At 39.0% G+C, this 144179-nt stretch overlaps 1 pseudogene; it reads left to right on the top strand.

Annotated features, from left to right (window-relative positions):
• The first annotated feature begins 63510 nt into the window (after nt 1-63510).
• On the top strand, nt 63511-130706 carry LOC102997950 (estrogen-related receptor gamma-like; annotated as a pseudogene).
• Nucleotides 130707-144179: the final 13473 nt, after the last annotated feature.

Here is a 144179-nt window from a genome sequence, read left to right as displayed (position 1 = left end):
ATCAGATATTTATGCCAGGCTCTTACGTGGCAGCTAATTTGCATACTGAAATTACTTGAGACTTGTTTTAGTGAGAAGCCCATTGGGTGCAGAAATAATTGCTGGGGAAGAATCAAAAGCAAGAGAACATGATGGTCTTTGCCCTGAAGCAGCTTACCATGTAAGCAGGAGAAACAGATATTAAGAAAGCGGGGGCTGGGGGGGTGGGGGGTGGGGGGTGGGGGGAGGGAAGAAGTAAAGCAATATTTGAGTTCAGATTCATTTACAGCCTTTTGGCACAGCCTGCTAGTTGGCCATTGAAATCTGAGCTTTCCTTCTTCAGAAATGGTTGTCCCTGGGACTACATTTCCCAGCTCCCTTTGCATCTATGTGAGACTATGTGACTAGTTGGCCATGTGACCTCATTCTGGCCAATGGAATGTGGGCAGAAAAGATGTGGACCACTTTTAGGCCTGGACCTTATGCCTTACCCTCCTTCTTCTATGGGCTGATATAACTTTTTTTTTTTTTTTTAATTGTACTGTCCTGTCCCAGTTTTGAAGCCCTGAATAAGAGGCTGGTCAGTCAGTTTCCCTTCTTAAACAGCCGATTAAGTCCTCATCCCAAACCACTTCATTGTTGGGCCCTAACACTCTGGGGCCACGAAACATATACCCTAATTGCCCCAGAGCCAGGTACCGGACAACTAGGGATAACCCCTATGCCCAGAGCCCTGCCCCCAAATTATTCAACTTAGCCAATCCACAGGAAGACCATGAAACCTAGCTAACCCCACCCGGCTTGCCATAAATCAGCTGCCCCCTAGAGCCCCAGCCTGCTGTTACTCTGTTCCTGGGTACAATCCCCTGTGTGGCCCTGCCTAGCAACCTTCTCTTTTTTTTTTTTTTTTTTTTTTTTTTATTTCAGTTCACTGATCTTGATTTATTTGCAAAACCTGGAGGATTCATATTGCTGAGGTATGCCATCTGTGTAATGAGAAAATGGTCTTGTGGACAAATCATAACAACCATTAATGATGAAGATTCTATTCTATTTCTTTTTCTGGCTTGTGATGGCACCTTCTCTCTTTATGTCACTATATTCTTCTTTAAGTAACAATATTAACCATGCTGTCTTCACTTACTTCAAAGAAATTTTAGAAAGCTTCCTGTGCTCTAACTCTTTTTTTTTTTTTTTTTTTCCACACACACACACTGTATTTTATTTTTACAAGAGATAGATAGACTGACACCAAGCATTGTACATGGATGACCACAACAAAAGCAACAATGATTGCAATTACCAAACATGAAACACACTTATACTATGTCATAATATTGACATTCAGTCCAGTAATCCTCCACTGTAACAGCTCCTTTACTTTGCAGTGAAAATTGATTTGTATATTCTTTTCCTCTGAGTCCTTGTGGGATTTTTTTTTTAATTCAGACAGAAAGTCACAAAAATTATACTCATCCTCATCAGTTCACTCAGTCCCATGTAATTAATTTCTTTTTTTTCATCTTGATCTTTTGTTAGCACTTTTATGAGTTCATCAGTTTTTCATTAGAGTTCTGAAAGTGCTTATTCATTCAGTTCACCAGTACAGTCAGTTACCAGAAACCTGTACTTGTCAGAGTCTTTTCCATGAATTTCTTGAAGATGAAACCCTTTTATAGGAACATATTTGCAAAATCATCAGAGTACACCCAGAACTGTCCGTAAATGACAAAAGACTTAAAAATGACCACGGTTCAAGATTTGATGAAAGTTCATAATAAAGCAGTTGACAAGAAAATTAGTTATTTCTGAGATATACATTTTAAAGTAATAACTAGGATTATGACTTTTAACATTATACCAGAACATATAAGATTTTTAGAAATTTCATGTAATGTCTGAAACATTTATATTAACATATTTCCATACATATTTCCATACAAATACAAGATTTTTAGAAATTTCATGTAATGTCTGAAACATTTATATTAACATATTTCCATACAAATAACCCAATGAAAGTTTAGTATTAGTTGTTTTGTTTGTTTTTTTATACTGCAGGTTCTTATTAGGCATCAATTTTATACACATCAGTGTATACATGTCAATCCCAATCGCCCAATTCAGCACACCACCATCCCCACCTCACCGCAGTTTTCCCCCCTTGGTGTCCATATGTCCATTCTCTACATCTGTGTCTCAACTTCTGCCCTGCAAACTGGCTCATCTGTACCATTTTTCTAGGTTCCACATACATGCATTAATATACGATATTTGTTTTTCTCTTTCTGACTTACTTCACTCTGTATGACAGTCTCTAGATCCATCCACGTCTCAACAAATGACTCAATTTTGTTCCTTTTTATGGCTGAGTAATATTCCATTGTATATATGTACCACATCTTCTTTATCCATTTGTCTGTTGATGGGCATTTAGGTTGCTTCCATGACCTGGCTATTGTAAATAGTGCTGCAATGCACATTCGGGTGCATGTGTCTTTTTGAATTACGGTTTTCTCTGGGTATATGCCCAGTAGTGGGATTGCTGGGTCATATGGTAATTCTATTTTTAGTTTTTTAAGGAACCTCCATATTGTTCTCCATAGTGGCTGTATCAATTTACATTCCCACCAACAGTGCAAGAGGTTTCCCTTTTCTCCACACCCTCTCCAGCATTTGTTGTTTGTAGATTTTCTGATGATGCCCATTCTAACAGGAGTGAGGTGATACCTCATTGTAGTTTTGATTTGCATTTCTCTAATAATTAGTGATGTTGAGCATCTTTTCATGTGCTTCGTGGCCGTCTGTATGTCTTCTTTGGAGAAATGTCTATTTAGGTCTTCTGCCCAGTTTTGGATTGGGGTGTTTGTTTCTTTGATTTTGAGGTGAATGAGCTGTTTATATATTTTGGAGATTAATCCTTTGTCCGTTGATTCATTTGCAAATATTTTCTCCCATTCTGAGGGTTGTCTTTTCGTCTTGTTTATGGTTTCCTTTGCTGTGCAAAAGCTTTGAAGTTTCACTAGGTCCCACTTGTTTATTTTTGTTTTTATTTCCATTACTCTAGGAGGTGGATCAAAAAAGATCTTGCTGTGATTTATGTCAAAGAGTGTTCTTCCTATGTTTTCCTCTAAGAGTTTTATAGTGTCCAGTCTTATATTTAGGTCTCTAATCCATTTTGAGTTTATGTTTGTGTATGGTGTTAGGGAGTATTCTAATTTCATTCTTTTACATGTAGCTGTCCAGTTTTCCCAGCACCACTTATTGAAGAGACTGTCTTTTCTCCATTGTATATCTTTGCCTCCTTTGTCATAGATTAGTTGACCATAGGTGCGTGGGTTAATCTCTGGGCTTTCTATCCTGTTCCATTGATCTATGTTTCTGTTTTTGTGCCAGTACCATATTGTCTTGATTACTGTAGCTTTGTAGTATAGTCTGAAGTCAGGGAGTCTGATTCCTCCAGCTCCATTTTTTTGCCTCAAGACTGCTTTGGCTATTCGGGGTCTTTTGTGTCTCCATACAAATTTTAAGATGATTTGTTCTAGCTCCGTAAAAAATGCCATTGGTAATTTGATAGGGATTGCATTGAATCTGTAGATTGCTTTGGGTAGTATACTCATTTTCACAATGTTGATTCTTCCAATCCAAGAACATGGCATATCTCTCCATCTGTTGGTATCATCTTTAATTTCTTTCATCAGTGTCTTATAGTTTTCTGCATACAGGTCTTTTGTCTCCCTAGGTAGGTTTATTCCTAGGTATTTTATTCTTTTTGTTGCAATGGTAAATGGGAGTGTTTCCATAATTTCTCTTTCAGATTTTTCATCATTAGTGTATAGGAATGCAAGAGATTTCTGTGCATTCATTTTGTATCCTGCAACTTTACCATATTCATTAATTAGCTCTAGCAGTTTTCTGGTGGCAGTTTTAGGATTCTCTATGTATAGTATCATGTCATCCGCAAACAGTGACAGTTTTACTTCTTCTTTTCCAATTTGGATTCCTTTGATTTCTTTTTCTTCTCTGATTGCCGTGGCTAGGACTTCCAGAACTATGTTGAATAATAGTGGTGAGAGTGGACATCCTTGTCTCGTTCCTGATCTTAGAGGAAATGCTTTCAGTTTTTCACCATTGAGAATGATGTTTGCTGTGGGTTTGTCATATATGGCCTTTATTATGTTGAGGTAGGTTCCCTCTATGCCCACTTTCTGGAGAGTTTTTATCAGAAATGGGTGTTGAATTTTGTCAAAAGCTTTTTCTGCATCTATTGAGATGATCATATGGTTTTTATTCTTCAATTTGTTAATATGGTGTATCACATTGATTGATTTGCGTATATTGAAGAATCCTTGCATCCCTGGGATAAATCCCACTTGATCGTGGTGTATGATCCTTTTAATGTGTTGTTGGATTCTGTTTGCTAGTATTTTGTTGAGGATTTTTGCATCTATATTCATCAGTGATATTGGTCTGTAATTTTCTTTTTTTGTAGTGTCTTTGTCTGGTTTTGGTATCAGGGTGATGGTGGCCTCATAGAATGAGTTTGGGAGTGTTCCTTCCTCTGCAATTTTTTGGAAGAGTTTGAGAAGGCGGGGTGTTACCTCTTCTCTAAATGTTTGATAGAATTCACCTGTGCAGCCATCTGGTCCTGGACTTTGGTTTGCTGGAAGATTTTTAATCACAGTTTCAATTTTGTTACTTGTGATTAGTCTGTTCATATTTTCTATTTCTTCCTGGTTCAGTCTTGGAAGGTTATACCCTTCTAAGAATTTGTCCATTTATTCCAGGTTGTCCATTTTATTGGCATAGAGTTGCTTGTAGTAGTCTTTTAGGATGCTTTGTATTTCTGCAGTGTCTGTTGTAACTTCTCCTTTTTCTTTTCTAATTTTATTGATTTGAGTCCTCTCCCTCTTTTTCTTGATGAGTCTGGCTAAAGGTTTATCAATTTTGTTTATCTTCTCAAAGAACCAGCTTTTAGTTTTATTGATCTTTGCTATTGTTTTCTTTGTTTCTATTTCATTTATTTCTTCTCTGATCTTTATGATTTCTTTCCTTCTACTAACTTGGGGTTTTGTTTGTTCTTCTTTCTCTAGTTCCCTTAAACGTAAGGTTAGATTGTTTGAGATTTCTCTTGTTTGTTGAGGTAGGATTGTATTGCTATAAACTTCCCTCTTAGAACTGCTTTTGCCTCATCCCATAGGTTTTGGATCATCGTGTTTTCATTGTCATTTGTCTCTAAGTATTTTTTGATTTCTTCAGTGATCTCTTGGTTATTTAGTAATGTATTGTTTAGCCTCCATGTGTTTGTGTTTTTTACGTTTTTTTCCCTGTAATTCATTTTAATCTCATAGCGTTGTGGTCCAAAAAGATGCTTAATATGATTTCAATTTTCTTAAATTTACTGAGGCTTGATTTGTGACCCAGGAGGTGATCTATCCTGGAGAATATTCTGTGTGCACTTGGAAAGAAAGTGTAATCTGCTGTTTTTGGGTGGAGTGTCCTATAAATGTCAATTAAATCTATCTGGTCTATTGTGTTATTTAAAGCTTGTGTTTCCTTATTAATTTTCTGTCTGGATGATCTGTCCACTGGTGTAAGGGAGGTGTTAAAGTCCCCCACTCTTACTATGTTATTTTCAATTTCCTCTTTTATTTCTGTTATCAGTTGCCTTATGTATTGAGGTGCTCCTATGTTAGTTGCATATATATTTATAATTGTTATATCTTCTCCTTGGATTGATCCTTTGATCATTATATAGTGTCCTTCCTTGTCTCTTGTAACATTCTTTATTTTAAAGTCTATTTTATCTGATATGAGTGTTGCTACTCCAGCTTTCTTTTGATTTCCATTTGCATGGAATATCTTTTTCCATTCCCTCACTTTCAGTCTGTATGTGTCCCTAGGTCTGAAGTGGTTCTCTTGTAAACAGCATATAGATGGGTCTTGTTTTTGTATCCATTCAGCGAGCCTGTGTCTTTTGGTTGGAGCATCTAATCCATTCATGTTTAAGGTTACTATTGATATGTATGTTCATATTATCATTTTCTTAATTGTTTTGGGTTTGTTTTTGTAGGTCCTTTTCTTCTCTTGTGTTTCCCACTTAGAGTAGTTCCTGGAGCATTTGTTGTAGAGCTGGTTTGGTGGTGCTGAATTCTCTTAGGTTTTGCTTGTCTGTAAAGCTTTTTATTTCTCTTTCGCATCTGAAAGAGATCCTTGCCGGGTAGAGTAATCTTGGTTGTAGGTTCTTCCCTTCCATCACTTTAAATATATCATGCCACTCCCTTCTGGCTTGCAGAGTTTCTGCTGAGAAATCAGCTCTTAACCTTATGGGGGTTCCCTTGTATGTTATTTGTTGTTTTTCCCTCGTTGTTTTTAGTAATTTTTGTTTGTCTTTAATTTTTGTCAATTTGATTACTATGTGTCTCAGCGTGTTTCTCCTTGGGTTTATCCTGCTTGGGACTCTCTGCACTTCCTGGACTTGGGTGGCTATTTCCTTTCCCATGTTAGGGAAGTTTTCGACTATACTCTCTTCAAATATTTTCTCAGGTCCTTTCTCTCTCTCCTCCTTCCGGGACCCCTATAATGTGAATGTTGTTGCATTTAACGTTGTCCAGAGGTCTCTTAGGCTGTCTTCACTTCTTTTCATTCTTTATTCTTTATTTTGTTCTGTGGCAGTGAATTCTACCATTCTGTCTTTCAGGCCATTTATCTGTTCTTCTGCCTCAGTTATTCTGCTATTGATTCCTTCTAGTTTATTCTTCATTTCAGTTATTGTATTGTTCATCTCTGATTGTTTGTTCTTTAATTCTTCTAAGTCTGTGTTAAACATTTCTTGCATCTTTTCGATCCTTGACTCCATCCTTTTTCTGAGGTCCTGGATCGTCTTCCCTATCATTATTCTGAATTCTTTTTCTGGAAGGTTGCCTATCTCCACTTCATTTAGTTGTTTTTCTGGTGTTTATCTTGTTCCTTCATCTGGTACATAGTCCTCTGCCTTTTCATTTTGTCCATCTTTCTGTGAATGTGGTTTTCATTTGACAGGCTACAGAACTGTTTCTTCATTTTCATTTTGTCCATCTTTCTGTGAATGTGGTTTTCATTTGACAGGCTACAGAACTGTTTCTTCATGCTTCTCTCTTTTTTTTTTTTTTTTACATTCTCTTTGAACTCCAGTGTGTTTATCAGGATTGAGTAATGAGCCTCTGTTGTCGATATTTCCTCCTTTTAGAACAATGAAGTTAGCTTTTTCTTCCTTATGGGTTTAATCCCATGTAGATGTCCCTTAAAGCAGAGGAAGATTTATTCTTTTTAATCCAAGTATTAAATTTTTCAGTGGGTATGCCATATGTTTTGGCCAAAGGCAAGCTCCTCCTGTGTGTCTGCAGCCTGTGGCCTGGTAAGCACTCCTTGGTCAGGAAATCACTCTCCCAGGGCTCCATGATTTGTGTGTGCAGAGGTCCAAAGGCCTGGCTCCCTCACCTGCAATAGAGACACTCTGAAGGGCTTTTTGAGCTCCGAGATTCTGGTGGGATCCACATCATCTCACTTCCCCTCCTCCCTCTGCCCACTCTGCTTCCTGCACCCCCATGGCTCCTAAGAGCACCTCCTACGAGCCCTCTGGAATACAGATCCCAGAATCTATTTCTCAAGGAGCCAAGCTCTGACCACCTCCTACAAGTTGCTCTGTTATGTCAGTTTTATAATTTCCACAGATCTTAGACCAGATTCCCTGAGTGGTGCCTAGATTCTTACTCATGTATATGAGTCCCAGTGTGTTGCTCGTTTGAGAATTAGTTTGCAGTGACAGGCACCAGGTGGGTGAAGGCAGTTATGGTTCAAATTTAAGGCAGCAGGCAACTCTGGACTTGACTGTTGAAAGCCTCCCTGGTTTGGTTCCTACGTCAGCACAGGAGGGATCATGGAATAGAGAGTCCATGTATCGGGGGAAGCAGGGAGGGATAAATTAGGAGTTTGGGATTCACATATACCGACTACTATGTATAAAATAGATAACCAACAAGGACCTACTGTATAGCACAGGGTACTATATTCAATATTTTGTAGTAACCTATATGGGAAAAGAATCTGAAAAAAATAGATACACATGTGTGAATATATATATATATGTGAATCACTTTGCTGTACACCTGAAACTAACACAACCTTGTAAATCAACTCTACTCCAATAATAATAATAATCCTCATAAAGAAAGTCCATGTATCATTCCACAGTTAGAGATCTCAGGGAAACATTTCTGTCTGGGCATTCACAAGAGCAAAGGGGTGTGTGTGTGTTTGTGTGTGTGTGTGTATGTGTGTGTGTGTATGTGAAAAAGAGAGAGAGAGAGAAAGAGACGAGAGAGAGGATGTAAACTATTTTCAATAGGTCCACTTCATCGTGTTAGATATTGAGACTTTAGAAATGAATATGACAGATCCCCATTTTAAATATTAAGAAACTGTTTCCATGATTATCCAATAGGAACATAATTTAGTCAGCTGTGGGGTCAGAATTCAGACGTTAACTTGACTCCAGTACTGTTGTCCTTTACGCAAGACCTTGCAGGCTCTTCTCAATTGTGTTCAGTCCTCTGTAACCTATTAAAAAGAAAAGCCTCTATGACAAAATGTGTTGAATGATAACTAAAATTGCACTCTGGGTGCTTGATTTGAGGTCATAAATATCTGTAGAAAGTCCTCGTTGCCTCTTGTGGAGAAGGTCTTCACATAGCTGGACTGCTTGGATGCCACTGGGTGATGGGGTGAGCTGCCAGGCAGAATGTTAACTTTCCCTTGGAATGCTGTCTCTCACAGACTTAAGTCCCGGATCCTCTCTGCTAGGGGAGTATATCTGTGGTGCTTTATATTCTATTACCCCATAATATACAATGTGTTTTATTTATGTTAGTCATCTTTTATACAGAACTGTCACAAAATACTTCACTGCTGATTACAACCCGTGTGGGCAAGCCGCGCTGGTGAATTATGCCCCTTCCCATAGATCGTGCCAGTGGTACCTGGCTGGGAAGAGAGGGGGATAAATCCACAACAGTGATGGATGCGCTTCAAGAGGTTAAGAGATGACTGGGTATGGAGACAAACCTACATTAAAAATGCCTAGAGGTGCCCTCTTTTATCTTCTAAGTTTTTACCTCCGCCTTCATCTCCTCAGAACAAGCTCTGTCCAACTGGTGTGAACGAAATGACCCTAATCATCTCTAGTAATTCTCCTTGTCTTTAAGTCTTCTTTGTCTGAGTTGATAGAGCCACCCTAGCTTTCTTAGGATTAGTGTTTGCATGGATATCTTTTTCTGTATTTTTACTTTCAACTTGTGTGTGTGTATTTATATTTAAAGTGAATCTCTTGGGACTTCCTTGGTGATCCAGTAGTCAGGACTTGGCGCTTTCACTTACCTGGGCCCAGGTTCCATCCCTGGTCAAGGAACTAAGATCCCGCAAGCCACACAGCACAGCCAAAAAAAAAAATTAAAAATTAAAAAAATAGTAAAGTGAATCTCTTATAAACAGCATATAATTGGGTCTTGCTTTTTTTTTAATTCAATATAATAATCTTTCCCTTTAATTGAAATGTTTGATTTGTTTATTTTGCATGTAATCACTGATATGGTTGGTTTTAAGCCTACATCTTGCTGTGTTTTTTTTTTTTTTTTTCTATCATTTCTGTATGGTTTTGTTCCTCCTTCCTATCTTCTTTTTGGTTAATTGAATACATTTTAGTATTCCATTCTATCACCTCTGTTGACGTTTTAGCTATGCCTCTTGATATTTTTTTAGTAGTAGTTCTAGGGATTACAATATACATTTTTAACTTTTCACAGTCTACTTTGAGTTTATATCGCTTAGTATAAGAACGTTACGTGGTTTCTCATTGCCCAGCTAGCCAGGCTCCTAGTACTGCCTCTCATTCCTCAGTAACATCCATGACTGTCACCCTTTCTCCTTTCACTTCAGCAGGATTTGGAGAATTTGCCCCCTTCTCTCGTAATATCTTTTTGGAAGTCGTGGAATGTTCCTTTACCTACTAAACTCTATAGACTCTCTCACTGCTAACATATTTAAGGGGGTCCTATATTATGTATATCTAAATATGTATAATATAAATGTATCTAAATATTGTCTATGGGAATCCATTGGATGTTTGAATAGATCTTGACCTTTAGCATTTATTTATGCTGTAATAAGCTGTATGGGGGACTGCACCAGGGATACACAATGAAAAATAAGACACAGTCCCAACCCTCAAAGAGTCTGAAGTACAGTGAGGAACTGTAGACCCAGAACAAGGCAATTATAACAGAGTGTGGTAAGTGCTAGGATGAGGACAGGCCCAGGGTCCTGAGTGGATCAGCTGAGGTGCATGTACGTCAGCCTTTGGAGGCTGGAAAAGTCCTAAAGGAGAGACACTGGGATTAGACGGGAAATTTGTGCTGCACTGGGGTGCAGAGAGGTTGCCCTGTTGCTCAAAGGAGAGAGTGTTATTGGAGAACCGTAACCCAGTGATTGTGGTTGTTAGGGTTTGTCGTAGTTATTAGTAAGGTTGGTAGGGAAAAGGAGAGGTGATAGCAGTGAGAAAGGGGTCGAAATGTAGGCTTAGGCCATGTCAGAAAGAACCTTATTTAACATATTAAGCAGTTTGACCTTAATCCTAAGAGCAACAAGGAGCTATTACAGGGATTTACATAGAAGAGTGGCAGGAGGGGCTCCCTGTTTTGAAATGATCATCACTCTGGCTTCCTTGGAGAGAATAAAGGTGAGATTGGGCCTTTTTGGCGTTGGTGGGAGGTGAGAGTAGCCTTATTTCTGACAGTGACAGTGGGAAAAGTGATGAGTGATAAGTTGAGGTGGATTTATTTTTTTAATGTATTTATTTATTTATTTATGGCTGTGCTGGGTCTTCGTCTCTGTGCGAGGGCTTTCTCTAGTTGCAGCAAGCGGGGGCCACTCTTCATCGCTGTGCGCGGGCCTCTCACTATCGCGGCCTCTCTTGTTGCGGAGCACAGCCTCCAGACGCGCAGGCTCAGCAATTGTGGCTCACGGGCTTAGTCGCTCCGTGGCATGTGGGATCTTCCCAGACCAGGGCTCGAACCCGTGTCCCCTGCATTGGCAGGCAGATTCTCAACCACTGCGCCACCAGGGAAGCCCGAGGTGGATATTTTTTTAAAGAGAGATGACATTTTATTTACATAGGAAAGGCTCCATAGTGTCAGGTTTGGGCAATCAGAGGAGCATGGTGGGGTTCACCAGCCTGAGGACCCCAGGAAAAGGGACAGGTGGGGGAGAGGGTGGTGATGTGTACAGGTGAGGTGCTTATGAGACATTCGAGTCATGTTAGCCACTAGGCCACTGATTACAGGGTTGCAGGGCTCAAGAGCGAGAAACAAAAGACCACTACCATTTTACAAAGTAATTAAAGGGATGGGGTGGACGGATTCACACAGGAAGGGTGGAAAAACGGAGAGGCGACTGATCTTGGGACCCTGAAAACATGCTTGTTACACAATAAGTAAATGAACAACAGGTGGGAGAGGGCAAACCGGAAATGAGGCAATATTTCTGCATTCACATCTTTACTGCGGTACAAATAACATTTTCAACAACAATTAAAAACCAGAATAGAGAAATCATTCACTGTCCCATGACCTTAATTGTTTCCACATTTCTTTGTAGATCTCATTCACACGTATTCACAGTTTTCACACACCTTCAGTCAGAGTGTGGATTTAGTGCCGCATTCTAGCCCTTTTCATGAATATATTACCAGCATTTTTCACGTTGCTTCGGAGGCTTCATTTACGAGCAATGGCTTTGAAACACGACAGTGCCTTTAGGAGAGTGCACGGTACTCCACATGAAGGAGGAAGAAAAAGAGACGGATTTGGAGGGTTTAGCAGCGAAGATTTTCATTCATAAAGTGAGAGGGTAATAGGATGATGACACAGCATGACCGACGCACAGAGGAGACCTGAGTGTAGGATTTCATGTTGCTTTTGCAATTCATAACCTCCGACCCCACTGTGTAATGGAACATCGTGTGCGTTCACACCCGTGACGTGAGCCGTGCTCTCGTGCAGCCTAAACTGTGGCCCCTGCCGCAGCCGTGTGACATGGGGTAAATCACCATCTCGAAAGGCACCGAAATGTTCCCTCGTGCTTCCCTACACCGTCGGCTTCCAAAGTCCAAAGGAATGGGAGACAGGGAGAGCGACAAAATGCCGATTCTGTTGCCTCTCAGCACAAAATCTGACCAAGGTATTTAAAGAAACGCAGGGTCCAGTCGCACAGGTCCTTATGCCAGAAAGCTTGTGTGTGGGTTCAGATTTGGCTTGACCACTCCTAAGCTATACAGTCTTGGTGGCTGTGAATGCATCCATCTTTAAATTGTGGCCAAATATCCTTTTACAGAATTGCTATAAAGACTAAATGAAATAATATATAAACGATATCATTCTTCAATATTAGTTACGTGTCATTATTTTTATTATTATCATCATCTAGTACTTTGTAGGTATCACGGTGGGGAAAGGGGAGGGTGGGATGAACTGGGAGATAAGGTTTGACATAAATACACTACCATGTGTAAAATAGATGGCTAGTGGGAACCTGCTGTATAGCACAGGGAGATCAGCTCAGTGCTCTGTGATGACCTAGATGGGAGGGATGGGGGTGGGATGGGAGGGAGGTCCAAGAGGGAGAGGATATATGTATACATATAACTGATTCACTTTGTTGTACAGCAGAAACTAACACAACACTGTAAAGCAATTATACTCCAATAAAAATAATAAAAAACTTGATGTGATAAAAACAAGAAAACAAAACAAACAAAAAACAAAACAAAACAAAAATCCCTTTAGTACTGTGGTGTATTATGACTGAAACAGTATCCATGGGGAGGAAGCTGTCAGGGTCTCCTGCTTCATGGTTTATGAGGCTTTTCATGAGCCTAATCATAGCCTTTACCCTGCATTGTTCATTTTATCCTTTTTAGCCTCGATCTGCAGCTGCTTACTCAAATAGATCCAAGTCTGACTCTTTTCCCTTAGGGGGATCTATCTTTTTTCTTCAGGAAAGAACTTAGAGGCTGCCTGTTGGAGATTTTTGAATTTTTTTTTTTAACCCTTTGAATATTTAGTAAAACCCTAATATCTCCTTTTTTCTTTTTGTACTCCTAAGTTTATCAAATACCACTTATACAAAAGTGTTTTCATAGTTAACCACAATTAACAATTTCATCAAGAATGGGGAGATCCTTAAGGTGTTTGGTACTCGTCAGTGAAATAAGGAAGGCAGAAGTAAATTCCCTAAGTAAGATACTACATCAAGAGCAGTCTATGGAGTAAATAAAATAATTTGTTGTTTAAATTACATCACTGTATTTCTGGTGGAAGTTTTAAACCAAAAGCAAGCTATAACTCTGTGGAAAATCCATGAATTCATTGGTAAATCTTATCTGCATGGTAAACCATCCAAATTTCTAATCCACTCTCTTGAAAACAAAAACAGTTTACACTGTTTTACTATGAATATTACAGAAAAGCTTAAAAGCTTATGTAGTTTAAGTCCAAATTTTCTGTACTTAAAATCACAGTGTCCTTGATTGTTTCCATACCATCATCTGCTTATTTGACTTCTCTATTCATCCAAATGCTCAGACCCAGGGCAGGTTAAGACCTTTAGAAAATCCTGCTGGGCATTAAAAAGGACGCTCACCTCTTCATCTCCTACCTAAAGGTAATTAGAAATAAAAGCAATACCAAACTGCAAGATAGTGTTAGAAATCAACGACGTTCTGATTTTATTCAGCAAAGAGTACTTAATTTTTTTGTTCTTTTTTGAAAATATCAAATATCAGCTTCTTTCCAGAAAAAAGATTTGCTGCTGCACAAGCACATTTCTGAACCTCTCTTTGGGTAATCTGACACTGGGTCAGATCCACTAAGCTATTTGGGAATCTAGTTCCAAAGCCAGAAGGTGTTGGTAACTGAAAAATAATTCAGTATGTCTTTCTATTTTATAAAACTAACTTTCTCTGAGGTTGTTGGCAAATAGCACATACCTTTCAAACTAAAGATTTTGCCTTTAGAAGAATGACAAAGAATATGTTATGATAGTTGAAAAAATTATGTTGGAGAAAGTTTAAGTACTTCAGAGTTTATATCTTAGTGTCAGAATTATTGTCTTTCTCACATTGTGTTCTAGCTATCGGATGAAGGTAGAACTGTATAACTCCACAAGTTTTTGAAATGCTGTGAAGTTGAAGAACTTCTGGAACTCATCATATGCAGCTTCCACCAGAGCTGCTAAATTCCTCTGGGATGTTAGAGAGAGCAGTGAGGGCTTGAAGAGGGCAGTGTTCTTTGGGGATCTCAACATCATAGGCCCCCGGTTTTGACCTGGAACTTACCCTTGCACTCATCCAATGCAGATCTTGCTGACCGGCTGCTGTATGTGGGCTGCACGTATGCATTGTTTCTTTCTTTGTGTCTTGGTCTGTGTTATTAGAACTTGAATGCATTTAGATGGGGCCTGTTTTCCCCAGTTCACTTATGGATCCTACTACTACATATTCTTTCACCTGCCTGGTACCAACCTGGCCCCTCCCTATCAGCATTAGAGTTTACGGAACTACCACCTTTATGAAACAGCCATCATTTTATGCTGATGCCATCTCCTTTAAAAAAAAATATTTATTGAAGTATAGTTGATTTACAGTGTTGTGTTAGTTTCAGGTGTACAGCAAAGTGATTCAGTTATACATCCATATATATACATATGTACATATACATGTATATGTATTCTTTTTCAGATTCTTTTCCATTATAGGTTATTCCAAGATATTGAATATAGTTCCCTGTGCTATACAATAGGTCTGTGCTCTTTACCTATTTTATATACAGTAGTATGTATCTGTTAATCCAAAACTCATCATCTCTTTTTTATAAAGGTGTGGTCTCAGAGGCTATGTTCACCTATGGTCATGTAGAGCTAAAACCAGAACTCAGGCCCCTGACTGCTAGAGCAGTGTCATTTTCACCGTAAAGGTTGGGGTCTGAAATTTAAATTTACTTCATTAGCTATGTCTTTTGAAAAAAAAGAAAACAGGGCTTCCCTGGTGGCGCAGTGGTTGAGAACCCGCCTGCCAATGCAGGGGACACGGGTTCGAGCCCTGGTCTGGGAAGATCCCACATGCCGCGGAGCAACTAGACCCGTGAGCCACAACTACTGAGCCTGCTGGCCTAGAGCCTGTGCTCCGCAACAAGAGAGGCCGCGATAGTGAGAGGCCCGCGCACCGCGATGAAGAGTGGCCCCCACTTGCCGCAACTGGAGAAAGCCCTCGCACAGAAACGAAGACCCAACACAGGCACAAATAAATAAATAAATAAATAAATAATTTAAAAAAAAATTAAAAAAAAAAGAAAACACACAGCTTTAAAAATAAATACTATAAATAAATTTACCACCTGCATAACTAATGATATCACAGGGGAAAAAACACAGTTCAGTAAATAAACTCAAGAGGGCTATCCCACATTATTTTCTCAAAATATTTCTAGGTATAGGCCTATTAATTATTTTTCTAGCAGTACATAAGGAAGCTTTTAAATACAGAATAAGACATTTTTCCTGTGGCAGGAATATTTTAGATGCATACTTAGACATAGTTATCAGCATGTCCCAGTTACAAAATTTTGACAAATTCTGACTTTAGATGTATATTTCACACACTATTAGAATACATTAGAATGTATTATAAATTCCCTTGGGGCAGGGCTCCTCTTCCTTGTTCTACATATTTTACTTATTAGATAACTGTCTGCACATGCTATGGCAAAGATAATAAGGCATTAAATTAGAAATGTGCCTAATTTAAATTTTCCAATTGAATTTTTTCATACTGCTATAAGCATATGTGTATTTATGTTAAAGAACTGTGGAGCATCTTTATTAGATGAGTAAAATTCATATAAAAGGCAAGTATCATTTTCTTCTCTTATTTGTCTGGACTTTTAGAAATTCCCATTAATTGAAATCTGGTGTTTGGTTTATTTGACAAAGAACTATATTTTTGAAGTTGTGTGTAACAAAATGCGATGAGAAAACAAGGCTGATGCTTTATCTTATCCAGTACCTGGCACAGAATAGGCATCTTTGATGAATGAATGAATGGACGGGTGAATGAGTGGATGGATGAACAGGCCTTTTTAGCAGGGCCCTGACAGTGGATCTATCATCAGGTTTTTCAGAAAGGGTAGGAATTATTGAATAGTTATGTACAAAAAAGACCTACAATGATGCGCATATTTTTTAGCCTGGCAGTAGAGAGTTTTGATGGCCATAAACGATCTTTCCAATGTCATGCAACACTATTTTCTTACATACACAACATATTTAAGCTAATTTCGCCCAATCACTACTTCCCTCTTAACCCTTGGTGACTTATGCCCGTCCATGTACCTGGAACATCTTTTCAAAATCCATTATTCAAGGACTACCTCAGAGGACATCCTTGGGAAGCAGACTTTGATCACTCCCTTTGAGAGTGGTCTTTCCTCTGAAATGGAACTACACTTGGTTTATTCCTCTCACGGGACCCTAATCAAACATTGTGACTTTTATCACTTTCTTCGGTTCTCCTGCCGAATTTTAAACTCTCTGAGGTCAAGAGGCAATGTTTTAATCATTGTTTTGTCTCCATTTCCCAAAACATCTATATCTTGTTACTCATGTCAATGCATATATTAGGCATTTTTGGAAGTATTTCATGTAAAAATGGAAGTAAAAATGTGGTTTAAAATAAGTCCCTTCTTATTTAGAAAATAAATACTATATGATCTTCTTATATGTAGAATCTAAATAAATAAACAAATAAATAATGAAGCTTATAGATGCAGAGAACAGATCGTTGGTTGCCAGAGGGCAGGGGTGGGGGTGGGTGGGAGAAATGGGTGACCTAGCTTTTTTTTTTTTTTTTTTTAATGAAAGCCTCTTTATTTATTTATTTATTTATTTTTGGCTGTGTTGGGTCTTTGTTTCTGTGCGAGGACTTTCTCTAGTTGCGGCAAGCAGGGGCCGCTCTTCATCGCGGTGTGCGGGCCTCTCACTATCGCAGCCTCTCTTGTTGCGGAGCACAGGCTCCAGACACTCAGGCTCAGTAGTTGTGGTTCACGGGCCCAGTTGCTCCGCGGCATGTGGGATCTTCCCAGACCAGGGCTCGAACCCGTGTCCCCTGCATTGGCAGGCAGACTCTCAACCACTGCGCCACCAGGGAAGCACCCCCTAGCTTTTTTTTTTAATTTAAATAAATTTGAATATTAAAAGTAAGGACAAGAAAATATATACAGCAGCTCTATTCACTATATCCAAAACCTGGAAGGATCCAAGATGTCCTTCGACAGGTGAACAGATAACCAAAGTATGACAGAGTAGTTGTGACTCTTGCAGACAGGGGAAATAAAAGATTTCATGAAGTATTTGGCCCCATCTGAGCTGGTGTACTTCATTACTTAAGGCACTTATTGTTAAGAGCATATTTCCTGAAAATCTTAGGATTTTCAGTTCTGCGTGAAGGCTGGCTGAGCAGACTCTGTTATCCCATAATATAGTATTTATGACAGATTACTAGTAGCTAATCATTCATTAAGCCCTGGCTATATGGCTATATACTGAGCGTGATCGGTATTTTAGTACATTGCCTTTAATGCTCTCAATAATGCTGCCAAGTAAGAGTCCTTATTTTGCATATAGGAAACTAAGGCTCAGAGAGTATGACCTGCAAAATAATAATAATAATAACAATAAAAAATAAACGTCAGAATTAATACGTGATAATAGATATTTGAGGGCTTACTGTATATTCGGTGTTATGTTGAGCACTTTACATTCATTTCATGTAATTGTCAGAATCTGAAGAATCTAAGACGCTAAGCACAGGGCTTTGTACATTGTAGACATCAAACTATATCAAATAGATGAGGCTCGGAGAAGATAACTAGACGGGTCATTTGGTAGAGCTGGGAGTGGAGCCCCCACCCCTACCAAAAGAAGTGGGTTTTATTTTGATGCTAGATTTTGAGGTTTAAAATTCAGTAGTTGCCACATAGGCTGTCAGGCAGACGTGGTGGGATTTAAATCCTGGTTTCTGTTCTTTGCAGAGTTCTGGCGACCCTAGAGGAGATAGTAACTTTTCTGAGACTGAGCTTCCTTGCGTATTGAACTTATTTACATAATATTTACCTCAGGATAATTTTAGGCAGTCAGTAAATAACAGTGGTTCCTCCTTTCTCCAAAATAAATGTTTTTAAGGGAGGATAATATTAGGATATTGTAGAATATTATTAGGATATTAAAGCATAGCTGGTTCACCTGAAGTCATTTCAATCCAGTCCTTCCTTAATGGTGCTTGGGTATTTTATAGACAATATGGGGGCAGCACATTTCAAGGATGTAGCTTGGACTTTGGAGTCAGACATTCCTGAATTTGAGTGTAGATTCTGGAATTGTTGGCTCTGGTCATAGGATAGTTCTGAGCTTTGGTTTCCTCAACTGGAAACTGGGCTTAAAATACCTTTCTTACAGGAATTTTGTGAGGATTACAGACAATATATGTTTGTTATTTTTTTTTGAATTTTTGAATTTTATTTTATTTATTTTTTTATACAGCAGGCTCTTATATAGTCATCCACTTTATACACATCAGCGTATACATGTCAATCCCAATCTCCCAATTCATCACACCACAGACAATATATGTTTAAAAATTTTTTTTATTTTATATTGGACCATAGTTGATTTACAATGTTGTGTTTCAGGTGTACAGCAAAGTTAATCAGTTATACATATACATATATCTATATATGTTAAATGCCGAGCATATCATGGGCCACCTTCAATAATAAAGCCGGCCAACAATTTGGGTAGGTGCAAAGGCTTTGCTGACTTTTGACCTTGACTTTCAAAATTTTATTTTAACCAGTAAGCTGAGGCGTAATTCCCTAACAGCTTACAAGCCTCTCATGGAAATACTGTTTTGCCAATAAAGTCAACCGACAATTTAATCAGTTCTTCTTTTTCTAATAGACCGAACTTTCTTTGCCTATCTTGTCCCCAGATCTTGTCGAAATGCATACCTAACAAAGCCCAGAATAAATATAAAATGTCATAATGAGAAAATCATCTGAAGAGGAAAACCACGCCAAAGGCTCTCCATGCCGTTTAGACATTCACACAGCCATACGCATGTGACTGCTCTCTAGTTACTCAGCTGTCTGCTTGGCGTGATAGAAGTTATGTATCTATCTGAGTAAACTGTACTAGCAGCAATCACAGGCTTAATGATTGCTTATATTTTTTCCATCATGAGATATATTGAAAATTACAGACATCATGGAGCTAGAGCTGACAAAACCCCAGTATCTTGTTATTCAGATAGCTTTAAACTCACTGTTACCATAACCCAAGATAAACATTGCAGGTGATTAGATTATGGTTAACCTATCTGGATGGCATTTTAGGCAGTAGACACAAAAAATTCCCCCCTTCTTTCCTTATGCCCTTATTTTTCAGAAATCATGTCTTTGAAATTTTGGCCAGTACCCACTCCTTTGTGTGTTTTATTCTTTTCTTTTTTTAGAAGCCAATGTGACTTTAAAAATATAAGGAACAAGGAAAGAAAGGAAAATCTTGTTAACGGGGACAGTTTGCTGAGTCAGCATGTTGAGCAGAATCAAACGCAACGATTTGAGTCAGGTTTACCACTTTTTATGACTTTGGACAAGTGTCTTTCCCTTTGCCGTGGCATCAGTTACCTGTTAGAACAAGGAGTTGGATTATATGATCGGAAGATCCCTTCTAGTTCTTAAGTTCAATGATTCTAAATGATTGAGCTTCGCCAGTTTTATTTGCAGTGGAAGAGAAATTGGTTTAGATCTGAAAAGAGATTATGTAATAACCACAATCAAATATATGACATCTACGTTACCTAAATAATGGAGAGAGAACCCTGAATCAACGGCCAGAGGCATATTGGTCTGAGTCATGTCTGACCCGAGAGGGCAGAATTATTGAGATCAGGATGGACAGAGTAGAGGCTTCTAAGGAGACTCTGACTCTCTTTTTCTTTTCTTTTTTAAAATTTTATTGAAGTATGATCTACAGTGTTGTATTAATTTCTGCTGTACAGCAAAATGATTCAATTATACATACATATATTCTTTTTCGTATTCTTTTCCATGATGGTTTATCACAGGATATTGAATACAGTTCCCTGTGCTATGCAGTAGGACCTTGTTGTTTATCCATTCCATATATAATAGTTTGCACCTGCTAATCCCAAGCTCCCAATCCATCCCTCCCCTGCACTCCCCACCTCTTGGCAATCACAAGTCTGTTCTCTATGTCTGTGAGTCTGTTTCTGTTTCATAGATAAATTCCTTTGTGTCATAGTTTAGATTCAACATATAAGTGACACATATGGTATTTGTCTTTCTCTTTCTGACTTAACTTCACTTAGTATGATAATCTCTAGGTCCATCCGTGTTGCTGCATGACTCTCCTTTTATATAAATATTGACAATAGGTCAGTGTCTATGGTGTGACTTCTGATATCAATGATAAACTTCTTCTGGAGATTTAATGACGTACTCATTGCCATCCCATCAAATATCACACTACTTTTCCTCCTACGTCAGATACGGATTTTCAAAGTGACAACATGTTTTAGCACTGAAACCACAGAATGGGCTGCTGTCCCAGGACAATTCATATATGGTGTTGGGAAAGTTCCAGGGAATGAATGAAAAGCTTTCTGATTTTTTTTTTTTTTTTTCATCTCAGTAATCCCCAAATTTGGACTGGAGTAGGAGTACCAATAAGAATTAAGTGGCCAAGAAGAGCAAGTCCGGATCGTTTTCTGTCTGCTCTTGTAACATTTTTCCCTCAGTTCTCCTCCGCAGGTCATCCCCTACATACACACACAGCTTCTTTGCCTAATTCTACCTCCTGGGTGCCCCAAACTGGAGCAGCTGTAAACTCATATGTCCTGGGGGAGGACTTATCTTCATCCTTGTGGTGGGCTGAGAATTGATGGAGCAAAAGAAAGAGAGAGAGACATAATACTAACAGAATAATAAGGATCGGGTTCTTTTGTCACAGTTTTACATCTGAGTGCACCTCTGTGAGGACAAGTGTGCTGAATGAAGACATCAAAACCCGACAGGTTCGCTTTATGAGATTTGTTTCGAAGATTGCTTGGCTTTACTATTACATTCTATTTTTACCTCTACTGCCTTGAGATATTTTGAGTTTGTGCTTCTATGGCTCCTGTTATAAAAAGTTATATCAGGAGCAAGCAATGAAAGGTGAAAAAGAACCAGGGATCCGTAATACTCCATTTGTGAGTAACAATAAAGCTGTCTTCCACCTCAGCACGCGGAGTTCAGCGAAAGCCCAGGGCTTAGCTCAGTGCCCGGCTTGTAGGAACAGCATGTTCAAAAGCTTTGTAGGCTCGTGGAGCTCCCCACTGCCAGGATGAAAAAAAGAAACGTCAAGGGACGATGTTCAAGGCTTTCTCCTCCCTCTCGAGATCCCATAGTGTATGGCCACGCCACCCTCTTTGTGGTTTCCTTACACGCCGGACCGGGCACTTTCATCTCTCTTATTCATTTGTTCTTCCCATAGCTTGGATCCCACTTTCCCTCGGAGACATCTTGTTTTTTCTAATTATTTTTTAAAAATTGATTAAAGTACAGTTGATTCACAATGTTGTGTTAATTTCTTCTGTACAGCAAAGTGACTCAGTTATAAATAAATAAATATATATATATATATATATTCTTTTCCATTATGATTTGTCATAGGACACTGAATATAGTTCCCTGTGCTATACAGCAGGACCTTGTTGTTTATCCATTCTATAGATAATAGTCTGCCTCAGAGACACCTTTTGAAATAGTAGAGCTGTAGCGCTCCCAGCTCAGTCCCAGGGGGCAGCTGGCCGACCTTAAACTCTGCTTCCTGTTAACTAGCTATAATCTTAGGCTGGCAAGTTAACCTTTCCGTGTCTCAGCATCCTGATCTGTGATGGAGATGTTAACAGGGCCTGACTTACAAGGCTGTAGTGTGGCTGAAACCACTGAATACATGTAAAGTCCTTCGAAAAGTAATGCACAGTGAAAACTCCATTGATATGGCTATTACAATCATCATTATTCCTGTTAACCTTTAGTCATCCTCAAACTCAAGCTCTGTTTCATTTGTCAAGTCTTCCCGTCCCTGCTGTCATCCATCTTCCACTCCAGGTCAGCCTCCGACTTTTCCACTGGTTTCTGCTCCAAGAGGTGACCTCTAGAGACCATATCAACAGGGCTCCTGGGCTCTCTGGCTTCCAGTAGGTTCTGGTCATTGCAGAGGCTCCACAGGAGATTGGAGGGAGGAAGAGAAGCGAGAACAAGTATTTATTCTCCGAAAGACCACTCCCCGCCAGCCTTGTTCTGGCTGCCTTCCTCAACTAAGGTCACTGCTTCTGTTAAAGGAATATTCCTCCGTACAACTCTCCCTCTTCCCGGGTCTGCATCCATCCTTGGGGTGGAAACAGCTCCACTGCTCCTCGCCCTGGGTTTCTGCGTGATCTCTTGTGGTTCCCCTACTTACTGTCATTAGTTCCCTTACATTTGGTCCCTCTGCCAGTAAAGCCTTCTGGAATCATCCAGGTTGAGTGTGTCATCTGAGTCCTTTTGGACCCTTACCAATATATTTCCTCTTTCTACCTAGTAGAAATTCTCAAACATGTGTGAACATAGGAATTAATGAGTGAGTGTGTTTTGAAAATGCAAATTTACACATTCCAGAATCTAAACCCTAGAGACTCCGCCCTGCAGGTCTGACATGGGACCCAGAAATTTACATGATTCGTAAGAGCCTCAGGGGATTCTGATACCTGTAGAAGTACCATGGCTTAGAAGACATTACTTTTAACCATCCTGGCATTTATTTCAATGTTTTGAATTTAATTTTTTTACAGATCTGTCCTTTCTACAAGACTGTAATGCATTGAATAGCTACTATGTGCTAGTTTTTACATTTATTATAGTTAATAATCACAAACCTATATAAGGCATTATTCTTCGTATTTTATAGATGACAAAACTAAGGATACCTTGAGCCCTATACTCAGAGATGGTAATTATTTGAGATGAATCCACCTCTACGTTTGTTGGGATCCAAAAACTTTGTTCATCTCATGGGTGTGCTACTATCCATGCATGGTGAAAACTTTGCCAACTTAATGTTGGAGCGAATTTAAGCAGAAGCACAAATCAAAACATAGAATTGAACTCAGCCTTACAATACCCATGGAAGAAATAATTGATTTTAAGCAGCCAAAAATGCTAGGCATACAATAATTTTGTAACCACTCTTCTCTTTGATGATTTTTTTTTCAGGTTCCTCTCTCATTTTCCTACCTCTTTTTTTTTTTCTTTTTCTTTTTTTTTGCCCTCACTCTCCCTTACTGTTTATCCACTATACCTTACTGATCAGTAATCTGGACTAACATGTGATTTGTAAAAAGAAAGTACTCAAAATAAGCATATGCATCGCAATTAAGAGCAAAGGATTTTTTTTTTCAAGTAATAAAGATCCTGTTTTTCTTAGTGATTTATTGAAAATTGTAGTACTTCCTGAAGAGGCCCCATGACCAGCGAGAACATGTTAGGGCCTGAAAGTATTCATACTCTAGCCAATTTTTTTATGACGTATTATATGAAAGTGTATTCAATGTATTTAGGAAAGAAACCAAAATGAAGATATGAGGAAAATGAGCTAACTGATTTTCTCACATGAATGCCATGTCCCCGTGAAAATGGTCCCCAATATAATTGTTCCCCCTTCTTGCCTCCACTAATGTATTTTTAATTGCTTTTTGTAGACTATAAATGAAAATGGATCAGAAAAAATTTACTGTAAAAGTTGATGCTCTTAGGTAACTTGTGAGTTTAATCAAAAAGCATTTATTAAATGCCTACCGCATATGCTGTCAAAAATTTACCGTCTTGGGAATTTCACTTGAATAATAATCCAAGGATCTATTTGTATAAGGTACTTCTATACTATATGTTGTCATTCAGTATTTACTTTTGGAAAAGTGTCTTGAGCTCAAGAATTATGTCAAGTTTGTAGGCCTAAGAATTGTTGTAGAAAAAGTCCTCCCTGACCTGATTAGTTCCTACAGGGCACTAGTTCTTGCTCACTCATGGCCTTGGGCAATTACATAGCCCTCCAAGCTTCATTTTCCTTATCTATAGGAAAAAGGGGAGTTGAATAACAACCCATCCTAGATCTAGTGTTACTGTGGGAATTAATAAAGCAATGGGTCTATGGCACTTGGCAGAATGCTGGTATTATTATTGTTTCCTTAACAGCCACTACAAAGGGTCATTATCTAGTACTTGAGAGTCAGACAGCTGGAGAAATGGATATACACCCTTGGGCTGTAAGCCACAAAACTGATTCCCTGAAAACTGGGCAATGCGTTGAAGAGCTGTACAGCTCCAAGTTGTAAACCTCAAGTCATGAACCAGCTTGCAGGCTAGTTCAAAGAAAGGATTTGTAAATGAGTGCAGTTGCTTTTCTTCCTTTACTTGACAAGTATTAAAGTATTTCAAATGGTGGTCATACTTAAGCCTACTACAGAAAGCCTGGGCTTTTCAGGGCTTGAAAATACAGGTAAAGGATTAATTTTGCTTCTTTGCAAAATATTTTATTGTTACTGTTCTTGTTTTTAAGTGTTGTTCCCTTTAGATAGTAGGCAGTGGCCGAGGCAGGGAGAATGCAATGAATCCAAGTCAGTGCATTTGGTTATTTGTAGCCATCCTGCTTTAAAGATTTGTAGACATTTGCAATGAATATGAAATCATAGATCATTCATTCACTCAATGAACATTTAAGTCAGGAATCAAGATTATTCGTAAGATTTTAATTTATTTCCTGGTTTTCATTAGTGAAGTTTGCCAATTTAAAATATTGTTTGATTCTGAAGACCAGTGTACTCTTTGCATGAACTGAATAAATTAATAATCAATTTACTCAGAGCTGATCCTGAAAGATACAGACTTGGCAAAAGGGGAATGTCAGGTATTGATAGACAAGAAAGTGTATGAAGTGGTGGAACTTACTTTACAAATCTTATTTTTTTCCCTCTTTTGGACCTTATGGTCTCTTCCTAGTAGGAGGATCAAGTGGGTTTTGGAAGGGGAAACAATGGGTTGGAGCTGCTAGGCTGTGAACAAAAGAGACTGAACAAGTAACATCCTTGTAGCCCTTCAAGGGAAATTCTATGTGTCTTTCCTGCCTGTGCCTTTTTCTCTCTCACTCTGCTCAAACATTTGTTTTTAAATTGAAATATAGTTAATTTACAATGTTGTGTTAGTTTCAAGTGTACAGCAAACTGATTCATATATATATATATGGAATCTTTTTCAGATTGTTTTCCATTAAAGGTTATTACAAGATATTGAGTATAGTTCTGTGCTCTACAGTAGGTCCTTGTTGTTTACCTATTTTATATATTGTAGTGTGTATCCGTTAATCCCAAATTCCCAATTTATCCCTCTCCTCCTTTCCCCTTTGGTAACCGTAAGCAGAAGTTTGTTTTCTATGTCTGGGAGTCTATTTCTGTTTTGTAAATAAGTTCATTTGTATCGCTTTTTTAGATTCCACATATTAGCAATATCATATGATATTTGTCTTTGTCTGGCTTACTTCATTTAGTATGATAATCTCTAGGTCCATTCATGTTGCTGCAAAGGGCATTATTTCATTCTTTTTTATGGCTGAGTAGTATTCCATTGTATATATGTACCACATCTTCTTTATTCATTTATCTTTTGATGGACATTTAGGTTGCTTCCACATCTTGGCTATTGTAAATAACGCTGCTGTGAGCGCTGGGGCACATGTATCTTTTCAAATTAGAGTTTTCTCCAGGTATATGCCCAGCGTTGGGATTGCAGGATCATATGGTAATTCTATTTTTAGACTTTTAAGGACTCTCCATACTGTTCTCCTTAGTGGCTGCACCAGTTTACATTCCCACCAACAGTGTAGGAGGTTTCCTTTTTCTTCATACCCTCTCCAGCATTTATTATTTGTAGAATTTTTAATGATGGCCATTCTGACTAGTGTGAGGTGATACCTCATTGTAGTTTTGATTTGCATTTCTCTAATGATCAGCAATATTGTCTGCTCATACATTTGTAGAATTAGAATGTTTTATCATCTTTGATCACCTCACAATGCCTACTGGTGTACTTGTCCTATCAGCTGAGACCAAATGATGATTTGTCAAATGAATTGACATATCTTTATAAAATATCAATTTCCTTGGTTGAAATTGCAAAACACAAGGAGTGTTCATGTCCTCTGTCTTCTGATCCCTGTATCCCTCTGCTGAAGTCTGTCCTTACCTTACCCTCTTGGGGAAGTTTGAAACTTCATTCAGAATGTCCTTTATTTGCTCTTAATTCTAATTTTAAAACAACAAAAGCCAATGGATTTCAATTAACTGCCATTCTTCAGAGGATATATATTTAATTTTGAAAAGATTTGAGATATTTTTGATTGGTTATGAGAATAAAATAATTTATTCTAAAATAGACACCCTTCCATCCATCCACCCATCCATCCACCCATCCACCCATCCACCCACCCATCCACCCATCCACCCATCCACCCATCCACCCACCCACCCATCCATCCACCCACCCACCCACCCACCCATCCATCCATCCATCCATCCATCCACCCACCCATCCATCCATCCATCCATCCATCCATCCATCCATCCATCCACCCACCCATCCACCCATCCATCCATCCATCCATCCATCTATCCATCCATCCATCCATCCACCCATCCATCCATCTATCCATCCACCCATCCATCCACCCAACCATCCATCTACCCACCCATCCATCCATCCATCTATCCATCCATCCATCCATCCATCCATCCATCCATCCATCCATCCACCCACCCACCCATCCATCCATCCATCCATCCATCCATCCATCCATCCATCCATCCATCCACCCACCCATCCATCCATCTATCCATCCATCCATCCAGGCAGGCAAAAATTTTTGAGCATCACCTCCATACCAGGCATGATCCTTCATGCTGGGGAGGCAGCAGTGAACAAGGCAGACCAGCCCCATCTCTCGCGGTGCTTACAGTCCTGTGGGGGATGTGCATAGGCTCTAAGTGCTATGATATGGGAAAACCCTGGATGCTATGGAAACCGTGGATACTTGGCCCATTCAGGGATGCACTGAATGGGGACGTAGCCCTGAAGAAGTGCCTTCTGACCTAAGATCTGATGATCGAGCAGGAATGAGCCAAGTGAGGAGAGGGGTGATAACATACTAGGCTGGGGGAACTGTAGGTGTGAACGTGTAGATGCAAAAGTGCTTGTCCTCTCTGAGGACCTGAAGGGAATTCCCAAAGGCCAGGGCAGAGCGATGTGAATGAGGATGACCTTCAAATTCTCTTTGACAAATTATTACCGCAAGGGAAAATGCTTATATTAGTATAGGAGGTGTATTAGGCAGCAAATATTGGGATACTGGCATGTATAGCCTGGTGCTCGGAGCATAAAAGGTACTCAGTAAACATTTTCTGGCTGATTGGCTGCGAGAATGACTGTTCGATACCATGTAAAGAGCTTCATACTTTGATTTCTGCCTTTCAGTATCTTTTCATCTTATTATGGGATTGGAGAAAAATTTTAAAACAACCAAAGGGTTTTAAAAATCGTACAAGCAGTCAACAGAAAGCAGGGAGGGTTTAAATGCCTGAGTGGGTGGATGGCCGAGTAGTGAGTGGAGGAGACACGAGGGGCGGGTGGGGTTGGTGTGGTGAACAGGGCTGTAACTGGGACCTGAAAGTTTCCACCTATGAAGATTAAGTCAACTTGGTCATGAGCCCCTCTGTTAAGTAAGCTCTGGTAAGGAAATTGGGTGGTAATTTGTTATAACTTGAAAGTGACCTTCACTCTCTGGGCCTGAAGCACCCACAGGTAGCTTTCTACTCCTGGAAACTCTAGCCTAGAACCATGGTAATATTTCCACTAAAAATCTCGGGCACATTGTTGGGCAGAGGTACAAAAGTTTGTAAGTTAGAACCCTCCCAGGAACTCCAGAATATATGATCATTATAGACATGAATTTTCAAATTGATGTGATGACCAGTTTTAGTGGGGCCTTATGGCTGGGAACATAGTCTTTAAAGCCAGTGTGCCTGTGTTTTAAATAATGGGTCTGCTGGTACCGACAGTGTGATTTTTGGCAAATATCTTCACCTCTCAAAGCCTTAGTTACTTTTTCTGAAAATGCGGATAATAATACCTTCTTAGGAGTTATTTGGCTGAGTCAATGGAAAAAATTAATATCCCATGAGTCTTGGGACCACGCCTGTAAGAAAATATACACTAAATAAAAATATTGTTATCTGAAAATGGGGATAATAATTCCTCCTTAAGGGTTATTTGGCTGAGTCAATGAAAAAAATGAACATCCAGTGAATCCTGGGACCACGCCTGTGACAAACTATATACTAAATAATAATATTGTTAAGATAATAATAATAAATTAGCCTAATGTTTGGAGATAATCAGACCCTTCCACGAGTATATAACCACTTGAAGTCTTTGACTTTCCAAGTACCCATCATTCCCAGGTCGGTAAATGTGTTTTTGTTCTCAGTTTAGCCTTTTATCAGTATTCCCAAAGTCACTGATTAGGCTGGCTCTTAGGCGCCAACCTGCAAAAGTATTTGACTTTGTCAGTATTGGGAAAATATTTGTAAAATAGTACAGTCAATAAATAAATATACTGTAGACTTTGAGTCGCTTTAAAAAAAATTGCCCAGAGGGTAAAAAAAAAAAAATTCTGGACTCCCAATGTTCACTGGGTTTGGTTTAGTATTTGGACAAAGAAATCCCTGAACTGAGCAGAGATAAGCGCCTTGACTTGAAGTAGATTAAGAGACCTGCATTGGTGAGAACAAACCCGTCCTGAGTGCTGCCACATTTAGATTTAAGATTAACTGCAGCCGAACGGTGGAGCGGCTGTTTGTTTAATGAAACAATCGCTAATGACATTAAACAGACGGGGCCCCTTCCAACATGATTGTTCATTTGCGATAAACTGAGAGAAGCTCGCGAGAGATTGAAAAAGAAAACTCATAAGTGCATCATTTTGAGGCTCTTACGATATTCTATGGGAGGTGACAGTGAATGGGAGTGAGTGGAGACCTAATTCAGAGCACACAGAGATGGAAAGAGGGGGGGAACGCAGCCAAGCATCAGTGTGAATTGGCTGGCTTTTATATTTATATTAAGGAATTAAGTAATCATTTCCTGACAAGTTTTCCAAGGAGGATTTTCTGTCTGTCTTTCTTTTTTTAAATGCTGTTTGTTTGTTCATTTCTCCTACCCCTCCAGCTCCTGGCAGCCTTAAGCTGGCACTAAACATTAGCTGTATTAAAGAGTGCTGTCTATTAGTTCAATTAGACATTAGACATTTACTTTTCGATCTGTTTGAAGCCCGATTTGATTTGGATCCAGCCAAATAAAATTAAGAGAGCAGAACTGTGTACAGATATCTGCCGCTCTGAAGTCTTAATTGCAAATTCGGATAAAGATTAGACAGGACTGTATCTCTCTCCACCAAAGGTATTTGCTAATACCTGAGATACAGAGGTTGTTAGATTCTGTATTTACCAATTCAGGCTTGCACCTTTGGATTTCTATTGAACTTTCAATGTTTTGGTTGAAAACAACACAATTTGCCCCAGCATTAAGAGGATGTATGTGGGTAACATCTCAAACAAGCCTCACTTGCATTTCCATTATTTTGAGCCAGCTAAAAATTGAAATAATGTTTATTTTTTTTTTAAAATTGTCAAAGGCCACGTTGCAGCATTAAGCTTTTGTTTTACCCACAAAGAAATATATTAATGAAAAGTGTTTTAAGTGCTTATTATAGAGATGGTTTGTTTTGAAACATGGGCTTTTTCACAGCAGTTTTACACTTCATTGTGTACCATGAAAGACATTCTAAGTAGCGGTTGTCAGTCTCCCATCAGAAGTAAAGTACTGCTGGGGAATGGAGGCATTTAGGATGTCACTCAAGCAGGACTAATCTAGAGTAGATATCTTAGAAATAACCAGTAACGAAAAAACAAATCATTCCTCTCCCCACCAGAGCAGAGAGAATTACTGCTTAGGAGGAGGAAATCTTTATAATAAAGATTTACAGTTTGAATTAGTGAATTGTTTGGAGCCAAGCATGGCACGAAGTTGCAATGACAACCTTTAGATGGGAGTTCAGGAAGCTGTAGAAATGCCTTTATGAGGAGGGGGAGGGCTCTTGGGTACCTGCTTCTCTCTGTTCTTGGGGATGTAGGGGTGGATACCCTAGAAACCCACCAGTTAGTAGATATAGGTTTGTGATAGCATCTTTCAATCTCTGCCCTAATACATCTCTTCCTCTTGCCCCCCAAGTTGGTTTTCAAAATTAAAAATTATAACCATTTTTTGATATAGAAAATTGTATACATTTAAAGTGATGGTAGACTACAATGAGTATTCTTTTTTAACTTTGTTATTTCAGTTGTGATTATTTCACTCTTGAATTTCTCGAAATAAATACTGGCTTCTGTAGATATTTGCAGGTTGTCTGCCTTTGGAAATCTTACCCATACTCCCCTTTGTTGCCTTGTCCTCTTTGAAATATCCAAAAGAAGCTATCTCTCAATTCCCAGGGGTGGGGGGGCAGGGGAAAGGATTTATCAAGACCCATTCTGAGAGCTCTATCTGTCAAAGAGGAACAATCTGATTTTCTTGATTCTGATAAGTACAAATTCCTCTTGTTGAGGCTCTTGTTGTGTCCAAGTTGTGGTGATATGCAGAGACATGAGGGGGGATGTTTTGTTGGTTAAAATAATCTCAAGTCCCTGACTCCAAATCATTCTCTTATTCCAGGACCAAGAAGGGACTTATCTCCAGAGATCTTTGAACCCATCTACTGTAACATACCATTCTGATATCCTAGAATACAGAGGAAAAGAGAGAAAAACCTTATTTATACCTCACTTTTTCTTAGTAGTTCAATTCTGATGGGGTTGGGGGAGAATGGATTGTATTGAATGCCATTTTATGACATCTATTCCCACACATGCCTGTAAGTTAGAGCAGATGCTCTCTACTTTGTTCAGGTGAGAAAATTAAAGCACACAGGCTTCCTTAAGACCTGGCAGCATGAAGCTAGAGTTACCTGGGGTATATGAGAGTTGGGAAGGCGTCTTACTCAGGGATCCGAACCCCTTCAGGTTTCTGGGGCAAGGTAGTCTGCTTAGTTCCCTGTAACCTGCAGTGGCCCAGGATCAGGAAGCCTCTCTAGATTGCTACTTATAGGACTCCATTATCCAGGGGGAAAGTACTCATTACTTAACTAGAATCCTTGAAGTTAACAGATGCAAATAGTCCTTGGCACAGAAGTCCAAAAGCTTTTTACCATGTAACATTTTTTTTAGCTGTACCCCACAAATTTTAGCATGGTATTTATTGCTCTTCAGGTCAAAGTTTTTTTTTTTTTTTTTAATTTTATTGGAGTATAGCTGATTTACAACGTTGTGTCAGTTTCTGCTGTACAGCAAAGTGAATCAGTTATACATATACCTATATCCCCTCTTCTTTTAGATTCTTTTCCCACATAGGTCATTACAGAGCATTGAGTAGAATTCCCTGTACTAATAAGTAGGTTCTTATTAGTAATCTATTTTATATGTAATAGTGTGTATATGTCAATCCCAGTCTCCAAATTTATCCCTCACCGCTGCCCCCTGCCCCACTTTCCCCCCTGGTAACCATAAGTTTGTTTTCTACATCTATGACTCTATTTCTGTTTTGTAAATACGTTCATTTGTACCATTTTTTTAGATTCCACATGTAAGCAATATCATAGGATATTTGTCTTTCACATGATGTTTTGCAAAGTAAATCCTTAGCATAAAATTGCATACTGCTTCTTGCTGTCTCAGGCCATTGATCATTTTACATTAAAGAGAAGAGTTGGTTCTAACAACATGTACCGAGGGTGTGCTCTGATAGAGCCACAGAGGACCCACTGACTTGGAGACTGGGTGTGGGAGGACTGACTGCAGAGGCTGAGTTCAAGGTCATTCTTCCCTGATATGTGGGGACCATGTGAGGCAAATATAAGTAAATATGGCTACAAATGAATTTGATTTTCACCAACAATAGTGTAATATGCAGTTCTATATAATAAAGGTATATATATATATATTATTCTGTAAGGTCTTACAGAAAAAAACCCAAATGAACTTTTTGGCCAACCCAATATATATAGAACCAATAATTCAAGATAAGAAATTCTGTATAAAACATGCATGATGTAGTCACTCTGGCAATTCACTTAGTCATTTATTTAACCAAATGCTCCCTTTTCCTAACATAAGATGTAGCACCTGAGCTCTGGGGGCTCTAAGATCTAGGGTTATGGTCTAGGTAGAATGAAGACAAACTTGAAATTCCCCAATTAATTTCTCTTTTGAAGACAAGTCATGGAATTTGCTACCACTGTGAGATTTTAATATAAAACCATCATTTAGGAAGTCACAAAACATCAAAAATTCACCAGTTTACTGCTTTCAAAAAAGTAAAGTTATTTTATTTTAAAATATCCTACCATGTTAAAAAAACAGTAGAAGAGATAAAAGACATGAATTGCTTTGGAACCCATAAAAGTATTCTTAATGCAGCCCCCTTTCTTTTTGGTTCTTTGTAAACATGTGCAAGGGAATACCAGAAATATATAAACAAAAAAAGATATACTGTCCATCTTCCATATTCCCTCATAATCTGCCTCTTTTAAGGAGGCCTTGTTACATGTTAGCAAATTTGATGTCCCTGTCATTGTCTTGAAATATTTGTTGAATGAATGGATGGATGCATTCCCCATCTGTGTAGTCAGTTCTCAATTACCCATTATAATGGAGTCGAAATAGGAAAGGAACGTTGGAGAATGAAATCCACAAATCATGGAGAAAGTTCATGTGAGCCATTACTTTCAAAGTTTCCCACCAAATCTTTTACCCAACTTGATGAAAATGTGGCAGAAAATGGCTACACGTGAGTTCTCTTTTTCCTAGGTCTGCTGCCTTAGATACTAAAGGATAAAATTCTCAGTTAAGGACTCAAGTATCCAGATACAGCCCAGAGGCTGGAAGATTATCTCTGAATAATCATACCGATAAATTAGGCCTAATTCATTGTCCCTATGTAGAGTTCAGGGGAGGATTTTTTTAAGAGTTGTTGGTAAACTTGAACTCAGGGAGCAGGAGGAAAGATGCCCTCAAAAGGATCTTGAACAAGAAAAGTTGACTGTCCCATCTGCAAGGGGATAGAGAAGGGAAAACACAATTTCAGTATTCCAGGGAGTACTTTCAGATACTAGACTCTGGGGTAAAGTGTGAGCTATTTCTGTGAATATTTCAAAAAAGGTAAATCCCAAGGTAGGACTGTGTGTGTGAATGTGGATGTGTGCCCTGGAGGGAAGGCTTGGGATTCCCTAGAGCCTAGACCCCTTGGGGAAGTGACTCTGTTGTGTCAAGGTCACATTCATTCTTTTCTTCTTTTTTGGGGGGCGGGGAGTGCAGGTGGTGTGTATATGAACGTGCCCCTCTAGGGTGGGACATCTCTGTTGAAGGTCACGTTCATTCTTGGTCTTGTGTTTCAGAAGATTTGGGAAGAAGGATTTTTTTTTTTTCTTCTCTTTTAAAATGTCTAGCTGCTTCCCATTAAGTTACTTTTGAAAGCTCTTACTGTTTGGGAAGAAAAAAGTGGCAGTAAAATCAGCACGGTTTCTGACTAAAGCCCCACGAGCGGCAATGGTAGGATACCCAAATGCCACGCAGAGTTGGTAACACCGAGGAGGGTCGTGGCTGAGCGGTGCAGGCCCAGGGAACCCAGCTTTATGTTGCGTACGGGATCCCTGGTGACTGATTTTATTCCTGCTCTAAAGAAAATGGAGACAGTGCGTGCACACCTAGCCTTCTTTCCTACCACTCCCCACCCTCACTCCCACCCTCACCTTCCTGTGAGATTTGCAGCCCTGTTTCTTACATACTGACATGAAGTCATAATGCATAATCTTGAACATCTCCAAACAGCCTCTGTTTTTTTTTTTTTTTTAATTTATTTATTTATTTATTTTTGGCTGTGTTGGATCTTTCTTTCTGTGCGAGGGCTTTCTCTCTAGTTGCAGCAAGCAGGGGCCACTCTTTATCGCGGTGCGCGGGCCTCTCACTATCGCGGCCTCTCTTGTTGCGGAGCACAGGCTCCAGACGCGCAGGCTCAGTAGTTGTGGCTCACGGGCCTAGTTGCTCCGCGGCATGTGGGATCTTCCCAGACCAGGGCTCGAACCCGTGTCCCCTGCATTAGCAGGCAGATTCTCAACCACTATGCCCCCAGGGAAGCCCAGCCTCTGTTTTTTAGCTAACAAATTATGTATGCTTTCAGGTTATTTAGACTATACCTACAGCCTTTGTTAAAGGACTCCAGTACATGAATATAAGAATATTATATATACTTTAATGTGTTTGCACAACTATCATAAAATATGTAGAAGACCCAATGTCCATCTGAGATTAATTTTTTTAAATAGAACTTCGACTTAAGATAAAAGGAAACCTGTAAGCAGTAGTATTAGTTTGTTGAATTCCTTTAGTGATATTTTCTTTTACTGTTTTTTTTTTTTTTGAAGGAAGGCAACGATAATAGTTAATATAGACTTTTAAAATATCCTTTGATGGCTTTCTTTTGCCATATCTCATAAATACCAGTCTCCTTTGATCATAAGAAAAGTCTGATATTACAGACCAGGCAAACATCTGCACATTAATTGAAAACATCTTTGCAAAGTAGTATATCTATAAGCATTAGTGTACAGTTTTAAACTCTTCATACAAGAAACATGCTTATGCATAGGAACTTCTAATGATACTGTGGTGTGTGTGTGTGTGTGTGTGTGTGTGTGTGTGTGTCCCTTTGCCTTCAGTTATTCGCCCATGCTAATTAGTAATGCCTGTAGGTATAGCTGATTCACTTTGCTGTACAGTAGAAACTAACACAACATTGTACAGCAACTATACCCCCATAAAGATTAAAAAAATAAAATAAATTTTTCCAGGTTACTTAAAAAAGAAAAAAAAGTAATGCCCATAGGTTTTGAGACCAAAAACAAATATTATACATAATTTCCAGTAATAAAAGTGAGACATCATCCTGGTATAAACTTACCTCTAGCTCCTGATCTTGCCTTTCTTTTCTTTTCAATCTTTAGATAAAAACACAATGGAGTGAAAAGAACACAAAATATTCTCATTGAAACAGTTTTGTTCTAAGCATCGTAGCAATTTCACTCGTAATTCTTCCAACAACCCAGTGAAGGTCATTACTGTTATAAACCCATTTTACAGGGGGGAGAAACTGAAGCACAGCAACCTTAAATAACTTGCCAAAGGCCAGACAGCTAATAAGAAGCATAGGTGGGACCCAGACACTGGTTCCAGAATTCGTGCTCTTGATCACGATGCTATACTGCTTCTAAAATACTATAATACAGGAAAGCTATAGGTAAAGGAAGAAAGGTGAAAGACTGAATTAGTCATTTCCATCATACTGAATCCATGCTGGGCTAAACGCTTTTTTGATTTGGCTGGTTTTAGTTTGAATGCCCAAACTAAATGAAGAACTGAATGCTTCAGTTCTTGCTGAAGAGAATAGGACCTCTGGCAGTGTATTCTGAACTGCTTGCCAGAGGTAAAGAGAGGTGTGTTTCTCCTGTTTGCTTCAGGAAAGAAACATACATAAAAGTAAAGAAGTAGTTCCTGGCTGGCATTTTATCAACTTCACTAAAAACTTCTATTTTTTTTCCCCTAGAGGCAGCTGGGATGAATTGTTGCAGAGTGCCTACCTGTTCAATAAGAAATCTGTTCTGTCCTGTCACATACACTGTAACTTCCATTGATAGAACCTTTCCGAAAATGGAAATGAAATAGATGTGAAATTTCTTATATGGAGAGAGAGCAGGAAAAAAAGAGGACTCTTTGCTCCCTTGCTGTTGAAACAAAGAGCAAATCCTGCCTTCTTTTTCTTTGTCCTTGATTTGTAAAGGCTACTTACAAATAAACACTTCACTCTTATTTCTCAATTTCCCCATCTGTTCAATGGGAATTATAGCCTTTCCAGGTGCCTGGATATTCTAGGGTTAAAAGGCCAAGTGAGTTTGGAATGAAGATAGATCTCTTGTCTTTTGCTGTGGCTGAGGGCTCCTTGAAGTAACCAAGCCACGGAGCAAAGATGATGGCCTTTCTCATGTAGAGAGTGGTCGACCAGATGGCAGAGCCCATTCTACATAATGACTCTCACTCTGGTGGTTTGTAATTTATGAAGTAGCCTTCTAATCAGAGGCTCCGTTGGCTGCCAAAGAGCTCCGCCACAGCATGGAAACAGCTTCTTCCAAAGAGAAAAAAAATATCATCAACCCAGTCGTCTTCTTCGTATGATAAATAGTCTAAAACACAAGATTAACAAAGACCATTCTGATTTTTATTTCAGAAACCTTGAGGAAAGAAGATACGGGCTAGGCTGTGGCTATCCAGGGATAACTTTCCCCCTGGCTTTCTAAAGGGAGAGGCAGCAACCCTTTTAGCCACACTCGTAACTTGTGTCTCCCAGGCCTTGATGCTTATGTAGGGAGGGAAAAATGGGGAAAGAATAAAGGATGGTTGAAAGGAATAGGAGAGAAACGATGAAAGGGGTTTGCACAGCTGGGCTGAGGCAAAATACCCCCAGCAAATGTCAGTTGCCGCCTTTTCCATTATAAATGATAAACATCAAAAAGACAGTGGAGAAATTCCTTTCATTTCCATAGCCAAAACTTAAAAAAAAAAATCAGATGTACAATGAATACGGTGATAATTCTGCAACTTCGGCTCTCAATCTGTATGACTTTGCCCCTTCCTCTCTCTTCCTGGAGCTAAAATTCCTATCGTTCGCGATCTCAGTTCTTTTTCTAATATGACAACGGCCTCGCTAATCTAGCTCTAGCTGAAGTCATAGTTTCCGAAGAACTTCGCTTGATTTAGAGACATACCCTGCCCCATTTTCTCTTAAGCGTGTCAGGAGACTAAGAATAACCCATCCACTTCTCAGCATTGGGTACATTTTCAATCTGGCATGCCAAAATTCCCAACTCCAGGGTGAGAAATAAATCTGTTTCTTTGAATAGCAATGAGAAAGATGGGTAAGCATTTTAAAAGGGTAGGTGATGAGAGCAAGCAGTGGTGCTAAATGGAGTTTTATGTTCTTATGAACCATTCAGCGTAAAATGATAGAGTGTTTTCTGATTAGGTGATTTGTGCTTTTATGGTGAGAAAATGGCTAAACACAGAGCACTCTCCAAAGGTATATCTTCTATGAATGCTTTGCCTCTTTACTGAAAGCACATCAGGGAAATAGATGATGCATCTCATTTGATCCAAGTGAAACAGTTTTAATTGTTATGGCTTTGAGTTTTTGTTTTTTTAAAAAAAGGAAATAGCTCTCTTTGGTAAAGAACTGTATCTCCAGTATGTTCTTCTGCAGGGGGGGGGGGGGGCTGGTGCCCATCAGTGTATCGATTTGTGACATTTGGTAACCACTCTGTCACCGGACAGTAGGCTGCTGAGACATATACTAAAGGATCATTGTCTTTGGAGCTTTCATTTTTTTTAATCCAAGAAACCAGCAATAGCATCAACTCTGAATGAACTGCATTTAAATAGGGTTAGGAAGAGCGCAGTAAGGTAAGAAGAAATGCTTTGAGAAGAAATGCTATTCATAATCAGAAAAGCCGAGAGATATTAAAAAAAGATCACAAGCTATTACCGAATAACAGCTTTTTGAAGCAGTGCTTTGAAAAGGGGAAGTAGAACATAGACTAATAGAGAAAGAATAAAGGCAGCTTTCTTGGGAGAGAGGGAACGTCTACAGCAAATGGAATGTGGTTGCAGAGGAGAGGTAGGTAAGCTGGAAGGCAAGCCACAAGCAGAGGTGCGATTTTGTTCTCGCTGAGGTGCTACATCTGCCAGATCAGAAGCATCAGCGCCCTCTATTGTCCGCAAGAGAATTGCAGAATTGTCTGAGAACCGGCCAGGCTTCTTTGCCTTGTAAACAGACTTTTCTGAAAACCTTGATTGATGAAAAGCAGTAGAGTTAGGAAGGTAAGAAAGGAGGAAGGAAGGAAGGGAGGAAGAGAGGAAGGAAGGAAAGGAAAACACTGATTGATCTGTGGTCACCTTTGTATTATGCGAGCACTCACGATTGTCTAATGTTTAAAACATGAACTGCGTTAGATGTTGTTTCTGTCCTAGCTATTTGAGTTTATTAACATAGAAAGTACTCCTTAGAAGAAAGGTGCAATTTTAATCAAGCAATGGACGAAGACAGGTTAATAATAGAAAAAAAGTTCTTCCATTAACTTCATTATACTTTTTGTCTGTTTGTTTTGGTAAACCTCTATTTACACATCAACTTTTTTTTGAGTTTTTATTTTATTTCGTTGATTAACAATGTTGTGTTTCAGGGGTACAGCAAAATGATTCAGTTATACATATACATGTGCCTATTCTTTTTCCAATTCCTTTCCCATTTAGGCTGTCACCTAATATTGAGCAGAGCTCCCTGTGCTATACAGTAGGTCCTTGTTGGTTATCCATTTTAAATATAGCAGTGTGTACATGTCAATCCCAAACTCCCTACACATCAGCATTTAACTAACTTTGAGAGAAAAATACTGATGTTATCCAGGGTTCTCCTTTGCACAATTTCTATTTCTCAGTAATGATTTTTACCTGGTGTCGACATGGAAAAATACAGGCATTGGAAACTTTTTTGGGAGCTCAAATAACATTCAAATTAACGTTGCTCAGCTATGTGTTTTACTAAATTAAAGATTAAGGCAAGAATGACAACTTCATTCAAGCGGATCATTTGGAATTACATGAAACAGCTGCTGTTAAACAGCTGACAGCAACAGAGAGCACCGTGATCCCCCAGCAAGGGCTCTAGCAGGGTGCTCCACGCCCCACGTTCTGAAAAACACATCCTGCTCCTTTAGACCCACACACAGTGTCCTCCCCGTCGTGCTTGTTGCCAAACACTGGGCTTTCTAATCACTTTGTATTCAGCCAGAGATCCAGGAAGTCCAAATCCAGCCAGACAAATGCAGAACAGCTTAGCAGAAGCAGCTTTAACAGGTGCCATCGGTATGGTCTTAGGGAACCTGAGAGACACGACAAACAATGGAGGCCATTGGGCAGCGGCATCTCTTTGCCCCCGTGCAGGGGGTGGCATCAGTCGCTGAACAGCAGTTCCCCACAGAGGCCAGTTCACTGATCCTTAAGTGATGGCATAACAGTGCACAAGAATGTTTAGACACCTTAGCTGCGCAAGTCCCCTGCAAACAGACTGTGGTCGGATGTCCGTCGCCGGCTCCCCCCTGCTCTGTAGAATGCTAGAAACAGAACAGATTGGAATAAGGACTGTGGACCCGTTCAGAATTAGAAGGGCTGGATGATAGATTTTATTTAAGCAGGTGCCTTCCTATTTTGAAAATAGGCAGCTGAAGATTGCCACCGCATAAGCGTAGGCATAATTGGATGTGTCACTGTCCGGTTCTGCCCTCGTCTGCAGGAATGCGGGGCTCGCCCCAGCGGACGATGCTTGCATGGTACATCTCATGATTATTTCTAGTTTGCGAGCCCCACTTTGTTTACTCGTGGGTTTGCTCTCCTTGCCAAGCTCGGGATCACCCCTCCCCATGTTAACAACACTTGATTAAAGTCAGTTTGAAAAAGTTGGTTGATCCTACAGCATCTGGCCAAATCCTATCACTTTATTAATCCAGGGACAACTTGTATTTCCCATCAGGAAGAGGAAATTGTGAATTGGCCAAAAGTTCATGAACTTAACATGCATACCCTAAGCAAGCACTGGAGCAAAACTTAGAGGATCCTGTGTGTTTAGATAGAGCACAGTGCAGAAGAAATTTGAAAAAATCTGCATTAAGCTGGAAAACAGCCTATATAAATAGTTCTATTAATGTTCAGACTCTTGGTTTGGTACTGATAGTAAAAAAAAAAAAAAAAAAAAATAGAGCAAGAGAAGCAAGGCCACATTTTAAATTCTTTGAAATTACTGGGAAAATGTTTACTTCTGCAGTTGGGAAAACGTTTGACTATTCTCTCTGTTTTCCATATTCTGCTAATTCTGGATAAAAAAAAAATAAGGTCCCAGTCAAATTAGAGTAGTTTGGCATTTTGGTATCACAGTATGGCCATTTCTTTCCTATCCGGGTAATGTGGATTAAAAAAAGTGATACTTGTAACCTGTTCTGAGCAGGCCTTGATCAAGGATGTACATTTACAGGGGAATTGAGGCTTCATTCTTTATGATAAATTTCAGCTTTACCCTCTGCCTCAAAAAAACTTCTTCGTTTCTAACCCATATTTATAAATCAATAATTGTACCCCAATATAGTCCTCTTCCAATGCACAGATTTAAGTTTTTCTTATTTGAAGAGTAACGACTCTGTATCTTAGTAGTATTTATTATTCAAAGCGCACGTTACCGACATCATAGAATTAATCTTTATACAATCCCCTTTCTAGTTCAGTTGCAGGAAACTGAAGCAAAATGGGGTTGATGGATTAAGCAACATTATACACAAAGTAAAGGTAAACATTTATTGGACTCTTCTCATTCATCATGTTTTTTGGCCTCCCAAGCACTGGTGTTTCTTGAATTATACCAAATATACTTTCAAAGACTAATAATATTTGGGGGTTTAGACTCTTAGTCTAAATTGATCCATTTTTCTCACTGTGAAGTCAGTAAACGGAGGCTTAAAGAGATTGAATAATTTGCCCAAACTCACCCAAATTGTTCATAGTAGAACCAGAATTAAAGAGAGGCCACTCATAGATATTTTGGTATTAATTAAGCATTTATAAATTGTTTGACAAAATTATAATATCTAGTTTAGAAAGAAGTGCAATGGTTGCACCCAAAGGTCCAGTTCTTCTACATTCCTGTATCAGACATATCTGGAGAAATCAGAGAGAAACTGTGCCGGTAGGTGTGAGGTTGGTGGGGGGAGGGGAAAGGGATTCAGCCTTGCATCACATCGTTGTGATGATATAAAGGCGCCCTGCAAAGGAACGGAGCTGTGTGGATGATCTTGTGGGGACTCAGCACTGGGACAAAGAGGTATACTTCATTGTCGTTATTTTTATTTTTATCACATGGTCTTGCCACAGAGTGGGGTGGAAGCGTGAAGGGGGTGCGGAGGCAGACAGGGGGACCCTGATGGGATCGGGGTCATTACCTTGGAGTTCATCTCTGCCACTTACAGGTTGGTATGTTCCAAGACAATTTAAATAACCTCTCAGAATATTTATTGCAGAATTTAGAAAACTAACATTGTGAATCTCACAAATAGGGAAAAAGACTAAATGAGATTATGTGTGAACAAGGATTTTGGAAAGTTTAAGGTGATGTGTTTGTGCTAGAAATGAATGAAATGAAACGTTAGGACTATTAAATGTATCAATTCCATTAAGCTCCTTTTATGGGTTCTCAGATGAGGTTTCCTTTGCGAAGTCATACTGATAAATATTGCTAATAATCTAAGGCCTTTTGAATATGGTGAAGAAAAAATTTTAAGTTAAATTAGGCTGTTTGAAGGAAAATGTTCAGAATTATATATAAACAGGCATGACACGAAACAAAGCAGAATGGGGTGTGTGTGTGTGTGTGTGTGTGTGTGTTGTTCATTTTTTGGATAAGTATACAGTTTTTGGAATTAGGGACCAATTTTTGTTTATTTATTAGCATTTGATAACTCTGAAAGATCTCCAAAGTAGAGGGTGAGGACTCTGGGAATTTTTATTCTTTCATCAGAAGTTTACCACAGGCGTCTTTACATAGGCCAGTTGTCAGCTACAGAATGTAAATAAATTATATAATGTTCCAAGTGATACCTTTACAATTAATCTATCTACATTTTCAAACGATACAATTCTTGTTCTATTATCAGGCAAGAAAGAATGTTATGAAAATTAAGAACTTTAAGCAAAGAATTATTTTAAAAGTTGGCTTTGATATTTTTGAATTTGCAGTTACGTGGATACAAAACTCTTTGGGGTATAAAACACCGTATAGGTGAAATTAATATTTTGCCAATTAGAACATTTTGCCTGTAAAGATTAACATTTTATCGGTTTGGTATTATTTTTCTGTTATTCAGCCTAGCCTGGGCCTACCTTACATTCTTTTCCCATCCAGGATAAGCATGCTTTGTAGCAGAAAGAATTATAGTCTCTGGAGACAGAGGTCCTGGGGTCATAGTCTGGTTCTGAAACTCACTGGCTGGGTTTTCTTGGCTAAGTTAATGTCTGCGCTTCATTTCCTTCTTTTCATTTCTTCGTAAAATGGAATCGTCATAATATCTGCTCATATATATATACTATTCATATTAAATTAGGTAATCACACAATAAAAGAAGGCTGTTGTTATTTTGACCTCACTGAACTTTTTTGCAGTTGACCAAAATAATATATGGAAGCACACAGCACAGTGCTTGAGACATAGTAGGTGCTGGACAAACGTTTTCCATTTTTCTTTAACATAAACTCCACATTAAACCTATATCAAACCCTGTATTAAATAGTAATACCACCTTATATTTGTATACTTCTTTATAATTTACAGAATGAGTTTAATACACAGGTAACTGTCTTACAGGGAAGACTGAAATAGAAATGTCCTTTATAAGTAAGGAAACTACACAGAGGTTAAGTAACTTTCCCAAGGACAAACCCCTAGTAAGGAACAGAGCTGACTTGGAAACTTAGGAACCTTCTAACCAATTGGCTACCCAGCCTGCACGACTATTTGCAGTGATATCCTTGAAGAGGGAAAGTTGAGCGGAACCCAGCCTTCAACTCAAGGGGAGTAGAGATCCCTGGGTCTCACACAGTGTCTGGAACAGAGCAGGTACTGGATAAATATGTCTTAAATAAATGAAAGAAGGGAAAGCAAAATTCAAAAAAAGATGGGACAATTCAGGGAGGTGTATCTTTAATAGACACACCTCTAAACGATATCTGGTTATAAAAGGAGACTTCAGGCCCTGTGCCAAGTCCTCTGATGGCTCAGCCAACGATTTCTTGAGGAACTTTAGAGTCTCTTTTTGACCCTAGCTAAGTAGGCTGCAAGCTCTGGTAAATAGAGCAGAAACTTTTGCTAATATGGAACCCCAATGAAAACCTGCTCAGAAAACGACAGACAACTATACTTGCCTGATCTCACCTGGAGAGTGAAACAAACGGGTACCGGAGAAAACCTAGTCAGATGACATCATGAAGGCTGATGTCGCTGCAGTGGCAGTAGGCCAGCAGCATTGCTAGAAGAACAGATGGAAGATGGGACACATTTGTAGCCAAAAAGAGACTACTCGTAGGTAACACAGCATGCATTGCCAGGAATAAAGATGGTGAGAGGTAGGAATAACCTCTGTACGTCCTATGTGTGTACATTTCTTAAACTCGGTTTTTTAAAAATTGTTGCATGTATTTTGAAAGTCTTCGACTAAAACTTATGGATTCCTGGCATTGTTGGGCATTGTTTGCTTCCAGGAGTATGTTGAGAGGGGTATGTGTGTGTGTGTGTGTGTGCATACCCAAGTGTTCAGGACCAGACTCAGATGAGATCAAAGATTTGATTCAAACATCCAAGGAGTTACTCTATGAATATAGTACTGTTGATGTTTACTTTCTAAGGAAGGGATGTGGGCTTGCATTTCTCTGGTGTGAAAATGTTTTGTTTAGTGCCTAGTGCAGTGCTAACAACAATGTGATAAATGCTTGCCGAGTACAGTATAAATAAGTAAATTGATTGGATGCCCTGAAGTTTGGTATTCTTTATTGTATTGCCATTTGTTCAGACACAAAGTAAAAGAGACTCTAGCAGACAGTGCATTTCTTACTCCCTCATGGTTCCTCGTCCACCCAAGATTGATCTCTTTAGCTTTGTTCCCTTCAAGCTCTTAACCCTTTCGAGCCTTCCTATCAGCACCTCGGATAAAAGGAGGGATGCAGCAAATAAATGAACAGAACCACACTCCACTTGGCACCATATTCAGAGCCATTGCAAGTAAAGGCAGGGCTGGTACCTAATGGTAGTAAATAGAACGGTTAATAGCACAGGTTAAGAGTCCCGTGAGCAGGGTTAGAATTGTTTTTGCCACTTAGCTTCCTAGCTCATACAGAAGTTGCAGGAAGTTATGCAGCCTCAGTTTCTGTAAAATTGGCATATTATGAAGATTATTGTGAGCTTCAGATGAGCTAAATGATGTCAGTTGTTGAGCGTGGTCCTAGCACGTCATAAACCTGTGATACTTGGCAACTTTGATGATGACGACGAGACGATGCCGGTACCCACAGTAATGATGATGGCGGTGACAGTGCAGGTGATAAGGATGGTTAAAGCTCTTTGTGGCGATCAGCTTCCTAGGCAAACAGTGAAAAGGAGTCATGCTAAGATCTGCTTCTAGTTTGTGTTTCTGGGTCTAAGACTTCTTTCAAATATCCTCTTAACTTTTGGGAAAACTTAAACCAGCTCTCCAACTTAAATTACCCTGAAGACCAATAACTTTATATTTTTAATATGAGGGATTTACTGAACTCTATGCCATAGCCAAAAAAATGGTTGTAATACTTCTGAGACATTTATTCCAGGGTTCTTTTCGTGATACCAAGAGTCACTCTGAGGATGGTGTTTTGTTTTATTTCAGCCACCTTGGCACTCTCTCCTAAAACTAATAGCAGATGAATAGATTGTGCCTGTGTTGGAACTTTTGTTCTCTGCCCAACAACTTTTCTCATACTTGGCAAAATTTGCCAATGGGATAAACTTTCATTGTATGCTACTGGTGGAAAGTCATGTCTTGGTGGGGTTTTATTTTTATTTTTATTTATTTATTTAATTTTTGTCTGAGCGCGGGCTTTCTCTAGTTGCGGAGAGCGGGGGCTACTCTTCGTTGTGGTGCGCGGGCTTCTCATTGCGGTGGCTTCTCTTGTTGCGGAGCACGGGCTATAGGCACACAGGCTTCAGTAGTTGTGGCATGCGGGCTCAGTAGTTGTGGCTCGCGGGCTCTAGAGCGCAGGCTCAGTAGTTGTGGCGCACGGGCTTAGTTGCTCCGCGGCATGTGGGATCTTCCCGGACCAGGGCTCGAACCTGTGTCCCCTGCATTGGCAGGCGGATTCTTAACCACTGTGCCACCAGGAAAGGGGTTGGTGGGGTTTTAAAGCACGCCTTTCCTGCAAAGCCCTGTAGTACAGCTAGCAGCCTTATTCCATTGGTCTCTAATGACTCTCATGGTAAGCTTGTGACTTTGGCAAAAGGAGGAATTCACTCCATTCAGTAAATATACTGGAGGCTCCATACCTTGCTGGAGTTATGAATTCATAACCAGAGCAAAGTTGAAAGATACTACCCTTCTCATTCAACGCTATGTGCTGCATTTACCACGAAAGGTAGAACCCTTTTTTTTGAGAGAAAAATCTTCCTAAACTATAATTTTGAGGTTTTGTTTTGTTTTGTTTTCTGGGAGAGTCGAACACCAGAGGGCGATGTGAATACAACATTTTAACTAGTTTTTAAATACGGTTTATTTTTGGTGTGTAAACAAAATACACATATTTTGTGTTCCTAACCATTAACATTTCTTAAGAATTTTTTCTAGCGACTGAAGTTTTATTCACTCTGTCCATTTCCCCACTTTTGCATTTTTCAAAGAACTGAAAGATTACAAAGTCATTCATTCATTTAACTGATATTTATTGAGTACCTACAATATGCAAGATATCATATTAAGGTTTGGAGGGAGTTAGTGCAGGAATGGATAAAGGCTCATTAAAGAAATATTTGTTGGTCAACTTCTGCATACAAGGCACTCTGATAGGTACTATTGGGGCTATTAAGATGAACCAGGCATCTCGTGTCCTCAAGGAGCTTCCAGTCTGTTGAAGAACTATGATTCTATCTATGCTTCTCTTCTGTCTTTAAAGAGACACGTACCCTGAATCCTTCCTCCTCCAACTATCTTTTAAGGCTTAGCTCAGAAAACCTGCTACCTTCTCTCCCCTCTCCCAAGGAGAATTGGCCATGTCCTTTCCTAAGGCTCTAACCTACTTTGGAAAGACGTAGTGCATCTATGAAGAACATTGCAGAGGGGTGGTGGGAAGAGCTGGGGCAAAACTCCTGGAAATAGGACTTCCCTGGTGGCGCAGTGGTTAAGAATCCGCCTGCCAATGCAGGGGACACGGGTTCGTGCCCTGGTCTGGGAAGATCCCACGTGCTGCGGAGCAACTAAGCCCATGCGCTACAACTACTGGGCCCACGTGCCACAACTACTGAGCCCGTGGGCCACAACTACTGAAGCACGTGTGCCTGGAGCCCGTGCTCCACAACAAGAGAAGCCACCGCAATGAGAAGCCCACGCACCGCAACGAAGAGTAGCCCTCGCTCGCTGCAACTGGAGAAAGCCCACGTGCAGCAATGAAGACCCAATGCAGCCATAAATAAATAAATAAATAAATAAGTTTTAAAAAAAGAAAAAAAAAAACAACTCCTGGAAATAGGAGTGCATCCCGTATGTCCGGGTTAATCCGGTATTATCATCCCTAGGTTTCTAGAAGCAGAATTGTGAGAAATATGCTAGGAAAGAGGATTTAGGTCAGATTGTGAACAGACTTGAATTTCAGGTTACAGAAATCTTGGTATTGTTCTGTAGCCATGGATAACATGGGGTGCAGTGCTTGGGAACAGCATGAGTTGGATTAGAAAGATGTAAAAAAATGGAGGGAGGGAGATCAGTTAAACCACTAGTTAGGAGATTCAGGCAGAAAGCTTTGAGAACACAGAGATGATTTAAGGTTAGAACCAATAGGTCTTAACAAACGTACAAATTTATTCCAAGCACTCATATGCAAAATCGTGGTATTTTTTTGATGACTAAAAGGGTTGTATAAATTACTGTCTCTCGTAACAGTAACAATTCAAAGCTCAAAGGGCAGGCGCCCTGTTATGCTTGTGTTTATTCATTTATTTCATAGACAGCTGTTGAACATCTATTCTCTGCCAGGCCCTGAGCTGTGTTCCAAGCATTTTGGAGATGATTAAGACAGGGTTCCTGCCTTCAAGGAGCTCACAGTTTAACGGGAGAGAGACAATTATGTACAAACAGATATGAAAACACAGAAGGATGGCACAATAAGAGATGCCTCCAGGGAGGAGGTGATCTTTCTGAGTTTCCAGATGAAAAAAGATGTGTAGGTGTGTTGGGCCAGGGCTGTGGGCATCCACGTGTGTCGTGACATAAGATGGTGACCAGATATAAAGAAATAATTATATATTACACTGACCCCAAAGAGCATTCAGTTCTCTAGGAACAGCTTGTCTGTGTGGATGATGTTCTGTTTTCATGTTCCATGTGATTCTGTTATGTGGGAAAGCCGTCCCATAGGGGGACAGGATTGTGAGAGAAGGCACAGGCTAGAAACTGTGATAACTCAGTGCCAGTTATATTGGAGAATCCATTTTTTATACGATTCAAATATTTTTCAACTGAAAATTAACACTTTAAATTCTGACCAATGAAATAGTTACATTCAGAAGGTGGAAAAACTAAAGAATGTCAATCTATATTAAATCCCATATTGATAAGTGTGACATGGTAAGTTCAAAACCACTCCAATAAATGTCAAGTTTAATACGGAACACCTCTGCCTGCAAATAAGCTCTAGGAATGAAGAAGATAGTTACAAATAAAAATTTGAACCCTTTAAGTTCTCAATCATTTTTTAGTTACTCAGCTGAGTATATAGAAAGGTGTGTGGAAAGCATTATTTTTCTACAAAAATCTAAGGCAGGGTTACTATTTCTTTCTTCTTCTTCTTTTTTTTTTTTTTTTAAATGTTAAGCACGTTCCTTTGCAGGGCTTAGAAATCTCTCTAGTCCAAAATTGAACAAAAAAGCTCTCCCCTTCTGTTTTTTTCTGTCAGGCTGATGAAGCTGTATAGAAATGTAAATGTAATATAAGGATGTATGTAGCAAGCTAGCGTTGCTCTCTTTCTTAACCCAAGCTCCCTTGTTAAGAAAATTCTCTGATTTTGCTGTGTGTGTACATCTCATGTGAGGGCATTTAATTAGCTACAAGTTACAACAAAGACTTTTGAAAGGAAAATATATCTGTGGTGCAGATGCTTTTATTTTCATTTGGCGAACAGCTACGTTTTTAACTCCCTTATCAAGAGCTGCATGAACGGCCCGGGCTAAATTGGGAACATTGCCACACTGTTTGACAAATAGATTTTTTGTAAACTGATTTAGTCTTTTCATTGTTTGCATTTCATTATATAGCAGACTTCATGTCACAAAATCAGTATTCATTCAAAATAGAGAATTTAGAGATAGGACTATAGCCAGATAAAAAATATTGCACAGGTCAGGCCTATTAAACATAGAATAATAATATAGCAAGTCAGTGATCCAAAGGGTGTTCTTCAGCCGGGAAGGGGCTAACATTCCCGAGGTCAGCAGTCAGTGAAGACTTAAGATGTGGCCACATTTACAAGACAATCTACAGGGAAAAATAGTGAAGGATGAGGGCAGCTGGCTGGATAGAGTGCCGAAAAGAGACAGGTTTGTTATTTGCATTCTCCTAAGGGGCCAGAAGTGGGAACTTTAAGTGTAGCTGTGTCTTCATCTGTTCTGAAACACTTGCTCATCTGAGTTTGGGACTCCATGGCCCAGATAGAAACTGACTTTGAAAAGAGGTTGCTTTTTCATTTCTCTTCTAAATCCTTTCGTTTGGACCAGGGGGTCTCAAACTTGAACATGCATTAAAATCGCCTGGAAGATTTGATAAGACAGATTCCTGGGCCCCGCCTTCAGGGTTTCTCCAGTTGGGGGTCTGAAATGGACATGATCAGTTTCCAAGTAACAGGGATGCTTCACTTTGAGAACCACCTGTATAGATCACATATGCCAGTCCCTGGAGAATCAAGAATTAGCATCTCAAAGCACCTACCATTTAAGTCCACTGGGCAAGGGCCCTGGGCAGCTCTGCTGCTCAACCTCAAGTAGAAAGTCCGAAAGATCACCGAAGGCAGTTTATATACAGGAAGCTTCTTTGCTAAATAAATTATTAAAAATTTAACTTAGGGACTTCCCTGGCGGTCCAGTGGTTAAGACTTCGCCTTCTAATGCAGGGGGTGCGGGTTCAATCCCTGGTCGGGGAGCTAAGATCCCACATGCCTCATGGCCAAAAATCCAAAAAAACATAAAACAGAAGCAATATTGTAACAAAATTCAATAAAGACTTTAGAAATGGTCCGCATCAAAAAAAATCTTTTAAAATTTTTAATTTAATAATTAAAAATTATTTTAAAAATTAAAGCTATAATTTTATGACATCTTATTCTTGCCTTTTTAGGAATTCCTTCATGTTTCACACAGACAGGCAGCTTTTTAGTTCAGTTTAATGAGTCTTTGGAGATCACCTTTTGTGCACTTGTCCTAAGAAGCTGGGATTATTTATAAAGATGAACGGGACACAAGTTTTATTCTCAAGAAGCTTATAGTCATGGGAAAATCAGGCAACTAGAAGGAAAAAGTCAATAGCATTTGGTTAGTGGAGGTGCTAGAAGGATGGTGGGGTCTCTGTCCCATAAGAAGCCTCCTCTGACCTCCCCAGGGAGAACTAAGTATTAAGGATAAGTAGGATTTTGCTAAACAGAAGAACTGGGGAAAAGCAGAGAGAAGTGAGATATGGGGCTGTATGTTCAGGAATCTGCCAGGAGTTTGAAAGTTCTAGAACTTTTTCCTTATAAGGGAGCTGTTTTTTTTCCTCTCAGCTCTGGCATCTGGTATCTCTGTTTACTGCTCTGCCCCCCACTCATTCTACTTTTTTTCTCCCACATTAAATTCCATTTGACCGTTATCATCTGTGAGAAAAATCATCCACATTTGCTGTGAAACCATTCAAATGATGCCTACGAATTTAAGGAAGAAAATGAAGAATAAATTTTATTGTTTATGATCCCACGTTAATATTTTAAGCGTTTCACATCTGTTTTTACTCTAAAGCACCGTGTTAAGGTAGACTTTTAAATTATACTGAGCACCTCAGTGACAGAACTCATGGTTCACTGTTTTTTCCTAGATGCTTGGCGGTATTGCACTCATTTTAGTTAAATTTCATAAACGGATGGATCTGTGAAAATTTAGCTCCTCAGCATTACGTCACACAAAATTCGAGGCCCGCAAATGCTTTTCAGCATACCCTAAGCCACTTTCCCGTTGCTAATGTCACCTCTTTTTTTCTCTCTTCCTCAATCTTGCTTGCAGTTTGGAATCACCAGTGGACCTCTTCCCCAAAATAGCACTGTGCAGGCCTCAGAGATTCTGACTCAGGGCATTTGGGTGAGACTCAAGCTTCTGTAGTTGTCAACCCCCCAGGTGATTTTAGTGTGGATCCAGATTCTCTCATTCTGTGATTACCCTTGGGCTTTGGGATATTAGCGTGGCCTCAACAACAAAAAAGGTGATTCCTCTTTGGCAGGACCAGTTGAAGGTCTAGAAGTCACTTGCATTTAGTGACTTGACATGTAACGTAGGCCACTGAGATGTCTGTAGGTTAGAAATAGTGTTTACGGGGTATATGTCAGAATAATCTTTTCTTACATGTGCGTAGTTTACAATGGCCTTGGATTTACATGATCTCGTCTGTGTTTACAATAACCATGTGAAGTAAGCAGGGCAGGTATTTTTTATCTTCTTTCCCCTCTTATTAATTGTTCTTGCAGGTGGTAACGCTAAGACGAAATAATTCAGGTGCTTGCCCATAAGCTGAAGAACCAGGACTGCACCTAAGCCATCCAATAGGCAACTGGATGCTTTCACTTACACTTCCTTTATATGGTTCAGTAATGGTAAAATAATGATTCCAGGTCCTGTGCTAAGCAATTTACCAGTGGTTCTCAAGTCTCAACTTTGGCAGCATATTGAATTCACCAGGAGATTTAAAAACTCCTGATGCCAGAGGTTATAAATTGGTTGGCTGAAGTGTAGCCTGGGGAATCAAGAGTTTTCAAACCACTGATATATATAGACCCTTCCACTGAATCTTCTGAACACCAATATGAGGTCAGAGTCATCACCATTTTAAAACTGAGGAAACTGAGGCAGAGAAGCATTTAATCCAGCAGCCCACCAGTCCTCCAGCTAAAGAATGGCAGAAGCCAGACCCAAAGCAAGGAATGAACCACTGTCTGTAGCTCTCTGAGTCACCATATTGTTCTCTCACAATTTTAAGGTTTTTACTGCAGATCTTGCAGCGTAAACCGCTGAGTAAAAAAAGTTTACCTATACTAACTGAAAAAAGAATCGAATTAAGAGTATTCTAAAAGCTCAAGAGCCACGGTCATGTCTGGGAATTAGCCTTAGTAGTCAGCAGCAGTGTATTTATTTGCTTACTTTGACTTTTGTTTTGTGTGACTTTATTCATTAGGCTCAGTGCATCCAATAGTGATCCTCTAGCCCAGTGGTCCTCACGTTTAGGTACCAGAATCACTTTGAGGGTTTGTTACAACACGGATTTCTCAGGTCCAATCCCCCCCCACCAGATCTCCAATTCAGTAGGTCCAGGGCGGGGCCTGAGAATTTGCATTTCTAGCCAGCTTGCAGTTGATGCAGATTCTGCTGGTCTGGGATCCACACTTTGGGAACCACTGCACTAGTCCAATCCCGTTATTCACGGAAGCCCAATGAGATGAAAGGCCAACCCCAAGGTCACCGATGATGGAGAAGAACGCTTGCTCCTCAAGCGTTCTTTCCACAACATCTCACATCTCTGGGCAAGATGGGGGAACTTCAGAGATTTTCTTCTTACTCCTCCCCTAAAATTCAACTTGACTTTAACTTGAGGGGATAAATATTGGTGTTAAAATTCTCTTCAGCGCTTTAGAAGCATCAGATTTTGGATGGATTATACAGTCTAGAAAGGTGACTCATTAATACACCAGGAACTGCCCCTTGGGAATTTTTCTTCCTGTTGCCTTTCTCAAGAAGAGATGAGTACATGAGTACAGTGACGCAGAGAATCAAGCTCTTAGGTAAATAATTCATTTCACTGAGACCACTCAGTGTCACCTAAGGTTGTAGATTTATTTATCAATATGCTTTTAAGGATTCAAAACTTGTAAACAGTTGTTCTAGAAGCTTTCTCGTGGATGACAAAGGTGAGGAGAAGGCAGGGTTTTGCCATCACTGTGCAATCCTTTCTTAAGTAAAAAGTGAATACTAAAAAATACCGTCAACCTTTTCTTTTTATCTACTGGGTGGAGTGAGGGGGATAGAATTCAGCAATAACAATACTCCTTCCCTCATAAGTCAAAATACAGTTTCATTTAATGAGTAGTTCATTGTGGAAGAATAAATATATTAGCCCCATTAAAATAGTGGCAGGATTTCTTTAGAGAAACATTGAAACTCATTTACAAAAAAAAAAAATCAATCAGCATGAATGTGACAATTTTTGCCCAAATCAGCTGTCTCTTGGGAAAATATTTATTGAGACCTTAAATGTCCGGATTACAGTACTAGACAGAGCCCAGATGATTAAAGGCCATCAAGAAGATTACTAAATGGAAAGCATAGAGACATAGGACAACCTACCTTGATACAAGCTAGTTAGACCCGTTAGTGCAAAGCACTGTGGGACACAGAGAAGAGAGCCATTGATTCTGCCTGGGGACCCCTGAAGGAGGCTTAGAGAGGACGAGGCATATCAGGTAGCCTCAAAGGACTGGAAGGGTGTTCTGTCTACCCTGTGGATTGTTTTGCTAAACACCGTAGCTGACCAAATGAGAACCAGAATTAAAGGAAAGGAACACTTTCTTCGCAATACTAGAGAGTTTATTTATAAATATGTAACTTTCTCCCCCAGTAAGAGTACAGGAATTAAGTCTGGTGGAAAATAAACAGAATGTTTATATTTACATTCTGTACATCTCAAAATATTGATTGGGATTGAATAATTGAATAGGACTAACTGCTCAATGGATGGAAATGAGGCCAATGGTGGGGCGGAACTGGAAAGCTCTAACCACAGAAAGAGCCCATTAAAGCTAAGATTGTCTCATTTCATCATCTTTGCTAATAGAGAAAACAAAATGTGGCCATGTTTCCTTCCAAGATCTTCTTAGCAATAATGTACGCAGGCCCAGGAGCACCTGGCAGTATGCAATGCGGTCCCCTTCTACAGCATTCTGGAAAGATTTGAGAGATGAAATAGAATAATTCAGAAAAGAACGGTGATGTTTATAAAGCTATTACGTTATATAGGTTGATCACAGTTCTTTTTTACTAATGAGGAAATCTTGGAAACATTCCAGGCAAGTAAGGTGATTTTTAAACTTCATTTAAATCTTTACAAATTGTTGTTGCTTCTTTTTAAATGAAGAATCGTTTTGCTCCTTCTTAGGTCTCTGTTCCCTGGCTTAGATATTCTAGAATTAGACTATGGTTGCGTTACTGTGAAACTTGGGGTAGAGAAATTAATCAATGAGGAGGTAGACCAAAGCTTTCTCAGTGAAACCAGTTGACAGAGAAGGGAAAATGACACTTCAGTTTTCCTTTTTGTACTTTAATTTCTCACCAGCATTATATGTGTTTATCCCAGGAAACTTACACAGGGCAGTACAGATCAGGCATCCAAAAGGTGTGTTTCCTCAGTGAGAAAGGAAGAATAAGGTGTCTAATTGGTAGAAGCAGGTTTATTCCACTTTCCTAAAACAAAACTATTTGTTGGTGGACAAAAATGCATACTAGTGAATGCTTTTCCATACTTTCTGCGTGTCTTTTTTAAGAGGATGCATCAAGATTTATGGGAAACAGAGATTAGGAGCACAAGAGATGTAGAAGTTAAAAAACAAGAAATTCAGGTCCTGACTTTGCAGCCTAACAACCAAATGTCTTTGGGCAATCAAATAAATTCTTCAGACCTCAGTTTTGTCATCTATAAAATGGGGATAATAATAATAATAGAGTTTCTCCCTGCTTCACAGGGTTGCTGTGAGGAACAAAAGATGCTTGTGTGAAACAGCTTTTGTTAATGTTAAATTATAGCAAAAATATTAGCTATTCTACCTATTATATTAGAAAATTTTCTAAACAGCTAAACTTTTCTACCTGGCTGTATTTTAAAGCTGTGAAGATTGAAAAACCTTCTTCCTTTGTTAAATGTTACTTCTTTATTTGGTGTTCCAATTTATCGAAGGGCGAATTAATCTGTTTCTTTTCTCACTAATGAAAATCGTCTTTGATTTATTTAGTTTTCTAATTCAAGTGGTAACTGAACGCCAGAAAAAAATGGTGTCTTTAATTATGTTACTTGCTTTTCTGTAACACAAGGTTTGATTGGATAAAGCTTGTGATACAAATAGCTGTGCACTTAGGGACAAACTACAGGCGAGATAAGAGCCCCCGGGGTTTTAATGTGAGTATTGTCCTCATGTCCCCCTCCCTGTCACCATTCCTGTTATTATCATCTACTAGCAGATGAGAAAGGAATTCTTTGTCTCACTCTCTTTTGCATCGCGAGTGTGGTTTTCTAGAAGATTCTTTTTGGCTCTCCCTGATAGGATGCAAAGTTGTATGTTCTCATCTATGTCTTCCTCTTGGAATGAAACCACCAAACAGAACACACAGGACTTGGATAAAGAATTACGGGCAGCAAAGAGAGGTAGAAAGTGGCCTAGAGGGAAGACCTTTGCCTTTTTCTGCTGATGAATTAATTCCCTTCTTCCTCTCCCGTAAGAAGAGAAATCCTTGCTGAAAGTATTCAGTGTTCTGCGCTGCTCCGGCATAAGACCACATAGAAATAGAAGATATGTGGCCCTTCATGGGATCCTTGTCCACATTTAACCAACCAAGGAAACCCTAGAATCCTTAATATCGAAAATTGTATCTTGCATACAAGGGCCAGTTTTGAATGCTTTTATAAAAGAAGTATTTGTTTTCAGGACCTATCTGGGATATCATGATTTCTAAATGCATTTCTGTCAGGTTAAATAAGAAAATGTTTTCATGTTACCCTGGTAAGGGTCACAGTTTCAGGTACTAATATGGCAGCTTTGTTTGTTTGCTTGCTTTTGTTTTGATAATAAATATTGTTTTTCGCTGTCCAGTACTTAGTCGATATGAATATTTGGAAAACAGAAAAATAGAAAGATGAGAAAGAAAGTGATCATTCCAAGTTGCCCCTTCTTAACTCTTCGAAGAATAAGTGGTGAAGAAACGCTAGAATACGTTGGTAGAGCAGGCTGTGACCTCTCATCCCTTCTTCCCTTTTGTCTTTTTCTACCTCCCTCTTCTCCATTTACTGTTTTAAAATCACTTTATCTCTTTAAATTTCCCTACGTTACTCTAATAATCCAACTGAATTAAGACACACAAGAAGTACAGAAAAGCATTCCTCAGCATGCATTTTTGCCCACTAATCTTTCCATTTGGCAGCCTCTTTTAAACTGAATAATAATAAACTGACTAATAACATTTGTCATCAGTTTATTCATTCATTCGCTCATCCAAAACATATTCATTGTGTTCCTATAACATTGACAGGAATGTTTACCGAGTTCCATTACTGGCCCTGGGGACACCACCAAAGCTGGTACAGTTCCACTAATGAGAGTTAGGTAGGGGTTAGAGTGGGAAAAGGAGTGGCCGTTTAATAAAAACTGAATCCCTAAAAGAAACGATAGTCAAATTTTCTCTAAAAGGACACCTAATTACCTGGGGAGAAGAAAGAGAATTTCTCTCTACTATTTCATCCCCACTTCTTTTTTTAATATGTGACTCTTTTTTATCTTTCTAAGCTTTTGGAGAAAGTAGAGGACAATTTGGACATACACTTGGGTATTTGTCTCTTGGGATCAGATGTCCCTTGGCTCTTACTTGGGACCTTTGTCCTTAGAGGGCTCTGCTCTCAGCCAGAGTTCTATGCACTGGTATATAGTCAACAATTGTGAGAGTTACCTTAGTAGCTTGTTACTATGTTAGCACTGGAAAGGGGAGAAAATGTAATCTTTTCTAATAGGCGCTTTTCTACTACCTGGGTATGTAACCTGGGTTAAGGCTCTTAACCACTCTGAGCCTTATTTTCCTCACCTGTAAGGTAACCAGGTTAAACTTGAAATCCCTATGGTCTCCCCACCCCCCTGCCTATAATTCCCTGTGTCCCAGACCTTCTGTTCCGCTGTAGATTAGTGGCCATTCAATGTAACAAGCGCAAAGCCTTGTGAAGAAATTGAGTCCTTGGGGTATCTGATCAAAGGAACTCCTGGGTGAATGAGCTTGTACCAGGGATAGTAATAAAATCAACAGCTGTTATTGATGGACCCGCTAGAGAGAAGGGTTGTGGAAGAAGGGTCTTAAAGGAAGAGAAAAGGAGTAGGAGCAATTTCTCTCTCCCCTTCTTGCTGGTAAACAATGTACAACTGAATGCTTTGGCGAGTCGGCAGAATGACTTAACTTTTCAAGTCTGTCTTCCTCATATTCAGGACCAAAACGTGATGGTAGCTTTAAGGAGCAACCTTAATTTTTCCCACTTATTACATCGAAACAATATATATGTGGCAGTATTATAGCAAGCAGTTCATATCATTTTATGGCAAAAGTTATTGATAGTGTCACTGGAGGAATATTTGCACTTCATTTTCTTTTCTCTATGAAGTACCTTGAACTAGTCAAAGATGAAGGCCAAATGAATTGTCAATGTCAGTCTCTTCTATCTCTTTTTGCATTTAGTGAGATTTAAAAATAATATGGTTAACATTTATGGAGGGCTTACTGTGTGTAGGATGACAGTAAAATGTATACTCTAAACTGAGCCACTTCTTTTTTGATAGAAGTTTATTTATTGATTTATTTATTGGCTGGGTGCTGGGTATTTCTTTATACATTTTTATTTTTTATTGGAGTATAGTTGAATAACAATGTTGTGTTAGTTTCAGGTATACAGCAAAGTGATTCAGTTATACATATACATGTATCTATTCTTTTTCAAATTCTTTTCCCATTTAGGTTGTTACAGAATATTGAGCAGAGTTCCCTGCACTTTTGAAAGTGTAGGGAGTGAGTACTGTAAATTTTTAAGCTAGGAAAACTGGCCCAAGCCAGAATGTCCTTGGCCCACTGAGTCATTTGGTCCCCCCAACTAGGACTGGATACTGTGCTAAATTGGTTTAACTCATTTAATCCCCATAATGATTTTACAAGGTGCTGTTATTGTTCCTCCCATTCAATAGCTGAAGAAACTGAGACTTAGGTGGGTGATGTGACTCTTAAGTCCAAAGCCTTATCCCTCATAGTTGGAATCTGAAGCCAAGGCATGACTCCAGAGTAGGTCATTACCACCTGGCCAGAGGCTTTCCAGTCACCTGACTTCTGCCAGGCATGACAAACACACACACCCCTAATTCATTCGCATTTGCTGGGGGAAGCAGATTTTTATCAAATGTATTCATTTATGAAAAAGAACCTCAGAAGTGTGTCAGAGAGTTCTAAGATCCCAAAAAAAGCATAATCACCTCTTTAAGCCTCTTTATATGGACACCAGATGCTGAATATCTCACTTTTTTTAAAAAAAATTGCTGGTCCTTGGAAAATATGGACAAAAAGTTTCATGGAAGCAAATAATGAAAAGAGAAGTTTCAAACAGTGTTGTTGTTCAAATACATCAGGAAAAAAATACTTTTGTGCTTTTTTGATGTGTCATGGATAGATCCATTTTTTAGCTTCAAATATGCATTGAATGGAGTGATTAAGATGGATAATTTGATCGCTTTACTAGCATCAAAGCAAGTATTGCTTACTCTGAAATCTGTCATATTTGTTCCACTTCTGCTCCTGTTCTCTCTCCATCCCTCCCCCTGCCTTCCTCTCAGAGTTAAGCTACCCTTTATTTTGGACAACACGATCACACACATGATTGAGTCAACAATTTATGGCTTTTAAAAATAGGGATTTCGTCCTCTCTTAGGTTTATTGTTTATCATAATCATCTTTCAAGTGAAAAGGCTAATTTACTCTTTCTATAGGAATATTTTAAGCTTGATTATCATAATATTACAGCTGCCTGAAAAGGTCTAAAATGGGACATTGACCTTGAATGTTTTCTGCATTTAGCTCATGGTGCTTAACATTCAGGAAAGAATACAACTGCAACTCATTTACTAACGTGTAATCTCAAAATGTTAACTATTGCTCTGGATATACATGCCACGCAGATTATAGAAAGCTTGTAGGATACGAAAAAATGCAGTTGGTATTTTATCAGGGTAAATATGTTGGAAATACAACATAACTAGAGTCAGTTTTCCCGTTGGAGCTACTGTAGTTTATACTTTAATTTTTACTGACATTTTACCATGTATATGATTAGCTTGACAAAATGAAAATGAAGTAATCCTGAATTAATTAAACAGAAACCGAATTGCCTCTATTAGCTTCTCTGTCTTCCTTTGATTCTCCCCCCCCCCCCCCGCCCCACCTCACTTTCACAAACACACTGGGAAAAGAGTTTGGTGTATTATGGAGGTGAGGTAATCGCTCCCCAGAGAATGGGCTTTTTTTACATAGACTCAGTAATTTGGGAATGGGATGGATTTATAGGGCAAGAGATTTGTCAAAAGGAAAGGTTTTTATTAGTGTTTCTGTGGAAGCGATCACTTTCTGTAGAAATGATTGCTTCTTGCCAATCGAGACAATAATTTAAATATCAAAGCCTGTGCCCTAGAAATGAAAGGCAACAGAAAATGAGGTTTGATGAATTGATAGAGGTTTGGTGGTGATATAAAGTAGTCATACTGACTTCGAAAGATGTCTTTATGTTCCCAGTGGGAAGGTGTCTTCTTAAGCAGGTTTATAGCATAAAAAGAAAAATCCCAAAGCACAGATGAGGAAACTAGTGACACAGAGGCACACAGCTCATGAGGGGGCAGAGGGGAACCTGGGGTCCAGGCCTCTGCTTGTCCTTCAGTGTTCTTTTTCCAGGGATGTTCCTTGTGGGTTTTCTTTTGGAGTTAAAGATAGTAGTTTGTAAAAGTCTAGGTTTGCTTTTTGTAGTATAGTCTATTATACTATACACGATATATCACAGGCAGCAGGGAAGATGGTTCCAAAAGTTAAATAGCTTTTCAAAGGTTTTATGGTCTTGAAAAGATACGCAAAAGTAGATTACAAGGCAATTTGAAAATCTAGATTTGTGATGCCTTGTTTAGTTTGCAATATTTAACAAATGGCAAATGTGCAATATAAAATCAAGATTTGCTGCAGAAATAGTGTGGCAGCTATAAACATTTTCATACAGATGAGTCTTGTTAATTTTCAGAAAAGGAAGATGGGGACTAAAAATAGCTATTAGCATGCAGTGATAGCAGGACTAAGCATTCTCATTCCCTTCTAGCAGCATAAGAATTCACTGTTAGAATGTTTTAGGAAATGGTTCCGGACTCAAATACAGTAAAATGTCTGGTATAGACAACAGGAATTTACCTTTTGTTTCCACTTGAGTTTTGTTTGTTGCCATTTCATTCTTTCAAATGGAAATGAAGGATATTTTCTTCTTGGTGTCTGTGCTTTCATTGGGGCCTGAGAATGAAGTTGTTTGGGTATTAAGCTGCATTGTTTAAAGGAGAAGAGATTGAAACTATGCGTGTGGACCCTGGGCCTGATGCCTAATAGGCTGATATTAACTAATTTGTTAATATTCTTTGTGAAACACTCATAGGGATCCTTTTGTTTGGTTCCATTTGTCCTGCTTTGGGTAGACTCCTTGTGGTAAGATTGTGAAGTGTATAGACTGGTGGGCAAAAGTGTTTATTCTAGGCTGTTTATCTGTTCACTTGTTTCGCTTTTTTTTTTTCCCCCCCAAATCCTTTGTAGTTGAGATTCTTAAAGCCTTATGCTCAATATTGCACATGGTGTGTTTATTTCCTGTGATTATCCACTCTTTCCTCCTTCAAGGTGAAAAAAGCTCTGTGACTAGGGAAGATTCTTGAGATGACTATGCTGTGTGTTTATAAAATATTCTGGAAGCTGTCTCACAAGTTTAGTGCAGTAGATATTAGTTTAAATTGGTTAAACTGGATTCAAGACAGTAGGTGTAATCTTAGGTCCTTGACTTGTAGAGGTGACACATTGATCCCGAGGGAAAATAAACCAGCTCTACAAACCTAGTGCACTTTTGGTCATTCAGAAAGCAGCTAGTTCAATGGACACTGCACCTTGCATAGATGAAATACGGTTAGCGAAAGATCTGTGGGGATCACACCGTGTATGTTTGTACATGGATCTCTGTGAGCACAGAAAAAAGACTTACACATGAATATGAGTCTAAATATGTTTAAAAGTAGATACCAACACAGTCAAATGGTTCATAATGGGTCAAATAAGTACCCTATGAGAAATAAGAAAATTCTAGGAAATAAAAGATAACTCTCATGAAACGTGGTGACTTAACGTCCATCAGTAAATAACTGACTACAAATCTTGTCTTTAAAAGGCCATTTCAAAGGAGTAATAAGCAGGTTCTGTCACAGGATGATAATGGAAAGAAACTGAATAGAGTACAGTATTCTGCACAGGTACAAGATCTGAATGTGCTGAGTACATTAAGATCCATTGAGTACATTCAATAATTTTTATTTTTTTTAATGTCCCTGGACAAAATAAGAATGAAACTTTTATTTGCTGTATATGGATTTATTAATTACCCTGAGAATTTTAGTTTATTCACAAATCAAGGTAGGAATCTTTGAACCAAAGATGTTTTTCTGTCTTTGTGAAGCACTATTTCCCTACTTCTTTTATTGTATTTTAGAAAAATCATGCTTCTTTTTCAAATGCCTTTTTATTTATTTTTTTTAAATTATAGAATGATTACATGTCTCATTTTCAATTGAATAGACAAATCTCTTTTTTCCTTCCGAGGTGTCTGCAGAATGCTTGGATTTTCTACATCTCAAAGCTCTTTTAATTCACTGCTCACAACCAAATTTACATCTTAATTGCTGAGTTCACATTTAACAATATAGACAGCATAATGCTACTGGTAATTAAGCTTTTACTACCTGCTTTTGTACAGTATTCTTAGGCACAGTTTTTGCTATGTGAGTTCTCCACTAGAAACTTGTATGCATTTAGACCACAAATAAAAGGCATCAGGCCCATATCTTAGATATGGCTAAATACATGGCAGGGAAATTGCTTTCTTCTGTTGGGGGGACCAAATCATATCTGTCATTTTTATATTCTGAATGTTAATGTGGCTGTTCTAGTTTAGTGTTTTGTTTTTTAAAGGCCTAGAACATTTGAGAGGCTGAAAGACTGAGTTGAGTTCTGATCTAGTCAATTTAACACAGATTGGATATCTCAACTAATTTATTTTGATCTCAAAGATTATACTATTTATATCATGTAGGACTAATATGCAGTAGAGCTGAATTATATCAAAATTTCGGGTCATAAGGTAGCAGTTATCTCTTTGCTATAAATAGCTGGTAGCTATTCCATTGTACATTTGCTAGTATAAAAAATCCTGTATTTAAAAATAGGACTTAAGAAAATTCTTTGTTATATGGAAACTAAAAACAGGCTTATACACTGTTGGAGAAAAAAGACCCTTCTCTTATATTCTCTTTTCTTTTTTTTTTTTTTTTTTTTTTTTTTTTAAGGATTTTCTTATTTATTTATTTATTTATTTATTTATTTTTGGCTGTGTTGGGTCTTCGGTTCGTGCGAGGGCTTTCTCCAGTTGCGGCAAGCGGGGGCCACTCTTCATCGCGGTGCGGGGACCGCTCTTCATCGCGGTGCGCGGGCCTTTCTCTATCGCGGCCCCTCCCGTCGCGGGGCACAGGCTCCAGACGTGCAGGCTCAGCAATTGTGGCTCACGGGCCCAGCTGCTCCGTGGCATGTGGGATCTTCCCAGACCAGGGCTCGAACCCGTGTCCCCTGCATTAGCAGGCAGATTCTCAACCACTGCGCCACCAGGGAAGCCCTCTTTTCTTTAAAAAGCACTTCTGTTTGAAACTAGTCCTTATAATGACCAGACTGTGTGATGATTTACAAAATGTTTCTGGGTTGATTTTTTAAAGCATTCAGCGTGTGTTATACGTAACAGCGTGTGTTATATGTTATAATTATATAAACTGCATTTTATTTGAAAGCTGACGTTTTGGGTAAAAATCATATATACTTGTATATGTCTCCCAGTTTGGAAGCTTACCTTGAAATAAGTATATGATTAAGAACACTTTTAGTGCACCACTTAGTAATGTTCTCCCCACAAAAAAAAAAAAAAAAAAAAAAAAAAAACAGTCTTTATTTTGTCAAAATGCATTGAGATGGTTTCAATGTACTACTTACCCTACGGCCCTCAGTGTCCCACCCCTGAAACTGGAGCAGCCAATTTGTTCTGCAGTTGTTTACCTTTGTTTTGAAAAGCTATGCATTGTATATCTATAGGTAGAGAGATAGAAGCAGGTAAAGAAATGTTTACACATAGAATTTACATAGCCATTCTCGCAAATTGCCTTGAGGTACGCTTTCCTCTTCTGTAGTTGTGTAAAACTGCATTCCACCTCAAAGATGACGATCCCACTTCACATGCCCGAACAATTTAGAAAGCATGTCTTGGATTTTTTTTTTTTTTTTTTTAATGCCCAGTAGAGATTAGGGAAACAGGCAACGACATGATGACGGATCCATGAGAAAGTACAGCACTAAATAAGAAGGAGCCCCCCTCCCGTGGAATAAAACACAAGACTACGGCAGGACAAACTTCATTCTCTACCTTCCGCAGAATCCTTTCCCAAATTAACTGAGAGTCTGCGTGAGTTCTTCTGTGCGAGGCAAAAGAGATCTTAGGTGAGAAACCCAACACACATCCCTCTAGTGCCTAGAGGGTTAAATTAGTTAGGTTTCTTTTCTCGCTTCCCGGAGCGGGGTGAGGGGGGGGGGGAGGGAGGGAGAAAAAAATATAAGAAAAAAAAGAAAAGAAAAAGAAAGAAAGAAAAGGCAGAGCCCAGTATCTACGGGCAGCGTTTCGGTCTCTGGTCCTCGCTCTCTTTTTCTCTCCCGCTCCGTTCCCAGCCCCTTCGCGTCTCTGCACCCTCAGTACCTGCCCGGCTCCGCGGCTCCTCGCAGCCTCCAGTCGCCTCCGTCCTGATTGGGCGGAGACCCCCCCAATCGGCTGCGCGCCTGGGCCGGTGGGACTGCATATGTTAAGCTCTACTTCATATTAATAAGCTCCAATCGGGGCTTTAAGTCCTTGATTAGGAGAGTGTGAGAGCTCTGGTCCCAACTGGCTGTGCCTATAGGCTTGTCACCAGGAGAACATTTGTGTTAATTGCGCTCTGCTCTGTCAAGGAAACTTTGATTTATAGCGGGGGTGCGCAAATAATGGTTGCCGGTCGCACATGGATTCGGTAGAACTTTGCCTTCCTGAATCTTTTTCCCTGCACTACGAGGAAGAGTAGGTACCTTTTTCTTTCCTTTTTAAAACTCGTCCTGGGGGTGAGAGTGTGGGGTGAACGGAATGGATCTTGGCGCACGGATTCAGGTAATGCCCTGGGTATGTCGTGCGCACGAGCGCTTGTTTGTGTCTGTCTTGTGCCTTTTGTGTTGAGGGTGATCTCCTAATTCAGTAAGTCGAGAATTGTTCTCTGACTACAATGTTACCTTTGAGGCAAAGCTCAGTGACTGTCAGTAAAACAGCTGGGTGACAGTCACTTCTTATTCAGGTGCTAAGAATAGGCACTTGGCACAAATGCTTAGTGAACTGTTAAAATGCATCTTTTACTAGGACCCATTTTCCCAAGGAAAAATGTTTTAAAATACAGGATTCAAACTGATTTATACTATTGAGTGCCTCTTATGTATTTGCAGTTTGACAGATATTTTCAGCTCCCTGTCATTTCTTACCGCGCAGAGTTAGAGGCAGAATTGCACATTTACTAATTCTCCTTCAGAGAACAATTTAAAAACTAGCCCTGTGCCATCTGGGGGCTAGAATAATGTTATTTGCATGGTTAGCATTAAGTCAGCACTTAACTGACAAATCAGTCCATTAAGTAACATGAGATTTTCACACATTATAAATATTTAAGGGGAGGAAAAAAAACACTAAAGAAGAAACAGTAGTGACTTTCTAAATTTCCCCTTGAATAGACAATGCTGAGACTGTGGATTTGTTTCATGTATCGTGTCCAGAAAATGCAGAAAAGTACTTTTGTCCTTAGATGCAGTTTAATTGGTACTTATGAATATCTTTATGCACATGGAAATATACATATTTGGATCGCTCAAGGTGGGGGACATATGAGTAGGGGGTAAAAGGAGTAAATTAGGCATTCTTGTGTAAATGAGTGGGTCATAAACTTAATTTCAACCCACCGTTGAAATATTAGTTTATCACGGGAGCTGTCACTGGTTCCTCTTTCTGTTGAGTCAGTTGTATGGCTTTGCTTTCCCATTACAGTAATACCAACTGTTATAATTCTGAAAAGAGTGCTCTTGGCAAACGTTTCTCTCTATAGACAGTGAAGAAAATATAAAACTCTCCAGAGGAGAAGGTCGTGCATTATAGGTAGATGTCCACTAGCGGTCCTTAGTGACTGCATATTGCCTTGGTTTGTAACTAAGCAAGAGATGAAAAGTGACTTGCAGTCTCAGTGGCTCCTCGTGCGTGTGAGTGTGAGTGTGTGTGCGCGTGTATGTGTGCATGCTTGCACACATACACACTCACGCAAGGGATATTAGCCGAGGGATGGATTTAGGAAGAACTGAAAGGTTGGAAGGCAGTGCTTGCGTCAGTAGAAAACACTCCAAGGAAGAAACAACCTTAAATTGTTTGGAAATAAAAATGAAAAATAAACAAAGGTAGGACTGCCCACTCAAGTGAAGTTTGAAGGTGAGCGCGCGCCGGAGGCTGTCCCACTGGAGAATTTCATATGTCTTCATGTCAGGAAGAATGCATTATCCAAGCTCACCCAATTCGAAACTTTCTCTCATAAATAAATAAACTAAACAAACTTTAACCCCCCCACCCCCACCCCCAGGCTTCTTTGTAGTTTCCTTGAATTTAACTTCTTACAGCTAATTTGAATAATTAGTTTAGATAAGCCTCTTAAAGCAGACGCATTTAAATGAAATCAGGACACATGTCCTTTTGGCTTTGGCGCAAGATTCAAACTAGCTTTCTTTTTGGCTCAATTAAAAGTCATCTTTAAAAAATACAGATTTATTGTTTGGATGCAGTTCTGATGGTTACGTGGTTCACCGGACAGACAGAAAGATCTCATGCTTAGTAACGCATCTGCCTCTCTGTCTCAATTAATAAACCACAGAATTTATACATGCTATTAATATTCATAGTAAATGTGCTGGGTTAAACCCCATCACGTGTGAGTATACATTGAAATGAAACCAGAGTTATGCAGTTTCAGAGGAGAATATTGGACAATTTCTGCTTTGGAAGCTGTTAAAAAGATTCGTGCCATTTATTGACCACCATTAGGAGAGCCTAAAATGTTAACCTATAACTATGTATTTTTTATTTTAGGAAATGTGCTAGCACATTAAAGAGAATAATACTTGAAAGCTTGTTTCACATTTAATAGCAGTAATAACTGATAGCATAAATAGATGAAAATAGTATATCTGCTCATTTTGACGTATGTGTCAGTCTAATCATTCTAAATGAGTGTGCTCGTCACATGCTTCCCTTTCAACCTCTGATGAAAATGTAACATTGACTACAGGATTATAGAGCGGACTTAATTTTACGGACTGTTTTAACAGTTGTCACAGCTGCTGGAAGAAGGAAAGGCAATTGAAACACTCCAAAACAGGCAAGGCGAGGAGGGAACGGTTCAGTAAATTTCAGCCTGATCATGGAAAGCCAGACATCCAAAATTAAACAGATTTGTGTTTTAAGATTCCTGTTTGGAGCTATGCAAGTTTTATTTTGTAAGGTTTGCTCTTTCTTTTTCAGGGTTTTGCTTCTTTTCTCTGCCTCATCTCTCCCTGCTAAAAGCTAAAAGTAAATTGAAATACAACTATCCAAAAGTAATACTATCATGTCAAAATACATGGGATAAAAATAGGCAGGAAGGAAAAATGTATGCAATGACAACAACGACAAAAAGCCTAAACCAGAGTGGATGCAATTTTTTTAAAAAGATGGGAGCTTGCCTACGTCACTTTAGATGTGATTTTCTTTGAGAACTATGAACAGAGTCTTTAAGTTTATTTTTCTAAGAAGGAATCCTTAAACTCCAGACTTGGAGCTCATATTACTTTTCCTTCCTGTTTCTTCTCTGTAAATCTGTTGAAAACACCTGCAGCCTTAAAGGTAGGGGTTTTCAGATGATTTCTTTGTGAATTGCTGGAAGTGACAACCAGCTGCACTTAGGGGTGAGTGTTCCTAAGCTGTAGAGTCTCGTAACCTTGCCCATCACATCACTAAAGTGAACAGATTAATTCTATTTCTCTAAAAATTAAATAACTACTGTACATATCCCAAACTATATATAGTCAAAATAGCCAGACAGTGTGCATTATGTAACATATGATTTTTCTCCTTGGAGTAAGCAAAACAAGTGTTCTGAGTTAATGGAATCAATGTTGGATGGGAGTGGTGAGTAAGTGCTGGGCACCCCCATGCTTCACTAGCCCTTTGTGTCAGTGTATTTATGTATTACCCTGTACAGATTGGGTGGTAAGTTTAGAAATCCTCCTTTTACAGAAAGGGCTGGAAAACAGCTTCCCATTTCCTGGTCAGAGGCAAGGGTGATGATGTTGGCTGGTTCTTATAGAGATGGGTTTCTCATCTTCATGTGTTTATGGCACTGCTGCTTTATTTACTGAGCCTAGTGTGTTGCAGCGGTAATTAACCCATGTTATTAGCAAAGCCCTTGTGAATATCCATTAATTCTCTTGCATGGATGACCATTTTTCCAGTGTTTTCCCCCCAATACGGTATCATTGTTCTTTTTTCTTTTTTTTAATTCTAAATTGATGGCCTTTGATATATTTATTTGATTTAATCTGACCTGGGATGTATATTGGCCACCTTATAAGGAATGGTATTGTAATTCAGCTTTAAAAAAAATGCTAATAGAAGCCAGAGAAAAGATTTTTTTGCTGTTCTTCTTTTCAAAGCAAAAAAGAAAATAAAGGTTTAAAAGGAAAATAATGCAGGAAATTAGTTTTAACTTCAAATTTTCCAGATCTTAGAATTTATGTTATTTTGTGCCTTTGAAGTCTTTTAATCAGATTTCTACTGAGTTAAGAATACTTTAGGCATTTTTGTAAAATATCGAGCCAGCAGAAATATACTTGTGCTTCTTGTGCTGAAAAAAGATAAGGACCATCTCATTAGCCGGGGCCATACTTTTGCAATTAATTTTAGGTCCGTGGTGCTATTCATCAAAGGGGGCAGGTAACTTCTCTATGAGTCTGTTTAACAATATTTTCACAATACCTCACTCTTGCAAGAACTGCAGACAAAGAAGAGGCCGTTCTTTGGGAAGGTAGGCATAATGCCGAACCTCAAGTCTGTATCACTTGTGAAAAATTCCTCAACATTTGTTTTAGCCTAGTGACTAAACAAAGTATTTCTTTGTTTGACTTCTAAAGTGCTCTTCAGCACTCAATGTTTTGCTTATATTATTTCAAAAAATAAATTAAAATCTGTGCTTATGGTCGATACTTTGTCATACAAGTGGCAATTGATAGCTGTGATTTCTATGACACCAATTAATATCAAATAAACTTTTGAGAATCACCTATCAAGCATTTTGAAATAAGAGGACAGCATCTCACTAGAACTTTTAAGTCATTGCAGCAGATAAGCTATGCTCTGAATTTTGCTTCCTAGCAAATTCATGGAAGAAAGAAACAATACAGTGTTGATCTGGTATAAGTGCATATGAGCTCCGGCCCTAGTCAGCTCTCTGGAGAAAATCTTTGATTACCCTGGCCCAGTTTGTTCAGTTTTTATCTCTTTTACATCCACTGGCCTTGTATTAAATTGTCATTGTCCTAAAGCACATGAGATAGAAATGAATTGCTGTTTTCTACATTCTCTGACAGTGAAATATTTAGGTTCTCTTTCTCCAATCATACTTATGTGTGTATTTGATAGCCCAGGGATGACATCCAGCATCTCTGCCGCTTGACATGTTTTCTTACTGCATTTTGTGTGTTTTGCTGTTGATTATTGTTTTCATAGCCATGTGTATACGGATGCCCATGGTCTATACCATTATTATAAATAAAGATACACATACGCTACTTTAAAATCCAAAGCAGTCAGTAGAATATACCACACACACGTGTGTGCCTTTGTGTGCATGTATAGTATGCATGTGAAATACATACATATACATGGGAAGAGATGTATGTAGAATATAGGTATGCTGCGAGAGTGATCATGTATATTTATATAATAAAGTAGATCTCAAGTATTTTTCTAATCAGTTAGTGTCCAGTTAAATTTGCCATGCATAATTTTAACCTGGAATTAGTATTTCAGGTATTTACCAAGTCTGATTTTCAACTAAATTGGTTTAACTACTATGTAACAGACAGGTAACAGGTCACCTAATACATTAATTTGTTTCTGATTTTATAAATTGTTAATTATTATCATTTTAAAATTCAATATCTAGAAATCATAAATAATTTGTAAAATAGGAAATAAGCCACTAGCACTAAATACATAATTTAATGGTTTGGGCCCATATCCAAGAAACAGTTTTGAATTAGCTCTTGGCTACACTGTTTTCTTATACAGTTGGGCCTGACAAATATATCTAAATGTAAACATGATAGCTTTTAAATAAATGCAAAATATAAATTTCACTTATCCTCACTATGTAAATGTCATTTTCTTTTTGTTTTTGCTAAAAACACATAAAGAAAATTAATAAGTATTATATCCATATAAAGTACATCATAGATTTCTGAATTTCTGAATTTTATTCTAAGAGGTAAGTTTAAAGGTCTGTGATTTTGCTCAGTGAATCTGAATGAGTGTTGAGAGAAACCACTTATCCAAATGCTCTTTCTATTCAAATTCTTGTTCTAATTCATATTTTGTTTAAAGTCCTAGATTCATTTCCTACCTTTATTTGTTTGTAGAGTACTTTAGCGATTTTAATGTTTCTCGTTTTTAAAAAAATCCTGCTGTTTCTTTATGCCAATCCGTCTGCTGAAAGTTAGCTCCTTTATTATCTGAGGGTGTCAAGTGACAGCCTTCTGCCTTTTGAAGGATTTACCTGGCATCTTATTCTTGTTTCAAGTTCATTTTAGACTTCTACTTTCGAAGTCTGGGAAACATAGCTAATAAGAATAATTTCCGTTCAATTATAACAAACACATCCTTCCTCTCTATGTTTTTCTTTACAGAAGTGCCAGATGTTTCTTTTTCTCTGATTTGGACACTATTTCTCAGTATTTTCCAAATGTATTTTCTAATCAATTATACAAAACCATCAGATTGAGAAGGTTTAGATTGTGTGTGTGCTGTGTATGTGTACTATTGCATCCCCCCTTTTAATTTTCAAAAAAATTTTTTGAATGTTTGGAGGGAACTTGCTTTTTATGTTTTGATTTTTCAAATATTTTGCCATTTTAATTGATGGCAATGCATGTATATTTGGAAGATAACTCACTAAGGCAAAGCAATAAAAGAAAAAGTACAGTTTTAAATAAATTGGCTTCTCACGGGCCAATTAAAGTCCATTTCAATATACTGGCATAGATCTATATGTGCATTTGAATATTAATACATAGCATGCAACACTAGCCATTAGAAATGCAGCCTCTGGCTACATGGAATTCTTTCACACAATATAATAAATAAAAACACTGGCTTTTGGCATTTAAAATCTATTAAAAGAGTTGTTTAAAGTGTTCAACTCATGGAGAGCCTACCTAAGATCAGATTACATTGTAAAAAATGAACTTGGAAGCAAATTTATATTTTGATTATCAAAGGCAGTCTCTGTCATATACATTCCTCTGTGCCTTCTCCTCTTGCTTTGAGTGAAACAAAATTGCATATATACTTTTCATCATTTTGATTGGAAGTACACATTATGTATAATATGCTTTGGCAGCAGTTACCTAGCCAAAGAAAACAAATTAATATTAGCCATACTAAGGGCTGTCAGGCATATCACAGACATATCAATTTAACTTTGCTTCCTCGTACACCTCCGCAAACAGCTGCTTAAGATGGTACTAAATAAAAGGGAAGCTACCCAATAAATTCTCATATTGTATTAGAGATTGATGGCTAGTAGAAGTGCAATGAAAACCAGCGTGTTTGCTTACTTCTCTTTAAAACTCTAACTGTGGGAATACAGAAAGCGTAGACGATAATGAGTTTTGTTAAAAAAAAAAAAGAGTATAACTGAAGCTTGTTCATATCTTTTTACTGTCTTGGAAGTAATGGGATAATAATGGGATTTACTTTTTTAAAAAGTCTGAAGTGGGGAGCCTCGGTTGCTCTTATGTGTGATGTATATAAAGACTTTAACAAGTGGAGAGTCTGAAGCAGCAGCCTTGCCAGTCCGCTGGAAACAAGGGACATTTCTTCTTTGTTGCACTTTGCATACATTTTCTGAGAAAGAAAAAAAAAAAAATCTTGTTCTTTCTTTTTATCTGGCTTATTCAATAGGCAAAAAAAAATGAAATTTAAAAAAGTAAATCAAGAACTTAGGCACAGAAAATAGGCAGAAGCATACTGAATTCTTTTTTTCTCTTCCATGATCAGGATGGTATCTTTGTATGTGATAATTCCTTTTTCATCTGCTCTAGGAAGATTTGACTCATTGAAAATGCTTTTGAGAATTTAAACAAAGGACTCGTTAAATAAATAACATTTACTTTCTTTTTAATACAATATGAGTAAAAATGTTTGAAAAGGTGTCCTTTTCAAGGCAGCTAAAATGTTGTTACAGTTCATACTTATAAGAATTTCTTTTGCTTTGAAAAGAATATCTAAAGTTATGTTCAGAGTGAGCAAAAATAGTGAGTCATATAAAAAATTATAGAGACTAAGGTACTTAAGAGAAAAATTCAAATGTGAGGTTGTTCAATCAATGGCCCTTTGCCCTCCATAATTCCAAATTATTGTAGTACTTTCACTTCTCCAAAAACGTAAGATGGCCATGTTAAATTGTATTCATTTTTCCATAAATGAAAGAATACTCTAACAATGCTTTCTTCACAGCCATTAATCTATTAAAACAGATCAGATATTTTGAGGAAGAATATCATACCCATAACCAACTATTCATGGCCAAAGACGGGGAAAGATGTATATGAGAAAGTGATTGTATACAGTTGGTTCTGGGTCCTATGAAATGACAGAAGCATCCCTTTTATCCACAGACTTAAATGAGACCTGCCTCATCAGTCATGGGATCATAGTGTCACAGATGGAAAGGCAACCATCAGCTGAATTGTACTGAGCTGCACACTTGGCTAATTCATCTTATTGCCCTCCTCATCTAAGGAAAGGCTCATTCTGTTCTTGGAGTCTAGACAGAATCAGGAGTTGGGCTCAGGTGGGAGCGTGTGGCTGCCGTTTTCTGTTCTCTCTTAGCCATTCAGCAAAGGGAGGTGAGGAACAAATGTGCAATTTATGCACAGAAGCCCAAGCAGAGATTCTTTCCTAGGGTCAGGAATTTATTATTCAGTTGTTGAAGTAAAGTTCATATTTCTCTTATGTTCGAGAAATATCACTGTTGTCTTTCATGCTCCAAAGAGCTACCCAGAAACGATTAGGGATGTCTCTCAATTTGTATGAACCATGAACTAGGGTAAGCATTTTGTACCAGATAGAAATGGAGAGCAGATCATCCACTTATGTTAGTCTGGAGGGTGATTCTTTTTTCATACCTTTATATGGAACTGTTCAGTGGGTTAAGTCTGAAGAATGAGAAAAATGATGAGGTTGAACACTCAAATTGTATTTTTGTATTTTTTAATTTCCTTATAGTGAACAAAACTTTAATGTCTAGAGCATTTATGAGGGTTTTAATGATTGGAAAATCTATCCTGAGAATGTGGTCACCATATGTTACAGCCTTGCTTTCTGTCTTGTCTTCAGTGTATGGGGTAAGTTCGATGATACTGTCTGTTGTCTTACTTTGCTTACGTTATAGAACCTCTCTGCCCCACACTGAAATAACCTGAAATATGAGGAAGTGCCCGTTCAGTTCTTAAAAACTTTCCTGAACCCCCTCCATCCCAGCAGCGTTTTCTTTTAAAATTGCTGTTTTTCTATTCATCTGTTTTGCTAAAGGACCATTTACTTTAGTGAAAGGTAAGTGCATGATATTCATGCCGATTTGCATACACAGTACGCTTTATTCCCCCAACCCACCCCGAATTCCAAAGAGATTGCCTTCAACTTTTCGTATTTGTTTTTCTTTCGTCTCTGTTTGTCGTGCATTCTAGTTGAGTGCTTTTATAGTGTTTTCTTGATTGTTGTCAGTTTGGGGTACTGCTACTGACATTTTTGTTAAGTTAATGTCACAGCAGAAAAACCTATGGCAAACTGGAATCTGGCCACAGCGCGCGGAAGATACAACTTCTGTTTGATTGTGTGTAAATACAGTTAGTTAGTTGGGGGTTTATCAGATAGCTTGGCAGAAAGAGAGAGGAGCCGTAGAAACTGTTTTCAGTAACTGTGCTGTTCATACACCTGATAAGATGGAGAGAGCTTTTCGAAATGCTGATAGGCTTTGAATAAGAAAAGGATAATCACCTCTACTAGCACCAGCTTATCGGGAATGAAGTAAAATGCCAACACTTTTACATTAGCGAAAGTAAATGTTCTAGACACTCTGTGCCTTTTTTCCTTCAAGTTAAATAGTAGGGGTGCTTTTGAGTGTGCTATAATGAATAGAAGGATTTATTACCTGGACGAAATTACAGGTGAATCTGTTGATAAAGGAACCCTCAGCGTCAACAGCAGCTTCTCTGATAAGCAGGTGCATCTATGTGTACGTTCTCTGGAGAAATTAAGTATTTCTTTTTCCACTCCAATTCCATTAACCATCATTTCTGATGTTCGAAGATGCAGTTATGTCCTGTGCCAATCGAGTCTCCTTGTTTACCAGCAGATGGGTGACAGGCATTTGAAACTTAGCTTATCAGACTTGGAAAATGCTGGTGTGACCTACTATGTAAGTTGGGGCATCTTTACGTTTCTATCACTTGTGCTGAAGCAGCCAACTCCTAAACAAGAAATCTTACTTTTTTTTCCCCAGAAATGGAATGAGATTCAGTATAAATTTAGGATAGGTTAATGAGAAGATAAATGCATTTGGCCAAATAGTTGTCCATTTTAAAGCACCTCCCCTTAAAAAAGAGAGTGACTGGTTTTGCGCTTCAGTATAAACCATGAACTTTCCCTGGCTTTCCCCTTTTCTCTTCTTTGTAATTTGATGCCTACAAATAATTTGGTGTATTCAGATTTGATAAATGATAGTGCAAGAGCAGATTGATTGATTTTGGATTACTATTGATTACTCTCCATGAGATCACTGTGACACACTTGAATCAATAGTATTCGATTAAGCAAGGCACCACCGTTCTATACATCCAGCAGCGGTGGGGAATCCAGGAACAGAATGTTCACAAGCTGATAAATTGACAAAGCATTCAGCTTTAACTAGCCCTTTGTTCAGCACTAGTTCCTTAAACTATATTTCATTGGAAAGTTCGTTTTTGCAACTCTGGGCCTTTCTGTGCAAGAAAGGTCATCCATTTAAGGTTTATTAAATTTTAACTCAAAACAGCTGGGCTCCATTTAGATGTAAAATAATTTAAGTACTTACTGCAGGCAACCTTCATGCTTTTGAGCCGTCGCTCAGAAGGTTTCATTCTTTTACGAAGATGTCAATTGTCAACATAAAAATGCATCACTGGCAATGTAATGGTTTAAGATTCAAACTGAAATGAAAATTCCTGCCCGAGGAAAGCACTATCCTCCAACTAAGGTGGTCTTCACTTTCTTCAGAAGTGGGGAAACTTAGGAGCTGCACTGGGAGGCCGCGGCAGGTAGCACACCTTTATCAATTGCACAGCCGAGGCTCCTTTTTTCCCCGTCTTATCGGAGGGTATTCATCCCATCGCCAATACTACATGCAAAACATTAAATATCCTCTGATCGGAGAGCTGCTACTGCTGCTGATACACTGAAATCTTTCTGTCCTGAGCAAACTTACAAAGTCGCTGGGGGAAGAAAAGATCATCCATGATTCAAGTCCTTTAGCGAAGGACCTCAAGGATGAGATCTTCCATCCTATTCCATCAGTGTGTAGTCTTGGTCCGTGGGATGAAGCATTTACTCTTTTGTTATATGGGATTACCAAGTTGCTTCTCAAAAAGGCAAGCCTTAGAGTGAACACTCCATTGAATGAGTGGATGGTCTAACGTGCAAAACTTGATTTTCAGTGAAATTTTGACAGCTAGGGCTTGTGTACCCCAAATCTTAATAGGCTCAAGTCTTGAAATATACTTCAATAAATTTTCTCATTTTCACAGTGGGTTTAAAAAAAACCCAAAATGAATCTGAGGTGGCTTTCTGAGGGAACATGAGGAGGAAAGTCAAGTTTGGAGTTACGAAATGCCCTGACAAAACTTCAGGCTTTTTTGCATGAAAGTGAGATACTAGGATTCTAATTAAATTAGGTTGAACCCCATGAAATGGCCATTTTTCTAGGTCAAGGAATGGTCAAATATAAGCAATTTTGTGTGATTCCACATAATAATTTATTCCTATACTGTCCATATCCCATAAACAAATTGAAAGCAAAAACTATATTTTTAATTTTAGGATGGGCTGTGTCCGATCATGAAAGACACATGAATTCTGTCTGCAATCATAGCAAGTATATTACAGTATCATTTTTTGACGACGACTCTTTTCTTTAGCGCCAGTAGAGAGTTCCCAAGAACACAGTCTTACACACACTGGAAAAGTGTGCGTTTATGTGGCTTCTCACCTGTGGTAGCCAAGCTGCTTCTGAGCAGCCCTGTAAATTTCTCACCTGCCGAGGAAGAGTACGGCACACGCAAGTGAGTCAGGCTTCGCGAGGACTGACCCTCCAAAACAGCACGTTGCTCAGGGTAAATAGTTGGAAAGCGATTTGGGAAGAAGATGCCAACACCTCAACTATGGCATCCCCACATCCATCCATTAACAGAACGTTAGTTGGCTAGTTAGCGCTTTGCGTGCTTCCCCCCCCCCCCCCAGAGAAGTATTAAAACTGTGCTCCATTAAATTTATGCACCGTTGTGGGTTAGGCAGATGTGCAGCTCCCCGAGTGTCGGCAGTGGAGCCCTTGATGCTTTATTGGCTGTGTGCAGGCAGGAAAGGTGCTTCAGGAGATGTAATAAAATGATCCCAGAGTCTTCATTTGACCCCCCCAGGTGTGCAGCTCCTCTTGGAGCCACCCTGTGCTGGCCAGTAGGAGCTCTCGGTGCCCACCAGCGGGAAGAACCCGGCTCCCAGAAAGGAAGGAAATTGACTCTTTAGGTGGGAGGGAGGGGCTCCGGGGCCACCGCTGGAAATGTCAGCAGAAAGTTCATCTTGACTTAGGGTCGCATCAGGACCGGGTAAGTTTTTCTCACTCTGGGTAAGCATATGACAGCTTACATCTTGTTTCCGAGAGAGGGAGGGTGGGTATCGTTTACTGGAACTTGATGGAGCGGATGCCTCCGACTGGTCCCACTGTCAGTCTTGGAGTTTTCCCTTAGTGGTGCATTTCCCCCCCTGTCTGTGTCACTGAATTTGATTTATTGCTGGTACTAAGATCAAAAAAGAATTCATTCCTTTTGATGTGTGCTATTAGGCACATGCAGTGCAGGATGGGGAGGGAGCAGAGCCGTCTTAGCATACAAGTCACTGTCTTGGTCACCCGGTGGCCACTGATGGCAGAATATATATTTTCTATCTCTGTTCATTTTGGATGTAGAATTCTATGACTAGAGAGGTGAGCTATAGGATATTTTAAATTAATAATGAGGTTTGTTTCACATAGATTCTTTTGGTAAGGACACAAAGAGTGGCTAGCATGTACATCTGACTCTAGCAATCCTTTTTCCTTTTTCTTTCTTTCTTTCTTTTTTTTTTTTTTTTTTACTGTATTGGCATTCATTTTACCAAAAGACATAAAAAGCCAAGGAATATAAATAAGCCAATGGGGTTCAGGCTTTCAAAAAAGACCAGTTGGTTGCATTTACTGTTGGGTGGGAAATTTGGGACATCGGAGGCTTGTCTGCAAATGAGAGGAGAGATTTTGGTGGGGTCTGCTTCTCCTGTATTCACGACTCTGATCAGGCTTTGTTTCCAGCTCTGTCCAGTAGCTTTTGTCCGGCTTCTCAGTTTAGTGGGATTTGTCTGAGCAGCGTGAGCTCCGACCCATCAGCAGGCTGCTAGTCAGCGGCAGGTGTGAACAACATAAAACAGGATTAACGCTGAACCAGAGTGTGGACTAAAAACAGAACCCCTGCCTTGCTTTGAAAAAGGACGGCAGGACTGGCAGATAGAAGCCACTCTGGTCCTGTCCACTCTTTGTTTGCTAAACAGTGTTCAAGGGCTATGCAAATACTTCTGTTTAGGTGCCCAGGAGGCGTGCTAGGGATCTGTGCTCATTCTCTCTCTCTCTCTCTCTCTCTCTCTCTCTCTCTCTCTCTCTCTCTCTCTCTCTCTCTGTTTTTAAACTGTAAATGCAAAACTTATGTCGACACTTCTTCTCAGACTTTCAGAGCAGAGCAAAAGTGGTCTGGGGACATCTTGAACCAGGATTACAGGTGAATTTTGCAAACATACTGTCTTGACTTCAAATTTAAAGTCGATAGTCATTCAGGGTGCTGTGTTTCCCACCTCTTAAGAATATTGTTGGTTGGTTTATTCTAAGATATTTTTTGTGTTTAATTATGTGACTCAATGTATACTTTCACCTAGGTAGGTAAACCACAAATAAATAAAATAAGTAATTTCATTAGAGATCATAACCACAACGCCCCCAATTTTTTTTTTTTTTTTTTCAGTCAGCACTACCTACATAGTGGCAAGAAAGCTGGCAAAAAAAAGATCATAGTTAACATAGGGGACTGCATGAGTTTAACCAGTTGGGCATTGCATTGAATTTATGGCATTTGAATCACTTTGTCGATATTTTGTTTAGGAAAGAGAAAGGTCACCTATAAATATGTTTTTCTTTAAATTATGCTAATTCTAGTATATACTGTATATCAGGCTAAAATTTAGATATCTATGTTTTCTCTATTAGGTTTAGACTAACTTGCATTTTGCAACTTTAAGATAGTCACATCCAGAAAGGCATCTGAAATAAAGGAAATAACAATTAAATCAGTTACAGAAATTGTATTACACACACACACACACACACATACACACAAATACAGACACACACAGGTACTGACTCTTCTTTAAACACAGGAAAAGCAAATGTTTTTTGCATATGTATATAATAGTATGACACTTATTTCTGATACTCCAAAAGTATGTTCAAATATAGATATTTATATAAGGTGGATCTGTTTGAGAATATCATATAGACTTTCTAAAAGAATAATTTTGCAATGTCAGAAATCAAAATTTTAATTATCATTCATTTTCAGCAGCATCTTATACCATACATTACCGTATTGTCTTTTATATCCAGGGCTTAAACTGTAATTACCCACTCATTCCTTCACCCTTTGCTTATACTTACTCTTCTTTAATTTTTTAAATGGCAGTTATTTTTTAGCTGAGACTTTGCTACTACTTTTATTTTAGAAGTAATCTTGCCTGCCAGTTTAACTGTGGCAATCTGAACACACATCTACATCATTATAAAATATATAAATGCTAAATATTATATTTAATTTTACAGTTACTATCTTTAAATGTTAGTTTATTACCATTTGCCTTTTCATGTGTTTCTAAGAAATGTCCAGTCCCTTCTGTTTAGTATTATTAAGTACCTTTGGTTATGTACATTAATTAGGTTGTGGGCAAATAGCTTAATGAGAGTTAATGAAATCGAGTTTAGAAGATACCAATTTAAAATTGATTTTTGAAGTGAATTTTTTATAACCAACTCTCTGGCATCCAATTGATTACTTATAGTAACTTCTCACGTTGCATCAAAATGATTACATGCATTCCTTTGCAATTTTTTAAATCATTAAAGTAATCAATATTTAGTGCATTAAACTGCATTTTCTTGATCATTCATTGCAAAATATTTGACTATGTGCAGGCCCTGTCCTGGGCACGAAGATCCTGAAATAAATGATAAAAATATAAAATGATCTTGAGTGCATTAAAAAAACACTCTAAAATGGGACTTTATATACTTAAGTTTTCAATTTTTACTTGGGTCAATCTTCAGAAAATGATTTCAGGAATTTAGGTAGCAGAGGTTTTACATAAAACTTAAGCAAGTTGGAGCTTCCATTCTGATTTTCTGATTTTCTGATTTGGGCCTTCTAGAGCTGACAGGAAGTTAGCCCCCAAGAACACAATTAGAAATGGTACATTTAGATCCTAAATATTGCAAAAGTGTGATTGGGGGTCTTAGAGCAGTCAAGTCTGGTCCTGCCTGCTTCCTTGTGAAGCCTTTGAAGATTTGATCCCGAAAGTTGCCATTACATCTTAAAATGCTCTAAATGACTTGTGTGTGGTTTGTTTCTTAGACTGGAAGCGAAAGGGGGAAAATGCTTTAAAAGATCAGGTAAGAAAAGATATTTCCGAGGTCATAGGAAAAGGAAGGGGGATGTATCTGAACTCTAGAAGGTTTGTGTAGTTTGACTTTGAGGGAAAGGTGTGCATTAGTAAATTCATTCTAATCAAAGTAAATGACTATTGAAAGGTAATTTTTCTAAGGAAACCTTGCCCTTAATCTCGAGATAATCTCACAGCTACTGTCTTTGTCCAACAGTCCTGCAAAACTACCCAGTGCTGTTCCCCAAAGCCTGGGATTTCAATTTGCCCGAGGACTCGATGATGGAATTCAAAGCAGTTTTCTGTCTTTGCAGCCTCTTTTCAGTGAATGCATTTTATTCAAGTGTTTTATTTATTTATTTTTTGGAAGATACAGCTTGGTTTGCTTCAGGTCATTAAAATGATTCTCTGTCGCAGTTTTGGATGTTTATAATTAGATGATTAGTGAAGTTAGGTAATAAGATTTATACTGGCATCAGTTAAGTTTATAGAAAGATTAAAATCATGGTGTCATGGTACCATTACCAATCTGAATATGCCAGAAATAACTCAGGAGAATTTTTGTCAAGTGTTTATACTCAATTAAAATTTATACGACGTGTTACCGAGTGATCGTCTCATGATAGCTTGGCACCATGAGGTTGCAAACTTCCAATTTCAGGTGATATGCATGGCAATTTTTGTCTTCCAGTCCTATAGAATTACGAACTTTGGAAGGGAAATGCTGCGCTTTTTGGAAATGGCACTAGAAATATGAGACAAAGAACTGTCTCAAACTTGGGCACAGCTGATATTTTCTGCAACACTGAAAAGCTAGAAAAGTACAGTTTTTCTCTCCACTCACTAGATGCAAAGGGCAGCTTACCTTGATACAAATGCATTGCAGACATGAGCTGAATCATCTCACCTGTGTTTTCCCTTCATTTGTGTTTTTTGCAAAGTGTCTATGAGACTACATTTCTCCCTCCTAGTTTTCCTGACTTTTCCGGTATCCATCCCCTTGAATCCTCTTTTCTTCACTTACTGTTAAGCCGAGGTGGAATTTTCAAACGGATGCGTCCTTCTTTATGCATAGGGCCAAAAGGCACTGTGAAACCTTCACCATGGTCTTGGAAAACCCACTAACAAAGCAACAGCGTAAAGAATCCGGGGTTGCTGGAGGTGGAGGGGCAGGGAGGAGGAGGGCAGCTGGTAATTTACGGTTCCTCTAGGAATGCTTGTAGAGGGTTTGCCAGTGCCCCACTTCCACCCCACCCCCAAACTGCACTCCTGCTCAGTGTTCAGATGATGATAATGTACCTGGAAAGAAAGGCGGCCCGTGCCGAAGCAAGCAGCATCAGACAGGGCGTCCTGCCAACTGCCTCACCTGCTGCATCCATGGGTCCATCTGGTGACTGCAGTAGCTCATTGTAGGCCTCTTCCGAGGAACATTCGGGCTGAAAAGCAGGCAGTGTGAATTATTTAGGTAGCTAGTGTAAATCCACAGAGGGAAAGGAGAGGAGGAGCAGGGGAAGAATCTGCGAGAACCTCAAGCTCCCTTAGCCCTGGGTGCTTTGGAATGCTCAAAGGAACGCAGAAAAGCATTTGATTTGCATAGACGTAGAGATGTATAGATCATCGTGCAGATGACAAACCCATGAGTTTTATCTAGATTTAGATTAGCAGTGCGCAGCCTGTTTTGCACTGAAAATATGGCCGGCTTCGGGTAGGGAACCTTTGGGGACTTTTCAGGATAAGTGAAACTGATGAAATGTAATATTTTTAGGCATTGATTTAACAGAAATAAAACAACTCTGTCCTTTCTGAAACTGTTGATTTTGTTTGTGGCGGGTGGGGGCAGGCGGGGATAATGCATTTGAGTTTTTAGTGAATTGCGATTTATACATACTGGGTTCTTTTTTTTCTACTAGATAAAAACAAGTAGAAAAAAATGTTAGGTTAATTTTATTTGTATAGGTGGCCAGTCAAAAATATTTTGGTTAGTTGCTGTATACCAAACCCTGTTATGGAATTCAACATATCCATTAATATATCCTAAATATGCAATGAAAGCCCTCAATCGTAGGAATCTTTGTAGGACTCTGTGTGTTTTGGGTCTAGATAAACCTTATGGACAGGCATGTCCTCTAGGAATTACCTGATGAATGCAAAAACTAAATACTTAAAGAAATTGTAAACTGGACTTAAACAAACCATTTATACTGAAATAAGGAAAGTTTTAACAAAATGGTTTTAAAAGACTTCCTGGTATCTAACAAGATAAATTTACCAGGCTGAAATTGTCATTGAAATCTAGGAAGAGCTAGTCTATATGAAAATGATTTCTAAATTCTAAGTGAAGGTTTAGAACTATGAATGTCATTAGTAGTATGGAGACTGAAACAAACTGTTCCTGTTTTCTTTCCTGAGAATCATTTAGGGGGTAATATAATTTGGGGGTAGGGGGTAGGAGCTTCATTTAAATTAATTTATGATTTTTTTATGCACTCCCCTCATTTTTACTGTATAGATTCTTACAGATACATGGATAATGTTACATATTACATCTAACCTCTTTATGTTTTAATGGACAAGCTTATGATAGAGCCATGAAAAAAACCAATGTGTTTGTGAATCATTCCCCTGGTTGTATCTGTCCAGAAAGGCATGTGGTGTTTGTGTTCTAGAATAGACTACATTCTTTAGGGTGTCTTTACTCCATCCCACTTGACTCAATTCAGTTGCAAAGTAAATTTAATGGAGCTGTTTTTTTGAGCCAGTAAAGCTCTAGCCCTCACTTAAATAAGCAATGTCTATTTGGAGGGAAATATGCATGAAAATGAAACATACTGCTAATTCAAAATATAAGCAGCAGCCCAATTCATAGTTGTTCAAATAAAACACTTTTTATTTCAAGGAAATGTATTTATAACCAGTCACTTTCCAAAAAGTATTTGAGATGATTCCTTTTTATCTTCATTTGAATCCATTTTCCAGGGCCAGATAAAATGAGCTATTTGTCGTAAGCCAAGTAACTCCATAAAATTTAAAGGCATTAAATAAAATTCAGGAGCGTTAGAGCATACCTGGTTTGTCCTCTCCCCTAATCTTTCTTCTTCTGCGCCGCAGTTCTTCCTCTCACATCCCAGCTCTCTCTCTCCCCAGCCCCACACTGAACAATACAACATTCACCCCCAGCTTTGCATCATACCATTATAGAAATAAAGCCCCCGCCCCAAGATTATATTTTCCCAGAATTTGTAACTTTTTAAATTATCTTTTCCTGGAAGTAATCTATTGCTCCTGGAGTTACTTAGATACTGTTGGCTGATGATTGAATGCCTACTCTTTTGACAGGCAAAGAAGGACAAAGTTAAGAGAGACATGAATTAATTAGAAATAACATGTACATGGTGATGGCAATGGTTTAACTACAAGAACAGGAGTTGACACAGTGTTTAATTGGCAACTTCAGGGAACGCTTATAGATATTTTAGGCTCCATCAATGTACAAAGTAATGAAATGTTTTAGAAAAAAATGTAAATATCTATACAAGAACACAGGCTTTTTACATATTACCTTAATTGCTTTTATTCACCCTGACTGCCTGTTTGTTAAGTTTTGTTCTTATTTAAGACTTAAGGCATGAGGCTTCCTGAGCATGTTTTATCTCCTTTTGTATTTCTGAGGTTCGGGTGTTAGAACATCTCTGATCTAATCTGGACAGGGCCAGCTTTATATTATCTTTGAGTAATTTACATTCATATGATTTCATCAGATCATGTACCTGTGTCAGCTTTGCCTGGGATATGTAATAACTTACTTTTCTTAAGATCATGAAAAAATGTATACTTATTTTGATAGGAAGAGTTTAGAGTATGCTTATTTCCATAAAATGTCAATGGAAGCTTAGTAAATGAACATGTACTTGCTCTAAACATCTCTTTTTAGCATTTTACAGATGTATTCTTTCATCTTCTCTCAGAAAATCCATAATCTGGATGTTAATTTTATTTTTATTTGATTGGCATCTTCACTGAAGGTGTTATTTAAAGACATGAGCATCAACTGTTAAAGAAATCTTATGTGCCCAAATATTTGTCAGGAAATTTAAAAGAGAAATTTCATAATTTGTCAAGGAACTACCCAGAAGGAAATTAATTAGTGTTATTACTACTTTCTTTTTAAGAATGCTGACTTTGTAATTATGTAGTCAATTGGTAAGTCTAATGATTTAATTAGAACCAAAAAATAAATAAATGTTAATAAAAGGCTTTGTGTAACACATTATGTATTTCAAAAGTAAATCTCCTTTTAGTGGTTATCCTTGAAATTTGCTATTGACAGTTTCGTCAAATCAGCTATAGTTACGGAACGCTTAGCTGCTTTAAGTGTTGCCCTCTGATAGCAGTTATGGTGTTATTATATGGGATTATATGGGATAAGTAGCAAATAGTAGCATCCCAGTTGCTTCTTAATAGCCTCCGTAAAAAACTTCATTACCCCATTCATAGGGAAGAAGAAGGATGTAATAATAAATCACCAGTATTTTTACAGGCTCATAAGTAGGGAGGTAAGGTGACCATTTGGGGTTTCCCCAAAGCAGAGCTAATAAATAGAATGGTATTTACATAAGCACTGAAGACAGTCAACATGGCCTGGTTATCTTTTGTTTTGGGGTGTCACAACGGGCCCAGGCATGATGCCAGATTTCTTTATTTTCTTAAAATATAGATTAAACCTTGGTTGTATTTGATGTGAGAGAACCCGTGATGAGAGAGGAAACAGGTCTTCTGATGAGTGCAAACAGAAGACGCATCATCTGTGCATACAGAGCGATGAAGCAGTTCAGAGAAATCTACCAGGGCCTTTCCGCTCCTATTTCCTGATCTGGCAGAATGTCCTACTGTTCATCTCAGGATCAGAGTTTGAGAGTCATGTTGGGTATCGGTTTTAAAAATAATGCATTTTATTTTCGGATGTAAGATACAATGGTACAGACTGGGTTTGGAAGCCAAAGAAATTAATGCTCTTACTTAAAGTATGTCAAGTTTAATGATCTAATAAAATAGCATGCCAAAAAAAAAAAAAAGCTTGGTGAGAGTGGGCACTCCATAAATACTTCATGCCCCCTCCTACTTTGCTGTTAATAATGGGTTGTTAGAAGCAGTAGAAGGAAAGTACAAAACTGAGATTTCACTTCTCAAAGCCAAATTAGCTTCTTGCCTCAACCGACAAATTCTGAAGTCGAAATGAGTCATAATAAGGATTAGTCAGGGAAGCTTGAATTGAACCTAGTTCTCCTGCACGTGTGGTTCCTTATCAGCCTCCTACTACTTATAATTGCTGGATTCACTTTCTGAAATTAGCAGAGGGGAACGCAAAGCAAAGACAGAGACCTAGCCCCTTGCATTTTTTCTTCCCTGCCTAGAATGGCAGGGTAAGAATAGGACTATAAAAATATAGTATTTGATGATTATTATTAGAGGAAATGCAGAAATAAAACTATGAAGGAGAGAAGATCGATTCTAGCAGATTGTTGTGAGGTTAAAGATATTTGAAGAGGTCCTTTTGTCTTCCGTTTCTCCTATCTTTTAAACACTGCAATCTGGCTTCTGAAGTTAGAAGTCCCTAAAAGCCTTGTTAGCAGTAGTCTGAGTGCCTAGCTCATAGTTATGAGAGTGTGTGTGTGTCTGTGTGTGTGTCTGTGTGTGTGTCTGGGAGGTGGTCTTTAATCTATTTCAGGTCAGTTTTCCTGAAGGAAGGGTTATATCAACTAGTTGAGCTGATGATTTTACTCTCCTGTGGTGATATTTTATTTATATGTTAAAATGCTTGGAAAGTGATTAATTTGTCAGGGGAACATCATGTTCCTGTAAATTTGCTGAATATGTAATAAAATTGCCATAACACGGATGGGGAAAATGAAGATTTTTTTTTAAAACCAAAATAGCCAAAGGGTCTTCCTGTATTTCCATCAGTTTATATTTACTTGAATTTCTCCCTTTAAAAACAACAGCTTTGAAAGACTCCTTGCTTGAAGTTAAGGGAGACATCGGAGCTGGTGAGGTTAAAAAAAAAAAAGGGGGGGATGGGGAGGAAGGTAATGGAAGAAGAGAGATGGAATGGTGGAATCTGCTGCCTGTTCTCTCTCCCTGGACCAACAATGACTGATACATCCATTAAATTTCAGGCCAGGCTGATTGACTGAGTGGATTTATATAAATTAAAAAATACAGGTCATATACCTTTTCTGATAGACTGTGAATGAGAAATAGGAATTCCTTTAAACGTCAAAGGAGGAAATCCATAGGCGAGGCTTTCGAGTCAATAAAGCACTACAGCATCAACTCTTCTTGCTGTGTTTGTACAATAAGTTTTAGTTAATAGACAAATATTATACCAGCCTTCCCCCTGACTTTTTCCAGCAAGAGGTAATTTGTAAATGAATCCACACGGTGTTGAAGATTTTCCAGCTTTTGTTGCAGTTTGAACTTGTGCTTTCCAGACGGGAAGGAGGCAGAAATCATCCCTTGCTCCGTTTTCTTGGTGTAACGACTGAAAATGGCATTAGTTCAGGAACAATGACTTTTATTCACAGTCATTCTCTCAGCGCCATGTCCATTTGTCCATTGGAATGAGCCACTTATCATGCTTCCAGGTTTTTCCTCTTTCAACATCAAGCGTTATGAAAGGAAAATTCCATTTTTTCCTGGCCCTCCATGACAGGCAGACTGAAGATTGTGGCCATTTGGATTAAAAACATATCCATCACCACCAGCCGGCAGGTTATTACGATGTCTCCTTTGAATATATGAATTTCATACGCTGCCTGTTGGAAGTCTAAGAATGCCAACTTTTTAGATAAATAGTTATCCCACTGCTGATGTACAGCATACTGTTGCCGTATTTTCTCACTTTTACAGCATTCTTGCCCTTATCACCCATTACATAAATCTTTGGCTTTCATACTTAATGAAACGACTAGGGTAGCAACCACCTGTACTCAGTATAGTTAACCAATCATACGCCATCATTTGACTATCATTATTTGGGTTTTTTGCGGCAGCTATTTTAGTAGACCGTCTAGTTTAAATTTGACAGCACATTTGATACAGCAGTGCAGGTAGATACGCAGATCACCTTATTTCTGTGCTACCTATGACCTCAGCATGCGGCCTTCAACTTTGTGAGGTTCCGTGGATAGAAAGATGGATGAATGAATAAAGTTTCCAATGTCAGTCAGTGTTATTATCAGAGCCTGATAACCTGTCAGCTGAATTTTGGAGAGTGGGGAGAAGAAATATGGACATGTGGGGGAAGCCTAGGACAGGAGTGACCATTTCTCAAGAGATCCATTTTTGCTAAACCTCAGTTCCCTGAGTCACCAGAATCTTTGGTTCTTTAGGAATGGAAGAGAGGTATCACTCCATCTCTCCTATAGAGGTTTCTGAAGTGATGAAACCAAACTCCTTACTCCATTTCCCATTTCTTGGATCTCCCCACCATTCAAGTTTATTTCTCACTGTGGACCCTAGCTTCCTTGTCTGTAAAATTCATGCCTATAACTGACCATCAGTTACTGTGAGTTTTATGATTTTCCGGTAAACAAATAGGCCTAGATGTGAGTGTGGGGTTCACATGCAGACATAGATGCTCCAGAAGGAGTCTTGAAATCCTATACATCTAACTAGTTAGCTACTAGGTAAGAATGACTGAGTGTTTTATGAGATGGGCACCACTAATTGTTCCCTTTTCCTGTTTTCCCACAATATTCCTTCCTGGACTTCGGATAAGAACAAGAACTGATCCTGCCCTGTCTGTTTGCCTTCTGGAAGATGGAAGTATGAGCTGTCGTAGGACAGCCTTGCCTTAGCAGCAAACAGAGGAGGCAGGGACTTGGGTTTCTGAGGGTGCGACCCAGCGGCTGCTGAGACTTGAGAACCATTATGATGAATGTCGTGCGTGGTTGATGTAACTCCAGAGAGACGTTTCCCATGGTTCTTGCGTGAAGACTATGCCTCTATTTATAGGAATCACTTTTTTTTTTTTTCCCCAGAAGTGGTCATAATCGCTTTATCTACACCCTCTTGTCTTGTTCTTGTGGTGAGTGTCTAAGGTGGTCCAATGTAGTTAAGCAGTTTCAGAAGTTATCTCTAGCTTGATTTTCCCCCAGACCTGTGTTAGATTAATTGTTATCCATGGGGAATCTGATTGGCGGAATCGGGGGGGGGGGATCGAACCTCATTATTTTCTTGCGTAACTTCCATGCAGCCTTCATTCTTAGCATGGTATGTTGACCTCTGAAACGCATCACATTTTCCTTGGAAAAACTTCTTTATTATTTAGCGCCCACATCAATCTTGGCACATAGTAGATCCTCACTAAAGTTTGTGAACGGATTCATTTTTTTTTTTTAACATCTTTATTGGAGTATAATTGCTTTACACTGGTGTGTTAGTTTCTGCTTTATAACAAAGTGAATCAGCTCTACATATACATATATCCCCATATCTCCTCCCTCTTGCGTCTCCCTCCCACCCTCCCTATCCCACCCCTCTAGGGGGTCACAAAGCACCGAGCTGATCTCCCTGTGCTATTCGTCTGCTTCCCACTAGCTATCTATTTTACATTTGGTAGTGGATATATGTCCATGCCACTCTTTCATTTCATCCCAGCTTACCCTTCCCCCTCCCCATGTCCTCAAGTCCATTTTCTACATCTGCGTCTTTATTCCTGTCCTGCCCCTGGGTTCTTCAGAACCTTTTTTTTTTTTTTAGATTCCATTCCATATATATGTGTTAGCATACGGTATTTGTTTGTAGATGCTCACATAGTAGATACTCACTAAAGTTTGTGAACTGATTCATTTAAAGCTTTGCTATAAACAACTAGCATCACCTCTTAATCTCAGGTACTGAGAAGTTAAGGAGCTCATTTTGGGTGATAGTGTGAGCTAATGTTGGTGAAAAATCAGTAGAAGTCAGAATGCATTATCAAAGTGTTTAAACAAATGTAACTCACAACAAATCCCCAAAGTTGAATAATTTTTTTGTGGGAAGCCCAGGTAAGTATGGATTTATATTTCAAAACTGGATGCAGATTTATGTTCAGATTTATTCCAAAAATTAAAATATTTTGTCCCACAGATTTATAGTAACACTTTGGATTTGCATAACACTTTAAGCTTTTCAGAGGTTTTCGTATTTATTTTCTCTTTTGGGTCTCAACATTCATGTGCATTAGATGGTGTGGGCATTAATGAGTACCTGCATTTTAATTATTAGATAACTGAGACATAGCAAATTAATTAATGTATATTAATTATATGTATTGATACAGTTAATTAATGACAAAAGCTAATTGGCCAGGAAGTTCTACCTAGTATCTAGCTGCAATTTTCCATGCTGTGAAATAAGTTAGTTTCTCCTTATTAGAAGGCTCTAAACCTGTCTCAATTAAATAATAATCATCCCTTCTATGGTATAATAATATAAATAATCTAGTATTTTCTAAGTTGCTAGTGATTTTGACTTTTCAACATTATTATCCTTTGTTCTTAGACATTTAAGGGAATGAGCTACTTTTTTTTTCTTTTTCTTTTATCTTGGTCCCATCTTTGGTATTGTGGGTTCAAATAGTCATCACAGATAGAGCATAGCACTTAACTGAGTATACAGTTGTTTAAGAAAATTAAAGCATTGAAAAATAAAATCCTTACTGGACTGAATGTCAATATTATGACATAGTATAAGTGTGTTTCATGTTTGGTAATTGCAATCATTGTTGCTTTTGTTGTGGTCATCCATGTACAATGCTTGGTGTCAGTCTATCTATCTCTTGTAAAAATAAAATACAGTGTGTGTGTGTGGAAAAAAAAAATAAAATCTTTAGAAGATAGTAGTTATAGGTGTGACGACAGTTGGCATATTTAATTGGCTGCTGTAAAGTATTGTTATTAAATCTTTGTGGTTCAGCATTTTGCAGCCCAGAGGACAGAATTTAGATATAGAAAATTCAAGTTCAAGTTCCGGTTCTATCACAGTTCTGTTTCCTCATCTGTAAAATGGAGAAAACACTTGTCTCACAAGACTGTCTTGAGAATCAGTGTGTGACTCTAACTTCTTTTCTCACTGTTAAAAAGAAAAAGAAAAGAAATCCCGATATCTTCTTGGGATATATGAAGTCATATCAATGTTTCTTAAGAACATTATCTTGAGAATTCACCATATTCTTTGAGAAGCGGCAGAATGGAGGACCATCTATGCCATCAGCTTCATGTCCTTGACTAACTGGTGTCTAGTGTCAGAGGTTTGGTATTTCAAGTAATGTCAGACACATGTAAGTCAGACATAGAAAATTATTGTGATGAGGTTTATAACAACGTTTATAAAGAATAATGATGCCTATAGTTGACATAATGCCTTGCAGTTCAGTCATTTATTCATTCAACAAACGTCTGTTAAGTGACAAATTCAAGTAGCTAATATGAGTTCAGCATAGTACAAAGTGCTGAGGATACAAAGTCAAATAGGCTGTAGCCCACGTCTTCAAGGAAAATGTTAATTAAAAAAAAAACTTTTTTGACGTAATTGTAGACTCACATGCAGTTGTATGAAATAATGCAGAGAAACGCTGTACTCTTCACCCAGTTTCTTTCACTGGTAACCACTTGCATAATTATGGTATACAATATCACAACCAGAAAATTGACATTGATAGAGTCCACAGACCTTAGATCTTACAAGTTGCACATGCGTTTGTGCTTGTGTGTGTGAGTTCGTGTGTTTAGTTCTATGTTACTGTCTATGTAGATTCCTCTGTCCAGCACCGCAGTCAAGATCAAGAACAGTTCCATCATAAGGTGTTCGTTTGTTTTGATATTACACTTTATAAAAAATTACACTTCGTCAAAGAAATTTTAGCTTGACCGATTCTTCTCATGTATTATTTAGGGATCACTGGGGGTGTAAAAACCTCTTTTTTTTTTTTTTAATAAAGTTATACAATTTTTATTTATTTATTTATGGCTGTGTTGGGTCTTCGTTTCTGTGCGAGGGCTTTCTGTAGTTGCGGCAAGTGGGGGGCCACTCTTCATCGCGGTGCGTGGGCCTCTCACTATCGCGGCCTCTCTTGTTGCGGAGCACAGGCTCCAGACGCACAGGCTCAGTAGTTGTGGCTCACGGGCCTAGTCGCTCCGTGGCATGTGGGATCTTCCCAGACCAGGGCTTGAACCCGCGTCCCCTGCATTGGCAGGCAGATTCTCAACCCCTGCGCCACCGGGGAAGCCCCAAACCTCTTTTGATGATGCTTATAATATCTATCTCCTCTTTTTCTCATTTTCTTTGCTACCCTCTTACTGCAGGTTTTTCTCATCGTTTATCTTGCTGGATAGAATAGCTTCCTAGTTGGGCTTTAAACACTGTGAGTTCAGAGGTCTGGTCTGTTTTATCAGGTTATACGCCTGAAACATAATAGGGGTGAATGAGTGAGTACACGGGCGCTGCTGCACTCACAGCTGTGTTTAATGAAGGCACAAACCGGGTTATGTCTGTTCTCCTCAGAGATCTTCAGTAGCTTCCCATCACCTACAAAATAACATCTAATCTGCATATTCTAGTATTTCAAACCTTCCACAGTGTGGCCCCAACCTACTCTCTGAACCCATAGCAAATTCCAGATCCCCTATAGCGCTCCGCAGAGCTACCCCCTCCTTCACTCTCCGAGCCTCCCCTGCATGCGCCCACTTCTGGGTCACCCTCCTTCATCCTAAAATGGCCTTTCTCATTCTTGCTCATTGATATCCTTCTGAACTCAGTGCCACCTTTGCAGATAATTTTTTTTTTCTTTTTTTTTTTTTAAAGTTTTTACTTGATTTTATTTATTTATTTATTTATTTATTTATTTTTGGCTGTGTTGGGTCTTCGGTTCGTGCGAGGGCTTTCTCCAGTTGCGGCAAGCGGGGGCCACTCTTCATCGCGGTGCGGGGACCGCTCTTCATCGCGGTGCGCGGGCCTTTCTCTATCGCGGCCCCTCCCGTCGCGGGGCACAGGCTCCAGACGCGCAGGCTCAGCAATTGTGGCTCACGGGCCCAGCTGCTCCGTGGCATGTGGGATCTTCCCAGACCAGGGCTCGAACCCGTGTCCCCTGCATTAGCAGGCAGATTCTCAACCACTGCGCCACCAGGGAAGCCCTGCAGATAATTTTTATTCACTCTTCCTATACTATGAGATACAGTTCCCATTTAACAGATTCAGCAACTGAGGCTTGTAGATAACATGTCAGCGCCCACAGTTAGTTGACACTAAGTAAGTAATAACAATGTTGGTGGACTCAAAGCCAGGGCATCTAATTAAAGCTCTTATAATCATTTACTAGTTCACCCTGTAGGTTGTTTTGTTTTGTTTAGATCAAATCTCTTAGCAGGTTTACTTTGACCTAAGGAGATATAAAAATAGCTTTTCCGTGTTTAATGCTGTATCTCACAGATTCTCAAGATTGTGTGAACAACACTCTAATTTAGAAAATTTGTGCCCCAGTGTTTAAAGTTCACCGATTTTTGCGGATGTGAATTCATGGTTTCTTCCTTCATTCACCAGCCCGGGCACAGGGTTAAATTTAGGAAGAGAAAGCAATGCATGGTCCTCCTGAAGTGGAGGGTCGCTAGTATAAGTATACACAGGAAAGACAGTGGGTTAAGTGTGGTTGTAGAAATAGGCTCACGGAATTATGGGAATATCTAGGGAAAGAGGTGTCTGGAAAGACTCGCTGGACATGTGATAACTCAGTTGAGGTTTTACTAATGAATAGGAGATGGCTAGTTGTTAGGGGGACAGGGAAAGCGAGATGCATCCCAGAGAGAAGGGAAAGCTGGTTGGTAGGAGGAATTACAAGTTGGCAAGCATTGCATATATATGAGGTACAAGGCAGGGAGGAGTGAGATTTGGGGTCAGAGAGGATGGCCAGCCAGTGAGGGCAAGGTCTGGACTCTTTGGCTAAGGGGCTTGGTTGTCGACCTGTAGAGTGTGTGGAGCCTTTGAAAGAGAGAGATTATAAGTTTGGCTAGATTTGTCTTCAGGAATGTACACAGTTTTATTATTCTGTAGAATCCTCTTTTCAGGAAAACATGAATTAGCTATATAATCATGTCATCTCTCCTTAGCTAAGTACTAAATGCTGTAAGCTTCATGTGTATGAAAGTTAAAGAAGGGAAAGAAATGTGCTCTGTGATTTATTTCCTTTCCTGCTAAGGAATGCCATCCCTGTCTTCCTACTTGAGAAGCAGCTGGTAAATTGGTGATGAAATAATTTTTAAGTTGATTTAAGTTACTCTGCAAGTTTTCTTTCCTGGAAGTTCCTTTAGAATTATACATTTCTTTTGATATGTACCACCTCAGGTTTTATATACTGTACTTTTCCCCTGACACATTTTTATTGGGTTTATACTGATATCTAAACCATATTTTTAAAAATCAGGTGACTCTCCTCTTTTTCTGATTTCCACGTTTTAAATCCTGTTTCCATATTCTATCTCCCATAATATCTACTTCCTTATTCCAAATACAAAAGCAAAACAAACCAAAAAAGTTTAAAAGCCCACTGTGAATTACTTACAATGACACATGACCACATTGCTGCTTACATATTGCCTATTTACTAAAGCCATTCTATCATGTTCCATGTTTGGATGAAGAAAATGAAGAATTAAGTCAGGTTTGCTTTCTTTACTTCCCAAATATGCACAGAATTATTTGGTGTTTACAGTAACAAATATTTCATGTTTTTCAAAACAGAATACAGAGGGGTGGTTATCATTCAGATCAGTAGACTATTATTCACTATGGGCCTAATCTTGATTTCATCCTTTGCCCCATTAATAGGTTAGAAAAAGATCTGGCCTCAGAGATGGAAAGCTGGAATTTGGACTGAGTTCTACCTCTAATTCTGGGTGTCCTTGAATAAGTCATCTGTCTCTCTTCCCTGATCCCCTGGGTCCTTTTGTGTAAATCAGAAGTACAGCTAGATGTTGATGAAGAATTTTCTAGGTCTGGCTATTTAACACCTGGTACAAGGCATAGGAATCGATAGAAACTTCTAGTAATATAAAGTTATTATGTTTAACTTTTTTTGGGGGGGGGGCCGCATCGAGTGGCTTGTGGAATCTTAGTTCCCTGACCAGGGATTGAACCCAGGCCCTCAGCAGTGAGAGTGCGGAGTCCTAATCACTGGACCGCCAGGGAATTCCCATTATATTTAAACTTATTGTTCAAAATTTTCTCTTTAGATCAATTTTATCAATAAAATTTACGTATAACAAAACACATATTTTCCATGCATGGTTAGATGAGTTTTGACAAAAGTAATCCATATAACACATACAAAAATATGGTTTAGACATAAGTATAAACAAAGTAAAAAGTGTTAGGAGGAAAAATTTCCTTAATGGCTCTAGCCATTCCCCACCCCTTGCTCCAGGCAACCACTGGTGATTTCTGTCCCTAGAGATTAGTTTTGCCTGTTTTAGATCTTCACATAAACAGAATCTTGGAGTAAGTACTCTTCTGTATCTACCTAGTTTTTGCTCACCAGGGTATCTCTGATATTGTATGTGGACGATCACAGTTTGCTTCTTTTTTATTGTTGACCAGGATATATATATATACACACACACATATATACACATAAACACAAACATATATATAATAACAATTTGTTTTTCTATTCATCAGTGATGGATATTTGATTTGTTTTCAGCTTAGGGCCATTATGAATAAGTGATGATACACATTTGTGTATCGTTCTTTTTGTGGACATATGTTTTCATTCTTAGTAAATATCTAAGAGGGAATTGTTGTGACGTAGTAAGTGTCCGTTTAATTTCATAAGAAACTTCCAAACTGTTTTTCTAAAAAGGTTGTACCATTTTATACCCTGCCAGCAATGTATGCGAGTTCTGGTTGCCCCACATCCTCACCGGCATTTGGTGTTGTCAGTCTTGGAATGTCAGCCATTTTTATGAGTGTGAAGAAAACAAAAATGTCTCTTTAATTTGCAATTGTATTAGAAACTCTAAAAATTATACAGTACAAATTACTGTGTATGATTTAGGGATATCAGAATTAGCATATTCCTTAATGAATATTGAAAATATTGTGTTATTTTATATTTTACCATTTTTAGAATCCCTAATCACTGATATGTGTGTATGACACCCACTGATGTTTCTATAGGATGCGTATATATATATATATATATATATATATATATATATATATGCTCATGTGTGTGTGTATATGCATATTTATTCTCGTCTCCAGTTTTCTTGTTTATTACAATGTCCTGAACGATTTATCTTCTTTCATAATCTACCATGTCTCTTAAAAAGCAGGCTCTTATTATTGCTAATAGTTGAAAATATCTGTGTACCTAGTTAATCAGAGGATTATATCAGTAAAATGAGAGATTCTTTCCTGAAAATATACATCTTTATATAACAGATTCAGGATTTTTAAAATTGGGTATAAAGATACTACCAGTTCGGTGATGGACTTTACAAGTTAAAGTCTTTTCTACAAAAAATGTATTTATGGGTGATACTCATGTCTATCATGAAAATAAATATTTTGATCATAACCTCTCCAGTGATTTACTGACATTGAGGGGTTGATATCCTGTAACCCAGCTAGTGTTCTATGTGACTGGGTTAGAGATCAAAAGGGTAATGCTTCTAATATTCATGGAAGAATTAGGTAGTAAGCTAGTTGACTAAACGTGTAATCAAAACTTCTCATCCTAGGATTCAAACAATGGCTTTTCTCATTTTGTAATGTATGCCTGTGGATCTTTGTGTACTATTGCCTTTAGAGATAACAAATTTTCACAGAGTTAGAAAGCAATAAAATACACTTAACAGTAAATCTTTACTGAGTGTAGTTTAATCTTTCTCTGATGCAGAAAGCACTTTATAATTTTATAGCTCCACATTATTGTGAATGCCAGTTATTATATTGGCTAAGAGCAGAAGTGATGTTGAATCAAAACTATGTGCTAATAGAATCTCGGACTGGGAGAGATGGATGTGTGTTTACCCATATACATCCCTTTATTTTAAATTAAATATGATTTTTTGCCATTCTCATTTCCTCCTAGGTTTCCCCCCAGCTTCCCCTCCCCACCCCCGCCCAGGCTTCTCTACTTTTTCTGAATTTATACATCACTCTCAGTTTCCTTAACAAAATTACAGTTTCAGGCTTTCTCTATGCGAAAACCATGACAAAGTGATTTTATAGCCAGTTCTGAAAGTGACTAAACTTGACAATTGTATTTTATGACAACCTCTGCTTTCGTGTCCCCGGCCTACTTTTATATCAGCATTTTTTTTTTTTTACCTCAAATATGAACAATTTCGTATCTCTGCATTGGTTGAAAACAAATCCCTTTACCAGGAAGACATTTTAATGGAGAAGAGCATGCTTCCCTTAAGTCACCAGAGCCTTTACACCTTAACTCTGTAATATTCAATTTCTCACTCACCAAGAACCACAGCCTTTTTTTTTTTTTTTTTTTTTTTTTTGGTGGTTTGTGTTCCTAGGGGTTGGGGAAGAATTAGTATTATGGGACTAAACCAGATTAGGGGGGAATGTGAATTAGATTTGGTAACAGATGGTGCTGTGGAAATTAAAGGTTCTTTGCGAATGGAAGCGACAGCAGCTTGTTTCTGTTCTCTCAGTCTCTCTGTTCATGCACTTGATAGACGGGTATAAATCACAACAATCCTGTCTTGACAGCCAATTTCGAGAATTTGATCTGGTTAAAGACATGGCTTTCGTGCTCCACTCCCCAAAACCTGCTTCTACTTTATTTTTACACAGCACCTTGTCATATTTAGAAAAACAGACTCACCTGCCTCTCCTTAATGAAATTTTTCTTAATTACAGTTTTAGCTCTTTAGTGTTAATTAATTTTCCATTCAGCCTGAATTTTCATAATATCTCTGAGGGATTTTTCCTTCTCTTTTTTTCCCCACCGTTTTTACTCATGCATATGCTTTTGTTGTTTCTAAAGATGCTTTTCACTGTCAGAAGTTCTTATCAGAGACACTATCTGAGAATCCTAATTACCAAAATCATTATTTGGAAAGAGAAAAGCTTTCACGGGAAGTAGTAAAGTTATCAAATCAGAAAAATTTTTAGAGGTGTCGGAAGCAGTCACCCAAAGAGCAGTTATTTCAACAAAATTGCACGAAAAGGTGAGTGACCAGCCTTTTTTTTTTTTTTTTCTCTTTTTGGCTGATAAGAGCTGCAGAAATGTCTGCTCCATCAGCTAAAATAAACCCCACCAAGTAAAAACATGTGACCACAATGTGGCCGAACCAGCTTGCGTCTGTGTTGACCTGGTGAGGATCTAGGAAATGTGAATTAAAGTTCAGAGAATCTAAATGAGAGACTAGAAATTCCAAACACATTGGGTGGACTCTTTACAGCCAGGCCCTCAGGTCTGACCAGCTCGGGAGAAAAGAACTAAAGTTGCCTCTGACACATCCACGTGGCATTTGGGCGCACAACCTGTCAAGGAAAAGGAAATAGAAGAGAGGAGGAAAAAAAAAATCACTCCAGAAACGAAGATTCTTTGAGCGAGCAACTAAGAGTTGGTAGAAATGAAGCTTCCTACTGGCAGTCAAATCAAATGTAGTAACAACTCAAGGGCTCCCCGCTGCTTGCTGACAGCGTGGTGTCACACACTGGGACAAACATTCACTTAAACGCTGATTGCAGAGAATTGCCCTTTCTGCCAACGCCTCCCACCAAAAACGTAATGAGCAAAAAGAGAACCATTTCTAGGAAAAAACCAAGAGTCCTGCTTCCTGGATCCCACCAGATGATCGTGGCACTGTTTGGCCTTCGGTCACCCGCTGGGAAGGATTCCTCAGTTGACTGTAGTTGCTGTGGTTGTGTTGTTATGTAGCAGGTTGTCGGCTGCGTACTTTTTCTTTCTCCTGAAGCACGTACATGCGCGCGCACGCGCGCGCACACACACACGCACACACACGTGCACTGCCCTAACCGTGAAACTTGGCTAAGTGCAGTAGCAGCCAAGGAAACAAAAGGAAGTTTGGGAAGTGTGCTTTCATGCAATAGCCCTTGCTCTCAGTCTCATCTGAGTCACAAGCCAGCATGGGTTTTATTGGAGTAAAATCTTGGGTTGGCCAAGAAGTTCGTTTGGGTTTTTTTTTTAGGCCAACCCAGTAGAATTTTTTTTTTTTTTTTAATGGCAGCAGTTATTTTAGAAAGCACGTGGGCGCATCCTGCCATTTGACCAGGGAGGATGAGGGTCAGAGTGTGGTAGAGACCGGCCTCAGGTCACACAGCACTGGGTCCCCGGCTAGAACCACATTGCTCCTCCCTCTAGCGCTGTTAAGAAGACACAGTTTGCTGAGAAATGGAGGAGAAGACAGACAAGGTGTCGGAACCCTGGTGTCCTACATTTTTTAATCAGTTTTTCAGAATTGAGACTAAGAGTCAGAAATTTTTCTCTGCACGTTTATCTTTGGACCTTTGAATGACAAACCACAAGCGAGTCCTTCCGATCTGAAATCCCGGCCTCTCTGTGGCTTCCATTGTCTTCGCTGGATGGTGTCCCACTGCTGAATAATCTCTTTTACAAAACCCATAATGCTGCAGAACAAATCCTTCGTCATTTCCATGGCTTGAATTAAATATATATGTTATTTTTCATTGCCTGCAAGTAGTGGCTTGGGTGTTTAAGCTTCACCTTCTCTTCAGGCAACTAGCTCAATGAAATGTTTTCTTTTAAAGAAAGAAGACAGAGGAAGGAGTCTTAGGATTAATAATTAGCTGATTTCCCCTCCTCCACACCGCCCCCCCACTCTCCTACTTCAGCTGAACAACACCTCGTACCAACAGAATATCATGTTAACCTCTGCTATCATAGATCACCCCCAGACCAGCTGCTTTTGCATCCAGATGTTAACTACTGCAAACTAAGCTATTAAGTTAAAAGTATAAATATAGTTTAACCGCTGTCCAACAGGGAAAGACGTGGTTTATTATCTGTGGCGGTACGATGAATCTCCCTCTCTAACATAGAAATGTTCCAATATGCTCGAAGCAACCTTTATTTCAACGGTGATTCCTCCTCAGCAGCTCAGCTTTCTCACCACTGTGATTCACCCAGTTTCCGGGAATGTTTCAGAGTTCCACTCCAGAGGAACTGGCCTATATCTATGGAGGCAGCTGGCTTATTGGTCATTGTAATTGCTTTTGCAAAACATTTTCTTAATGAGTAAAGGGTGACATCAATACGATGATCTCAATATCCTTACATCAACTCCTGGTAGCATTCTTATTTCCTCTTCCAGCGTAGCAAAGAGAATAGGAAAGGGAGATTCAGGCAGCCTGAGCTTTCACTGACCTGGATTTGATTTGTGAACTCCATCACTGGAGTGTGTGTGTAAAGCATCTATATTCGATTTTTAATTTGTAAAGATCAGTGCATAGACTTTCTATGAGTTGAATGTCTGTTTATTTCTCCTCTAGCGAGATGCCTTTAGAAGGTCTTCATTTAGCTGTCAGTCCCCCCGCTGGCGTGTCGGCTTTTTCTCTTCGGCGTGCTCCTTGACTGCTTGAAAACGGAATTGTCTGAACACAAGCAAACTTTATTGATCCATATTTCTGTTTGAAAGACCAGAGATTTGTAGAAGGAGGAGACTATTTTTTTTTCTCTAGAAAGCTTACTGCAGAGGAGGTCTGCTCATGGCGTAGTAAATCTCTAAGACCGAATAAATGTTACATTCAGCATATATCATAAGCTTCATTTTGATGATTTATCTTAGATCTTAGGTAGTTTTTTACCCCATACTCACCGTTTGTTTTTCTGGCAGGGTCCCCACCTTGTGCCCAGGGCTGTTTCACTCTACCCTGGAGATAGTGATCCGGTCAACACTTGGGCATTTCCTACATCAAGATGTAGAGTACACGATTCTAAAGCCCTTCTGGGCCTCTGGCTTTTGGTCCCAGGGGAGTAACTTGTGTAAGGAAAGAACTGTCCTTAGGGATTGAAGATAAAATGCTTGTTTTGCATCTCTTGTGCATCTGAGTCGCTGACTAGACAGTTCTTGACGTTGTCTTCTAATATCCATAGGTGTCCTGGACTTGGGCAGTTGTGAGGATATAGTTAATTAAGCCGCATTAGGGCAAATATACACACTTGTTAAAACACTTAATTTGCCTCAGTAATATTGATTACATGGCAGAAGTTTGTTTAAACTGAATGGTATTTTTTTCCCCTACTGTTACAGTCCTTGAGTGCAATCTGTATAATAGCTAATAGCCATCATCAGTTAAATATCATGTTAGTTGTAAAGTAATGTCATAAGAATTGATTTGGACTTGGCAGTGGAGGAGAGCTCTCCCTTCAAAGCCAATGTAGGTGATTAGCCAGAGTTTTAAGCAGAATCATGGTTCATATAAACTGTGTATATTTTATAGACTTATAGCTGCTCTATATTACATGAGAGCCCATTATATTAAAGAAAAGCTCAGACGGTTAATTATGCAAAACATCATGTATGCAATTACCCAGCATTATTATGCATTTAACAGTCTTATTGATTTGCCAGTAGCTCGCTTACTGTATTTAGAGCTATAAACAAGGGAGGCGCACCCCCAGATTGACATAGGTCCAAGAAAACAAGCTAAGGATGAATTACACTAGTAAGCGCTCCTGCATCAGATCAAATCCTTCAATACAGAAACTGTCAACAACTGTAATGAGCAACACATTGTGATATCACAGGACCATTTCTTTTCCCATTAATAAAGTTTATCAACCAGGAAGCATCAGAAATCACCTGGTAACGCAAACTGAAGCAATTGCAATTTCCTACATCTAAAATAGTCTGGATAGCTTAACAAGGCACTGGGCAGTGGCCTCTGGCTGGAATGATACAGTAAGATAGGATGCAGGCACTTTCTAACGCATACACTTAGAACACCCCCAGTGTGAATATCGCATTTCTCTTTGCTGAAAAGGAATGGAATCCATTTCCCTTCCTTTGTTTTAGGGACAACAGCAGGAGGAAAGGCACAAGGTTTTATAGGTCTTTCTCTATATCCGATTGGATGGCCAACCATCCTGGATTGTCTGGACTAAGGAAGTCCCAGGACATGAGACTTCAGTGATTAAATCAGGATAGTCGACCAACCTAATTTCAGAGCAAAATTGAACACTGGAGCCCTAAAAGCAGATAGGGCTTCAGCAAGGTCCTTCCTGGTCATGGTTTAGCCCTAGGTATGAAATTATATTCCTGGGGTGCTTTCAACGACTGGCCAGAAATGAGTTCCAAGTCTCCTGTTTTTATTTGTCCTAAACTTCTTTGCTTAGTGTAGCACGCGTGGCCCTTGACAGAACTGGGAAAGCGTTCAGCTTAGATAGAGGCTCCGATTTGTTACTTGAAGGAGCTGGCCCCTGGTTCCCACACAACTTAGCTACATCTCTTGTCAACAACTCAAGCATCAGCTTTGTCGGGAGCTGTTTGCTTACTCTGGTTCTTGACAGAGTGAGTTGCAAAGAGTCTTTTAGACTAAACGCACAAGTTATTTGTTCAAAGAATCAAGAAGCGGCATCACTAAATCATTGTGATCATGTTAGGCAGACCTCTGTTCCATTAGATGGGCCTCCACGTTTATTAAAGAAGACCTAAAATAGTATCTAAGTGTGTGTGCATATGTGCGCATGTGTTTTAATCTTTCTGGCGTGTGGGTCAGGATTTACAATTCCTTCTTTACAATTAATGGTCTCCTTCTGTTAGGTTAACCAGGCAGACCTGAAGATATTTCTTATTAAAAGAAAAAATCCTCTCTCTTCCTTCCCCAACTAAGCCAGTGTACCTTAATGCAATGATGATATGTTAGACCCAGCAGTTGTCAAAGCAGCGTATTACTGTGATGCCATAATGACACCCTGTCTCTGTAAAGTAGTCATGTTTTCTCAAATCACACGTTGCACCGTTGATTTCTGACATGACACTTCATTCGGTTGCTTTCTCTTTCTTCAGCATCACCATTCTTTGACAATAGCAGCTGGTGCCCATTTTGTTACTAAGTGATTCACGTTTTGCCACTTTACGAGAGTGCAATTAGTTGAAGCAGGAGAAAAAAAAAAAAAGCTCATTGTAAAGTGGCGTGCTTGGAGTTGTAACTCAGACTGCCAGCGGAGCTGCTGGGGTCATGAGCTTGGAAGCCTGGGCCTCGGGGAGCTGCTGCCTTAGTCTTGGAGGTTTTCTTCTTAAAGCATTAAAACAAAACCCAAAACCTATAGGCTAATAAAAGCTTCTTATTTTTTGAAACAAAAATACTTAAATATTCAACCTGGTGATTTCGACAGGTAGAAAACCGACCAATCCTTATAACTTCATTCCTACTTTGGATAGGTTAAGTGATGAGCGATAGGACTTTCGATAACCTTCCTTTCCAACCCTGAAATTCTCTGATTCAGTGAGAGAACTAAGGATTCTGTCTTCTCTCTCTCTCTCTCTGTCTTCTCATATTTGTAAGCTTGCAGGTTTGCTGGCTCCATTGTTGTTATGTAAAACTTTGAGATATAAATTGATAAAGTGTTTGGAATTTATAATGATGATGGGTACCTTTTCGGGCCCTTAAGGATGACAAGGAAGAAAATAAACTAGTGAGTTGTTTAGTTGTCATTTATTTAGCCTATTTAGGTGTCTGTCACTGAAATAGGTATAATAAAATTTCAAAAAATCTTTCCTTGGTGTTAAAATCAGGAAGGCCAAAGAAGAAGATCTGTGCACATGTGTTGCATTGATGCACCACTTTTTTTAGGAGGGAAATAAAGTAGCAAATGAACTCAAGTTTGGTATAAAATTCAAAAGATGAAATGCAGCTGCTTATTACGAACCTTTATTGGATTGGCCAAAATGTTCGTGCGGGTTTAGGTAAAACTAAAAGACACATTTTTAACTTTCACGAAGAACTGTTGAACAACGTATTCACTAACCGAACGAACTTTTTGGGCAACCCAATAGTTTGGTGAAAGGGTTAATAATATTTAATCATATATAAGCCTATGGAACGTAGGCTTAAGTCCCTTCTGGGAAATGTAGACCACTCTGGACCACCTACACATTGCCCAGAAATTCACAGCAATTCACTCACAGTCATACATTTACCTGGATCTAGGTAGCCTCTCTGAAAACAAGCTTGATAATTATAATATAAATGGAATATTAACTTACAGATTATCTTGTTTTCCCCCTCCAGCAGCAACTTATTGATTCTTATTCTTTTTGTCTGTCACTTTCTCCCTATACATGAACACCTGTACGTACAGTTAATCAACTGTCAAAAATTACATTTTTAAATAGTCCAGCAACCAAGAAGCTTTATCTGCCTGGTCATTAGTATCTAACACCAAAGATAAATTTTACTCTTGCTAACCCTTAAGCAAGGCTGGGCGAGAAGTTCCTATGTTGAAGCAGGATCATCAGAATTTATATATAAATGTATATATATGTATAATATATATAATAGAACATATATAGAATATATATAGAATACAGAAGACTATATCTCAAACTGTATTGAAAATACTTTCTAAAGCACTGCAATGTCCCTGGCCTCTGGAAAGCTGTTATATCCCTCAAATTTAGTTTCTTATAAAGAACATAAATGTTGTTCTTGACATGGTTGTTTCTCCGTCCAGTTTATTCTCAGGGTGTTCACTCAGAGAAGATTTTTAGAAAGTTGCTTCTCTTTTTCCCTTGTGTCTCCCATCATTTCTCTTAAAATAATAAAATAAAAGCAACTCTACAGAGCCTTTAAAATAAATATTTCCCACATTTTCCCAACACATGTTATTTCTGTTCATAATTCTTAACGAAATTTAGATTTTTATTAATCCAATGTGACCTAAAATTTCTGCGTTAACAGCACAATGTGGAATTGGGCTTATTCTCTTTGGCTCCAGATAAAGCCATCATCTTGGAAATGGCTCTTTCTGACAAAAAGGTGTTCTTTTGAAATAAAGTCTTATTCACTACATTCCTCTTAGAGTTAATGTGAATTTTAGTGCCTCTAATTTTAGATTGAAGTGAAGTCTAGAATAAAACCCACCAGCTGACAATTGAATTTATAGATAGTTGTGAATATCTCAGGCTTGAATAATAGAGCTGTAGAATTTCAGAGACAGAGAGGGAGAGAATTAAGACCCACTGTAGTTTTAGGGTATAATGTAATGGTGTCTAGGAAATGTTCAGTGTAATGAGCTAAGTAGTAATTAGGAGACAACTGTGTTCTTTCAGATTCTGTTTCGGTGTCACTCCAAACCCTGGGGAGGGTGACTCAACGGGGTGGCCTTGTAGCCAGCGTGGTGGCTTCTTCAGCCACTTTTCCACTCATGGGTGAGTGTGAATGTCATAGAGCCTCTGTGTGTGCCAGCTCTACCCCTCTGTGCTTGGCTATTTAAAACCATCAGTGAACACCTTGAAAAACTCTCTGTTGGCTTCAGGACATTTCCGCACTGGACTTTGGAGTCAGCCCTGAGTTGAAATCCCGACTCTTCCACTTCCAAACTGTATGACTTTCAGGAAATTGTTTGATGTCTGAGGCTCTGTTTCCTAAAGAGTAATACCTCCCTCACAAGGTTGTCTTGGGGATTAAATGAGGTAATATTTGGAAAGTACTCAGGTCAATGCCTGACATGTAGTAAGCACTTGATAAATGGCAACTCTATTATTATTTCCACTGGGCAAAAAGGTATTCATTAAGGAAGCAGTTCATGTCTGAGAAGAAACATAGAAAACCTACAGCACCGATCCAGCATGTTCACTTTCCTTTACAGCTACAATGGCCAGACTTGTGTAGAAGAGATTGCCACTGTCCAAAGGCTTCCCCGACCACTTGAACTTCCTGAATTTTCTTGCTTCCATCCAGATTATTGCAAAGTTAGGGGCTGAGATTTTCGAGGAGACAGCTGGCTGGAGACACCCAATTTTTCAAAGACCTTAACAACATGCATTTGACACATAAACATTTGGTGACTTTGCAAATAACCCTTCCATAAATAGGAGGGTGATTCCTGGCCTTGTTTCTCAGTCAAGAGTTCTGCACATTTTAGAAGTCCATGAGAAAACGCCCGAGGGAAAGAAAATTGGGATAAAATTGAACAGAGACAATCCAAGAAAAGAGAGAGAGAGAAAAGAAGGCCCAGGGAAAGCGTGGTCTGTTTTGTGATCAAGCAGCTCAAAGCAACTCTCCTTGGGAAAAAGAAAAAATGATTAAGAAATGGTGCCTCGCAGGCAGATGGCGAAAGAGTTCATTGTCGTGGCTGTGAGAGATTCAGTGCCGGAGAGAGGAAAGGGGAGCGACCGTGTTTTAGTACCCTAACAACTTCTAACTGTAGTCTAAGATCATAATGTATGTGCGAGCAGTCCAGTAATTATAAGGTAATAAGTGAAGTGGTAGAGTAAGTGCTTTAAATTAAAAGGAATTTGCAGGGCTGCTGTAAGTCAGTGCCGACCCGCTTTCTTTCAAACGTTGACTTGAGGAAAAGTGCTCAGCCCAGGGTGCAAGCTGGGAGACAAGGAGAGCGATCTATTAATTACAGAGCTCATTAACAGTGACGGGGACAAGGCAGCAGATGCTGCGGGAGGGAGCGGACGCCCGGTTCAGGCTGGAGGGGGCTATTTTTTCTTTCACTAGTTCTTGATGAAAGGACAACACAAGTGGGTGGGCGAAAGCAAGAAGATATTTTTGTGGATTTCTCCTTCCTGTTTGCTTTCTTCACATCCTGAGTTTGCTTTACTTTAGAAAGAGGCACAAAACTTCCAATGGGAAATCTGCTAGGAAAGAGGCAAATTCTTGCTCTGGATGCTTTGCTCTTGAGACCGCCTTCTCGGAACCGTTCAGTGAACATTCCCTGATAGGAAATAACCATATTTTTCTTCTTTTGAAAGTAACAGAACAGTGGGGGAAGGGGGCACCCGGAGGAGAGCATGAAATTTGTGCAGTGATAAAATATCATTAGATTTATAGTGAAAGAGATAATTGCATCCCTTCGGTTATCCTGTGACTACTCCCCCAAATTCAAGTGAATGACCATTACCCTGTGGGATTCCCATAAATCAACTTTCCACTGGGAAGCAATTATCTAAGTTTGTTTCTCAACTGTCACCTCTTCTTTCTATAGTGGGCTCTCAGAAGGTTCCTAGAGACTTTGCTAAAAGGGGTTTTGCACTATGGCGAACCGGAAAGAAAATAGGACCAATTATATCTTTTCATCTAATTACCTCTTCCGAAATTTAATCACTTACGGGTCTGACAAGGTAAGAGGGGCAGTCTGTTTCTTCTAGATAAGAGAGAGAGTTTGTTAGATTAGATGCTTCATCATATTTCCTTTTAGGAGGTATGATGTTAAAAGACCAAAGGAAGGGGAGAAAAAGAGACCATCGCAAATCTCATTTTTTCAGGGCAAAACTTGATACATCCTTACTTTGCTGAATATGAAGTATCAGGTTTATGGATTCACAGGTATACTGAAGGCTCAAATGGCTTTTAGTGATTCCTCTCTTCAACAGTGGCAAATCGCACATGCAGACACGGACACATGTAAACACATGTACATATTTATTAATCAATGCTGGTGATCATTTCACTGTTTTGTGGGCTCTAGGAAATAATCCTTAAATATTGGCTAGCATTTTATCCTTGATGTCTTTCTGTATCGCTAAATGTCTAGGAAATAGAGCAATTTAATTAAAGAGGCAACGTGATTGAGGATATATTCCCTGTGTGTCTTAGATCAATAAAAGACACAGTTATGCTTATGGAAGCGTGCTGACAAACAGTAATTACAGAGCTGAGGAATCATCTGTTCGGTCTTGACAATAAAAGTTTAGTTCTGCTCATAATAAAATGACTGCAACATCAGAAAATGGAAGAGAAAAGTAGAGTGAGGATAAGGGTAATTTTAGAAGTGATATGGACTTTGCAAATTACTCCTCTTCCCTGGCTAAATTTAGAATCTAGAGAGTTGATTTAGATATTGACAGTGGTTCTTGAAGAGAAAGGTAAAATGAAAGGAACTGGATCTGTTAGAGCTTTTGTTTATGGCCTGTCTGGGCACTTTGATGTAACCCTGTCACGCCCTTATGCTGATTACCTTGTTGTAGAACAAGAGATATTGACTAGAGAATGATGTGTAGTCCCTAGTTCTTATGCAGCACTCTCAAAGAGCAATGTCTTTAACGTATGACTTCTTCTCTCTTTTTTTTTTTTTCTCCTTTCGATCTTTTTTTTCACTTTCTCTATTTTTTCACCTTCTCTTTGTTTCTACCTCTTTTGGTATCTGTGTTTGACACTCTCTCCTCTTTCTCTCTCTGTTTGCACCTCCCTAAACCTCAGGCTTCTCTGCAGAATGTCAAACAAAGATCGACACATTGATTCCAGCTGTTCGTCCTTCATCAAGACGGAACCCTCCAGCCCGGCCTCCCTGAGGGACAGCGTCAACCACCACAGCCCAGGTGGCTCTTCAGACGCCAGCGGGAGCTACAGTTCAACCATGAATGGCCATCAGAACGGACTTGATTCGCCACCTCTCTACCCTTCTGCTCCTATCCTAGGAGGTAGTGGGCCTGTCCGGAAACTGTACGATGACTGCTCCAGCACCATTGTTGAAGACCCCCAGACCAACCAAGTGCGAATACATGCTCAACTCGATGCCCAAGAGACTGTGTTTAGTGTGCGGTGACATCGCGTCTGGGTACCACTATGGGGTAGCATCCTGTGAAGCCTGCAAGGCATTCTTCAAGAGGACGATTCAAGGTGAGTGAGGGTTGCACCTGGCGATACCCACCCTCCTCCAGCCTCATGTGATGGTTGGTTGGTTGGTTTTCGTGGTTCTGGCCCTTGTTAGTCAAGTTGTGCATTCTTAATTCTATCTTGAGTACAAAATAGAAATAGATGAAAATTGATAGTGGAGGGTTTGTAGAATAGACTCCCCACCCCCCCACCCCCCCATCCCCGCATATGCTCCCTATCAATTCCGCGTTTACTATCAAGCTCTAAAGATGGAATGATAATAAGCTATGGGTGGAGTTTGAAAGAGCACAGCTGTTATTAGAGCAGTGGGGGTCTGGATAGCCACTGAACCGATGCGCACTGGACAAATAGTGCTTTTACCTCTTCTGTTCTTCGTATAGCTGAAATGATAAATATTTTAGACCAGTGGTTTTCAAAGTAGAGTGTGCATCAGACTCGCCTGGAGAGCTTGTGAAAATGCAGATCACCCACTCCCAGAGCTTCTGATTCATTAGATCTGTCTTGGGTAGGGGGTCTGAAAATTTATATTTCTAACAAGTTTTCAGACGATGCTGATGCTGGTCCAGGAACTACACTTTTGAGAATCACGTCTCTAAACAAATTTAATTTTCTACGCCCTTCCTTCTTTTCCTGTGGTTGGATGTACTTTCCCCACCTTTTTAATAAATTTGTATGAAAAAGCTTCCAAACTGTACCAAAATATAAAATATGCTTCCAACGTATGTAAGACATACCCAAACCTTTATAGATCTCCGGATTTATAAATAACAAGATTATTTCCCACCGAAAAATGTAGAAAAACATGACTAAAATTTGTATGTGACCCTTTAAACTAGGAATCCACAAATACAAAACTCAGCTCCTTTTCAAAGCTATAGATATATATCTTACAGAAAATTACATTTCACTTGTTTAGATCCTTTGTGATACACTTTGGAAGAAAAGAGAGGAAGGAAAGAATCATTGTTTATTGAGGATCCCCAGCACACCAGTGATTCTATTCTGCTCTGCTCCGTGGTTTACAAAGCGTATCTTCTGGGAATGTCCTGGCGGTCCAATGGTTAGGACTCCACGCTTTCACTGCTGAGGGCCCGGGTTCACTCTCTAGTCAGGGAACTGAGATTCCACAAAGCACGTAGCATGGCCAAAACAAAAATACCCAAAATGTATCTTCTTAACCAGTTATAGATACAAGTGTGTTTTCCCTCATGTCAGTGGTTCTCAACCTTGCAGGCTCACAGGAGTCACCTGGAGACATAAAAAAAAATACTGATGCCTAGGCTCATACCTCCAAATTCAGAATTAATTGGCCTTGGGTGCAGCCAGGGCAAGCGGGGATTTATGAAAGCTTCCTAGTTAATGCTTCATCTAAAGCCGAGGTTAAGAACCACTGCACTATACTGTGCTGTGTTCTGTGACAGTGCTTTTGAAAGTGTGGCCGCTCTCAGTATCACCAGGGAATTTGTTAGAAATGCAGATTCCCATCCTTCATCCCAGATTACCTCCGTCAGAATCCCTGGGGGAGGGCCCAGCAATTCGTGCTTTGCCAAGCCCTCCAGGTGACTCTGATGCTCACCCGAGTTTGAGAACCACAGCTCTATTACCGTGTTGCTGCTGATTTACCGCTGACAACTCTTCTTTGTCGTCTACTGGTCCCTTGTTGGACATAACTGAAATCAGTTTAATAACTGTGTGACATGCTTACTGGTTTTTAAAGTGCAAAGGAGATGATGTTTGTTAAACTCTAATCCTTCTAAATGTTTTAACAAAAGGTGATTCTGAACCCCTTTATGAGCACAGAGAGTAATCTTCTACCCTTTCCTTTTACGAGCATGTGGGCGGGCAAGTCTTTTCACCCAGTAGCACTGAAGATCAGTGATTGTCCTGAGTGGAACAGGTGGTACCATCTCCCATTGCTTTTGTGCTGTCTATTACATAATCACTTCCTTGATGTATGGCTGATGAATACACAGTTAAAGAGTTAAAGTGCACAGTTGTTCAAGATATCATAACTCTTACATAATAGAGTGGATCTATCAGCCTAATCTTTTCACGGCCTTTCATAGTTTTAACGGAAGAACACAAGCCAAGTTAGTGTGGCGTATGTATGAATTACCTAAATATTTTAATAGCTGTATCTTCATATTTAATTGATCACCATAGCCATATTTTATTCGCATTTTCTTACAAAAATCCTTCATCCACTGGATCTTTATTTTCCTTCTTCTCATTTATAAACTGAAGGCGTTAATACCTACCTCAAGGAATGCTTCTGGATAAAGTGAAATACAAAATCACATGTAAAGTGAGTAAATAAACAATGATGATCTGTATGCAAAGCTTCCTCCCACTTTGGGGCATTTGAAAGTATCTCTTCAGCCTACTTACTAGATTGCAAAACTTGAGAATGAAAACACACTTTAAATCTTCGGGTTCCTACCACCCATTGTCCAACAGTATTAGAATATGGATGCTACAGAACATCTCAGATTTAAACTGTTAGTAATTTGGTTTTGTTAATTCAGTTTACACAGCTCGGGGTCTAACTACACAAAGATAAGGGAGTGTTTGGGGATAAATTAACAAACACTGTGTACGCTGGTATAAGCAAAATGGTCTCAAAATGAAAATCACTCCCATTTACTCAACAAATATTGACTAAAAACCTACTGTGGGCCTGGCACTGTGCTGGCCTGAGTTTCAGCTTAGCAACACTGTGTGAAAGCTTGGTTCCCAAAGGTTTGTGGATTGCAGTGAATTCCTCCTCTAAATGTCTCCTGCTTTGAGGGAATACCAAAGTTTTTTGTTTTGGGAGGGGGGGCGGGATTGAAACAACGTGGTCCTCAGTATGTTTTCCAAAGATAGGACAACTATGTGAAAACATTTCCTGACAGTTGTTTAAAAAAAAAAAAAAAGAAAAAGAAATCCTATCGCTTAGCTATTAATAGCCGTGCAATAGTTACTTACCGAGCGATCCCTGGAATAGAACAATTGCACTTCTATCGCTGATTCTTCCTTAGGATGCTGAAATGCTACCCAAAGCCTCACAGGGTGAACCACAGGGTGATTCTTGGCATTGATGTATAGTGCTCAGTTCTACTCCATATTGGAGACAGCAACTTTCAAGGATTTTGAGCAGCAGACATGTCACTGTCCGGATTAGCACTCTGGGCTTGCCCACCTGGCTGTGCTTGTAGCTGGCAGCTGGGTGGCACTCCTGCTGCCCTGCTACCCTGCTAGCTACATCAGCGGGCATCACGCCGTGATACTCACTTAGCCCCCAAAAAGCAGTGAGGCAAATAAAGGGATTAAATTGTGAAAGTGTAATGTAATAATTAGGGCGGTAATTGTAAGGGAGATTGGAACGGCCCCTCCTTCCTCTGGCCAACTAGTGATAGCGATTCAACTCGGAAGATGTTGAAAGTGGCCGAATCTGTTGCATCATCACAGATGCTTAGTCTGATGTGGAAGGGACCATAGAATCCATTCTCATGCCTTGAGGCAGCATTGCAGCCAAACTCTCCTTGACCGATGGTAGTCTTTCCCTTCCCTCCCTTAAAGCTCTCCTGCAGAATGAGAAAGGATTATGCAACTGCCCTTAAGAACAAGTCTTCCCACCATCTCATAGCCGCTATGGCCAAGGGGGTAAGTGTGGCTGCCTGGTTCTGGTCTCATTGACTTGACTAAGGGACATATATATTCAAAGCCATAGTCATGGGAATATTTCCTCTTTAGAATTTTTATTTCTTGTGATAATAATTTAAGATTGGTTATCCAATATGCAATACATTTTAATAGTTGGACAAAATACTTCTTAAATTTAGAGCCAAAAGAACATATATTCAGAGCGCCTCTTGCGAAAAGTAATGAGAATTGTTCTTTTCAAAGCTGAATGTGGTATTCTAGTTGCGAAAGGCAATTAATCATAAATTTCAGTGAAAGTCAACCAGAAAGGCATATTTTATTTATTGACTGTTTCCAAGTTATCATTGGAAAACTATTGAATTAGGTCAACACTTAAGTAAAAGTCAAAGTTTTGGAAGGTTTTAGTTTGCTTTTTTCTTTCTTTTCTTTTTTTTTTCTGACCAAAAACTTTTTAGAGGATTTTGACTGCTCTATCATCCCACAGGGTTACAATGGCAGCAATGATTTCATTGTCATTTTCTAGGCTTATTAATTTTTGTGTGTGATATCGTTATTCTGATTTTTTTTTCTAATTCTAGTTTGGCCTTAATTCATAAATGAGTGGGAACTTCTGTGGGTTTTTTTTTGTGGTACCTTCTCATTAAGAGTTTTCCCTGGATTCTTATTAAGGAGGTAAGAGAAGGAAAATATCTTTATATCCCCCCAAAGTCAATATATGTTTCATTATTTAATTCACAAAACACTAGCCCCGTGAAGTTTTTATGTCTATTTAAGAATATGGAAAATAAATTGTATATATTTATTAATATAACCATTTCAACCGTTCATTCTTGTGCTAGAAATATGGCATTCCCCCCTCTTTTAAAAAGGATATTATATATTTTAAAAATAGGAGATTATTTTTTTTAAGATATTCTTTCTAGCATGGGTTTTGGATTCATATAAAACCAGGTCCAAGTCTTAGCCACTTACCTGCTGAGAGGCCATAACTTCTCTGTGCCTCCCTTCCCCAGGTGGTAAGGATTAAATGAAGAGACTATCAAAGCACCTGGCCCATAGTAAGGGCTCAATAATTGATTGACGCTGGTTGATACTGGCAGTATGACTGGACTATTCAAGCACGGGGTGGTTCAAATACTCTAGGACAAATAGATGTCTTTGATGCTAAACTAGAAGGACCTGTGAGCTTCTCAGCTCACAGCTACCCCCCTTTTGCTCTGATAGTAAACTTTCTCTCCCTGTAGCCATTTTTCACAATAGTGCCCTTTTATATTAGAGGGCATTTAGGTGGGCCGATTGGAAATTTGATTGGTTTTATATAGCTTTTTTGGTTTTGTTTTGTTTTGTTTTTTGACTGTGCTGCTCGGCTGGTGGGATCCTAATTCCCTGACCAGGGATTGAACCCAGGCCCTCGGCAGTGAAAGCACCGAGTCCTAACCACTGGCCCACCAGAGAATTCCCCTGGTTTTATGTAGTTTTGTGGTGATCAATTAATTTTTTTTTCTGTGACTGTGGATGGGAAACTAGGTTAATCAGAAAGGGAACCTGAATCTTATCACTTGAGTAAAATATCCCAATTAAGCTTTGAATATGGGATTCAGGAAATAAAAAAGCAGAATGTCTTTGCAGCGTGAAATCTAGGAGGGACCATCATGAGAACCAAGTCCACTGCGGATGCTCGTGGGACCTGAGACAGTGTACACCCACCTATTGTGTATGTAAATATGTAAGCGTTTGTAAATTAAGATAACAAACTGCTAAGTCAAATATGTTCTGTTCTCTTATTTGACAAATACGCCTTCACAGTGGCCTGGGAGGCTAGCTTGGCGTTTTTAATTCTTAGACTCTTAGGAGTTTTGTGTCAGAAAGAGGCAGTAGAAGGAGAGCCAGCTTTTAGCTTGCAGCCCAGCCCATTTCTCTTCCTTCCCCTCTGCCTTCCATCATGTCTGGTACGTAGTGTGGACACCCCTGCCCCCACGTCCAAGGCCCATCCACCCCTTCCTAACAGCTGCACCTTGACCACGCACAGGCCTCGTAATGTGCCCTCTGGCACTGCGGTCCAGCCCAGGCCATCTTTCAGAGGAGCGACCCAGGGGAGAGGGCCACGCAGGTCCTGGAACGGGGTTTGTAGGGGCTTATCCTGGGAATTCAGGAGTCCCGGGTACTGGGGATCATGCGGTACAAACGGGGCTTGTGTCCTTAGCCTGTGGAAGGGCTTGCACCATGATACTTTCTAAAGCCCAGGGCTTTCGGGTGGGGGGCCCTCCTAGTCTGAGTCCAAAGGTGACACTGATAAGAGCCTAAATCTCACCTTAATCATAGGGCATTAAGAGGAGGAAGGCATATGCTCAAGGTGAATGGGCACAGTCTATGTGTCTGCTATTTTCCACCCTGAATTGTTGACTCCTTCCTGAAGTAGACGGCTTAGTCCTAGAGGACCTTTCCTGGATGTAGCATTTTCTTTGCCATCATGTGCTATTTTAGTCTCAGAATAGAATATTTGCAGCACTGGCGGAAATAACTTACAAATGGAGTGTCTGTACATCATATGAACCTTACCAAGGAAAATAATAAGGTATTATCTGTTCAACTTAAATAGCATTTAGAGAAAATAACTATCCCGGTTTGTATGTAGCATCTTCAAAATGAATATGTTCTAAAATTAAAATTCAAAATAATATGGAATTGTCTAAATTGACTTAACAAATCTCATTGATTATCAGTTTGGATGCAGTGTTAAATTAAATACTGAGGTGATATTTTCAAAAGAAATATTGTCTAAACCTCATTTGCTTTAACTCCGAGCTTGCTTTTGTTATGTTTAACTGACTTGTCCACTTTTCCTTGCATGTGATGCCAATTTTGTCTGAGTTTTTGAAATGCATGAATGTTGCCAAGTTATCAATGAGAAATATTATTCTCCTGCTACTTTAGGTGTTAGCTTCAGTGTTTATTTTAATAGTAAAATTTAGTATTGCAGGCTTTCTTTGTGGGTAAAGAATATGTATTATGCGAATTGCTATTTTAGGAAACAGCACAGTTTACAGTTTGATCTCTCTCAGTTTTGACTTAGTGGACCCACTTCTCAGGATAAATGAGTAGTGATTCCTTTTTCATGGTTTGTTCTGACCTTTAGGAATTGGCCTAAATTGTCATCACTTCTGAGGTTGTTGAAGAGCTAATGGTAGCAAAATTCTTCTGTAAAGGACCAGAGGGTAAAACAGATAGTAAATATCTCAGGATCTGTAGGTCACATGCCTTCTCTGTCATGTACTCAATTTTGGTTTGTTTTATTTTTTAAGCTGTTTAAGAATATAAAAACCACTCTGAGCTTGAGGTCATACCAAAACAAACCTAGGGCTAGATTTGAAGGCTGGCCCTAGTTTGGGTAGCTGCTAGACTAAAACACCCTCACTTCATCTTCCTTGTAGGCAACAATGACTGCCAGGATTTTCATATCAGAGGACTTTCTGGACAGCTTTGCATGCATATCATTTATTTAAATTGAAAGCAAGGTCTCTATCGTGATGATATTTTTTAGCCTATTATCTCAGTTTTCAGAATATTTTTTTTCCAGGAATTAGAATTTTCTAGCCTCTTTTCACTGTTCACTATGACATACACATGTGTGTATCAGCCAGTTAATCAGAAAACAGAATCAATGTAAGTGAAAATAAAGTAACATTTAGAGTCACTGACAAAAAGTTGGATCTTGGTTGTATAAAATAAGAGTGATTAATTTTCAGAGATTAAATTGCATGGTTGGTCTTTGATCAGGGAAAAGAAAAGAGAAGAAAATTTAATGTTCCCCACTATTTTTTTGTCCTTCAGATGTTAGGAACTCACATTTGCAACACCAGCATCTCTGGTATCATTTGCATGTTTATTAAACACATTGCATTATGTTACTGTATTTTGAAAGTCATTTAAAATCAACATATTTTAACCTCCTGAAAGGGTATGTTGTCCAGTTGGGTGACAGTAGATAGGAACCTATCCCATGTAAGGGGTATATGCCAGTGGCATTCAAGGAGGAAAAGAATTTGCAATGAAACTTTTTTATGCCATGGTAAAAAGTCCAACTGTAGTTCACTGTCAAATTAGTGAGATTGGATAATTAGTCAAGTTAGGCAGACACAATTCACTTTCCTAAGCAATATATTTGCAAAACGAGTGACCCTCTCTTCTACTGTCTATGTTATTTCACAGTGGTTGGGAAGAAATTATAGTATGCATTTTATGATCCTCTGGTAAATGATATTGCATTTATTTTTATTTATTAAAAAAATGTAGTAATATCGCTAATTCTTAAAAGTGCAATAGTTACAATTAATAAAAGGACAAGCTTGTTAGTAATTTTTTTAAACTTAGTTCTATTTTCACACTTTAACTAAATTTCTAATATATCTGTAATATTAGTATATTCTCCATTGACTCTACTCTGATACGGCCTACGTTATAGAATCAAAAAAAATACGAATGTTATTCTGGATTATCTTTACACATGCATACTTAAGAGGCTATGCTCTCTCTCTTTTTTAAATTTCTGTGAACTTTTTTTTCTTAAATAAAACCCTCTGTACTCAGAAAATAAAATCCATTTCCCATGGTTCACCTGAGCCAGTGTCCTCAGAAGTAGCAGCCAGGAAGGAAAGGGACTCCCAGGTGCTGATTGTAGGTGGAGCTGGCGTGAGAATTGGTGCCCTCTGTGGTTCCACTGTCCTGGTCCACCTGCGCCATCCATACTTACCTGTTCCGGATAAAGTCATTTTCTTACGGGAAAGGAAGCACGTGCATTGCCATTTCCTCCAGGGAATTTGTTGGCGAGTAATTCTCTTTTCCTAGCCTGGCCCAGCCTACCACTGGTCAAATCCACAACCTCTCCCAGCACTCCACACCAGTTCTTCCAGCAAATCACTGGTGAGAAGAAAGTTTGTGTTGTTCACATGCTCAGGTCGGAAGGACTTCACGGATCAGTTCCAATTAATTCTTTAAAAAAACCATTTACTTTCTCGTCTGTTAGCTAGGTGGATTTTTGCATCTGTGATGGGACTTCTTAGGTAGTAGGGTGTGGCTGATACTTTGCCTACAGACAGCTGGACTTGCACCCAGGTCACCCTAGTGTTATCTGATGACTGTTTTGATGAAGAGGCTGGAGGCTGTCCTTTGATAACAAGATGAACTCCCAAGAAAAGGTATCAGTACCTCTCTTAACATTCTAATAGCTTTCATTCTTTCCTCTTGGTTCTCCCTCACTCAGAACCAAGCCCTGACAAATAATGCTGTTTCGTTCAGAGAATAACCAATAAATTACCTTGTTAGAATGGCTACCGTCTACAGAGCGTCATATTAAATGCTTGAGCGCAAATACTAGGAAAGATACATTGTACTTCATATTTTTCAAAGTGCATGCTTTAACATATGTTAAAGTAATTACATGATAAAATCCTTCTTCCCCTAAATTCAGAATTGGTTCTGGCTGAATCCAGTTAGGATACACTAAAATGTTCACCCTAAAGGTAGGAAAGAAAACAAAAAAATTGAGTGATGAGAGTTCTGCTGTCTGAAGTTCCTATTGGTGCGAATGTGGGTCACTTTTTTGGGTAATCAGTTGCAGGAGTATATGTCTCAATACGATTTGAATCCTGAGGATTTGTTACTTGTTAGAATTCAGGTTTTGGAAGCTGTGAGACAGGTTGTGAGGAATGGCAGGGTGGCGTTCAGTGGCATGGGTCAGAATTTTTTTTCTTTACTGGTAAAGCCCAAGGCAATGATTCATTTTTCTGATAATTACTTGATAAATTTAGATAACATCATAGAAGTGATAAAGTATACACAGGGCATTAATTAAGTTTCTTTTGAAGTTGCTTTAAGTTGTTGGGATTCAACAGGCCTGGTCATTGGAGTTCTCTTATTACACCATTTCAGAAGTTTTACCTGAAAGCAAAATTAGGTAATGGATGCTGGTAAAGTATTCTGGTTTATACGAAAAGTTAATATAAGTTTATATGTAAAAGAAATGATGTTCCAGCATATTTTTTATTTATTTTATTTTTTCACATCTTTTTCTTTTCTTTTTTTTTTTTTGGCCGCACCATGCGGCACGTGGGATCTTAGTTCCCCGAACAGGGATCGAACCTCCACGTCCCCAGCATTGGAAGCGTGGAGTCTTAACCACTGGACCACCAGGGAAGTCCAATTCATTTTATTTTTTATTGTGGTAAAAAGCATAACATAAAATGCACATAACATAATATATAAGTTAAAATTTTCCATCGTAACCATTTTTAAGGGTACAATACCTTAGTGCTAACTATATGCATATTATTGTACAACAGCTCTTCAACATTATCTCATCTTGCAGAAATGAAACTCTATACCAATTAAATAACAACTCCCCATCTTCCCCTTCCTCCAACCCCTGGTAATCACCATTCTACTTTCTGTTTCTATGAGTTTAACTACTTTAGAACCCCCTATAAACAGAATCATGTAGTATTTATGTCTTTGTGACTGGCCTGTTTCACTTAGCATACTGTCCTCAGTTCATCTATGTTGTAGTATATGTCAGGATTTCCTTTTTTTTCACAGCTGAATAATATTCCATTATATGTATAGATGTATACATCACATTTCCTTTTTCCATTCATTCATCAATGGACATTAGGTTGTTTCTGCCTCTTGGTTATTGTGACTAATGCTGCAATAAGCATGGGTGTACAAATATCTCTTCGAGATCCTGCTTTCAATTTTTTGGATAAAATACCCAGAGGTGGGATTACTGGATCATATGGCAGTTCTATTTTTAATTTTTTGAGGACCTTCCATATTTTTTTCTATAGAGGCTGCACCATTTTGCACCCCCACCAACAGTGAATGAGGGTTCTAATTTCTCTGTATCCTCTCCAATGCTTATTTTCTTTCTTTTTTTTTTTTTTTTTAATAATGGCCATTCTAATAATGAGTATGATGTGAATGTTTAAATATTTTTGAGGCGTTCTGGATGTTTCTCAAATTTGAAGTTCTAATCTTTCACCTGCCAATGCTTATCCATAAGTAATTACATAGGTGGACAATGTAAATAGTTGGTTTCATCCTCTTGAATTGAATACAATGCCTTTATACCAGTAATAGATGAAGAATTTGTTAATTTGTCATAATAATAATGAATATATTTGTTTTTAAAATGTGCCACACATTATTCTAAGTGCTTTACATTAATTATCTTATTTAATTCTTCCACCATTGCGTTAAAGCAGATACTACCATTATAATATTACTATATTATTTATAGATGTGGAACTTCTATAAAGTTCACAGAGAGGCACAGAGAAGAAATTGCCCAGACACAGTTGGGTCTCAGTCTGAACCCAGAGCCTCTTCTCTTAACCCCCTCATTACCCTGCCTTGTATATTTTAAAAGCTTTTCAAGCATTGAATAATTTTGGACTGAATTTTTCTTAAGAGATTTTAGTTCATGGGCAAATTTTTCCATTAAGTTGTTAAAATATAATAAAAAAGGAGAATTAATATTTTCAGTGATGATTAGATGATATTAAAGGTTTGTAAAAAGGAGGCAGCAGAAGTAAGTCTTAAAAATATCTAATTTTTTATCATTCATTTTCTGAAATCCCCTAAATATAAAGTTTGAGAGTTCAGCCCTTCAGTACCACCATATCAGTTTTCTGTCTCAGTTCCCTTGGATTTTATCTGCTGACACTCATTTTGCTACTAGATTTTTAGTTGCTGGTCTTAGGTTGATCCTAAAAGTGTACACTCACCGCTGATAACACTTCCCAGACTCTTTCGTTCTTGATTTCAGGAGGGAAGAGGCTTATTTCTTCTCCTGTCCACTTACTAAACGTTGTGACCACAATAGAAGGCAGCTCAGAATCAATTTTTTTTTTTCTTATGATGAATACTAGTCAGAAGGAGTTTTTTTTTTCTTTTAAGTGATTATATGAATGCATCTGGATGTTTATAGGAAAAAATTACATTCTTTGGAATTAACTCTTGTTTTATTTTGGTTTGAAAAAGTTTAAAGAAACAGCCATATTTTTATATGTTTTTTTTTTTTTTAGAAGGGCATCACTGAGTCATCCTAGAAAGAAAACAAGAGAATTTAGTACAAGAAAATCTGGATTAATTTAAAATTTAGAGCTTGAGATCTGAATGCTTTAGCGTGAATCTGAAAGCATACCCTACATCTGCATTCTGATACCCATTTTCTTTCAGCGCATACTATTAACATAGTTTCCATTTGAGGAAGATCAGAGGCAAGTACAAGAATCTTCAAAGGAACGAATCTAGCCCAAGATTTTGTCCTTGACTGCGCCTGTATTTTTTTTCCCTCGCTTCCAAAGCGTCTGCACTGCTTCCTTGCTTCTGGAACACCCTCGCTGTCCCCAGAGTCCTCAGACTATGTTTTACGTGGATAACAATTTCAAATTTTACAAATATTTCAAGCAAAAGCCCTCCAACTCATCCTGCCACCTGTTCGTCTCAGTTTACTGAGATTTCTTTTTTAATATCTGAACCTAACTTATAAGAAGCTACTTTACAGGGTTGTGAGAAAAAAAAAAAAAAAAAGAGGAAATGATGGATAAGAGATTGTAAAGTATTTCTTATCATTGCAGCCTTTTGTCCACATGTTTTAGACCCAAGATCAGTAAACCAAGGCCCTGGGGGCCAAATCCACTTTGCTAAAGAAAGTTCTATTGGAACACAGCCGCACCGATTCTTGCGTTGTCTGTGGCTTCTCTCCTGCTTCTACAGGAGTTGTACCAGACACTGAAGGACCTGCAAAGCTGAACTCTTGGCTATCTGGGCCTTTAAGAAAAAGCTTGTGGACCCCTGCTGTTTTATAAAGGGGTAAGAATTAAGTGTTTCCAGGAAGAGGAATCCTGACCCTGCCTCCCCTGGATCATCATCCAACAGGAAGAAGCCCCCCACTCTCCCCTGCTAAGTTTCCCTCTGTACTTTTCCTCCCTGAGGAGACGTCAGGTCCTTTGCTGACCACCCTGTCAGAGCAGACAGTTTAGGTGCCCAGGTTTTCTTTCCGAGAGGAGAATCTTCAGGCACACACGCTACACGGTCCGAGCTTTACTGGTTCTCCTCTGAGCTTCTCTGTTTTACTCTAAATCCAGCTGGCAGCCTTGTTGGCGTCCCCTGACTCTTGGGGTGACTAGTCATTACTCCTTTTTGAACGTTGGCTTATGCTTCTCCTAATGGTGCCTATTGATTTAACAGACCTACTACGCTCCTAGCCTTTTGGCTTCCTAGTGCCGGCCAGGAGGAATTCTCTGCCCAGCATTTCCTCATTTCTGGGCTGAGGCCCAGCACCGGGCCCTTCGCAAGTCCCTCTTGGCTCTTCTTCTGCATCCCGCTCCTGAGTATCATTACCCTGTTGTGATGATGGTTGATAATCAAGGCTCACTCTGTATGAGGCACTCTGCTCAGTACCTTCAATACACGATCTCACTTGCTTCACACAGCAACCCCATGAGGTATCAACTGCTAGGTCCCATGACCACTTCATTTACAAAGAAAGTAACTCCAGGTTTAAAAGTTTGCCCCAACTCAGACAGAAAATGATAGAACTGGGACTTGAACCCATTTGACTCTAGCATCTTGTAATCACAGTTATATCACATTCTACAGTTTAAATATAGATCAATTACCATCACTTGTGTCAAGCAGGATTTCCCCAAATCCATACCAGCTTTGGAGGACATAGGTAGACACTTGTTGAATACGTGAACTTGATCCGGAAGGAAGAATCTAATACCAATGTCTCTTCGGAGTTCTGGGCACACTGGTAGCATTCAAGAACAAAGCACTTAGGGGCAGTATTAGGAAAGGGTATGCTTGTTTTGACTTGTTTAAGGTAGAAGGAAAATCTCAAGATTGGCATGAAGTCAAATTCCTCTTTGAGTCATTTGTTTTTGTCACATAGGGTAGGATCCTAATGCCTCCACACTTGTCATACGGACTTACTGTACCATTCGGTAATTGCCACTGCAAAATGCGCACATTGAAACTCTTTCTATCCAAATGGAGTGGATGCATTAGACTTAATTAGCATTTCTTCCTTTCACCAAGAGTATTATGTTAACAGAGCTTTTTTTTTTTTTAATTGTATGTTTAAAGAGACACAGGCAGACTCATATCAAGGCTGTTTAAAATTTCTAAGTAGAGAAAGAACACATAAGAATTGGAGTTGGATCCTGAGCACAGCAAATTTGGGGAGTTACGGTTAGCTCAGATATAACACCTTTCAGGTGGTAGTGGTCGTTTTTGAGCTCTTTTATGAAGACCGTGACACGATCCCTATACCATAGGAGCTTAAAGGCAAAGATGAAGTGTCTGCACACATCACATAGGGGATGTTTTCTACACTGCAAAAGAGCAGTAGCCCTTTCCAAGAAGATGTCATTGTCAAAGCTAAAAACGTTAAATTTCTGCATACCTTGATGAGAGAGATTTGTATTCTCCATCATTTTCATCAGTAAGCATTTTTGATTGTATACTGTTATTCCCTTTTAAATGCATTTCAAAGCACACCCTGCCGATTCTGGATTCTGAGTTTTTTCCGATCATGAACAATAGCTGTGTTTGGGGATCTATAAAATACATGTGTACAACCTGACACCTGTTGCTTTGGTGACACGGTTTGTTTGGTTTCTGTGGACTTAAACTGGTCACAAACCATAGTGGTACAGAGACAAGTTGAGGGATTTCTTTTTGAGATGTTGAGGAATTCCCTTCTCCAAGAGCAACCCTATCCTCTCCCACAGCTGGTCTTGCACCACAAGTCTGACAACAGCAAATGACAATGCCAAGATCCACCCTATCCTACCACATTCCCAGGCATCAAAATTTCCTTTGCAACCAGCAACAGTAGCAACAACAACAGCTACACAAAGCACCCTCTCAGGAGATAACGATTTCATTTTTCATTTCTGTTCTAAACAACACTCAGTTACAGCACTCAGTTAATTTCTTTTGGAGATTAGAGTCAGGCGACATTGCATCTTAGTTAAGAGGAGAGACTTGGATCCAGAGTGCCTGGGTTTCAATCCTAGCTCTGGCGCTTGTAAGCTGTGTAATTCTGGGCATGTTACCTCTTCTCTCTGTGCCTTAATTCTCTCATCTGCAAAATGGGGGTTCATAGATGTAGAGCACATAGAAGAGTGCTCCACACTCTTAGTGTTTATTAGAGGTGTTGGTATGTAAGTTTTAACAGGTGCATTGAAAGAGCATTGGGCTGGTTGTCAGGAATTTGAGTTTTAGTCTCTTTTCTGCAATTAACTAACACTTATCCTTGTAAAGAGGGTTGAGTGATCATAGATAAGTCAGTACCCATCCACCTCTTTCAGGTCTACATAAAACCAGGAGCCTGAACCTACTGGAATTTGGGATTTGTTCTAAGTCTAATAGCCTAAAAATCTGTGTTGCTTTATGACAAATGGTATATTATTGGTGGGCTGCTATCAGTTATGCTCTGTCTAATTGACTGTACCTAGTTTATTTTTATGCGTACTTTGGAGCTAAACATTAAAATGAAGGAATGAGAAATAGGATCAGTAAAAATCAAGTGGACGGGTAATGAAACGTTCTGCTGGGGACTCCAGGGGAGTAAGTCCCCGTCCTCAAGGAACGGACAGTTGTACAGTTGGGACAAGAGGTGGGCAATTCACTAGACACATGTAATAAAGTGCCTTAAAGGCTAGGAGAAAAGTTCGCTTGAAGGTAAGTGCGAGATGAACTAGTTATACCCATACAGACCCCTGGACCCCAGTCTTGTGGGCCCTGGGAGAGCTTCATTGAAGAAATGATAAAAGAAGCACATCTAGGACCAGCAGGAAAGACAATGCTGCTTTCTAGAAACTGGAAGTAATTCAGCGTGGGTGTCAGACAAGGGGGTGGACTTGGGATAGGGGTAGGGATTGACCTGGAACTGCGGCAAGAGATAAGGCTGGGGTGAGATTTTGAAGAGCTTTGCAAATGCTTTGCCCTCAATTATAATCAGATTACACCCAGTGATGGGCAGTTTAACAAGCTCCAGGGAAGTGACAGGAAATGTTCATGAGGAGAGGTGGTTGATGTCTTGGAAATTCACTTCGTAGACAATTTGGTGCTTTAAAAAATGACTTGAGTTATTACACTTCTTCCTCCCCTCCTGGTATCTGTAAACTATAGCTGTGTACACGAGAGTTGTTGGCAAGACAAAATCCTCTCTCCAGTTCTCTGGGTGAATGGCATATTCATTCTCACACTCTTGCATAAATCTGCAGAAGACTGTTTTTATACTATTCCCAAACTCCACGCTTAGGTCTTTGAGTCAGAGTATTTCATAATGTTTCATCGTCGATGAAAATCTTACAGTGTTTCTTCCCTTTCTTCTCAGAAGGGAGAACAAAACTGTATATGATTTTAATACCTATATTCCATGTAATGCTTACAATGTTATAAAGCAGGAGTGATGATTCCTCTTTTGTACGTAAGCAAACTGGGAGTATGAAGGTGAAGTGACCGGTTTGAGTTCTGACAGCTAAGAAAGTGCAGAGCTGGAATTTGAACTGAGATCTGCCGCTTCCTTTCTCCTTCTTCCCTCACTTATTCATCCTCAGACGTTTTCCTGACCCATATGCAAGGCCGTATGCTAAGGATGGATATACATGGGCACACAAGAACTTTTCCCCAACTTCTCTTTGAGATGAACATGCACCGTGCTCAGTGTTAACAGTTGTGCAATTAAAGCAATAAAGGAGTGGCCATGTTTACAAGTTTGGGGGAAACTGAGGCAGGGTATGTCTTGTTTAAATTGGAAAAAAATTAAGACTAAATAATTCCTCCCCATTGTACAGCATTGTTTTCCTGCTAAATCATTGTTCACTGAATACAATGGGGAAATGTAATCTTGTGATTAGATACATGTATTTGCATGGAGGCAGTCAATGCTGGTACCCACTGTAGGCTCAATGGCCCTCCCAACACAGATGGCTGGAGGATGAAACCAGAGTCTGTGGTTTAGTCTCCAGTCACTAGGATTTATAAACCTGCCTGCTTGGAGAATTCCCTGGCGGTCCAGTGGTTAGGACTCTGAGCCTTCACTGCTGGGGGGCCAGGGTTCAATCCCTGGTCAGGGAACTAAGATCCCACAAGCTGTGTGGTACAGCCAAAAAATAAAAAAGAATAAAAAATAAATAAACCTGCCTGCTTGTGGGTTTTTTCCTGATCTTTTTCCCTTAAAGGCAAAGCATCATCCACTCGCATTTGGGAGCAAGGCCTGATCTTCACTGTGAAAAGGCAGTCATTTGTGCCCACATACTTTTAGGGCTCTTGTAAATTGCTTTTGTGATGATCAGAATTTAATCCAGTAGAACCTTAAAGAACCAAATATCAAGTGACCTTTTCTAGACCCGCCTGTCTCCCACCTCATTTTGTAGAGGGTTAGAGGGGCAGCCAAAAGGCAAAGAATGTGAGGCTCTGGCATAACCCTGTGTAGGAAATTGCTTTGCTGAGAGCCCGGTGTGCCTGTTAACCGGACGTGGCCCTCTTCCCCCACCTCCTCCATCTGCCACGTCTTCGAGCTCGCAGGTGGGTGGGGTCCCCTCGGTTGCCTGGGGCTGCCATTCCTTGTCATAGTCTGGGGCATCTTCGTTGAGAACTTGAGGCAGATTCTTGAAATATCTTCAGTGATGGCAGTTCTTGGACCTTTGAGGGGAGATTTAACATTTCGTAATAGACAACCGTCGTTCGGCATCGTGTCTTGTATTTGGCCAGTCAGATATTTTGGGTGAGTATGAGCAAAGTGTCATTTGATTCCTTCCCCTCTCTGCTTTATAGCTTTGAAATAACTCTAGTGGCAGTTTGAAAGAAGTTTCAAAAAGTATTCAGAGCATTCTTCTGGGAAGAGATATAGCGTCCCTAAGTAACTTATTTTGAAGTCTAACTTTGGGTGCGTTCTTTGAAAATAAAATAGCATCCTTTACTTAAATATGCATTGATAGAATTATGACTTTTTTTTTGCCACAGGTATGTAATGAGTTATTATCTCACATTATATAATCCCGGCTATAGATACTGTTATTTTCTATTTCAGGTAGAATGAGGAGAAAGGAGCTAGAAACAAAGGAGCTTTAAACACAAAAAAGAGAAGAAAAGGAAAGAAAGGGAAGTTGTATCACTGTATGGAAAAACCTTTACTACCATACAGTAAAGAGAGGGTTTTCCTTCTTTCTTTTTCCTGCTTTTGGACACTTAAAACAAAAATACTACAGATTATTGCCTTCATGTTTTTAATGCTCTGTAATTGTGTACTGAGGCGAATCCCATTATTTTTAAATCACTTAATGTTGGAAAACAATTGGATAAACCCCACTTGGAGTGCCCTTGGGTCATCCCAAGCCATTTGGTTCTGTTAATAAAATTAAAACAATTGGGGGAAATATACAGATGCTTTCAAATTGGCTTTAAAATTATGATGTCTGTATGTATGAAAAAGAGGACAGCTCTTGGGAACTACATAAAGCCCAATGCTTCATTACTATGTGCAAGAGATGTGAGTCAGAAGTAAAGATTTGACATATATATATATATTTTTTAAATATTTATTTATTTATTTATTTATTTATGGCTGTGTTGGGTCTTCGTTTCTGTGCGAGGGCTTTCTCTAGTTGTGGCAAGCGGGGGCCACTCTTCATCGCGGTGCGCGGGCCTCTCACTATCGTGGCCTCTCTTGTTGCGGAGCACAGGCTCCAGATGCGCAGGCTCAGCAATTGTGGCTCACGGGCCCAGCTGCTCCGTGGCATGTGGGATCTTCCCAGACCAGGGCTCGAACCCGTGTCCCCTGCATTAGCAGGCAGATTCTCAACCACTGCGCCACCAGGGAAGCCCCATTTATTCATTTTTTACAGCACAGTTCAATCATTTGCTCCTGTGTGAAGAATTCACTGACTTTCCAAAGCACACTCTCAGCAGCTGTGGGGATGCATCCGTGTACACGGGTGTCTGGTGCTGACTTGAATCCAGAACCGTTGCACTGCACACTCAGTTGTATTGTGATTTGTTGACATGTCTTGTCTCCTCTGTAAAACTGTAGATTCCTTAAGAGGCAGGGACTTGCTCTTTCTTTCCCAGCCCTGCACGTGTACAAAATGGTAGGCTTATTGATAAGCGTTGAGGATTCAGCTATAAATGAGACAGAACTCTGCCCTCAAGAACTCATCCTAAGTCACTATTAAAAATTCTTCTGCCTTTACGTATCTCTTTGTCATTGAAGAATTATAGAATGTAGTGGTTAGAAAGGAAACTGGAATCCTTCTTTATATGTGATCTAAAACTCTCATATGGCAATTTGACAATTTCCCTTCTGTTTCTGAAGAAATATAAAAATCTTTAGACAGTCATTCAGAGAAGGGGCGTCTATAGATTCAGCTGCTATAATTGAATCACTCCTGAGTGTTTTCTGCAACATGGCTCCAATTCTTAGGGCACCCATTTTGTAAATGATAGTAAGTGTTATGATAAGATAAACATTAAATAGCTCTTTTAGTGCCACCCATCTGTATTTTCATATATTACTTTTATTCTTATTTATATCAAGATGTACTTTTATTTCCTTTAAAACTTCTTACAGTTTTGTTTTGTTTTTTTTTTTTCTCTTTTCACACTTAACTCCCCAGAAACCTTTGTATTTTTCTATTTTCTCCTTGATAAGCTCTCCTGGTTTTGCCATGGATTTCCATTTTTGTCAAAGGTATTTTTGTAAGGTTTTGAAAAATTAACTAGATTTTCTTCTACTTTTTTTTCTTTTTAATTTGATTTGTGGAATGGTTTTCCTTGTGTTCTTCATTTTGCTTCCTAATGGGCCATCTAGCTCACCTGACCTTGTGGACAGTACTATGTGACAGCATCATAATTGATGTTCAGAAAAATGACCTTGAGACACCAAAAAATATCACGTAATTTAAAATGTATTATTTTACTTATATACTACTTTTGGGTGGAGGATTTCTATTCCGCATAAGCAATAATCCTTGCCTCCAGGATCTGACCATCTCATGGATAATATGCACGTGAAAAGGTATAAAAGAATCTGGCACGTCTGTATATGATGAGAGTACCCGAAAAGATATGAGAACCAAGAAATCATTTTCTGCTAGGGTGGTTTGAGAAGTTTTCATGAAAGATTTGAATGGAATTTGAGTTGAACGTTGAGCCTTGGAAGTAATTTTAAGAAGAAAAGAGGGGCAAAGATAGATCATCCTCAGAGGGACGTCTGAAGGACACAGCAAAAACTGAATAAATCAAATTGGTGCATCAGGAAGTTCATATAAGGTAATCATTGTAATGTTGCTGGAAAAGTGGATGAGAGTCACACGGGGCAGGGATTTTGTGGGCTAGGTGAATATTTTATGTTTATTCCAGAGGCCATAGGAATCTATTGATTTTTTTAAAAGTTGATTTAACGACATGATCAAAGCCGTCATAGGAAGAGGAATATGATCGTGGTATGCAGTGTGGATTAGAGGGGGACGGGACGGAGGCAAAATGCCCAGTTAGGCGATAACTACCATAGTTCAGGTGTGAGCTCACACAGGCCTCATTTAGGGGCCTGTCAGAAGGGCCTTGTTGCGAAGGATGAGGATATAATGTTCAAAGAAGAAGAGGAACTGGTTTGAAAAGGAAGGTGATTATTTTGTGTGTGTGTGATGCTGGGTCATCCCAGTAGAAGTTTCCAGCACTGGGTTAAAAGGGATGGGGCAGGGGAACTTGTGCTCATGCCTTGATACTAGAAAGTGAACAAATGATGACTTTGTATTGACTTTTGAGGAACAAAAAAAGGGAAGTAATGCTGTTCGGAAAACATTTTTTTTTTTCTCTTTCTAACTAGTTATTGTTCCACTCTTCCTGAGAAAGCAGAGGCTTGGGTTTCTTTTTACATAAGTATAAGGAGAGCCATGTAGAGTGGAAGGATCTGGTAGTCGAATACTAATTAACCCCTAGAAAATGACTAGCAACACTCTCTTGATGCAAAATAAATTTTCAGTGAAAATCGCAGTGAAAAATCATTCATCTAAAGTTCAGATTCTAAATCCTTTTATTCTCAGCCGTGACCCAGCCAGTTTGGTTCCTTTGACTTATCCTTGGTTTTCTGTGAGTGTAATAATACAGTAACACAATAATATCTCTGAGGAAGGTGATGGTGTGTGCTTCTGTTGATGCAATTAATATTACTCTTAATATTTCACCTATTATGTTAAAAAGTAGGTGCTTTTATTATTATAAATACCCTGAATTAGAATGCTAATTTAGTCAATTTTGATAGGATTATCTTAAGTTATAATGCACAGGCTTTTTTTTTTTTTTTTTTGAAGCCATGCATACTTAACCAGTTCTCCGTAGTTAAGAGTGGTTAGGTATTACTTCCTGTTGAATTAGCAGTTGCTGAGTAGTTGAGTCTTTGTACAATCCTGCAATCCACTAATGTGATATTTAATGAGGAGACATCAGTCTGGAGAAAGGTAGTCAATATAAATCAGTGTTTACAAAGTGTGATTAACTCTGAAATATTTCATCAATGCTGTGGTCCCAGGCAGACTCTATGCTAATTACTAGAATCTGTGCATGTTTCAGGGGACTTGGATGGACCCTGGGTATTGCAAACATGGAGCAGCAAAATTGCAATTATGCTCGGACCGTCTCTGATGACAATTTATGCATTTGGTGTGATGACCTCCCCCTTCCCAAGAGGGCAATAAACAGAATGCATTTTCATTAAGATACTAATGCACTTAATCACAAGGGGAAAGGGTTAGGAAGTAACGAAAGACCTTCAAGCACTATGTGACAGAGCTGATAGGGGAGAGAGGCTTTATTTTAAAGGCAGCTTCTCTACAAAGCTGTAGGCAGCCCCAGAGCACTTCCCACACATAGTCTTTGGCACTAATTGAAAAATTGCAAGTTAAAGTTTGGATCTTCTGGCGACATCCTTATCACTTCAAATGTGTTGTTACTAACGTAAATGATGTAGACTGTAATATTAAAAATATAATTTCATAGCAGTTTATTTTGATTTATAGCACTTCCATGCAGCTTGAGTGTTTGGAATTCATTATGCAAGTAATTGAATAAACATGATGATGATGATGGTGATGATGGTGGTCATGATGGTTGTAATGAAGATGGTGATGATGATGGTTGTAATGAAGATAGTGATGATGGTGGTGATGGTGATGATGATGGTGGTGATGGTGATGATGGTGGTGATGATGGTGATCATCATCATCAGTAAACATTTTCCAAGAGTAAAATTGTATTGTAAGGCTCTGGTAAGTGATGAAGCGAGAACCATGTAACTTCAGTCCCTGCCCTCAAGGAGCTTACTGCGCAGTCCCAAATTAGCCTGCTGACCATTTTTCACATTGAGATTTGTACTGTTCAGTGTCAGAGAGACAAAAAGTCTGATGCATCAGGGCATTAGTAACCAAAAGAAGTCCAGGATGGATGGTACTGTAATACGGTTTTGATGTTGGTGTTTTTATGGAAATAATCCGCTGGGAAATTTCTTTCGGATCCTCAAATTCTGGAAGACCGCTACTTTGTATGAGTGGATGAAGCATAATTTTAAAGGCTGATTTTAAGCTTAATCTTTTGAAGAGCTTCACCATATATCTTCTCATTATTTGATGCATCTTCAGTGGTTATAGCGAGCATCTGGCTTCATATTTGTGACATCCTCATGACTGCCGTTGACTTTTTTTTGAGGGAGGACGGCAGGAGTAGCAGAGTTGGTGTTGCCTTGGGGATGCTAGGGTTGCCTGGGTCTTGCAAATCTAACAGCTTCTTTTCTTAAACTCTGTGTTTTAGGTAATATAGAATATAGCTGCCCTGCCACGAATGAATGTGAAATCACAAAGCGCAGACGTAAATCCTGCCAGGCTTGCCGCTTCATGAAGTGTTTAAAAGTGGGCATGCTCAAAGAAGGTAAGGCTGTGTGCTAGTGCTCCTGTACTTTAGGCTGGGGGTGTGGGATGCACAGGGAATTACAAAAATATTAGAGAAACCAGGCAACTCTGGGGTCACAGTAAGTATCCTGAATCTGATAGCAGAATACTCCTCCTTTATACCCGGACTTGCTGATCTCTCGTGGCTAACTGCTTGACATCAACAGGAAGGGACAAGGTAGGACACATCTGATGTGTAGCTAAACCCACCAGGTATGCTTGGCAGTTCGGGTTCTTTTCATCTTTACAATTTGCAGAAGGCAAAGGATGAAGGGTAGCCAAGAGGCTACTGTCATTGTCTTTTTGCTTTCTTTACACTACTAGGTCTACAGAGAGATCACCCCATCTTTACTGAGGTATAACTGACAAATAAAAATTGCGTATTTTTAAGGTAGATGACCTGTATTTCATTAATATATATTGTGAAATAATTGCCACAATCAAGGTAATTAACACATCCATCACTTCATATGGGTACCGTTTTCTTTCTTTTTTAAAAATTCATCTTAGGTTTAAAGCACTCTTTATTCTTTTCTAGTCTTTTCTTTGGGACTTAAATTCTATTATAAAGAGTTTGTAACAATGGTATTAAAATTGTTGCTTTCAGTTGGGGATAACAACAACAGACACAAAATAATAACAATGAGCATGTATTCCGTGCTAAACGAGTTGCCTAAGTTCACACAGCAGATGAGGGCAGAGCCAGGAACTGAACCCAAATAGATTCTAGAATTCACTCAAGTCTCCCACCCAAATCAAAGTTCCTGAAATCTTTGTATATTTCAGTATGTCTAGTGAAACTAACATTTTAGCTTGGAGATGGAGAAAAATTGTTCTTCTCTGTGGGAGGCCTAGGTTTAGTTTTTGGTTTGTTTTTAATATATTTCTGTATATGTATGTGCTTTGTAGATGTGCATTTTATATACTGCATTTAGGTTTTACTGTTTCCTTCTCTTCAGAAAATTTGCCAGAGTTTAAAATAAATATGATAATTTTATACAGTAACAAAATGGAAATATGGTCATTGAAGTTTGAAAGAATATGAGGTAAATTAAATATTTAAATGTACTGTTTCTGTTGAGTCATAGACTGTACCTTGTTCCTGGGGTCAGCCTTATGAGTTTGTATAATTTGTTGTTACTGGAGATCACCTATTTTTTTATAGGCTATTTTTTTTTTTTTAGTAAATTTATTTATTTATTTATTTTTGGCTGCATTGGGTCTTCATTGCTGTGCGTGAGTTTTCTCTAGTCGCGGGGAGCCGGGGCCACTCCTCGCCGTGGTGCGCGGGCCTCTCATTGTGGTGGCTTCTCTTGTTGTGGAGCACAGGCCCTAGGCACATGGGCTTCAGTAGTTGTGGCGCACGGGCTTAGTTGCTCCGCGGCATGTGGGATCTTCCCGGACCAGGGCTGGAACCCGTGTTTCCTGAACTGGCAGGCGGATTCCTAACCACTGCACCACCAGGGTAGTCCCGAGATCACCTCTTTTTTAACTTCTGAATCCAAGTAGATCCAAGTATTTATTCCTCATGAATGAACCAGAGCTTCAATTAGGTATGGCATCACCAGATCTCATAATTTTTCCTGGCTTGTTCTTATTCCAAGATTTTAACTGTGAACAATGTCATAGGAAGATGAATGAATCAGATTATATTTGGGTACGTGGAATTCATGCTATTTTTCTCTTGTCCACTAAGAATTAACTCCTCCACTGACTAGGAACTAAGAAGATTCTCCCAAAGTCTTCTCATCCTCAAGTTGAAAAATAATTGTAAACAAGCGTGTAACTTTATCATTAAAGCCTTATGGAAAGAGGACCAAGATATTTTGCCAAGTATAAAAATAAAATAGAAAACAGATTGCCTGCAGCAACATGGATGGACCTAGAGATTATCATACTAAGTGAAGTAAGTCAGAGAGAGAAAGACAAAAATCATATGATATATCACTTATGTGTGGAATCTAATAAAATGACACAAATGAACTTATTTACAAAACAGAAACAGACTCACAGACACAGAAAACTAACCTGCGGTTACCAAAGGGGAAATTGAGGGGGGAGGGATAAATTAGGAGTTTGAGATTAACAGATACACACTACTATATATAAAATAGATAAACAACAAGGACCTACTCTATAGCACAGGGAACTATATTCAATATCTTGTAATAGCCTATAATAGAAAAGAATCTAAAAAAGATACATATATATGTGTGTGTGTATATATATATATATACATATATATATACATATATATGTATATATATATATACAACTGAATCACTTTGCTGTACACCTGAAACTAACACAACATTGTAAATCAACTTTAATTCAATAATTAAAAAAAGAAAACAAATTGCCTAGTAGGATGATTCAATTTACATATAAATATATTTTATATAAAATATGCTTATATTGCATTTATATTAAATAAAAAAATACAAATTTGTACTGTAATAATTTATATTAATACACACACATTAGGATGGTATATGCATGGAGAAACAGAAGGAAGGATAAAGATTGGTACCAGTGTTAACACTAGTGAAAAAAAGTCAGGGTAGGGAGTACTTTTCTTGTTTACTCTATAGCTTTTGGCACTGTTCGGATTTTTCCACAGTGAGCATGTTTTGCATTTATAATCCATTTCCTAAATATTTATTAAGTTCCTCTCACGTGCCAAGCACTATCCTAGGCTCCAGTGATGCCGCAGTGAAAACGACAGACGTGGTTCCTCTTGCTAGAAGAAAGCTTATGTGGAAGATACTAAAAGGATAACAATTTTAACAAAGGAAAACATATGAATAATAATCCAATGATAACTGCCCAACCCATATGACAAAGAGTTTTCCTCTGAGTTAGGACAGTGGTGATAGCTGACTTTCTTGTGGTGGAAACATTACCTTAGTAATTGCCTTAAACCCCATAGCAGAGTAGCAAACAAAACATATTTCAGAGTGTAACAAGTGATTGACAATCATATTTTTGGTCTTAATTATCTTTATATTGCCACTTAGTTGAGCTGTAGAGACTCAAACCAAACTTAACACTCATTCGAAAAGGCTTAATTTAGAGTTTGGACTTGAGGAATCGTTATTTTCCAAAAGCAAATCAATGTTTTAAAAATGTTATAAAAGTAATGTATCAATTAACACTTTGAATGGGTGTGTCCTAGATTTGGATTTTATTGTCAAAAACTAAAATACATGGAGATACGCCTCCATGTCCAGGGAAATAGGATTGTTTTGATCAGTTTGATTTTGCTGCTACAGTGTACTCACCTATTTGCCCTTCCAGGTTTAAGGAGGAAGTAGAAAACATATTTTCCCCTAAATAATTTTCCCCATTGTGTTTTCAAGCAGGAACAATCTTGAAGGGTGGTTAGAGTGACTGAAAAGGTGTGAACTGCGTTTAATTAAACATTGTTGGTGAAAGTAAATAGGACGGGTGCTTATCTATAATTCACACCTCTTCAGTTGCTGTTATCAAGCCTTTAGAGGGACTGTTTTCAAGGGAATTGCTGCTGTTGCTGATATACTCAAAAAATAATTTATTTTCCTTTACTTCCTCGTGCCCACTTTGGTGGAAAAATATCTCTAAGCCCCTTCCCCCAAATAGAAAGGAGATGATAGTTATGAGTAAATATGGAATACTCTTTTTCTTGTGTCCTTAAAAAAATACAGTGAAATATTGCATTACACCCTGCATATAAATGCACAGTTACGTTTGGCCATCTCCTTGGCTCAAGGCTTACCTTCTCAGCCTGGAGAGAATGATACTGTCTTAAATGTATCTTTATGGATGGAGAGGGGTTTCAGTCCCATGCAGTATGTCAGAGATCATGATGTTGTAAATCTATTCCAGTGTAAACCTGTTCAATTCGATCACCGGTCCGTAATAATATTTGTCTCTACAACCCCCGTGTCGGCCACAGCAGTCCATACAGGCTGATGGTACAGCAGGTCGGGAAATTGACAGACCAAATCTATTTAAACAGAAAACAACATGAGTTCCAGAATCTGAAATGAAATCAGATTTCAACAGCTTTGATGGGAATCTTCTTTCCTTTCACAGGTATTTTTATTCACCTAGCCATGTGCATCTTCGATAAAATGCTGCTTGAGGGAAATGAAGATGTTTTCATTAAAAAGGGCATTTATAGAAAGGTGAGACTTTTACTCTTTTAAAAATAATGTCTTGGTTTTACTGACTGGCATTTCTACTAAGGATGTGAGGTACAAAATGGAAGTGGTGGCTTAGCGGGTAAACAACTCCAGTTACATCACAGTGTGTGTTATTAAATTCCTATAAGACGTGGCTTCTCATTAGTCAGCACCAGGATCATATCCAGATGAGCGATGTTTGGTTTTAATATTAGAATTTTTGAATCAAAAAATTGTTACCAGTGGAAGCAAAGAAACAGTTGTGTGGGGAAAACAACAAAATGCAACAACATAAAACTGTGAGAAGTACAGTTAAAAAAAATGGTACTTTGTTCAAATCCAAGTGGTTGCACCATTCCGCATCCTGAAAAATCCCCTTCGCTTTTTCTGGGCTCTACTTTCTGCCAAGCCTCACGAATGATGGGCCAGCATTATTTTTTCGGCATGATACCATACTGTAAGTCAGAGAAAACCCATCTGTTACAAGATACCTAGTCTCAACATTCCCTTCTCATTGTTTTCAGGTATTGTTTATGTGAAGGAAAAAACAAGAACTAATCAGCGTGCACCTATAAATCTGGTCAAGATTTATTTTTATTTTGATCTTTCTCCTTAGTTGTTTAAAGGCTATTGTAGGACATACCGGTTCTGTTTTCTGTCAGTGGCAAACAGATATTTTATGAAAGCAATAATTATTTTATTTATGTATAGAATTCACGGATCAAAAGATTGAAGAAAGGCTTTTTGCTCTTTATTGGCGTGATGGGTTTCACCTTGGCAACTCAAGTATTTTTCTTTGACTCTTGCACATGAGAGCAAGAGATGCACATTTGTGTGCAATATTATATTCCCCAGCCAGGCCAGCCTGCATGCCATAGTACAGATGAATCCAGGCAGCCTGGCGGACTGGTTTAGTTATTTCATGCCAAGAAATTGTGCTTTTCACTTCGCCTTTAAAAAGATGGTTACTTAACCTTTCTAATCATCACTTTCATCATTTGCAAAATGGTAGTGGCAATAATAGTATTTGCAAATAAAATGTTGTTGTGAATAGCCAATAAGATACTGCAGGTTAGGTGCTCAGCATACCATGTGACCCAGAGCAAGGACCAGGTCAAGGTTAGCTATTGTTGCTGGAGACGGTAGGGGTCAAGCTTTAAGGTCAGGTGGAGCTAGATTCAAGCCCTGGCTCTGTCTCCTCCTGGACCTGGGGCAAGGTATATGACCTCTAGGACTCACTTGCTTCAACCTATTTATTTATAAATATGGAACTTAATCCTTTGTCTACCAAAGAAAATGGACAAATCACACACCTTTTCAAACGTGCAAGAAGAAATATAAGAATTCTACTAACCTCATAGGTACATTAAATTTTACTGAGGTGACATTGATATCAGACCATCGTGGAAAAAAAATCAGAGGAGAGAAATAAGTTTTAGCACACCTCCATAAATATTAAGTGAGCTTCTCCCATGTGTCTGGCAAAACATTGTGTTTTGGCTTTTAATTCTGATTTTCCACAACCTTGCATTGTGATTTTAAGCAAGTCCATTCAACTCTGCCTTCATTTCCATATGTGCCGGAGAGCAGTTAGACTACTTTCTTTCTCATCTCTTCTATTCTAAAATTCTATAAGTTTTGTTAAAAATGATATAATGTCTCTAGAAACATAGTACCAATATATGACACAAAGATACTTATAATTATTACTGCTGCTGCTAACTGTATCCATAAGTTTGAAAATACAATAAGAACTATGATTCGATAGACATGGCGAGTGAATTGTGCTACTTTGTCAATTTTGTCTTAACTGAATAATTCTTTGGATGCTTTGCATCTTTCTAGAAAAGCAGGAGGTACATACCTCCTGGTCAGATATATTTGAAGTTTTGTTGTTAGATTTTTAAAATAAAAACATTGCCATAAGTGGGAAAGGACAAGAGCGAGTTTATATAATTTTAAGTGCCTTCTGAATACTTCCTTTGGGGGAAAATGAGTCATTAAAACAAACAAAACACATAACTATGTTATGTGTTTTGTCGATAACCGTATTTACCTTTCATACCTGATTTGACCTCTTTAAAGTAAGTTTCTATTCCAGAGGTGCTCAATATTTTCCTCCACTTTTTAAAAGTCTAAAAAATAGAAGGGTGAAGATTCTAGGCTGGCAATTTACAAGATATGGTATAATCGTGAGTCTTCCTGTTCAGGGTAAAGTCAAAGCAGTGGTTGGGAATCAGCATTTGAAATGTTATTCAGTGTGGAAAGGCACAGGATATTACGGTTTTATTATCACCTTAATACTCACTGTGAGGAAAATAGTGGGACCCTGGGTGTCAGATTCTCATTAATCAGATGAAGAACTCCAGGTTCAGAGAGTTTTAGTAACTTACCCAAGGTCCCATTGCATATCAGTGGGAGTGAGATGAAAGTCAGGTATGTCATATTCTCAGGCTCCTCCTGTAGCTCTATCAAGCCATGTTGCAGGCTTGGCCCATAAAGGGGTCTTTCCTGCTCCAGCTGTGGGTCGATTGCCCACCATCTCAGTATAGCAGGCCAGTAGTGGCCCGAAATATTCATTTAAGGGTGGAGAAAATGGGAAACAGTGCTGGCACTCCCAGGAAGCAGCAGAACTTGTGGGCTTAACAAGGGGTTTGTGCCTAAGATACATGCATAAATGGCGTTCCTAAGGAAGGGGCTTTTCCTTAGGATTCTGAATGGGGAAACCAGACTTTTCACCTGGAGTTTAATGAGGCCACTGCAGATACAGATAATGGTGGGGATCGGCCCGGGAAAGGTCTTTACAGGATAACTGAGCAGCTAGAATATTGCGCATAGAGTGAGTTGGAGAAGGCATTGTGTATCAGGAGCTGTGGAGGTGAGAATGGCAAGGTTAAAGATACTGCATAGAGGGACTTGCCTGGTGGCACAGTGGTTAAGAATCTGCCTGCCAGTGCAGGGGACACAGGTTTGAGGCCTGGTCCGGGAAGGTCCCACATGCCATGGAACAACTAAGCCTGTGCACCACAACTACTGAGCCTGTGCTCTAGAGCCTGTGAGCCACAACTACTGAGCCCATGTGCCACAACTACTGAAGCCCAGGTGCCTAGAGCCTGTGCTCCACAACAAGAGAAGCCCCTGCTCACCGCAACTAGAGAAATCCCACACGCAGCAACGAAGACCCAACGCAGCCAAAAATAAAATTAATTAATTAATTAATTTAAAAAAAAGATACTGCATAGAACAATGCATTCAGGTCCGTTCATTTTGGTCAAGCTGAGTTAGTGTCTGTTTCTAGATAGGTCCCTGGGAAAGAAATTAACCTGAAAAAGTATGAAGATCTAGAATGATCTTTCATTTTCATTTCTTGGTTCTCTAGTACCTTAAAAGGCTCATGCCATCTATGCCCTGCTTAAATCTTTTGGCTTGCCAAATCATTTAAAATCCATCGAGCATTGCCAGTCTGTGTAGAAGGGAAGGCCCTCATCTTTTGCTCTCTCTCATCGATTAATAAGACCTACCTCATATTTAGGGAATCTTTGAGTGGAAAAAATGATAGGAGTATAGAGGATCCCTCCGCAGTAGAGGATTCTTTGTGCAGAGACCCTATTTATTCTGAGCTATCTTATCATAATCCATAGTGTACACTTCCTATTTCTACTTTTTAGTTTGGAGAAGGCATTGTGTGTGTGTGTGTGTGTGTGTACACATATATACATACATATGAGACAGAGCACAGATTATGCATTTATTCATTTAGCTGCCATTACATCTCTCCAATCAGTTGTCTTGAGCCCCCAGGTTATAAAGAAAAATTATCCCAGAACTGTTTTGCTGCAACTCCAGCTTGTGGAACTCTGAGAGTCTTCTGGGTTTACCCTATCAGCAGAAGCAGCAAAGAGCAACTTACTTATCTAATTACCCTTCTGTTTCATATCTTCCATTTTAATAAAATGTTCATTTAAAGGCTGTAGCATTTTTCCAGGTAGATTCTCTTTAAAAAATACAAAAACTACTCAGCCCATTTATTAACAAACAGATTTGTTTTTGCTTACTTAAAGAACCTGCTTAGTGCAATTTATCCTAGCAAAATATCTTTTGTAAAAACCTCTGAAGAAGACATTGCCAAGGTGAATTTTTTTTCCCCCAAGTCTAATATCATTATGCTACCAAGTTGAAAACAGAAATTATTGGTAGGGAAATTTGGGTTCCTACTGCCTTCAAAAAGGAGAACAAAGAAAAGGAGAAAGCTTTAATGGTATTCAAGGAAAATATTTCTCTGTTAGATGACAGTTAATAGAACTGCATTGACCTCACTGGTATTTCTTGCACTCTCTGTTGTAATATTATCCTAAGAAGCTCCCTCATTAATGCAGAGTATTAAACAAAACTCTCAAGGTATAATGTAAGCAATAGCAAAGAGCACTGTTTTCGTGAGCTCTGTCTTGACATTAAGCTGTTGGGAATATACTTAAGGTGCCACGAAGACTTATTTCGTGTACAGGTACTGCACTGCCAGATGGTGACTTTTTTGGGGTTTTTTTTGTCATGCTTTGTTGGTATGAAAGCCTGAATAGTCTTAAAATGAATAGCAAAGATTTTGAGGGTAGGAGTAATAACACTTATTCGTGAGAGCTCAATGTGCATTAGGCTATGTACTATGTGCTTTAGTTGGATTTTTATTTTTTTTTGTTAATCCTTATGGTGACCTCCAGAGGTGGGTATTTCCCCATTTCACAGAGGAAAGAAAAGCTTAGAGAGATTATGTTACTTGCCAAAGTTCTCACAATGCATGATGGAGTCTGGATTTTAGAGCAGGCGTTCTGGCTCTACTGCTTATGTTCTGTATTTGTTTAATACAGTAGGAATATTCTACTATATATTTAGCTTGGGATTCTTCAGCAGCTATGGGTATTATGAGATACTGAGCTCTTAAAAGATTACTTAAATAAACCAGTTTTTTTCCGAACCAGGGCTCACTTGATCGCTTTGAGTTCTTCACTTCATGTCCGGAAAGAGAATGAACTGTGTCGAAAGGCAGTTAAGTTTCCCATCACTATGAGAGATGATGTAGAGAACAATTTCAAGTGTCATGTGGGGATTAGACTAGAAGATCTTTCATGGTGACTTCGCACTATGAGATTCTTGAGATCTCAACATAAACTTTGGAATAAAGTTATAAACTGTGTGAATAAACATCAGTAACACTTAAGCTGTTCAGTTCCTGGGAACCCGATTTCGGGGGTCAAGCAGTGTGTGACATCTTATTTAAATCCCAATTGGAGCAGAGAGGAACGTTTTGTTTCGTGACATAGTTTTACTCTCTGGCTCCAGTTTTTAGTTAAGTGAAGTTCAGAACCAAATTCCTTATAAGTTTTGCTTTTGTAGAGAGCAGTGAATCTGAGTCACTGACTTTGAATACCATCTGCCTCAGTTGTTTTGAGGATGTGGCCATAGTGGACCTCTGGGATATTACAATCTTATCTGTTTTATAAATGGGGAAAATTGAAATACTAATGTTTTAAAGATTTGTCCATGACTCTGTATCTAACCCACGTGAGTCTTAGTCTATCACGTATTTCCTGTGGACCTTTGGTTCTCTGGAACCATTTTATATTTATATGTTTTTTGAAAATAACAATTACATTAGAAATGAAGTGGAGAGATTCTCTCATGTGAACTTACCAAACACAGCACTGAGAATTATTGGAACTGAATACATCTATCCTTGCTCGCCACCTTAGTGTGAGAGAGGACAGAAAGATTGCAATTATAAGGAACGGTTCTCTTAGCTCCCTTCCTCGTGCTTTAATGGGAATACTATTAATAGTTAATCATTTATTTGATTGTCCTCATTTGTCATTTCCATTTGTGAATTTGAAATAGGAAGCCAGCATTTATCTAATATGCTACCAATTTTTATACCTTTTGGATTATTAAAAATCCCCAATGGATTTTGCCCCAAGGGGGAAAGAACCTGCTTCAACACTTGCTCTTACACGAGAAGTCTAGTGACAGCATGGTAAGTGGGGAGGGGAGGTCCCTGCCATATGGGACTCTGTTGGATGTGGAATTTTTCCCCACCAGCCTCCAGACAACAGATTTTTGTTCCTTTCCACCAATCCCCGCATATATCAACGTGACCCTGTTGTTCATGACATTGTGCTTAAATTTAATGTAAAGGAATTCTGGTATATATTTGAATAAGACCCGTTTAATGAAGAGCTCCATGGTTTTATTTCCTTTGGGCACCATTCCTAACGTGTTAGTTACCGTGCTTGTTGAGGCTACGCAGAATTCTGCTCCCTCTGTGTTATCCAAGGCATCAGACATGATTTCGTTCACTTTGAAGTCTCCCTCAAAAGAAATCGAGCACTGGCTATTTCTTGAGAGATTGTTCTGGAGTTTTGCGTCTCTCTCTCTTAGTAGGTTGTCGAGCCACCAACCAGCTTCCCTGAGGCAAGCTGTCTGCAAAGGAATAAGCCAGCTGGCTTGGCCAAGGTTGATCAATGATGAGCGGCAGGCTGGGTTCCAGGTTCACAAAACCCACTCAGTGGAGAGTAGGTCAGCGGCTTCCCCAAAGCCAATTAGCTGGCAGAAGTCTGGGGTGCCTGGTGCTAGCCAAATTCCCTGAGCCTGATGGTACTGGTGGGGAGTCCATCCTTGGGCTTCCTGGCAAACCAGACTTAAGTGAATGGCAGATTGTGCTGTTTGAGAGCCAGTGTGGCTTTGTGGCCACGAGAACAACTATCAGAGCCCTGCCACTCCCACCCAGCCTTCCCCGGGCAGACAGCACAGCCCAGGCGCCTTCGAAGCTGCTTGCCAGGTGCGGTGGAGCTCAGCTGAGTATCCACATCCTCATTTTGTTTTTACCTGACTTCAGCTTATATGCTTTTTAATATTGACGTGACTGTGAATCATGCCATTAAAAGAGAAGCACATGGAAATGATTTTGGAAGCAGGAAGCTTTATAGAGACCTTTGACAGGAGTGTTAGGATTTCCACTCTTAAAGCCCCAATTGTAAGAGCCCCTGCTTCTACACGGCGGTCGGGATATCATGGGCCCGATGTCAGAACCCAAAGGGAGGGTTTCTTAGTGATTGCCCTTGGGTTAACCTGTCTCTCCAAAAATGATGTGTATCTAAAGTCATAATCCCTTCCCTATTATTCTCAACGATTACATTTTCAACTGTGAAGTCTTTTCTACATAGGCTGCGTAGTCCTAGCTTTAGATGCCTGGGCTGTTGGATTAGCATTTTTTAGGTGTATTTGGGATGTGGGGAATTGAAGGAGTAGACTATGTAAGAATGAGATCATTTGCATTACCTTGTTTCACTTAGCATGTGTTTCTGCTTAGCTCGGTACTGATTTCTGGTTCTGTTTCTCAGTTCCAGCCAGCACGTTACCCACTTAGGAAGTGAAGTTCATTTTGCCCGGCCTGCCTCTCAGTTCTCAGCTACAAGTGTTTTCCTTGTGGCCTCCTGAGCCCTTATGTAGTGGCTTTTCTATGTCCAGTTAATTTCCCCCAATTAAACTTTTCCCTCATACCTGACTTTTTTGGGGCATACAACTTCCTCTTCCTTCCTCTGCCCGCCCCCTGCCCCACCTTTTGAACATTCTTTTGTTCCAAAATTTCTTCTAAAAGCGAAGTTTCTTCACCACCATAGTGAGTTGCCATTTGGTGGTTTCCAAGCTTATGACCTCCATAATTATCCCCTCCCTATCCCACCCCCCCTCCCCCGGATTCACCCCCTGCTCCCTTAGACATTTATCTCCAGGCCTATTAAGTCTCTTCAGTATCAACATTATCATAATCATTAGTATATTTGAAGCCAATTAAGTGGCAATTACTCTGACCTTAGCCAGTCTTAGGTTATTATCAATTCATGCATAATTTGGAAATATTTGGAAGGAATGTGGATTCTGGCCTTATGGTCTAATCGGTGTAAATATTTCTATGTGCTGTCCAAGAAATACAGCCTGTTCATTATAACATCTAGAGTTGGGGTCGGGTTATTCCTCTGGAAGCTGCTTTCTAGCAACTTATGGACCAAAATCATACATATTCGCCAAACCCATCTTCAAACATTTATTCATCCACTTTTTATCCACCCGTTCAATGAATATTTTTGAGGCATGACTCCATACCAATCACTTTATTAATGCCAGGGTTAAAAAAGTGAACATGACAGACAAGTTTCTGCCCTCATGGAATTTATGATCCATCATCAATAATCATAAGCCTGATTATTTACAATTATATAGATTTTTCTCCCTTCTGAATTTTACCAGCCTTTATGTTGTTTCATACAACTTAGCATTTTAATTTCATGTAGGGAAGTAGAGTGTAAAGATGAAAAGCTCTGTGTCTCAGATCAGATGGGGTCTGTGACTGTGGATCGAGCCCTTGTAACGTGTCTAATGCAAAAGAAGAATTGAATGTTTAATGTTACTTAATTTTAGTTAAATTAAATAGCCCCATGTGGCTGGTGACCAACTTACTGGACAGTGCAGACATAGAATCTGAGTTCAATCCAAACTTTATTACGTACTTGCTTATTATTATTACTTATCTCAAACAAGTTGCTTTACCCGAATTTTTAAGCCTTATCTGTAAAATGGGGGGTTGTAATTCTCACTGCCTCAGAGGGTTGTTTTGAGGTTTAAATGAGGTAATAGTTGTAATATTCTTTGGCAAAGTGCCTAGTAAACAAATAAGAAATCAGAAAATATTGTGTTAATATCAATATTAATTTTTTTTATTCTATTTGTCACTTAGTATTTACCATAGAGCAAAGCATAAACAGCTTCAGAACAGGGACTCTATCTGTCTATATTTGAGTCTACCATGGCACCTAACATAACAACGATCACATAGTAGTTGCTCAGTAACATATAACTGATGAATTATTTCTTCTTTTTCAGTCTACTTTAGTAGGCTTTGAGTTCCATTATTAAAACTTGAATATAGAAATAATTTTGTCATAAATAATGATTTTAGAAACAATTCCTGGGCTATCATCATATATAAGTCATTTCTACATTTTCCTTTATATGTGTGTGACCATGACAGAAGAGTATTTCAGAAGTCACGTTGTACTGAATTTATATTGAATACCCTGATGATACAGCAATAGATATATCCTGTCTCAAAAAAAAAAAAGAAAAGAAGATGAGAAATACCATTGTTTTTCACCTGTCTTGCCCATAGACATTTCATATGTTAATGAATATAAATGAGAAAAGTAAGACCTATTTTTTAAATTGAAGTATAGTTGATTTACAATATTGTGTTAGTTTCAGGTGTACAGCAAAATATTAAGTTATACATATATATACTTTTTCGGCTTCTTTTCCATTACAGTTTATTACAAGATATTGAATGTAGCTCTCTGTGCTGTATAGTAGATCCTTACTGTTTATCTATTTTATATATAGTAGTATGTATCTCTTAATCCCAAACTCCTAATTTATCCCCTACCCCTTTCCCCTTTGGTAACCATAAGTTTGTTTTCTATATAAGACCCATTTTAAATAACTCATATAAATAACTTGCCTAAGGTGGTACAACTAGTAAATGGCAAAGCCAGAATTTGTTCCTGATTTCTTAGATGCTGAAGCCCATTGCTCTACTGATATTCATAATGAAGTCTTTTGGTTTTTCTCTTAATTAGTTGATCTTACCAGAGTGTTGAGGCGAAATATTATATCTGGCACATGGAAGCCACCGTTCTCTGCTATTACTTCCTTTTGTGAGCAAGGAGACCTTGATTTCAGCGAACGGTTTTGGTGCCAGAGCTATTAGAATTCCAGAATCATTCCTTGTTATAGATACTCTAAAATAAGAGGTCTATGCAATCACAGGACTGTTTTCTGATTTCTGTAGATGTTGCTCTCTGTAGGACCACAGGATTATTTCTTAATGTTTCCATGTAGACTGTTTCTACCTTTTCTTAGAAATGGTTTGACTCATGTTGGAACCGCTGGTATTTCTGAACTACACCCTTTCCAGGTAGGCTGTCACGGGCTATCGTTTAGCGGAAGAGACTGCCGGTGCCTAGCATCTGTGCCCAAGAGGCAGTCCAGGTCACTGTCTGATGATTTCATTTTCTGCATCACTTTCCTGCTCTGCAGTCAACAGGTCCAAATTTGTGGTCTGTGAACAAATGTATTTCTCAACGATTTCATATATGTCTGTAGGTCTCCGGAGAAGTCATTAATTAGAATCTGGAGGGGATGGTGTAGAAAAATAAAGCTCCACTAATGGTGACAAAGTAAACGGAACAGCGATTCAATTCAAACTCTGTGTGCCTAGGAAATATTAACTAGAGAATCTCCTGATTATCTCACAAATCTTTAACTATTTGGTTATGTGCTCCAGCAGAGAAAATCTATCAAAACTTTTTTTAAGGTAGAAAAGAACAAAATCCCCCAGCTTTTACAGGTAATT

The sequence above is a fragment of the Balaenoptera acutorostrata genome, chromosome 1, assembly GCF_949987535.1.
Source record: "Balaenoptera acutorostrata chromosome 1, mBalAcu1.1, whole genome shotgun sequence".
Lineage (NCBI taxonomy): Eukaryota > Metazoa > Chordata > Mammalia > Artiodactyla > Balaenopteridae > Balaenoptera > Balaenoptera acutorostrata.
This window is presented reverse-complemented; position numbering and strand designations above follow the sequence as displayed.